This window comes from Micrasema longulum, unplaced genomic scaffold (genome assembly GCF_059751315.1).
Source record: "Micrasema longulum isolate JH-2025_06_02 unplaced genomic scaffold, ASM5975131v1 h1tg000215l, whole genome shotgun sequence".
Taxonomy (NCBI): domain Eukaryota; kingdom Metazoa; phylum Arthropoda; class Insecta; order Trichoptera; family Brachycentridae; genus Micrasema; species Micrasema longulum.
In genome coordinates this window covers 1,519,741-1,640,000 of record NW_028277420.1, presented here as the reverse complement: position 1 = coordinate 1,640,000, position 120,260 = coordinate 1,519,741, and the positions used below count along the sequence as shown (strand labels likewise).

The window sequence follows — 120,260 nt, the reverse complement described above, 5'->3', positions numbered from 1 at the left end:
AGCCGCTATAAAGAATGAAATATCAGAATGCCTTTCTGATATCATTACTGCAAATGCCACCTTCGAGTCAGAAATGATGTCTATTGGTCTAAAGCACCAATCGGAGATGCTAGCCGCGAAGCTCTCCTTTACGGAACAGGCCCTAGAACAGGAAATTAGACACAGTTCAGTGTTGGCAGCTCAAGTGTCTTCCCCATCTAACACTCCCTCTCAACCAAATAATGCTACTGTTTACACTCCTCCTGTGAGTTATGCGGGTGTAGCAGCAGCAAATTTACAAACAGCTTATCACAATTCCGACCAACCAGCCTTGAAACCGAAAACTCGGCACACGGTTATTATTCAGGGTAAAATAACGCCTACAGCGAGCGAAACCCTCGAAAAAACTATTAAAAGCACCGTCAACGTTGCAGCATTAGGGATCGGAATAAAAAGCCTTAAAAAGACAACAAACAATAAAGTTCTTATACAGTGCGATACTGAAGAACAATGCAACCAGCTATCGGCCGAAATTTCAAAAAATGACAGTCTTAAAGCCCAAATCGGCACCAAGATTAGACCAAAGGTCATCTTGAAGGGGATCGACGCCGATCTTACCAAAGAACAGATCGTAACTGCTCTGTTTAATCAAAACACAGCCCTAATAGACACTAATGAAACTTCCACTCCTAAGGCTTCCGTTCTCTTTACACTAGCTTTTAAAAAAGATGTCACACGCAAATGCGCCGTGATTTCAGTCGAGCCTGAAATTTGGTCCCGCCTCGTTAAAATGGAACGCGTTAATATTGGGTACGACAGAGTCTGGGTGGCAGAATACATGGCCATCATTTCATGTCAAAAATGCATGAGTTACGGACATTCCGTTGCTCATTGCAAAAACAAAGAGGTCTGTTGGAAGTGTGGCGGAGAGCACAAAGCTGCTCAATGCTTAAATACCGACATAAAAATTAAATGTTACAACTGCTCCATAGTCAACAAAGTTTATAAAAGCAAAACACCAACTGACCACAAAGCTCTAAGTCTGGAGTGTCCGGCACACCAAAGACAACTAGTTAGATATAGAAACATGGTCGATTATGGACAGTAAATCTATAAAAACCATTAAAGTTGCTCAGGCAAACCTCCAAAGATGCGAGGCAGCCACATTGTCATTTTTAGAACAAGCTATACAACAAAAGTATGACATAGCACTCATACAAGAGCCGTATACTGGTAACACCGGAAAGATCAATAAATCAACGTTCAGTGGCAAAATATTTCAAAAGTGCAGCCGAAATTCACCAGTAAAGGCAGCCGTTATAATTTTTAACTCTGAGATATCTCAGAGCTGCATACTCTTAGATAAATATAGTGATACTACGAGCGTTTTTATTGAAATTAAAACAACATTACAACCACTTGTATTAGGCTCCCAATATTTTACTCCAAGCGAAGACGTCGACTCCTGCCTGAGCAAAATCAGCACCATGTTGAACGATAAGATCAAAAATCTAATTCTTATCGGGGCAGATGCAAATTCTAAGAGCATCTGGTGGGGCAGCGACAGATCAGACAAAAGAGGAGATAGAGTTAATGACTTCATGTCCCAAAATCAACTTCACATATTAAACGAGGGAACCACACCCACATTCGAAACGTTTCGAGGAAATGATTTGTTAACAAGCATCATAGACATCACAACATGCTCTACAAACATGATTGGTCTAGTCGAAAAATGGCGAGTCGACCGACAGCTAGCCGCTCTTTCAGACCATAATGCAGTTACATTTAATATTAAATTAGAAACGGACTCTAATACTTGTGTAAATGACGCTACGACGTTTCTATACAAAACCAGCAAAGCAAACTGGAAAACATTTCAAAAAACCTTAAAGAAAATATTAACAGAAAAAGAGCTAAATTCAATAAAAATAGACGAAAATATTGAACCGAGCGTCCTTAACAGACAGGTAAGTACGATTACAGATGCAATATCTGAAGCCTGTCGCTCATCCATCCCCAACATTAAAGCCTCAAAAACCAAAAAATGTCCCTGGTGGACTGCAGAACTAAATGATCTTAAAAAAGAAGTCATTAGATTAAAAAGGAAATTGGTTAACTCGGCTGCTGGTAGAAGAAATTTTGTAACATTACCAGCATACATAGAGATCAAGCAAAAATATAAAGAGGCGATCTCGTTAGCTAAGACTAAAAGCTGGAAGGATTTATGTACGGGACAAAATAAAGATACGGTTTGGTCTACGGTACAAAGAATATTAAGAAATTCACAATCACGACCCCCCGAGACGCTTAAATTCAACGGCGTTCAAACCACCTCAGCGCAGGAGTCGGCAACTGAGCTTCTTAAACATTTCTTTCCGGATGATACCACGCACGGTGAAACAAGCGAGCAACTCGAAATTAGGCAAAATATAGCAAAAAATCTACTAGACGATAATGATATGCCTTTTACGTTATTAGAAATAAGAAATATTCTATTTAGTTTAAATTCCAGTAAAGCACCGGGCCGCGATCATTTCACTGCAGACATTTGCCAAAAAACATTCGAATGCATTCCGAACACCATTCATAGCATATTTAATGCGAGTCTGAGACTCGGCTGCTTCCCAGCACTATGGAAAATTGCCAGAGTAAAAGTAATCCCAAAACCAGGTAAGGAAGATTACGGAGACGTGTCTTCATATAGGCCAATCGGTCTTTTACCCGTATTTGGAAAGGTCTTAGAAAAACTTCTAATCAAAAGAATCTCATGGAGATTCAATAAACTTGAAAAACTAAGCCCTAATCAATACGGATTTACCCAACAAAAGAGTGCCGAAGACGCTATGGTGAACGCGGTCACTCTCATTAAAGAAGCAACAAAGAATGGTTACCATGTCTGTGCTATATCTTTAGATATTAAAGGGGCCTTCGATAACGCTTGGTGGCCCCATATTTTAAATCAATTAACAAAACTTGAGTGCCCGAAGAACATATTCAATGTCTTCCAAGACTACCACTCCGACAGGATGGTAGAAGTTAAATACGCTGGCGCATACTCAAATAAAAGTTCAAACAAAGGTTGCATACAGGGATCTGCTTGTGGACCGGTGCTTTGGAATATCGTCCTAGACGAACTTTTACAGTTAAGTTATCACTGCAATGTTCATTTACAAGCATTTGCAGATGATGTCCTAGTTTTAATAAAGCACAAAGATACGAACTTATTGGAACAAATAACAAACGAAACTCTCTCCTTAGTCACTTCTTGGGGAGACAAAGTAAAATTAAAATTTTCCGAAGAAAAAACAAATGCTCTATTTATAACTAAGAGAAAAGCACAACCTCCAAATATATTTATGAGAGGAAAAAGGCTTTATTTTGTCAAAGATTGTAAAATCCTTGGTGTAGTTCTGGACGAAAATCTAAATTGGAGTAAACACGTTGACTCAATAACAAAAAAAGCAGCGAAAATAGCAAATCGCCTAACATTCATGGCCAAACCGACATGGGGACTCAGCCCAGAAATAGTAAGAACGATTTATAGCGGGGTAGTAGAACCCACTATTACTTATGCTGCCGCGGTATGGTCAGAAGCAGCAAAGAGGAAAAATATCCAGACAAAACTAAATAGAATTCAACGGTCAATGGGAATAAGAATAAGCAAAGCATATAGAACTACATCCCTCACCTCGGTCCAGGCAATTGCAGGACTCATGCCATTGGATATTAGAATTAAAGAGATTAGCGATATCTATTACACAAAATTGAACCATACTATCATAAATGCTCCAAACGACATATTGTATCAAGGAAGGATCGCCTATACAGATCTTCCACATCCAAGCAAACAAGTGGGCTTATCTACTGGGCATCCAGAAACGTACGCCAGACTTGAATTTCCAGAGGATGAAATAGACATCTACACGGACGGCAGTAAAACTGGAGGGAAAGTGGGCGCTGCCTTCGCCGCATTTGACAATTCCGGAGAGTTGTACAGTAAGAAGCTTCCCATGGCAGACTACTGCACGGTATTCCAAGCCGAACTCTTCGCAATTGTGAAGGCACTAGAATGGGTCACTAGCAAAAAGAAAAACTGGAAGACTGTCAACTTATTGTCAGATTCAAAAAGCTCTATTCAGGCGCTAGATGATGGATCGCCTAACAATCCCATGGTATTCTGCATACAAGAATCTTCGAGAAATCTCGAGAAAAGAGGCATTGAATGCAAATTCTTGTGGATACGTGGTCATAACGGTCTCTCTGGAAATGATAGAGCTGACGAGTTAGCGAAAGATGCAGCCTTACACGTAAAAACTGTAAAGCTATACACAAAGTTTCCACTAAGCTACGCAAAAAGGGAACTAAGAGAAAAGTCTCTCGAAGAATGGGAAAACCGATACCAAACAAGCTCTACTGGGTCAGTAACTAAATATTTCTTTGAAAATTTAAATGACTGCAAACAATTTGGCAAAGCAAACAAACACACCTTTGAATTAACACAAATTCTCACAGGTCACGGTGCTACACTTTCGTATCTTCACAGATTTAAATTGAAGAGTAGCAGTGCCTGCCCATGCGATACGCTAAGCGAGCAAAATGTCCAACATCTTCTCCTTCACTGCCCAATGTTTGCGAAAGAAAGGTATGATTTGGAAAAAGAGTGCAACAAAAGAAAAATTGCAATTGAAGATTTTCGGACAGTTCTACAGCACAGCATATTGTCCCAAAAGTTCGTGTCTTACGCTAAACTAATAATAGAAAAAATAAGGCCAATGAACAAGTAATGGGGCAGGTACCCAAAACTTTTCAACTGTGATATGCATGCACTAACAATAGACATAGCTATATTTTATATTTAAATTGCTATAGTTTAACCATTTTACAGTTGTTACTGTTATTTTGTTACTTGTTGTTACTTGTTGCTTTGACTGACTCTGTAATGTAACTTTTGTTACATTATTGTTTTGAAGTTGATATGTAACTTTTGCTACATATATATTGTTATGAAGTAGGTGCGTAACTTTTGTTAAGTATCTATTGTTAAATAACTTATTGTTACAAATTATTATGTAACTTTCGTTACATTTATTGTTATTATGCTATAGAAATATAAATTTATGTTAATCCCTTTCCAGTCAAGGTTTTACATGGTTCCCTTGACAACGGTGCTGATTCCAATTCCGAGTCTCGACATGCGCACGTGTTGCTGGATATGTTGTGGTGACTAAGTTAGTGTACGCAGAGCGCACTTGGCAAAAACCGCAAGGTGACCGCCTGTGCATGAAGCGTGACACTGGACTGGGAATCGCGACATTGTTTAGTAAAGCGTGGGCGGGCGGGACGAAGATGGATAGGCACTAGACGAATGTCGGAAAGTGCAAATAGTCCATGTCACAGCTTCAACACAAAACATAAACACATAAAATCATACACAAAGCACTAACAAAAATAACAGCCCAAAAATATCACCTTGTATAGTTATAAGCAAGGGATATCAAATAACACAACAAAGAAAAAAAAAAAAAAAAAAAAAAAAAAAAAAAACCTAACCCAACCTAACCCAACCTAACCCAACCTAACCCAACCTAACCCAACCTAACCCAACCTAACCCAACCTAACCCAACCTAACCCAACCTAACCCAACCTAACCCAACCTAACCCAACCTAACCCAACCTAACCCAACCTAACCCAACCTAACCCAACCTAACCCAACCTAACCCAACCTAACCCAACCTAACCCAACCTAACCCAACCTAACCCAACCTAACCCAACCTAACCCAACCTAACCCAACCTAACCCAACCTAACCCAACCTAACCCAACCTAACCCAACCTAACCCAACCTAACCCAACCTAACCCAACCTAACCTTTGACATTTTACCTCTGACCTTAGTTGACCTTTATTTGACCTTTGACATTTCACCTTTGACCTCTGACCTTTGAGCTCTGTCGTTTGCTGACTTGACATTTGACCTCTGACCTTTGCTGAACCCCCACCTTTGACATTTGACCTCTGACCTTTGTTGACCTTTATTCGAACTTTGACATTTGATCTTTGACCTTTGACAATTGACCTCTGAACTTTGTTGACCTTTGAAATTTTACCTCTGACCTTTGCTGACCTGACATTTATACTTTGACATTTTACATTTGACCTTTGACATAAGACATTTGACCTTTGACATCTGACATTTAACCTCTGACCTTTGTTGACCTTTATTTGACCTTTGACATTTGACCTTTGACCTCTGACCTTTGAGCTCTGACGTTTGCTGACTTGACATTTGACCTCTGACCTTTGTTGACCTTTATTTGAACATAGACATTTGACCTCTGACCTTTGCTGAACCCCCACCTTTGATATTTGAACTCTGGCCTTTGCTGAACACCCAAACGTCAGAGCTCAAAGGTCAGAGGTCAAATGTCTATGTTCAAATAAAGGTCAACAAAGGTCAGAGGTCAAATGTCAAGTCAGCAAACGTCAGAGCTCAAAGGTCAAATGTCAAAGGTCAAATAAAGGTCAACAAAGGTCAGAGGTTAAATGTCAGATGTCAAAGGTCAAATGTCTTATGTCAAAGGTCAAATGTAAAAAAAAAAAAAAAAAAAATGTCAAAGTATAAATGTCAGGTCAGCAAAGGTCAGAGGTAAAATTTCAAAGGTCAACAAAGTTCAGAGGTCAATTGTCAAAGGTCAAAGATCAAATGTCAAAGTTCGAATAAAGGTCAACAAAGGTCAGAGGTCAAATGTCAAAGGTGGGGGTTCAGCAAAGGTCAGAGGTCAAATGTCAAGTCAGCAAACGTCAGAGGTCAAAGGTCAGAGGTGAAATGTCAAAGGTCAAATAAAGGTCAACAAATGTCAAAGGTTAGGTTAGGTTAGGTTAGGTTAGGTTAGGTTAGGTTAGGTTTTTTTTTTTTTTTTTTTTTTTTTTTTTCTTGGTTGTGTTGCATTGTTTTTCCCTTGCTTATTATTTATCAAGGTGATATATTTGTGCTGTTTTTAGTGTTAGTGCTTTGTGTATGATTTTACGTGTAAGTGTTTGTGTACTGTCAATTAGTTTACAATCACATCAAAAGCACTAACACAAATACATGTGTCGGCGCCCCCGAATGCGACTAAACTTGTTTGTGTTATGTATTTTGTTATTTGTGTTCGTTTTTATGTGAGTCATTTTGCGTGTTTGTGTTTTGTGTACCTATAACCTCTGTTTTCATGGGCTAGTTTCGCTTTCCGACATTCGTCCAAGTGTTAAGGGAACCATGAGAAACCTTAACAGGAAAGGGAGGTATCTGTGGAGAAATTTTGATTAGTTTACATTTTAATATTGTTATTATCACAGATTGTTATGACAAGTATAGAGTGCCAGCCTCTTTACTTGTTCATGGGTCTTATTCTATCTATAATTACTTTAGCAAAGTTCACGAACATCCCGGAGAGTAACCTGTTTTGAAGTACCTGCGTAAAATCTTCAAATGGAACATTTAATCTGTTGCACTCTTTTTCGAAAGAGAATCGATCTATGGCAAACATGGGGCAGTGAAACAACAGATGATCTACGTTTTGCTCCGTCTGTGCGTCGCAAGGACAAGCCGGATTATCTTTCAATTTAAATCTGTGAAGATAAGAGAGTGTGGCTCCATGGCCCGTTAGAATTTGGGTTGACTCGAATGTTGGCGTGTTTGATTTTCTGAAGTTTTTGCACTCTTCTAGTGTCTTTAAAAAGTATTTGGTTCCAGAACCAGTGGTGCTGCTTTGGTATCGTTCTTCCCATTCTGTTAAAGTCAGACTTCTTAATTCTCTTTTGGCGTAACTAAGTGGAAATTCAGTGTAAAGCTTTGCGGTTTTTACGTGTAGAGCTGCGCTTTTAGCTAGTTCATCAGCTCTTTCATTTCCCGCAAGGCCATTATGGCCTCGAATCCACATAAATTTGCAATCGATGCCTTTGGACTTTAAGATCCGAGATGAGTTTTGGATGTAGAAAACCATCGGATTGTCGGGAGCCCCGTCTTCAAGTGCTTGAACAGAGCTTCTAGAATCTGACAACAAGTTGCTCGTCTTGCTAGAGACCCAGTCTAAGGCTTTCATGGCGAAGAGTTCGGCTTGGAATACCGGTTAGGTTAGGTTAGGTTAGGTTAGGTTAGGTTAGGTTAGGTTAGGTTAGGTTAGGTTAGGTTAGGTTAGGTTAGGTTAGGTTTTTTTTTTTTTTTTTTCTTTGTTGTGTTATTTGATATCCCTTGCTTATAACTATACAAGGTGATATTTTTGCAGGTACTGATTCATTCTCCCGTGTCCAGTCAATATTTGTGTTAGTTCGAAATTTAGTTTAAATAATCCAATAGATTTAAATCTTTCGTATATAGAGTTGAAGAATAATTTTGTTATTTTTCCGTTACTTGAATTGATGTACCTTGCGTTCCACATTTCTAATGATCGCTGCCTTATTGTCTTTTTAGCAAAGCTGATCGGAAATTTATCATATTCACTAGCTGTTTTCTTTTTTGTTGCTTCTTTTGCTTTGCCATCCGCTGCTTCATTACCTTTTATTCCTTTGTGTCCTCTTATCAATCCTACTATAAGAGATTGTTGCCTTGTATCTAATTCTTCTGCTTTGCGTTTGATGCTCACTATTAAAGGGTTTGTTGATTTTCTATCTCTTAAACTGTCTACTCCTGATCTACAGTCAGTCAATATTGTTATATTTTCCCATCTATTTTTTGGTTTCTTTAGCACATACAAAATTGCTTCATTTATAGCTAGAAGTTCCGCTTGAAATCCAGAACAGTAATTTTCTAGCTTAATTTTCCTTGCCGGTAGCTCTTTTTCTCCTTCAAAAGGAACAAAAGCAGCGCCAACCCTCCCATCCAATAGACTTCCATCTGTGTAAATTGTTAATTCATTTGGGCCTGGTATTGGAATTTTTTCATCATAGTAAATGTATTTTGCATTTATTCGAGTGGCTGGGTGAGGAAGTGTATGAATGTCAATTACTCCTTGATAATTTCGGTCATTCGGAAGGCATTTGAGTTGTTTCGTGCGTTTAACACTGTATAATTCTGCCTGTTCTTTAATCTTGATGTCAAGTGGCATGAAAATACTAAGCACTTGTGCCGAAATCATAGATATCGAGCGGTAACCTTTGCAACATCTGATTGCGATCTGTCTTTGTACAGCATTTAGTTTTTTAACATTGCATTTTCTTTCCGCTGCTTCAACCCAAATACTAGATGCGTAAGTTGCCAACGGAACTATAGCTCCATGGTAAATTTGTTGTATGACTTCCGGTGATGCGCCCCAAGTTGGTTTTGCTGCTCTGATTAATTTGTTTGTGTAAGCTGCAATTTTTTTGCAAGTGTTATTTATATGCCTAGACCAATTTAGGTTTCTGTCAATAGTTACTCCCAATATCTTAAAATAATCGACAAACTTAATTTCTCTGACCTTTGTTGACCTTTATTTGAACATAGACATTTGACCTCTGACCTTTGCTGAACCCCCACCTTTGATATTTGAACTCTGGCCTTTGCTGAACACCCAAACGTCAGAGCTCAAAGGTCAGAGGTCAAAGGTCAATTGTCAAAGGTCAAATATAGGTCAACAAAGGTCAGAGGTCAAATGTCAAAGGTCAAATAAAGGTCAACAAAGGTCAGAGGTCAAATGTCAAATGTCAAATGTCAAAGGTCAAATGTCAAAGGTCAAATGTCAAAGGTCATAGTTCAAATTTTAGATGGGTTAGATGGGTAGGAGGTCAAAGAGCAGAGGTCAAATGTCAAAGGTCAAAGTTCAAATAAAGGTCAACAAAGGTCAGAGGTCAAAGGTCAAAGGTCAGTGGTCAAATATCAAAGGTGGAGGTTCAGAAAAGGCCAGAGGTCAAATATCAAAGGCCAAAGGTCAAATGTCAAAATTCAGATAAAGGTCAACAAAGGTCAGAGGTCAAATGTCGAAGGTGGGGGTTCAGCAAAGGTTAGAGGTCAAATGTCTAGTCAGCAAACGTCAGAGTTCAAAGGTCAAATAAAGGTCAACAAAGGTCAGAGGACAAATGTGAAAGGTCAAATGTCAAAGGTCAGAGGTTCAGCAAAGGTCAGAGGTCAAATATCAAGTCAGCAAATGTGGGGGGTCAACAAATGTCAAAGGTCAGAGGTTCAGCAAAGGTCAGAGGTCAAATATCAAGTCAGCAAATGTGGGGGGTCAACAAAGGCCGGAGGTCAAATGTCAAAGGTCAAAGTTCAAATAAAGGTCAAGAAAGGTCAGAGGTCAAATGTCAAAGGTGGGGGTTCCGCAAAGGTCAGAGGTCAAATATCAAGTCAGCAAACGTCAGAGCTCAAAAGTCAGAGGTCAAAGGTCAGAGGTCAAAGGTCAGAGGTGAAATGTCAAAGGTCATAGGTCAAATTTTAGGTTAGGTTAGGTTAGGTTAGGTTAGGTTCCCGTGCGGAGTTTAAGGTTCCCCATCGGGCGCGTCCCCAGGTGGTGGATAGGGGAATGCCTCACAGATATGTGTGGTATCGAGGAAATCAAATACTCGGCGTGAACCAAAACCTTAGGCATGGTTGTGGCTTAGTCTTTTTAGATACAATCTAAGGGACCTTACCCCTACAGAAAAAAAAGGAGGCATGGTTGTGCCTTAGTCTTTTTCAGACACAGCCTAGGGGACCTTTCCCCAAACAGAAAAGGTGGCATGGACCTGCCATTAGCTTACTTGTCCTATGAGAGCTGGCCCAGAAAAATACAGCAAAACGAATAAAAATGTCGAATTTAAACAAGGACTTACTGGGGGGGTACCAACACCTTAGGTGGAGGAGAATACCCCCCGAAGTTTCTTCGGGCTGCCCCTCGGATTCTGGGGAGGGCAAAAATCGATCAAATATTTCTCAGCGTTATGAGGACGGTGAGAATGTGAAGAAGAGGGAGGAAAATTGCGGAGATCCATTCAAGAGGAGAGATTCTATCCCGTTGGATAACCCCACCGGGATCTCAAATGGATACCACGACATTGAACGCGGCAAAACAGTTAGATATCCTTCAGGTTTCTAAGGATAAAGAAACTAAAAGGAGTGGAGAAAGTAAATCCCCAACCACTACTGAAAATAGCAACGAAGAATGTGCTAGTGATGTCTTTACTTTTACTCCACCTAAAGTGAGAGCAAACAAGCGTAAGAAGCGATCTAGCCCAGCACAAGAGAGTGCTGCAATTGAAATTGCTGAGGCGGGACTTGAAGATCTGGATCGAAAGGTAGATGAGCTGTGCGTTTTTGTCCGAACAAACAAAAACGTACACAAAGAAGTCAAAAAGCTTGCCGTTGAAATCCAAAATCTAGTCTTTCGGGCAGCCAAAAAATAATGAAGAAGAACTAAGAAGTCTTCAAAAGGAATTCCATGAATACAGACAGGAGCAAGAAGGAAGAATGCAAAGTCTGGAAAGAAAAATCACTGAACAAAATACGCAGTACGAGATTCGTGATCTCATGCCCCGATTTTGAAAAAATGGTACTTAAAATCAGTTTTTTGTGTATAATTACGTCCCTGAAGGTTTTATAGAAAAAAATATACGAAAGTCTGAGAAAATAAAATTTACTTAAAAATCTTCATATTTTTTTTTTCCTAGGATCAATATTTTCCAAGATACACGTTTGAACATCAAATACATTTTTTCAAAATAGCGGAAAAGCGCTATTAGCACTAACTTTTTACTAATTATTTGATAATTGACCTACCAAAAGTCATCATCATCATCATCTGATGATGATTCATTCCATGTCCACTACCTAGTTGGAGCATATGGTGTTTACAAAGATCCTCCAGGCATCTCGGTTGGATGCCAGCTCCTGTGCATCCTCACAAGTTCGGTTCGCACCTCGTAGTTGTGACATGAACTACCAACTAAATTAGCAGCGGAGGTCTAGGACGTCGATAACTTAATGCCTTGTTATGCAGGCTAACCTGAAGTAGTAGCATTATGTAATATTAAATTATTTTTTATATTATAATGCACACTGTTTAAAGTATTTGTAATACCTACCGACTATATATTTGTAAATTTCGGTTCTTTTATTAGAATACCTGACTGCGAGAAAAAAACTCTTTTTAAAAACCACCGGCGGAACTTTTTTTTTAGATGCACTCGAAGTATTAAAAAAGTCGCGATGACATAGATCATAGATTAAAAATTTGAGCTCGCCATTCGCTACATTATACCCTCTATTTTATTCGATAAGGATGGCATGTGAAAGAGAACAAATTGACACTATTTAAGATTAATTAATATAACCAGCACCCATATGCACATGGTAATAAAGGAAACAAATATAATATAAATGTATTTCTTTGAAACTAGTCGGTTGAGAAGGGACCCAAAAGTAACGGGAATCCCGCTGTGGTGGGGAGGGAGAGTGGGAATACCCATTTTTTAATCCGGTGTCCGTTAAGCTAGGGTTTCCTAGGACAGCGGTGCCCGTATTTTAACGGCCGTAGTGAACGGTGATGCAGTGGACAGCCGTCGTAAAGGTGACTAGATTGTAGTTTTCTAGGAAAACGGTGTTATCAACACCATTTAACACCGTTTTCCTAGGAAACCACTCTCTAATCACCTTTACGACGGCTGTCCATTGCATCACCGTTCACTACGGCCGTTAAAATACGGGCACCGCTGTCCTAGGAAACCCTAGCTTTACTGTGAATTTATCAGTTCGTCTGTGGGAAACATTTTTTTCTTTTCGCCGAAAACGTGATGGCCGATTGTCGAGAGCAACGCGCGGCTATGAAATTTTGTTTCCTGTTGGAAAAATCGGCCGCGGAAACTATTGTAATGTTTAAGACTGCTCATGGGTATGCTGTACTAAGTAAAACCAGAGTCTATGAGTGGTTTTCACATTTAAAAAATGAAGAAATGTCAGTTGAAGACCAACCCTGTTCAGGACGCCCCTCAACGTCAAAAACTGACAAAAACATCGACAATAACAATGCTCTCTTTCGTGAAGACCGTCGCCGAACCATTGATCGACTCAGTGAGATGTCTGGATATCATTGATTTCAATTCAGATGTTTTGAAAAGATTGAGGGAGAGTATCCAAAAGAAAAGACCAGATCTTTGGCGCACAAGCGACAGGTTCTTCCATTATGACAACGCGCCGGCCCATACCGCTCTCTCCGAAAAGTTGTTTTTGACTAAAAACGGCATAACACCAGTTGTTTACCTCCCTACTCACCAAATCTAGCCCCCTGCAATGTCTTTTTGTTCCCCAGACTCAAAAAAGACATGAGAGGAAAGTGATTTGCCATTGTGGAGGAGGTAAAACAAAAATCGCTGGAAGGGCTAAAGAACATCCCGGTAAGTGAATTTAAAAATGTTTTGAACAATAGAAGGATCGTTTTCAGAAGTGCGTTGTGGTAAAGAGAACACTGGGAAGGTGATCAAAATTTGGTGTAAAAATATTAAAAAACAAAGAACTAGTGACGAAATTCCCGTTTCTTTTGGGTCCCCCTCGTATTCTAGTAAAAAAAACTAACAACCTTTAAAAAAAGTAGATAAAACTGAAACAAAAAAAAAGTGTTTGTGATTTATAAAAATGACGCCATCTTAATGTCAATAAGCAGTTTTTACAAAATTATCTAACATATTTGTACGAATAAAGCTAATAATGTGCGTCCAGGTAAGATAAACTAAGTAAAAAAAAACAAATAAAAAGTCTCCATGTTCCACGATAAAATTACCGTCATTACGTCATACCGGTGCAAACCTGACTTGTGAGGATGCACAGGAGCTGGCATCCGACCCAGATGCCTGGAGGATCTTTGTGAACACCATATGCTCCAACTAGGTAGTGGACATGGAATGATAATGATGATGATGACTTTTGGTAGGTCAACTATCAAATAATTAGTAAAAAGTTAGTGCTAATAGCGCTTTTCCGCTATTTTGATAAAATGTATTTGATGTTCAAACGTTTATCTTGGAAAATATTGATCCTACAAAAAAAAAATATGAAGATTTTTAAGTAAATTTTATTTTCTCAGACTTTCGTATATTTTTTTCTATAAAACCTTCAGGGATGTAATTATACACAAAAAACTGATTTTAAGCACCATTTTTTCAAAATCGGGGCATGAGCGGTGGTCGTTCAAGGTCACAAACTTAAGGTTTTACTAAGGACCCTATGTCCATCGATCCTGTTAAGTTTCAAAACATAATACCCCTTTTTATAAAAAAAAGTGAAAAAGTACATACAGAATGACCTTGAACGTCACATACTTCTAATAAATCTCGACAACCACCGGATGGATCTAAACCTGGTTTTTGCAGTCATGTAAAGTGTGCTAAAACAAAGCTACTCCTATATGTAATATCTTTAAAAAATAAAAATTAGTATGTCAAATTCGTTTCTTACCGAAAAATACCATAAAATACCGAAAATTACCGTATTTTACCAAAATCTAGTAAAATACCCGTAAAATACCGCGGTAATTTTACCGTCTTGCATCTCTACTTGTAACTAACGACTACTAGAGATTACCTAATTTTTGTACTATACATATGTAATCTACAATATTAAACTTACAAATAATACAAAAAACCTATTTGCTTTAATTTAATTTTAATATTTTTTCAGAGCGTGTTTACACTATCAAAAAAGTTGATTTTTTCGAAGAATGGGTTAAACGTGTTAAAAATGACAGAAACTCAAAATGATTTTTTACGCTTTCATCAAAATGTAATATAAACAATGTTGTTGATGAGTCCATAAAAAAAATCTATTTGAAATTAGCGAGTATATCACAAAAAATGGATGAAAAATGGAAAACATGTAATTCTAAAAGGGAAAGGTTTTTAAAAAACCACGGGAGCTGGTTACACGGCTAGGATTTTCAGTTTTGTGTTCATTTTTACGCTCCGGAGGCTTTCACATCATCACAACCACCATTTGATGCCAGTCGGTCTATCGGCAGACCCAGGAGGAACTTCGAGGAATCATCAATAACAACATTTTAATAAATATGTTTAAAAGCTTAATATAACTTTTACATATTTTCAAAAGTTTAATGACTTTTTTTAATATTCAAAAAAGCTTGGAATAGTAAAATAAAACTAAAAACATAGTCATATAAAAATATTTATTTATTACTTAAACGAATATAAAATAATATGTTATCAAAATGAAACACGATTTTCATAATTTATCAAGAACACGCAAGTACTTATAAAATTAATAATTATGTATTGTATTTATAAAATGCTCAATATGAGCTACAATAATACATACATAATAATATTCATACATATGTCATTTCAAGTTCGGATGCTCTCATCCACTTATCTCTGTAAGACGACAAGTCACAAGTGCCGTTTCTCATCTGAATATAAAATCACATGTGAAGTGACTAAAATTACACATTTTACTATATTTGTGTAAAATGGCACAGTTATATCATATTACGCTTAATCTAAAATATTAAGAAGAATAAACTATTTTTGAGCCGTTAAAATATATTTTGCGCACATACAGAAAGCAAAATTTTTTTTCAGTATTTAACAAGAATGTAGAATAACAAAATTAGAGTAATATCACAAGGGCAATGGAAAGGTCCTATCTGATCAGTCTTACAGACATTATTTCTATACATACATTCGCAACTTTTACACTGAATCCTTAATTGGTGATAAAATCCACACCTTTATTTTTAAAGTAAATTAAATTTTACAAATGTTTAAAACAATGAACTCTGCTAACACCATATACGATAATAAATAATGCGTATAATACGGTAAAACCTCGTTTTTACGTTCCTCAATTTTATGTTTTCCCACTTTTTATGCCGAAATGTTCAGGCCCAATTTTGTTCCATTTAAATATTCCCTCAATAAACGTTTTTTTGCATATTCATAACCGGTTTTACGTTGAAATTTTTTCTTGAAAATGTATGAAAAAAAATAAATATTTTAATAAAAACTGACTCCTTTGAACAAAGTCACTAGTTCATATGAATCAACCAATGTAGGGGATTTCCGGTTTACGGTAATTCAACGGACCAATCGGAAGAACTGACCGAAAAGAAGCGGAAGAGAACTTGAAACGTCACACGCGGATTAATTTAATAAATGCAAAACTTAAAAAAAAATAAAAAAAAAGCGCTGATAATACGATAAATATATTTTTTTTTTTTAACTTTTTGGCTTATTTTAATAATCTAAAAAACCACTGAACTTCGTCATTGTGACAGGCAGTTAGTAAGAATAAAGTCTTTACATCAATAAATTACGATGCCGAAAGTTTAAAATAATAAAATTTAAAGGAATAGAAAAGTTATTTGAAGTTATAAACATACTGTTCAAATAAGATGGTTTAAACGGTTATCATAAAAATGTGTCAGTTTTGTCGCAATATATTTGACAGTTGAAATTCTGTTTTGCTTTTTGGAAAAAGTAATACCTTATAAATAAAACTTCCCAACATTTATGGGAAAATTCATTTTATAATAAGTAAATTCAAATTTTTATTTTCGTATTTAATGTTTTGTTTTTTTTTTAATTAAAAAAAAAACACATCACAATATTGACTGAAAAATTACAAAATATTTTTAATGAAATCATTGGAAATAGGTAAAAAATATTAATAATCCCCCATAACGACAGGTTTTACAATTTTTCTGGCAGCGTATTTGCACTGTTATACTACACTAGAGCCGCCGGTCCTCGCAAATACCATTTTCAAATTCCCGTATTACAAAAAGGGTCATTTGTTATTTTTCCATACCTGTTATAATATAATATTAAAAACAAATGAACAAAATACTAAATAAATAATAGTTTTTGTGCCTGCTTTACCGGTCTGCAATTTTTTTATCCTATTTTCACCGGTCCGCAGGCTTAAACAGGCTGGGGAAACGCTGGCCCAGTAGGTAGATAATTTTATTTTTATGTAATAATTTTTTACATACATTTCTCATTTGCTCACTTTTCGTTTTCCTAGCGTTTTCCTCAAATTTTCACTACTTTTTCTTGCTCCGTTGAATAACGTAAAAAAGGAGTTTTACTGTAGTTGCATACTCGTGGCTTGTTTGGGCACTATCTGATCTAAACCTAGTACATAGGCAGTAAAGTTATCATGACAACTCTCATTTTGTACTCATGTTATAGGTATTATATTGTATGTAATACGTTTAGTTAAATGTTGTTAGTTTTAATAATACATATATATTAACTGATAATAATATTTCGGTCTCCAGAATTTATTATTTTGATGAAGGAGAATATGTCCGTCATCATTTGAATACAAAAATGACATGATTGTAGTTTTATAGAGCAGACTATATAAAATATAATAAAATGTCAACAATTTAAAACATAATACACTTTATAACCTAATATTATCATTTAATATTGTAATAAAAAATTCAGTCAGTCAATTTATAAGTAAATAATTGGAGATAATATCACTTTTAGATCTTACCAAATTCATATAAAACAGAATGCAATGTAATCCAAATATGTCACTCTTTTTCCAATATTTCTAATCAATACGGAGCTCTCGAGGCGATGAAAATGACAATATTCTTAGAAACAAATTATGGAAAATAAAACTTACAGTAGTTCATTAATGGCACTGAATTAGATGCTATTTAGTTCATTATCATAGCTGAATTTTGTTATTTTCATAAACTAGATTATTATAATTTTACCATATTTAAATATCTAAGTAAACAATTGTTCAACTTTACGACCACAATCCGTAGCGTAGAGGTAGACATCCATTTTCAACCTGCCAAGAAAGGTTATTGAAAAAGTATACAGAACTCCGATAAATAACAAAAATTCTAAAAAGTCGAAAACTAATTTTAAAAAGAAACCATAGGATTATATAAGCCAACTTGATGACAATAGGATACGAGGAAATGACAAAGGCAATGTCATTCCTATCGAAACAATTTGATGAAATGTCAAGAGAAATAAAACTAATAAAAGACATTCAAAAGGACGTAAATATTCTTAAAAATGAAAACAAAGAAAATAAACTAAAAATAAGTCAACTGGAGGCAAAAGTGGCTGAATGTGAACAATGGACCAAAACAGACCAATTAGAAATTGCAGGGGATAGTGAAATTCAGGGGGAGCCACCGGTAGAATCAGCAATAAGAATTGCATCTTCTTTGGGAGTCAAAATAGAAGAACAACATGTTAAAAAGGCGTACAGAATCCAGGATAGGCGACCGGGAGCTCCAAAAAAACTCATTCTTCTGTTTCGAGACGTAAAAAAGAGAGACCTACTACTAGAAAATAGAAAAAATGCCAGAAATTCTACTTCTTCTACTCCACTGTATATAAGTGAAGTTCTCACACCATACTTCAAATACTTGTTATTTGAGACTAAAAGCAGGGCGAGAGAAAAAAATTACAAGTTTGTATGGTTTAAAGACGCTAAAATATTAGTAAGAAAGTCGGAAAACGACAAAATACTTACAATAAACCACGTTGAAGAAATTAAAATCAAGTTAGTATAACCTAAAAAATGTTATAATTGCACACACTATTGGAAATTTAACTAAACTTAACTACACCTAAAACATATGCACTGTGTCATTAACAAACTCTCTCAATCGAAATATAACAACAAATTTACTTTTTACTTTATGCTAATAAAACAAACAGTATTTTATAAAACATCATTCTAGCTTGTAACTTGTAAATATGTTATGTAAGTACACATGTAAATATTTTTATAATGAAAGTTAGAATTTAAAACCATAAAACTTGCTAGCAATAATTGATTCAATAAATCATCAATAGATGGCAGAGTGAATTATTTAGGAATAATAAATTTTATTAACATTATAGGTAAAACAAATAAAATATATTTATTATTTAACCTTATATAAACTAAATTAGATTTAAAAAATGCCTAAAAATTAAGTATAAGCAAAGAAAAAAACAACAGTTCTTGTGTACCGTTTTTAATTTTGATTCATATGATTTACTTTTTTGCTCTATGTTTTTTTTTTAATACAAAGCATGATTATGTAACTTTAAATAGTAACAAAGCACTAAAATGGTACTTTATAACTTCTCAGCGGCAATGGGTATTTATTGAAATATATATACATAAATACAAAGATATAATTTACAATTCACTATAATAATTACATTGCGTTAATTAATTGATTTTGTTAGTTTTTATTTATTTATAATTAACTATAACATAGTGTGTTATGTAATGGTGTGTGCAATTTCTCTTATTTTATTATTAATTTAGAATGTATAAATACTTTAAATAACTATAATGTCATTATGATAGATTATTCGGATATTTTGGAAAACCTACCTTATGAACACAATAATACAATTATTGATGACACTTCGAAGTTGAGGAATTATGACTGGAATAAATATAATTTAAGAATTATCCACCAAAACATTAGAAGTATGTCAAACTTAGACACCTTTTTAGTATTTTTGAATAACTTTCCTAGTGAGTTTGACGTTATTGTTTTAACTGAATGCTGGTTGGATTTTCATTGCTTACCCAGTAGCGTATTGGGATATGATGAATATCATACTACAAATTATATAAATAAATGCTCTGGGGTGGTAGTGTACATCAGATCAGGGTTACATGTTGACATAACCGAAATAAACCTGTCGCAAGCAAATTGCTTAAGAATTACATTCGAACATAATCTTTGTATTCTTGCTATATATAGATCACCGTCCTTCGCAAATATCGATACGTTTCTTGACTCCCTCGAGACCATATTAAACGAAATGAAGAATTGTGCGAATCAGATCATTATTGGAGATACTAATATTAATCTACTACATGACAAACACATGCAAACAAATTATTATAAATGCTTTCTTGCCGAAAAGGGGCTGAAACTACATTTTGAAGCAGTAACTAGAGAAGAAAGTAATACTTGTATCGACCATATAATAACAAAGGGAATAAAATATTGCGATTCCTTTATTATTCATTCTCATATAACCGATCATCACACCATTTCTTTATGTATAAATTCTGAGACCCCTCGTATTAAAAAAAAAGTTTTGGAATATTCTACAGTTATGTATGAAAAACTTGCAAAGGATTTAGAAAATGAATTGTGGAATAATGTATTTTCAGAGATGGATGTTGATAACGCATTAGAAAATTTTATATCATCCTTAAAACACCATATTTCCAGAAACACAATTTACAAATTAATTCCGAATAAAAAACGCAAATTAACACCTTGGATTACAGATCAGATTGTTAAAACAATACATAAAAGAAATGCACTACACAAAAAAGCACGAGATAATCCAGGTGATATTTCAATAATATACGAATACAAAAAACACCGAAATTTTTGTAAGAAAGAAATTAGAATAGCCAAAGAAAATTACTATAGCAAAATAATATACGAAGACAACAATTGCAACCCACGTAAAATGTGGAAAATGGTTAGGAAAATTACAGGAACGTCTCTTACAAAAAAACTGCCAATCGAAAAAATGGAGACCAATGGTAATTATTTAAATTCAGATAGTAAATTAATAGCTAATCACGCTAATGTATATTTTACCTCTATTGGGAACTCCCTTGCACATAACATACTTAACAAAATTAAACTAAACGAAGACGCCCTCGTAAATAAAATTAATATTGTACCTACACTACATAAATTAGATTCAATAGCCATTACTCCCGGTGAAATCATAAAGACAATAAAGTGTCTCAAATTGAGTAACACTACAGGACCAGACAATATTAGCTCAAAACTTATAAAATATATTCAGGATTACATTGCAGTTCCACTGGCTTACATATTTAATCTCAGCTTTAATACAGGAATATTTCCTAGGCATTTGAAGGAATCTTTTGTAATACCAATATTTAAAAATGGTAATAAACATTTAATCCAAAACTATCGACCTATTTCATTACTAAATACTATCTCAAAAATAATAGAAAAAATTGTTAAACAAAGATTAAGCTATTTCTTAGAGCATAACGACTTACTGTCTAATAATCAGTTCGGATTCAGGGCAGGATTAAGCACAGAAAACGCCATACTTAAGTTGACCGAGACAATTACAACATCTATAGATAATAGTAAGAAAAGCTTAGCGGTTTTCCTAGATTTAGTAAAGGCATTTGATACCATTTCTCATAAAATACTAATTAAAAGATTACAAAATATGGGCATTCAGGGAATTATCCTTGATTGGTTTAAAAGTTATATATCCAATAGATTACAAAAAGTAAAAATTGGCAATGAACTAAGTGATGCTGCAGAGTTAGACTATGGTGTTCCCCAAGGAAGTACATTGGGACCGCTACTGTTCTTGGTATATATTGACGGACTTTGTAGGAGTGAATCTCTTGGAAAAATAATATCTTTCGCTGATGATACAGTATTAATATATAGTGCCCCAAATTGGGCAGAGGTTCATGACAAAGCTAACAAAGATATGATGAGGGTAAACAATTGGTTGAACGACAATTTGCTTACTCTCAATGCAGAAAAAACAAAGTTTATCTGTTTCAGCCCATCTTCGGTGGGACAACCAAACTCCGGGTATGAACTAAAATTACATCATTGCATAAATAATGTAAATTGTAAATTGTAAATGTACACTATTGGAAAATGTCACTAGTGTAAAATATTTAGGTTTAAAAATAGATAAATTTATGAGATGGAACCTACAAACTGAAGAAATTTCTAATAAAATAAAACGTTTGATTCATTTTTTCATACCTTTAAGAAATATACTAAGGATTAAAGAACTAAAACAATTGTATCATGGATTGGTAAATTCAATACTAACGTATGGTCTGATTGGCTGGGGAAGCTGCACTAAAACGACTATGGCTTCAGCAGCTATAGCTCAAAAATCAGTGTTAAGAGTTATATTAAAAAAACCATACCGATACCCGAGTGATTCGCTCTTCAAAGAATTTCAAGTGCTGGATATTCGTCAACAGTATATACTGAGGTCAGTAGCGGTCACACATCTCAACAGGGAAAAATACGCAAGGGTTTGTCATGTTCATAATACTAGACACTCCAATAAGGATCTGATTCTACAGAGAGGAGTCAATACTTTTTTAGCTCAAAGGCAGCAATATTATATAGGCCCGAGGGTATATAACCTTATCCCAGTTTCGTGGAAATGTGGTGGGATTGCCAGGCTGAGGAAGGTGTTGACTGCATTCTTAATCCATATTGGTCGGAGGGAGTCAGAGAATTTGTTGTCCGATGTAGAAGGACGTAAGCTGGTTGCTTGTTTTAATAGTAATGACTTGGGACTTAGGATATAGAGATTTTGGTATTATTTATGTTTTCTCTGGATATTCATTGTTTACCTTTAAGACTGAATAAGCACACATTATGATAAAACTGTAAATACTTTTAAATATCATTGTAAAATACATAATTTACTGCCTTAGAACGGGGAAGCTATCCCTAGTTAGGCAGTTTAGATGAACCAACAGCAAAAATAAAAAATATGTATGCTTACTGTTACTACTGAAATAATTTGTTTTATAAATAATTACTTGTATATTGCTGTAATAAATATGTAAAAAAATAATAAAAAAAAAAAAAAAAAAAAAAAAACTTACGATCAGATCCACCTGTTTATCAAAACAGACTGCGGTCGCATGTCGATGACTACTTGTAGAACCCAAAAGAAACCGATAGGACCGCAGACAGACCATCAAGTATGTTGTGGAGCTATCTGGAGTGACTCGGAGTTCGGTGCGGCGATTTCAAAGGGAAGATTTAGGAAAGAAAAGGGTGGCTGCCGAATTTGCTTTCACACAGCCCTCTCTGTGGGCCAATTTTTGACCAAAAAAGGATGACCCAATTTAGGCATTTACCGCTGTGCTCTATTCACCTAGAAGGCTTATTTTTATTGCCTCTAATGAAAAGAGAGAAAGAGAAAAAGGATAGAATTTCGATGACTTCGTTGAGATGAAGAAACAAACAAAGGGGGTGCTATCGACCATCGCGGATGACGAATTAAAGAAATGTTTCCAGCAATGGAATGGAAGATTGGACCAAAGTACCTTAAAGGTTATTAAAGGCTTTTTGTAGAATAATTAATTAAATAATTTTTTTAAATATTAGTCTGGTTTCTTTTGGGTACCCCCTCGTATGTAGTGCTTTTTTTTATTATCGTGTATTAATCGAGGAATGCGTACAGTACTGGCTCGTATCAGGGGGGGTATTCTGAAGCTTCTCTACTCCCTGGAGAGGTTAATTTGATGATTTAACCACACTGATGATTTAACATCAAATGATGTAAAAAAACGGAACAAAAACTAATAAGGTTTGGCCGATTCAGCCTAATGAAGTGTTTTGTTTTGTTTGGGTAATGCTTAAGGTTCCAATAATGGTCTAAATGTAAAACGTGTTTCATGTTGATTTCATGAGTTTATATTTTTTTGACATTAAATCATCAGTGCAGCCATATATGAAGCAAAAATTAGTCGCGTGAAAAAAACAAATATCCCAAAATTAACCACTCTCTAGGGGATAGAGAAGATTCATAATTGCACCCCAGGGGTTAAAATATTAATTCTACGTACATAAAACTTAGTGTAGGTACGATGTAGTGAATTTATTTATTATGTTTATACATCGCCATTCAAAAAGATTGAACCAAAAAAATTACTCTTGTTTCTTTCTCTGATTCTTAATCACATTTTAAATATGATGGAAAATTTCATTTTAATAATCATCGTCATAATTCCATTTCCGTCGGCTGCCAGCTCCTGCGCGTCCACCCGAGTCAGGTTCGCGTCTAGCAGTTCTGACATGAACTGCGAACGAACGGTCAGCAGCGGACGTCGAGAACCCGATGCCTCGTAAAGTAGATGAGCGCGGTTAGGGCTTTAAAATTTCAATAAGTAGTTAAAGTAGTTAAAATAAATTTGCTGTCACAAATACATTTCCGAAAATAGTACATATAGCATACGGCCGCAGCAGGCGATCCCCTGTCTCAGTTAAACTTCTCTTGCTCCAAGTTGATGTTATTCCTCAGAGGGGCGTGACTGTTCCTCTTCATGGTGGCGGCCTCATAGTCCCCGGCGATGGCCTTGGGGTACAGCTTGGGAGTGCCGCGGTCGCTATTGAGGTTGTTGGCCTTGGCCGGGCAATAGCCTCCGTGGCTTGTGCCCGAGAATGACGGCTGCCTCTTCTTGGGGACCTGGACCGGATAACCATAAGAAAGGATATTAGATAAGGGGATTCTTAATGGACGTCTCGATAGTCCGGCTCCGGTATCAGAGTTAGCCCTCGATGTGCCAGGCTACTGACAGTTCGTACTAACTATTAGAGGTGTGTAGTTCGCGAACGACCCTGTCATACTGACAAGGTCAGAAACATTGAACTAGAGACATGTTTCTTTTATCTGGGTCAGTTAGTTCGCGAACTAAATGGCTCTCTGTGTCATTTGGATCCTTCATATCTTCGTGTCTTATGGATCTCTAGCTCATTTCGTTCATACATTGAACGAGATTGTCTCCTTATCTCTGTGCTTGTATCTAAATATACACTCTGTATCTATAGTAGGTACCTAGACTGGCTTCCTTTCCGTTCTCCTATATCTCCCGCGCGTCGCACTTGAAATTTAACTGACACTAATTATGAAATGTCGCGATAAAAATGCAAATTATTATTTACGTTGAGATGAAAACATTAGGTATTCGTATTATTTATTATATAAAAACATTCATATTCACTAACCTAATAATGGCTTTTAGGCTGTGCCCGTGTTAAACCAAAATAATTATCATTAAAAAAATATGAAGTAACTTAAAATAAATAGTGATGAAAATATATCAATTTCAGAATAACAGTCCAATCAGATGATATAACATTAAAAAATAATTACAAATGAAACAATGTAAAAAATAAAAACCTAATTGTGGAATAACTTATAAGGTCAGTTATCCATTTTGTTCTAGAGGCCGATTAATGTTTCTAAAAAAAATATTTGTGTTTATTTTTTTCATTTGCCTTAGTTTATTTTATAATATATATATATACATATATATTATAACTGCACACGTTATAAATATCAAAACCTAATTTTTTAAATGTAAACCTTCTAAGGGATTTTAAAAATTAATTGTAAAAGTAAATAAAAAATAAATAAACCTAGCATGAAATATAACGTTTTTTTTGTAAATAAAATAATTTTTCTGTTTTCTACAGGTTTGTGATATTATAATATCTAAAGGGCAATATTATTTAATCTATAAAGAAAATCATGCTGACAAACCAGCCAAAGGGTTTAGAATTATTTGTTTTATTCACCGCTCGTAGCCGCGCAGCTCTAAGACATATAATTATTTTTGAAGTGATTTTATTTTATGCTTTCATATATTGTATATTTTGGAATGCTGTTTTTCCTTACAAACCTAATATAAAAAGAAATATAAAATAAAACAGCAGGAGTACCTCTTTCAGCGGTACGCTGACGTAACTGTTCTGCTGAGTGATATAGTGCGGGCTGGAGGGGAGGCGGCGGGCGCGGCGGCGGCGGCGCGCGTGCAGCGCCAGCAGCGCCAGCCCCGCGCCGCCCAGCAGGCCGCCCAGCAGCGCTCCCGCCAGAGGGGCCCAGCCCCCGCCACCCCCGCCACCCCCAGCCAGCAGCACCTCCGCCTCGGGCCGTCGGGCCGCCATGGCGTGAAGTTCTACAGAAATACAACACTGTTATGATGTTCATTTTAAGCGAGCAGCTTAAAGCTGATATGCCTTAATCTGTTTTAACAAAAGTTAGTTTTTGACGCACTGTAATTTTTCCGAAACAAATCTAGTTCATTTTTTAACCCATTGAGACTACACATTGAGTTCAGCTCCTGTGGCAGCTTATTCCAACCATCAACATCCCTAATGCTTAGAAAATCTTTCCGTGGATTTAGAGTGAATCTCGTTTTCTCCAGCCTGAGACTGTGGCCTTGAAGACGAGCATCTTATTTAAGCTTCAACATGGGATCCAAATTTGGCCAACTCGGCGACAACTTTGTAGATCGTCGAGATTAGATGTTGTGGATCTTCCTGGCATGAATCCGTGTTGCTCATTGATAATTATATTGTTTTCCAGTAAGAACATTCCAAGTTTTTGAACAATGATCTTTCCATGCATTTACACAGTGTACTTGTCAAGCTTATCGGTCTGTAGTTACTCGGGTCCAGTCCAGTCTTTACCTTTCTCGTAAATTGGTGTGACTACAGCTTTCTTCCAGTCGCTCGGTAGTTTTCCAGTGTCAAATGAGCATCGCATGAGAAAAGACACTAGTTGCATCAGTAACAAACCTACATTCGAATAGGCCGCAAGAGTGGCGAGACGATCAACAGTATCAGATCATAGAAAACATTTGATCGGTACATTGGTATAAAACGACTCGTCTCCATGGAAAGCTTTCGTGTTGGATCGAGGATTTCCATGCATTTGGAATTAAGTTCGGGAAGAATCTCTCTGGCCCCCCTACAGTTCTAAGCGGAGTGCCTCGGTGGTCGGTCACTGCGCCGGATCAATTTCATTTGGAGTCCGCTTGGCCGATTCGTGGGAACTATTCACCGGCCCCTGAAACCTGCGACCACCGGCAAATTCGAGATTTTTCAGTGGACCAGAGAATGGCTCTTAAAGCTGAACCCTGAGAAATGCGCGTCGGCCTACTATAGAGAATCTAAGTATGGAGAAAACTAACGACATCAATAGTTGAAAGGGGGAAAGTTTACTATAGACAGAAATTTTTATATTGGATCGGTTTCCAAGCTAAACGACGGTGAGAGTTTTACCTTACTTATTTAAACAGGATGATTTTTACCAACAATATTTTGGGTATGTCAACTTTCCCCCTAAATAAATCAATAATAAATTACAGTACAGGAATCCACTGATAATTAACTGGTTGTGTATATCGAGCAATGACCGTCGAAACATTGTAACCATCAAAAACAGTATTTTACGAGAGAATATTTTGTCTTCTTTATTATTAAGGAATATACTTATATAATATGTATGTATGTTTCAAATATTTCTTTTATTGACTAATAAAATTATTTAAATCATAAAATGTTCTTCGGTAAAAATTGTTTTTGTCGGTTACGATGTTTCGGCGATCATAGCTATCGAGCATATCGATGAAAACAATACTTTTAGAAAAAAAGTGGTTACATAATAAAAAAAAAAATACATGAAAAACCAATATAAAATACCATTATCCGTATCGTCATCGTCGTAGGTGCAGAAGCGCGTCTGCATATCCGGGCCGACACAGGGGGTGGAGCTCATGCAGCGGCGCTCGCGGCGTTGCTCGCTGCCCCCGTCGCACGCTGACCAAGCTGACCACGCTCCCCAGCCGGCCAACTCTGCGGAGGGAGACGAGAAAGTCAGGCCGGCCCCGGAACGGGGATTCTCGGTATGCCGAGATCCCACTATACCGAGATCCAACAGGATTAGGGAAGTTTGTTCGGAGAATGCGGTTTAGCATGTCGTCATCATCAGGAGTAATAATACGAACACTGAAGATAATGATGACGATGAGCCTCTTCCTGTTCTGACTGAAGAGACTGCCCAAACTGCTAGCTAAATATGTTTTTTTTTCAAAAATTCTTTTCCATAAAAAATAAATAAATAAAGATATTTTATTTGGCTGATTTATTTTATTATATTTTAAAACCCAGTTTTTATAGTTCTCAAGGGAGCAAGAAAAAAGGGTGTAAAACTGGGAAAACGCTGTTGTGTGTGGTGAAATGTAAATTGGGGAGGAATATTTGTATGAGAATATATAAAAAGAATTGCAACCCTGAGTGGTATTCTGAAAGCAAAAGCGCGCGTAGGAAACGCATTTTCAATGCGTATTTACCTACTAAATACACGCTCACAGAGCGATCTCTTCGTGCGCCATCCCGTTAAGAATACCAGTTCTGAACACTTCTCTGTAAAAAGCAGGGAAAATGTAAAATAGAGAACATAAAAGCGAGGTTACATATTACGGGATATTGTATTAGGGCAATTTCGTCCTACACACCCAAAATGTTTGATTGAAAATTTCTAGCTGTGTATTTCTGCGTTCAGAGGATTAATTGGTTGTTGTGAATAATTCAGGTTTATTGAATGATTTATTAAGTGGGCATGTCTTTGCATATAAATACGTATTATCATATTCAAATTTGTCATGTTGCGCAGTTGCCTTATATTATTATGTCTTAGTAATTTATCATAATGAGAATAATATTAAGATGCGGTAGAGCCGCTAAAATTAAGAAGATGATTTAACTTCTAGATATTGTGACAATCGACCAGAGAGTCAAATTCAACAGCGCTAATCAAATTAACAAAATTACTAAAGGAATAGTGCCTAGATATTCCCAAAATAATCTAAAAATATAAAACTGGTAAAGTAAAAGAAGGCAATGTCCCAGAACTGCCTCGTGCACAAGGGAATAGAGGTGTTTAAAGAAAGGCCGGAAATCGGGACGAAACTTCACGATGCATCGATAGAGGTATCGCTAACAAGGGGCTGTCCTCGAGGAGGTGTTCTATCACTACTCAAAAGGTCCATTGTTGTCGACGATCTATTGCGTGAGCTCGATGATGCGCAGTTTGTGACTCAGGGATATGCCGGTGACTCGGTAGTCTCGTTTGTGGGTAAATGCCCGAGTACAGTATCGAGTCTCATGCCGATGGACTCAAAGAAGATCGAATGCCGGTGTGACGAGGCTAAACTTTCCATCGAAGCCGGCGACTTGTGTGATCGTTGAACTCGGTTGATTATGATCTCGGGACTTAGAATGTCAGTAATAGTTGATCAAAAGCTACTCACCGTGGCACGGCGGGCCGCGGCAGTGGCGCGTCTGCTGACGCGCGCCAGCGCAGCCCCCGGGCAGCAGGCAAGGCCGGCGCCGCCAGGAGCTCCCGGCGCCGCACGAGGCTGAGCACTCGCTCCAGTCGCCCCAGCAGCCCCAGCCGGGGGCGCAGAGCGGCCGCTCGCCGCCTCCGGCACCGCCCCACGGACGCTCCTCCTCCTTACTTAAGCTTATCTACAAAATTATAAGCAACCATATAGTAAAATGAGGATATTCAATGTTTTTTTTTTTTAAATATATATTTGTTATTAGACCATCAAACTAAGCAAAACTAAGCGGGAAATTTTATTTTTTTTTGCGTATCTTATTATCATCACTGTGATCTTTTAGAGTTTTGAATTTTGAAAAGCCGAAGCTTTGAAGTTACACCGCCTGTGAAGTCACGAGTTCTAACATTCAAGTCGTGAACACATATTATATTATTTTTACCTGCTTATTGTCAAAATACAAATAAGGCATAAAGGTATATATTATTTGTACCCACTAAATGACAAAATACGTGGCTACCCCGGAAATCTGCTGCCGGCTGCCGCAACAACATAATGCTAGATTTGATTGGCTATTGCAAACGCACGATCACACGAACCTGTGACGTTGCGAAGTAGTTTTTTGTTATTAATTTTTTATCTTACGTTTTTAAGAAATTTCACCGTACAATGAAATGCTCTTAATTTTACCAAGTGTAAGAAAACATTTTTATATCCAATTTCCTGCAGCACTAAACTTCTCCGTTTGATAAAAGTGATTTAAAGTAAATTTATTAAAGCATTTTAATGTTTCACCAAAATTGCTTAAGTTTCAAGAACCCGGGACAGCAAAATTTGCTTAAAGAAGGCAAAACTGTAATACATCTGGGTACATATTTCCACGGGCCAAACCGCTGCTCGTTCGCATTATTCTGCTAAAGCAATAAATTGTTTACAAAATTAATATTATTAAGAAAGAAAAAAAATATCCAGCGTATCTAAGAAAAGCTGAATGTCCAAAAGTATACATTTTCATGTTTCCTATAATATGTTCACTTCGACAATAGACCTTCCATTTGATTGCAGCTACGTTAACATAAACATTTCTGTCAATAATCAAGATGTGCAAATTTATCATTGTTTTAATTTTTAGGAGATCATACTAAGTAAACCTCGAGCAAAATGCAAATTGTCATTAGAAAGTTATGTATAAATCACACTTTTGTTGGAATTTTACTGTTCTAAAATATAAATTTTCACTTTCGCCCCAATCAGATAGTATTTGTTAATAAATAATAATACAATTCGCACCCTTAAATGAGTAGTGTTACAACTGTCAAAATGCAATTTTTAATTTTTGGTATCATTTTGTTTAGTTTTTTTTGCTCTTTCGAATGAAAAAATTTAAACAAGTCTATTTTAAGAAATGGCATTTCAAAAAATAGTTACATCGCGCCACTGTCGGGAACGGCCATGTTTTCTAGCAGAAGACAGTTACGGGGACCCATATCAGTTGCCGTCCGCATTTCGATGGGGCAAGACGCTTCGCTTTGGTAAGTTTAACAGTCACGTGGCTCCTTGATGCTGTTTTACTTTTGTGATATAGCACCATGTACCAGTTTAGTGAAATTATCTACACGATAACCACTATGAAACTAAATGTTAAAAGGTTACAAGGCACCGTAACACTATCTGTGCTTGAGATGTCACGAGCCACATGGGCCGTTAATATCGTTTTCACTAAAAAAAGGTATGCAATGAGCTGTAGCAAGAGCCCATGAAACTATTTAGACACAAAAAATATCTTGATTGCGCAATATCACAAAATATTATTATGTAGTGCCGTTCGTCATCCAGAACATATTTTATATATGTGGGAGAGACGACATTTCGATTCTTGTCTTGTAGTGGTCTAAATTAGCTTCCATTCTCCTTATATTGTCAACACTGGGATGACATCATCTATATGCTCTGTGATTGGTCGTTTGTTTTGTCACCGGCAGTTGGCATCATGCACAATTTTTTGTCAATTGACATAGAAATTCTTTCTATGTGGTCACGAATTATCTCGCGCTAAGTTTTTTGTGATACATTAAGTGCTAGAGATAACTCAATTGTTTATTTAAAAGCTTCCGTTGTTTAAAGAAAACTATATGATATAATTGACTAGGAGTGTTGCGTTTATTCACTGTTTTTTCGTGTAATTTCGTATTAGTGACGCGCATTGTTTGTGGACGCCATCTTGTTTACCGGTTTTTATTTTTTAAAAAACAACGTGCGTCGTTGCGCTTCAAATATTATTTACATATCTTTATCATCACATAACCCTCGCGCGCCGTAATGTCATCTGTGGAACCGCCGACTCCGGCGAAAACTACCAAAAAACACCGAAGTGAGAACACGGACTCAAGTACGAGCAAGCGTCGTTATGAGACCACGGATTCTGATTCGAGTTCGGATGGCTCGCGACGCGTAAAAAGTAGGAGACACAGGAAAAAGTCTCAAAATAAAATGCTCAAAAAGCTGACGCGCCAGTTAAGCGATCTCCAGAAGTTCGTTTTTAAGCGAGATGCCGGCGGCGTATCTGGCGCAGTTGACAGTGAATTTGAGGGTTTCGAAGACGAAGAGTCTCCCTTAGGCCCGGTGGAGACTCCAAATGTGTCAGGGCCTAGTGTCAGTGCCTGCAGCACATCCACGGCTCCGGTATTTCATGTACCGGACCCCGCAGTGGCACTTAAGGAACCACTAATGGGAGCACCGACCGATGCCATGTTAAAGACAGTGGAACGTCTACAGAATTTCGACACCCCCGGTTGGTGTAATGTCCGTTACGCCAAGGTGCTGAAGGAGTATGCTGCTGACCCGGGATTCAAAGAGTTGGAGGTAAACTGTGAGGTTATCACGCCTGCTTGTGTCCAACTCACAGGTATGGAGAGGGCTTTTGCTGCCATCTCCCACGTAGCGCTCCAACAACGGCAGTCCCTCCAGGAATCTATTCAAAATGTCTTGACCTGGAGCTGTCAGCCAGATACTGAACTTTCGCCAGAGGCCCTGGCAGAAAGATTTCAGGATGTTTTTGGGGGAAGCATTGCAAAGAACGATGACATACTCCAGATAGCTTGCGGGAAGCGGGCAGAAATAATTGAATTTAGACGGGACCGTATTCTAAGGACCTGTAGAACTCCAGGGGATAAGGCAACACTGGAAAAGATTCCTCCCACGGTGACTCATCTGTTCAATGAGGACAAACTTGTCACCCAGTTGCAGAGACTGGGTGGGGCAAGCAAAGTCTTTAGGGCTCAGTTTCCGCAGACCCCCAGGGTTAGGGAAACAGTGTCAAGGCCAAAGAGCGGAGCACAAACAGTCAAACAGACTCAATGTGCTCCTGCAGGAAATCTGGGTCCCACCCAATTTCCGTTTCAGTGCCGGCGGGCAGACCCCGGTCACCATTCTGGCCTTTCCTCCTCTGCCAGCAGAGGACGGAAATTTCGGAGGCAGACGGGGCGTGGGCAGACCTCGCACCGTCGCCCCCAAAACAATTGACAACCAGCCCGGGCGATTTCAGGGAGGGCAATTGCAAGGTTCTTTAGAACAATGGCGTACCGCAAATGCCCCCGACTTCGCCCTAAAAATTCTCAATGGCTATCGGATACCATTTTGGATAAAACCACCGCTATCCCGGCCCACTCGGATAAGACTGCACAATTTTGCCACAAAATACACGGCGGAAATGGACATACAGATAAAGGAGTTGCTAGAAATGGGAGTATTAGAACTAGCACCCATGAATCGGGGTTTCCTGTCCCAGATGTTTCTAGTGCAGAAGAGCGTCGGGACTCATCGTCCCATCATCAATCTGAAAGCGCTAAACAATTTTGTGCGAGTGAAAAAGTTTTCCCTGATCTCCCACTTCAAAGTGCCCGAATTCTTGCAACCCGGAGACTACTTGACAAAAGTAGATCTGTCGAATGCGTATTTTCATATACCAGTTGCAAAGACCCATCGTCGTTTTCTACGTGTCGTGTACAGAGGTCAATGTCTGCAGATGACATGCTTGCCCCAGGGTTTGAGCAGTTCCCCTCAAATTTTTGCAGCAATAACCAATTGGATCGCAGAGGTCCTTCGAAGAAAGGGCATTCGAGTTATTGTTTATCTGGACGACTTTCTCCTGGCACATCAGAGCCGAGAAACTCTCCGGCTGCAGACTCTAGAAGCATTGAAATTCTTACAATCCCTTGGTTGGACCATCAACAGAGAGAAATGTGTTCACCTACCGACACAAGGGATAGAATATCTGGGAGTTTCATGGAACACTGGTCTCAATCGGAAGATGCTAACCAAAAACAAGTGCCAGGCAATACGGAAGTCATTGCAGAATATTATAACAAGGAAAAAATGGTCCCTGAGAGAGGTACAGAGCATCCTAGGACAGCTGAACTTTGCAGCGTTTGTGGTTTCCAGGGGTCGCCTGCACTGCAGGCAGATGCAGCTTCAGTCACATGCCATGTCAAGGCTGCCACCCCGAAAGAAGGTACCTGTAAACCTTACTGTACTGGACGACCTAAACTGGTGGATGACCAATGTGAGTACCCATTCCCTTATTCATTTCCCGAAAGCATGCCACTTCATTGCGACAGACGCAGCAGACAGCGGATGGGGAGCGCAGGTAGACGACACTCCACTATCAGGTTGCTGGACACCGCAACAAACCAAATGGCACAGCAACCTCAAAGAAATGTTTGCTATTCTCCAGGCATTGAAGTATCAGAGAGCCAGTTTGAGCAATTCTACTTGTCTCATTCAATCGGACAACAGGACGGTACTGGCATATCTACGCAACGAAGGAGGTACGAAATCAGCGAACCTTCTTCAGTTGACATATCAGATTCTGGCACTAGTGGATGCTCTCAATATAAGGATGGAAGTGTATTATCTCCCGGGGCGATACAACGGACTCGCCGATCATCTTTCACGAGGGACCTTGTTACCCGAATGGCACCTTCTACCTTCAGCGACCGACCGAATATTCCGCTTGTGGGGCAGACCCATGGTGGACCTATTTGCGTCCGAGACAGCTCACGTGGTAAACAGTTATGTTTCCATAAACCCCACCGACACAACAGCCCTATTCCACAATGCTTTCAGCAGAATTTGGCGCTTCCGGCTGGCATGGGTGTTTCCACCACCGTGCTTGATACCGAGAGTCCTGGAACATCTAAACAAGTGTGTCGGTATTTACCTATTGGTAATACCAAGGTGGCCCAAAGTGTTCTGGTTGCCAGATCTCCAGTCGAGAGCCCTAGCCCCAGCTTTGCGAATAACAAACCTAGCCGAAAACCTAGTGGATATGTCAACAGGTCTTCACCCTCCTCAGATCCAAAAACTAGAGATGGAAGTATGGATGATTGGGGCTGGGGAGGAGCGATAAATGGGTGGTCAGAACGTGAAAAGGCCCTTCTCAATGCTGGGTGGCGATCGTCCACAGTAACTGCCTACAAATCAGCATGGAAACGGTGGGGCCAATGGTGTGTTAAACATAATGTTAATAGGATTGACCCGTCAGGTTCGCAGCTAGCAAGATTTTTAGCACACTTGAAACTTAAAGAAGGCTTGGCTCCTAGTACCATTGCTCTTCATAAGTCGGCCATTTCAACTTTAACTAACCCAGAGTGTGAATCGAGGCTTAGTAATCACACGGTAGTTAAACAAGTAATGAAGGGTATAGTCAATACTACTATAGGGAAAAAAAGTATTACCTATCTGGGACCCGAGACAGGTTAGTAACTGGTTAAAAGAAAACCTTCCAGAAACAGTTACTCTGTTTGAGGCCTCTCGAAGATGCGCTGTCATACTTTTACTCGCATCTGGGAGAAGAGTGCACGACCTTACTCTGTTACGATGCACACCAGACAGCTTTGTGGACAATGGGGACCATGTTATTCTTTGGCCAGCTTTTGGATCTAAAACTGACTGTGCAACTCGCCAGCAGTCCGGGTGGAAACTTAATGCGTCCTCAGAACAAGGTACGGATCCGGTATATTGGCTTCGAGAAGTATGCGCTTTATCTAGAGTAAGAAGACAAGAATTAAATTCCATACCAGACTTATTTATCTCAACCACGGGCTTACCAAAACCTGCCACAAGAACAATAATTGGAGGATGGGTGAAAACAGTCCTAAGAAGTGCTGGCATTGATGAATCAGCAGGGAGTACAAGGTCAGCAGTAGCATCGCTCAGCTGGTTAGAAAATTGCCCAATTGAAAAAATCCTGGAAAGAGGAAATTGGAAGAGCGAGAACACATTCGCAAAACACTACAGAAGGGAAGTAATGGAAGGTGGCAGCTCCTCTACATTGCCATCCCTCACAAATCTGTTTGAACCTATACTCGACTAATTAACAACCTCTCACAATTGACATCAGTTTTGTCACCAAGGCGATAACAAACACTTCTCACATATATAAAATATGTTCTGGATGACGAACGGCACTACATAATACTAAAGTTTTACCTACCATTAAAACTCTTATTATGTTGCCTTCGTCATCCAGAACATATTTAATTACTGCTTGGTGAGATTAGAATTGACAAAAAATTGTGCATGATGCCAACTGCCGGTGACAAAACAAACGACCAATCACAGAGCATATAGATGATGTCATCCCAGTGTTGACAATATAAGGAGAATGGAAGCTAATTTAGACCACTACAAGACAAGAATCGAAATGTCGTCTCTCCCACATATATAAAATATGTTCTGGATGACGAAGGCAACATAATAAGAGTTTTAATGGTAGGTAAAACTTTAGTATTATTAAGTCCAGTTTAGGTTATGTTTAGGTAGACATAGACAATAAAAGCGGATTTAATTTTATCATTATAAAATAGTTTTTCTTTTGCGTCTATCTTTTTACAGTACTCATGGAGAGCAATAACTGAACTAGTTTAATTTTGCTTCTTGCAAAAAAAGGCAGGTTCTGCAACGATCGTCTTCATCCTTAACCGAAGCATGGTTTGTGGTCAACCCAGAACGGGATAACGTTATAGACCCTATCAGTAAGTGGCAAATTTTTTACTTAAAGGTTAGTAAACTCTGTCTTTTAAGGTAACCGGAACGTAAGTGAAGTATTAATTTTAACCAGCTGGATAACTTAACTGACTATTTTCGACTTGAACATTAGTAATTAAGAGTGAAACAGTGGCCAGGCGTGGTAGCCAAAACATTCTGTTCCAAAAGCTGCTGTATTTTGAGTGCATTGTCGTTGTGATGTTTTACTCTACTCGAGCTGTGGTCAACCAAATCCGTATAAAGATGTCGGGATATTAAGCTACGTAAGTTAAGTAGAGAGCAAACCTAATATGATTTTGTTTTTGTTTTAGATGATTTGGAAGAGTTTGCCTCTGTCAGTGACGAGAGTTGTAATAATAATGTAGTATTCAAGAAGTCCGGAAGGATCGATGTGACTGAAAGAATTAATGAGACTGATGGAATTCACGAGACTGAAGAACCTAAACAGTTTGCAGAACTTATTCCTGTCCGTATGACTGAAAAGGCTGAGACTGAAGAGGTCCATGAGAATGAAGTACCTAAACCATTCACAGACCTGTTTTCTGGTTGTATGGACGAGATCAATACTACCAGCGCTGAAGAAAACACTAACACTGAGCCCGTCGGGATCGCTGAGACTAAACAGGTCTACAAGACTGCTCGTAATAATGTGACTGAAGAGAAAATAGAGACTGGGAGCCATTACAGCCAAAACAGGGAACTGGAAGATCCTTTCCACAATTCAGATGACCGCCGTTTAGACCCGGACTTACCTGAAGGTAATGTCTGTAAAAAAAGAGATATTAGATGTTAAACCCCAGAAGCGACAAAAAAATAAAACATTAGATGACATCAAAAAATTGAAAAGAAACAGTGGCGAAGCATATAAAACTCGCAAAGGGAAGCTTAAGCCTGCCACGCGAGCTGTGCGGCCAGGGTGTACAAAATGTCCTCTGAAGTGTTCTGAAAATATATCAGCTGAAAAAAGGCAAGAGCTGAACTGTACGTTTTGGAACTTGGTGGACCTGCAACGCCAGAGAGAATACATAAAGGACAGTACAAAACCAATCCTAGCAGAAAGGCAGCGAGTAACCAAAGACTGAAAAATTGAAAGAAGACCCAACTTAGCTTTTTCCTTTGGTGATATCAGAGTTTGTAAATTTTTTTACATGGCCACGCTTGGTATCAACAGTCGGTGGATTACAACGGTGAAAAATAAAACTAATGACTTAGATATACTTGCATTGGACAGCCGTGAGAAACACAATAACAGAAAGAAAGTGCCGGAATCTTTAAAGAAAGGAATTCGAGATCACATAGATTCAATTCCACAGATCTCGAGCCACTATCTTTGTCAGCAAACAAAAGGAGAGTACATCGGATGGAACAAGAAGCATTTCCCAACTTCACCGTAACTACCTGGCAATCCAAAAAGAATGTAATGAAAATGCAGCTCCCGAACACCGTTACAGGGAAATTTTCAATAATTAATATAATTTGGGCTTTTTTGTACTCAAAAAAGATCAATGTTCCCTTTGTTGCCAATACGAGAACTCTCCGAAAACTGACGATTTAACTGCGAGGTATGAAAAGCTAGAATTGAAAAAAATACAGACAAAGAAAATTCAGCTGTTGACACTGCACTAGCGGTGTACGATTTGCAGACTGTTCTTCCTGTTCCTAAGTGCGAGGTTTCAGATTTTTACTACATATCGAAAGTTGCAACATACAATTTCACCATGTTCAACATGAAGAAGTATGGCAATACTTTTCCCATCTTGAGGGGACCGTGAAACATACGTAATTTTCTACAGCGACAACTGCTGTGGCTGGTCAAAAATAGGTTTTTCTGCTGGCAGAAAAACCCATTTTTGACTTTTCTTACAAAATGGATAACATGAACTACAAAAAGGCAAAAAAAATAAAAACTACAGTCTTTTTTAAAAATTGATCAGTGGAATACTGGCATTACTTACCTACTTATTAGGGATTTATAGTAGTTACCTTAACTAGTTATTTGCTAAAAATTGTGATATAATCCATTTGTTTTTGTATTAACTTGGAACTGTTTCTATTTAATAAATCTGCCTTACTCCCGTTGTAAGGGTTTTCATTAATAAGCATCACCAACATCACAACCAAAACGTTACAAGTACCAATATTCTTAATAAATCCTTAAATAATTTTATCTTTTTGATTGGAAAAATACAGGCGAATTTTTTATTTTTTTTCAACATTTTACGTGTAATTTATTCTTCTGTGGCGCAAGTAAGTTCAAAGATATAAAGAGTTAAATATTGAAAAACTTTGATGCGCTCTCCTGAAAAGTGCTCCTGAAGGGTGCAAATTCTTATATGTAACTTCTTTATAAATATTAGAGTAAAAAACGGAAATGTAACAGTAGCAATAAACAAAATAGACATTATTAATTAGTAAAACAGATAATATATTCAGAACACGAAAATACCTTTAAATTTTCCGACTGCACTTTGCATGAAAACTTGTATCTCTTCTCAATCACAGATTGTTCACTCGAGTCTGAAAAGTCAATATTTACTTATTCACAAATGATTTATTGAGACAGGAGTCCCGACTCCTTATTGCGACACAAATTGGGACGAATGATATACTAAAATAATACTACACAAAACAAGAACATCATTGGCAGAACACATAGCTCATCAATATAAAAAGAACAAAGACAAACGACCGCCTCTCGAGGAGCTTCCGACTCGAATCCTACAATCTCGGTGCGATAAAGAGAGTATTTCATTATTCGTATTTTGGAAAACCTAGTACGAACATTTCGCCGAGACCTCTCCTCATTGTTCAACCGGAAGTGTTTTCTTTTAGGTGAAATTGTCCACATCCAGCACCTTCATGCACCGGAACATCTGTTCAGACGGATATGTTGGAGGGCATCGGAATATGATTCTTGTCGATCATTTCTGTTGAATTATGAAAGGCTTTATGATGGCCGCCGCACGAACCCCCGGCGGACTATTTCATGGGTTGCGGTGGATTGCAACGGAGCCGACTTCTGAGAATGCCAATATCCAGAATGTCTCTCAGAGAGATTTTTTTTTTGCCAATTCATCCTATAAAGGATGATTTCTTTCTCGGAGAGCTGAATAGACGATATAGCTTATTTAACCTATCTAGGTTTCTACCAGTGACTGGACCCGAGCCTCCCGTGACAGATTCCTATCAATGTATTTTATGGAATCTATGCATTTCAAAAGTTGACGTGTATTAAATGAGTAAATTCTCGCATTAAGCGCACTGCTCAGTAGTGTACTGTTATTTATACAGAAAAACAGGAGGCATAATCAATATAAGTGTTAATGTTTTACATAATCAATAGTTGATAGTGTTTATACCGCAGTTTTCTTTCTGAAAAAAATGAGTTCCAGTCACCACAGCCTCGAATAACAAAACTGTGCTGTCGGTAAATGAAATTGTTTTCCCGCCATTATTGAATTCACAAAGAAAGTATTCATAGACCGAAAATAGGATCGGTCATTATTATAATACCATTATACAACATGTCATTATTATAATACCGTTTTCTCCGGTCAAGCAGATATTTTTCATCTGTCCTATGCTAAATATTGAAGATTACTTACAGGCGTTGATAGTACGCCGTTTAGTTACGCAAGTATATCAGTAAATATATAAATTGTTTTTTAAGACCCGATTAAAGTTTTTTTAATTAATAAGAAGTTCCATTTATTTATTTATTGTGGATAACTTATATAGCGCCATTTTCGTAATAAAATACCTCAAGGGCGCTTTACATGGTGATTCTATTGTTAAGTTAATTTAATTGAAGCTTTTAAATTTGCAATTTAATTAAAATAATTTATTTTGTTGTCACGTGCTACGGATTTATTCAAATGATTTAGAGTTAGATTCCATATTTATTTTTTTAATTTAAATTATAAAGGAATCATGCCAAAATAATAGGTATTATATATGAGTTTTTTTTAATAATTATAAAAAAAAACAAAACTTTAATTGGCTCTTTTGTAAAGCTGCTGCTTTGTATAGGAACTTTGGCCATTCCACCGTTGATATGTGCTTTAGTATGCGGTGTGCCACAATGGAATAAACAATGTATGGAATTACAGTAGAACTTAAATTATCCAAATCAATTGGGACCTGACCACATTTGAATAATAAAAAAATTAGGATAGCTGGATTTTATCCATAAAAAAGGTCTATTTCAATTAATTACTGTTGTTGAAAAAGGCAAAAAAAACTAAACGGAGACTGTGCCTGGACTCAAAATTTTTTAGCCAGCCGAGCTTCTGAGTTTAGATCTTAGCTTTTTCACAAAGCATCGTACCCAAAATTGGGTTTCCCATAGAATGTTGCTGCGAAAACCACCACAGAATCATTATTTGGCGAATCGCAGTTCGTTTCCGACATATTTTTTTTTTCTCTAATTCTGAAAACGAGTTGGATAGTCAAAATATGGATAGTTGGAGTTCTACTGTTATAGCCAATTTCAAGTATAAAAATTGGTTTATGAAAGGAAAGAATTCCTCAACCCCGAAGGGTTAATATAAAACATTATTTATCGAAAATCAAATATAATGATAAACTACGCATGATCATCTGTATGGACCACTCGCCTCTGACGTATACAGAACGTATTCAAAGTATAGTTACTAGAATATGCGGGGATCCAAGGCGTCCACGCGGAAGCTCGCTTGGCGTCGCAGGGTTGCGTGTTGCAGGGCTCGGTCTGGGTGGCGCAGCCGGCGCACGGCGCGCCCCCGGGGGGCGGCGGCGGCCGATCGCAGGCGCGGCTCCGCCAGCGCACGCCGCCGCCGCATGGCGCGGAGCACGCCGCCCACGCGCCCCACTCGCCCCAGCTCGCCTCCAGCGCCGCCTCCACCGGGACTGCAATGTGCCACATTTAGTTCCATTTTTTTTTCATTATAAAAATATAAAAATTACAGTTTACGTGTATTAGATAATAATGGTACACATATTAATATTTTAAAAAATAAGTTCAGAGAGTATAAAACAATAATGATACACATCAAGAACGGAAAAAAAATTGCACGAAAAAGAAAGTTTTATTTCGACTTTAGTGATTAGCTTTAAATAATGCATGTAAGAATGTGAAAAAGAAATGAAAAATTGTTGCATTAAAAATGTCCATATCACGAGTAAGTTGGTTGTAAACGCGGAATCGGAGAGTGTCGCGCACAGTCAGTATCTACGTGTGCAGTTGCAACTAGTAACTGTGACTTCTAGCAAATGTAAATGACTTCAGTGGAAAAGACGGGAAAATGTAAAATGGAGGAACGTAAAAACGAGGTTTTACTGTAATTAAACATTCTCCCTGTTGCGATCAACTCAAGCCAGCGAGGGGGTCTTCCGGAGACGGGAACTCACCCGGACACGGAGGATTCTGCGTGCAGTAGACCTCTTGGCGATCGGGCCCGACGCACAAGCGTCCGCCGTGCGCGGGCGCGGGGGCGCCGCACGAACGCCGGCGCCACTTGACAGCCACGCCGCACGACGCGCTGCAGGCGGACCAGCCGCTCCAGGCAGTCCAGGCGCCGTGCAGAGTGCAGTTGGCCACGCGCACGCGCGCGCCGGCGCACGCGCGTCCGTCGCCGCGCACCACAGGGCTGTCGCAGGCGCGGCTCTGGCACAGGCACCGGTCCCCGCTCTCGTCCTCCTCCGCTGCGCCGACGCCGCCGCCGCCGCTCTGCAGGCACTCCTCCCACGGAGACCAAGACGACCAGCCGCCGTCGACTGTAACAGAGACACGGTGCGTTTGGAAATCTGAAAAACCAACGTTATCAAAAAAAAGGTAAGGAATCTAAAAATGTGTTAATCTGTAATTCCAACCCGCTATCTCCCTAGCCTCCGGGGTACGCATTCTGATGGGAAGTTAAAATTTGTCTCCAATTTTATCTACAAAGTAAAATTAAGTTCTCTGTTTAAAAAATAGATTATGTTTACAATTATTTTTACTTAAATTTATCAATTACCGAGTACCGACGAAGATACTTAGAATTTTTATACAAATATACACATTTCCGTACATAAATATGGATATTAGTCTATACCGTCCGAGTATATACCGATGAGGATAGCCGTTCATAATCACGGCCCAGTAATCTGAACCATAGCACCGGGTGACGGGTGACGGGTGAGGGAATGAAAATACTAAAGATGCCTCCAAAAGCTGAATTGTTACTCGATAATGCTCCTGGCCATCCAAATCGTACCGATTTGATAAGTGACGAACAAATTATAGTTAAGCTTCTTCCTCCAATCCATACTCCACTCGAGCTGCCCATGGATCAAAATGTTATTCAGATGGTGAAAATTTCATATTGCAATAATGCATTTTCATATTGAAAATGATATGTATGACTCCACTGAATGTTGGGATAAAGTGACTCTTAATCTAATTAACTTATTGAAACCGGAATTAAATCTGGCAGTTGTAAAAAATATTTTATGCTGAATAACATATTATACGAAAATTTTTTGGAGTTTTTTTTTTCACAGTTTAGAAATTATTGCTATGTTCGTTTTAACATACATAGGTCTTAAAGGTGTTTATTTATTAATATGGGAAATAAATACCAGTTGCAAACATTTACTAAAATCCATTTTATGAAATAAAAAATAACAATTATTACATTAATATGATATGACCGAATGGTCACAGGCCACTTCGCATTTGACTTTTATTATATACTAGCGGACCCGACAGACGTTGTCCTGCCTGAACGGTGGCTTGCCTGCTATTAGCTGGTTGAACAAATGTTTTTTCCTAAATAAGGACACAAATTCTTTATTTTGGACTTTTTTGAGCTATTTATATATTCGTAATAAGGGTTAGTTTTTCATTTTATCTCCTCATGTGATTGGCTAAGAGGCCTCGTCGTGCTCAAATCAAAATCATGCAAAAATCACCACTCTAGCGCCATAATCCATGGAGAAAATACGGGAATACGTGTTAATGAAGAAAAGTCAGACCGTGTTTTACCTGAGCATTCTAAAATTATGACACTCAACTCATGCTCAATGCAAATTTAGTCATTCTTTATCCGCCAGCTGGGTTCTGACGTGACCTTGACATTTAATTCAAAACCGAAAGAAAAGAGAGAAATCTTGTCTTGAGGTAGTAATTTTTTTTTTGTCATAGCTTTAATTTTATTTAGTTGCATTTTATTTCATTTGTACCTGTATTAAGTATAAGAAAATGTGTTTACCATTGTTGGAATGGCCTGTATGAGTCCGCAATAAATAAATAAATAATACAGTAAAACTCCTGTTTTACGTTTTTTTAGGGAGCAACAAAAAAAAGTGTAAAACTGAGGAAAATGCTTAAGTGAGGAAATGAAAAATGTATGGACAAAATGAAATTACATAAAAATATATTTATTGTACTAGACTATACTAAATATACTGCAGAAAAATTGTAAAAGTGCCATAATTGTGGATTATTAATATTTACCTATGATTTCATTTAAAATATTTTGTATTTTTTCAATCAATACTATAATGTTTTTTTTTTATTGAATTAAAAAAAAAAACATGTTTAAATAATTTTATTAATCATGTTTTTTTTTTTAACCTTAAAAACACGAAAAAAATTATATTCGAATTTGCATAAAATACATTCTTCTTCTTCACGTGTCATGTCAGGTCCCCCCGACGTTGACGATCACTTGGCAGAAAGCTTCCCTATCCTAAACAGTTTCTCCACAGTTCTATGTCGAGCCGGGAGATTCTTCGCACCCCTGGTCCATTTAAGGACCGCCCGGGACTCGGGGCCATTGTTTGGTTTCTCTTCATAGTGATTTCCTGGGAATTATTGACCGAAGTGGTTTCCCGTTGCCTTCTTCGGTGGAATTTTCTGTCAGGGTTACCTACCCTTAGCTGGAGGGGTCCCGTTTTATGGCGCCGGACACTCGCCATTCATCCTCTCCCTATCTGCTATGGCACTGATGTTAATGCCAGTGGCCACATTGGCCAGGGCTCGCGGGGCCAAAGAGACCACTCATGGACGCTAGGAAGTAGGACAATTGGTAGTGTTGCTGATGGAATGCAACTGCGGAATTACACGGCATTTTATATGTGCATATTTTCTAGCAAAATATGCACCACCGCGGCGCTACCAAAATTTGAGCCCCAATACATACAATGGTATTTTCCCCGAAATATTGGGAAATTTTATTTATGATACCGTATGGTATCACTTTTTTTAGTATGGTAACACAGAATTTCAACTGTTATTTACATCGCGGCAAAATTTTTTATCAGATAAAATAGTATTTCAAATTTTTAAACTTTCTGCATCGTAATTTATTTATGTAAAGATTTTATTCTTCCTAAACACGCGTCAACTGCATGTCACAATTTAGTTAAATGTAAAATTTACTTAAACAAAATAGTCAATTACACTGCACTTTGAATTTAGTTAGAAACAATAATTTTCACATTATTTTATTTGCCTTGATTTTATTCTCTATTCACACAGCGGCGCGCGGCTCTACGTCTTTTAACAGATTGAATGAGTTTCGAAAAAATTTCAACATAAAACCGGGGTTATGAAAAACACAAAAAAGGTTAATTTGGGATATATTTGAATGAGAATACTACTCTACCATCCTTTAGCAATTGAAGGAGTTGATCAAAGAAAAAAGGCGAGGGAAATTGGCCAGAGGGATCCTGCTCATCCACAACAATGCTCCGGTGCACAAGGCTCAAGTTGGAAAGGCTGCAGTTCGTGAATGTGGTTTCGCAGAAATCAAACACCTAATCACCTGATTTTTTCTCTAATCATTGGGAAATTTTATTTATATGGCACCACAGAATCACTGTCTGTCAACTGTCATTTACATCGCAGCAAAACTGTTTCACACTTTTATGATAACTGTCTAAACAATCTTTTTTCCGAATTATATTTATAACTACAAATAATATTTCTATTACCAAATTCTTAAACTTTCCGCATCATAATTTATGTCAAAATTAGACACTTAAACAAAATGGTGCACCTACTTTGAATTTAGTTTGAGACAACAATTTACACCTTTTTTATTTACCTTGATTTTATTCACCAGCGGCTCGGCGCCTTTTGACAGATCGAATGAGTTTAGAAACATGTTTGATCAGTGAAACCGAGGTTATGAAAAACTAAAGAAACGTTAATTGGGGGAATATTTTAATGACCTAAATATTTCGGTGTAAAAAGCGGGAAAATGAAAAATTGAGGAATTTAAAAAGGAGGTTTTACTGTAATAATAATTATAGACCCGACATGATTACTTGATTTCACAAATTGCAAAGTAAGTGTTAGTTTGACCATACATACGGTCTCAGAGACTTCGAGAGAAATCGCGGTAGATGTATGAGAACGAAGATTATTTACCATTGGCTAACATAAAGGCGAAATTTTAACTTTTGACACTTATTCGGAGCGGGGAAAGTAATGTGGAACCTCACCAGATATATCAAATACATAATGAACACATTGCTTACTTCTGCAGGGGAGAAACGAGGAGGGGGAAGGGGGGAGTCTGATATACAGTCAACCGCGCGGCGGCGCCCCCCTCGCTTCTCCCCTGCAGAAGTACGCAACCATTTGTTTTTATTTTATACTTTTGAAAAAAAATGTTCGTTCTAAATATTTTTTTAAATATGCTAATTTTTCTTCTTGCCCATACTGATCATCGTGGTTTCAATGTGACAGGGTTTAAAGAACATCCTGTATATAAAACTGTTAAATTAAAAAAATCTTATAGATGACCACTACACAAAAAGTTGTTTTATTATTTTAAAAAAACCTTTTCTTTGCAAATTTATGTCTTACACAAATTTTTTAAATTTTTTTTACGAGAGAAGTGACTTTACATGAGTGTGCTTTTTTCATATTTATTTTGGCTTTGGCTTTGTATTTAGTAATATATAGAAAACTATAATTGGCCTATAATTTTGTTTTATTTGTAAACATTGTATTTTTGTTGTAATAGCTGTTGTTTTTTTTTAATAAATAAATCAATTTTAAGATTTCAGCACTCTGTAAATTTGTTAAACGGAACAGGCTCTATTTTATCATTCGGATTCTTGAATATTATAATCCGGAAATTATAAAATTCCACGATGTATAACTTTAATATTAGTTTTTTCTTTTATTTCTTCGCAAAAATGAAAAATTTTGTGCGTTCGAAAGCCGGCTTCGGCTGGCAACACTTTTCGTATATCGGGCCTTTTTCTAGAAAAAGACCCGCCCCTTCGACCTCTAGAGGTCGGAGGGGCGACGCTGCGCATACCTGCGGAGCGCGGCTCGGGACATCCGGGCGGGTCCTGCAGCCAGTGCGGACGGGGGGCGGGGGGCGCGGTGGTGCACAGCTCGCGCCGCTCGTCCCAGCCGCAGTGCGGGTCACGGGCGCCCAGGCACGCCGCGCGCCCGCTCCAGCGCCCGCAGTGTGACGCGGCAATTCGGAGTACCTCCACGTCCGTCGCCAGGTATATCGAATCCTACGCATGAACAAATAAATATTGACGATGGTGATAATGACAATGTTCGGTGATGTTCCGACAGAGAAGCTAGAATCAAGTCGGATGTAGAATGCTGTGACGACACCCCGTGTCAGGAAACAGCGAGAACTTATTCAAGTCCCCCTTACACTATATAATATATTATGTGACAATATATTGTATTACCAACTAGGCCAATTAGGAAGCCTCTATTGGGATTATTATGATATTATGATTCTATAATTGTCTATTTATATAATTGTCTAGTTAATTATGAATAATATGAGAGCTGTTTGAATAACTGATTATTATGCATTCCAATATGGAGGCATCGTATTAAATACGAGTATAGTACGCTGACATTGGAAAATAATACAAAATATCAATAGAAAACTTGGTACATCCTTCCCGACAATGAACTATGCGTGCGACACTCTTGTAAACAAAAATATAAAAAATAAAGAGAAAAAAAAATGACATAACAGATCACGAGATAACTTCGTAAGATAACTAATAAAAAAAACAACTTTTGAGCAAAATTTGACATTATTCATCAACATTCGAGGGTGATACTTCCACTACATATTGTCAGTTGTCTAACATGTTGATGCCTTTTTGTAGAACAATTTATATTCGACCTTAAAATAGGCTTCAGTTTCCGCAATCACTTCTTCATTGAAGCCAAATCTCTTTCCCTGAGCATCTATTTTATGTCTGAGAACAGCCGCTAGTTAGTTGCCGGGGGCCAAATCTGGAGAACACGGCAGGTGAAGCAATTCGAAGTTCGACTCGCGCAATTTTGCGGACTTTTTTCGTGTTTTCTGGAACAACTGCCGCAACTAGAGCGTTCAGCATCATCGGTGTCTTTATAGCTATAAGCTTGGACGGTATTTTTCCCATTAAAAAGCAACGCTTTATCAACGCACAAAATTAAATTTTTTCCATTGTTTCAAAAATTACAAAAGCAGCGTCAGCGTCTCTTTTTTTTTATTGCTCTTTAATAATAATGAATACCTTTATGTGTTTTCTAATTTTTTTTATTTTCCTTTTTTAATTACTATAAAAAATATACCATAAAATCTTTTACAGGATATTTTATTATCTCTTTCTTATGTTACACAAAAATATTATAACTGTCTTATTTAAATATATTATAGGAGCAAAAATTCATTAACAATTTCTTGTGTACCCACGAACAGGCCATGCCTTTGTGGGATTTATTGTTTACTATTTTTATTATTAATATGTATTTCATTGCTTTGTAATTATGCTTTATTTTTTGAATACTCTGTTTTACCTCTTATGTCTATTGTAAAAAAATTAAAATATAAATTTAAATTTAAAAATTTTAAAAAAACAACTGCAATTTGTGAACTAAACGACAGATTATTATGAAATTTTGACGTGTTATTCGAAGGTCGGTACATCTTTGAAATTACACGGATTTGTCAATAGTGGCGCCAAGTATATGTCATTCTACGAACTTATAGAGTGATGTAATAAGCTAATGAAATTTTTGTAAAAATAAATATCCGACAGGTTTGATTAATTTTAACAAATTTCCTATACCGTCTCTCGGAGGTAGTGAAGGGCCCGCAGAGGCGCGCCCAGCTCGAGCCGCCACTCCTCCAGCGCGCAGGAGCCGCCGCCGGGCAGCTCGCGCACCTTGCTCAGCGCGCCGTCCTGCGACGCCACGTACAGCGCGGGCGGCGCCACCGCCAGGTGCGTCATGCGACCGCGCACCGTCAGCAGCGGCCGCTCGCGCGCCGGCTGCACGGCGCGGTCCAGCAGCTGGTAGCGCGCCGCCTCGCCGGCCCGCGCGCGCGCGTCGGCGCACGCCGCGGCCTCGTGCGAGCGCCCTGAGCGCGCCTCCCACGCGCTACCCGGGCTGTCCTGGTGCTTGAAGGGCCCGCGGAAGGCGTCCTCTACGGCCGACATGTTGTACACGCACACGGCGGAACCGGACAGCGCGTTGCTCGGCGTCGCGAAGGCGGCGTACAGCAGACGCCGCTGCGGTAGGTACTCGATGCTCTGCACCTCGTCGTAGTAGAAGGGATACTCTCCAGGCTCGGAGCAGTTCAGGCGCGCCTTCACGAACGTGGTCCAGTTCTCTCTCAGGACGACGTCCCCGCCGGCGTCGTTTTTGCACACGCGGGCGATTCGCGAATATACTCTCTGAAAGTGAAAGCACCTTTTTATTGTGTCATCGATACAATATTGTCAGTAATAGCGAATACTTTTTTTCTAAACCTGCGAAAATAACGATGCTAGTACTCGTATACATTAAATCGGTTGAAAATAGCGATTCTTCATAACAGGAGAGAAGATAAAGTGAGTGAGATAGTTAAAGTGGCCACTTTACACACTCTGTAACATTCACAAAATATGGATGTTCAAACATGGGCAAAATGGTGAAGCCCAGTACATATCTAGACTTCGATATCTCTTTCTTTAAAATGTTTAAAATCTCCGTTGTAATTTTTCAAATTCACAATCGTTAATCGCAGCAGTCGAATAAGTGGGCTCCAGCCGAACAATGCCCAAAACGAAACAGTAATGTCTATAGCTTCTTCTCAACTCTAACTGCAGACATATATCGACGGTCCCTACGTAAACTATCGAAACTGCAAAAAAACGATTTTCGTTTAATTATCTCAAAGTGTCTAATTTGGGCTATATTTTTTAATGAATTAAAAAAAAAATTTAAAATCCCTTTAGATTTGACTTTTTCCGAACGAAAATAATCGATGCTGCAAATTGCGTCCGGCGTAGAGTATCGAATCGGTAGTTTCGTTTGCTCGAATCGCGCGAAGATTACGTGACATTGTCGAATCTGTCATTTTGGTTAGTTTTCGCCGGAGTTCAGTGTTTCACCGCGCGCTCTGTCAATATTACTTTTGGTTAGTAATTTATCGAAAACTTTGTAGTTTACGCAATTAAAAGTGAGTTTAATATTTATTATTTATCGGATAGTAACAGTTAAATGAGTAAATTCCGTACAAAACGGATATTAAGTTTGGCTAGTTTGAATGTACAGTAGAACACGGAGGGAAATGTAGCAGAATCGCCCAAAGAATTTTTTTTTTTAATCCATGAATGCTGCAGACTGTTACACACTTGAAGATATTTCTAAAAGAACGGGTTAGTTTTACTCAAATAATGTGATTTTATTCAACGTTATAATTTATTTCCGACGTGTAAAGACGAATCTGCCAATTTCGTCAGTATGCGGCGGAGTTCTTTTTTGGCTTTTAGTCGAATGTGGTAGTTTCGCTTGTTTACAATGGAGCTAATTTGGTGCATAACATCGAATGTGCCAGTTTCGTCTGTTTACATGGGAAATATTTTTTCACTTTTAATCGAAAGTGGTAGTTTCGTTTGTTTACCGTGGAAATAAATAAGCGAATAAATCCAAATGTGTCAGTTTCGTTAATATACGCTGAAGTTTTTTCGATTATTTAGTAGATTCGATACATGAACTTTTCAATAATGACTATTAGTGTTTTAATGTATGCAGTGAATAATATAATGTTCATACGCGTACCAAATTTTTTGTCATTTAACTTAATTTAATTTTCATAGAATCACTGATACCACAGAATAATATCTAAGATACAGAATGGGAAGTTTTAAATACGCTGCTGCCTGAATCACCCCAACAATCACCCATATTGTCTGAACCTGATGAGAATACCAGTTCCCCTCGTGCAAATTTGTATACTACCAGTTCTGATTTTTTACAGAATACATCCATACTATCATCACATATCGTGATATAATTAACAATAATATGAATATGGCCTTTTTTGTTCCAAAAAAGGATTTATGCGATAAATGTCATGCCTTTCAAAATGTAAAAAGTCCTTCCGACGATCAAATAAAAGCTTTTGATATGCACGTATCAAATGAAAATAAGGTCCGTGAAATCAAAACAGGTGATAAATTGTGTGCTCAAAACCAATCTCCTAAAGTAGTTTGCGCCTCATTTAATTTTCAAAAAATCCTTCAAGTGCCGCATGGAGACGTTGGTTTATTTTATTATAAACGAAAATTGTCCTTCTAAAATTTGACATGGCTCAAAAATAAGGGTTCTGATATATGTGGACAGAATGTGTAGCCAAACGAAGTGCCAATGAGGTAAGCAGTTGCCTGAAACTGTTCATAGAATATATGGTTAAAAATAGAGTTCAGATTTAAGTCTGACAACTGTGCAGGTCAAAATTGAAATAGGGTTGTATATATGACGTATATGTATTTGTCAAAACTTTTAAATGTTGACATAACGCACAGGTTTTCGGAACAAGGACATACCCAATCTGAAGGGGATAGTGTACATGCACTTATCGAAAAAGAGTTAAAAGGCAAATTAATACACTCGCCAAACCAATGGAATTCCCTGGTTAGATGAGCTAAAACATCAGTAAAACCGTATAAAGTTATAGAAGTATCCCAAGATGATATATTTGATTTTAAACAACAATTGGAAGGCCGAAATCAGAAGAAAACTACAAATAATGAAAACATCAAATGGAACAACGTGAAAGAGGTATGCATAAGAAAAGAAGAGCCCAATCACATGTATTAATACGCATGCCAGGATGCGTAGCAGTGTTTGCATACCGTAATTGAAACAAGACGAGGGAAAAAAATGGTTAGCAACAATACTATATTACACAAACTTTACACTGAGCCACTGCCTTTACTAACAGCTAAATATAATGATTTACAATAACTCTGTTCAACCAATGTTATACCCAAACAATCATTCTTATTTTATTCCGATCTAAAACATGGAGCACCCGATAGCATACAAGACGAAGAAGATGTTTAATGTTTTTTCCCCAGTAAATAAGTAGTATGATTGTTTCATAATATTTGTACTAGTTATGAGTTATTAAGAAAAACACTTTTGTTGTTATTCATTGGGAATTTTTTAATTTTTTTGTTCAGATAACTTTTTTTATTTTTAATTTAGAATAATATGTTTCGCATTTTATTATCTGCTAAAAATAAACAATTTAAGAACTGATGTTGTGTTTTATTTCTGCACTTTGAGACTAAAAACAAGACTTAGACTCGTACATCAAACATTTTATTTTAAATAGAGTAAATATTGTTTAGGTTGTGGTAAAAAACTCATGATCAATTAACTATATTATCTCTATTGTATTCAAATTATTTCAGTATTTAGTAAAAAAATTATAATTTGTATATAATTGCCGGCTGCCCCGAAAAAAAATTAGTGATGAAAATTATGTTTTAATAATTGAAATGTATATGAAACAAAACGCAATTTTTATATTTTTATTCTTTTATCTGTATTAGAATAACCAACAGCTTCAATTCATATATTTAAAAAACAGAGCTAATCAAATAGCAAATAAGCTAGTGTTTTTAGCTTTGGGATTAAAACAACTTATGTTTATTGATTGAATAGGCATTCACTTCGTAATACTTCATTATAAATTATTATAAAAATAAAACGTTTTTATAGGTTAAAAACGTATAACTCTTATAACAAGGTTTCATTTTTATAATTAGTCTAATTATTTTAACGAATTTAAAGCATAAATAGGGGATAATAGTTTATTTATTTACTAGCCCTTTATTCATTATCACTGTGTATAAATGTAATTAAATTATATTACGTATTATTATAATCAAATCTAATGTTGTAATCGTTTGTCGTTTTTTGGCCATCGACAAAACAATGTATTTAAAATAATAAAATTTTGCTAGGCATTCGATACCGGTACTCGGCACAAAAACAGTTTTCTGATAAAGCAATTTATTTACTAGTTTCGATGTTCTAAAACTTTAAAATTCCGGCGTGTAACATCGAATTTACCACTTTCGGTATCTTAAAATAAAAAAATCTGAAGAATAACATCGAATCTCCCGCATTCGATATCTTCCAATAAAATATTTCTGGTGTAAAACATCGAAATTACCACATTCGATATTTATTGTTGAAATCGATTCGAGGTAAACCGTCGAAAGTGAAATATCTAATAAGCATTCATAATATTTAAAAACTAAAATAAGCATGATATACACTACCTATAAAAACTACAATAAACACATGTTTGGCAATTGTACCGTATCTGACAGCCTCTTAAAAAATTATCAAACTTTGTTTTTGCTCTCCTGTAAACCTTGCAAAATGCAGATTCGATAGTTTACGTAGGGACCGTCGATATTGTCAATAATTGAAGATAATCGCAGAAAATAAAATTGACAAAACAGAATAATCTCTTAGGAATAAATCTTAGTGAATAAGTACACACGTACAACTTATTTATCATTGTATTGTATACAGTTTAAGTATAATCTATTTTGTGTAATTCTATAATTGAAGATATATATGTGTGTGAAATTGTATCGACGAATACCTACAAATTGTATGTTTTCTAGTATGTATCTTTATTAAATTACCTTATAAATTAAAATAAATAAAAAGCTCACAGTAAAAAAGAAACTGATCAATTGCTCATCGCCACAAGTCTCTAGCCTGTGGAGTCTCAGACACCCACCGTACACTCGCTGGATAAAAAATGTGTTTATAACATTATCTGAGAACTACCCTCATCCTCAGGATTTTACATATATCATAAATTGGTTAATTTATCTATAAATGTACCTAATGCAAAGTAATATTACATTATCTCACCAAATGTATAGACATTCGTATCAGAAGCGAGTACAGAAAAATGGGACAATAATAATACAAATTACCGTATAACCGGCGCATATTGAAATAAAAACAAAAAATATGTATAGTATATGTACCTTTCCGCAATTCATGTATTCGACAGCAGCTTCGCGAAAAATGAAATACACAAACTTGTCGTCCTCGAAAGAGCCCACGAACTGCGGCTCATTCAGCCACTTGGAGTTGTACTGGCTGGTCCTCAGGGCCAGGCCGCCGCCCATAGTCCTGCGAGGGAAGGAACAGTGCGGTCAGTACGGTACGCCGGGAGAGCGGGACAGCGGGACAGCGTACACTCACCGGTACAGCGCGAAGTCCGAGCCGGAGAAGTCGGTGGGCGTGCCCGCGTAGTACTGGCCATCCTCCGTCAGCAGCGCCGTGACGTTGGCGCGAGGGTCGTACGGACACTTGGCCACGCCGGGCACCCAGTCCAGCACGGCGCTGACGTTGAACAGCGCGCGCCACGAGCACGCGGGCGCGAAGGCGGACGTGCCGCACGCGAAGAGGCGCGCGCCATCCGACAGCAGCACGCGCACGTAGTTGCGGCACGCGCGTTCCGACTGCCCCTTGTCCTGGCACAACTGCACCTTGTCGCGCGGTGCGGGCCACGGCGCGCGCTCCAGCTGGCGCAGGCCGCGCAGTGACAGGCGCAGCAGGTTGTCCCTGCGGGCGAGAGGGAGGGGGTTAACGAGAGACTCGGAGGAGACCGATGTTTGCGGAATTCTCGTCATCATCAGATAATGCGTAGAATGGTGGGTAAAATACACATATTTTGACAAAGAAGCTGACCTTTCGACCCTCTCTGTGGTGTTACAATTGTCAAATGCAGAACTAACAATCCTCTCTTGATGGAACTGTATTTTAATTTAATAATAAAAATACACACATAGTTACATTCCAGTATTATTCATAATTTTAACTGGTGACCGGGTTTCGTCACTTATTATACTATACATTCAAACAATACTCAAATTCATATTATCGTTATTACTTTTTGCTTAAATAGTTTTGATTTAAACTGATTTATTTCCATAATTTACAACCCCCGCTAGTATTAAACATGAATAATATTAGCTAAGCGGGTTATTCCTTTAAAAAAAAACATCTTTTTAAATTTATATACAATAAAATACCATAATGGAAATGGATTTTGTAACTGAATTTGATACAAGTAAGAAATAAGAAATAGCAAAATCAATATAGTTTAATTACATATGCCAACATCGGATATCCATTTGAACATTTTTTTGTAACAGTTACATTGATGGAAAAATACTCGGCTGGTGGTTGGGTCTGAAAAGAATCATGCGGTGGCTTCGTGAGATTCTTGTCTTTTGGCTCGCCTCTCGCGAGTGAGTTCCGGAGCATCCTCACACACGGTCCGGCTGTGATTTGCAAACTTAATTCGAATGGGCCTAATGTCTTCGTATTCCAGAATTGTGGAATCTTTCTCCGGGTTTATCACCGACAGATCCACAACTAGGAGGAAGGGGTCTCGGTGGGAGTGCAGATAATTGATTTTAAGGGACATGTCGCGTACGAGTTGATGAATGTCTATCACTGTCACCGACTGAGTATGGCTATCGTATATTTTGTTGTTATGAATCTTCTTTCTTCTTCCTCATCTTTCACCTTCAAAACTCGTTGAAATAAAATACTTCCACCTATGGTTTATCACAGAAACGAGAGCTAATTATCTTTTTTCTTCGTCATACAATTGTGCGCTACACACGGTTAAACACGGCGCTCAAAGCTAGCTCGCAATATACCCGTCAGTACGTATCTAACTCTCGAGGTGATTGCACATTTGTTTGTTTCAAGAAAAATACAGTGACCATGTCAGGACAAGGAAGGGCTTTGTGTGGACAAACCGAGGAAGTCGTGTTAAATGTTTTTAAATACATCCAGAATAAACGCGAAGCGTCTATGGAGGTTATTATTATATATTATTATTCATTTAATGAACAATGTAAAAATATTTTTTGTAATATACATAAATAAAATGAAAATATTATTAAAAAGTTATTTTCATATTTTTTCATACTAATAATATTTACACAATGAGACATTCATAATTTATTTTTATTTCTTTAAACAATGATGTTGCTTTTTACATACACAAAACCAAAGAACAGTCAAGTTTTCATCTGAATATAACTTAAGGGGTTAGGTCGATCATAAAGGGGCATGTAGCATCTAGAGTCAAAATGACATCGAGTTCTGTCGAAAAATTGGTAAAAGAGAAGGTGTCATCAATCACCCGCATTGAGTGGGATAACGTCCACAGGCAAGTATGAAAAATAGAAAATCAATTTTGGGAACGGGACGTTGCATTTGATGATTTCACCGAAAACAGTGATTTGTTTTTTAATATTTTTTTTTTTTTTTTTGATTTAATAGCATAATTATACATTTATACAATTTTAAAAAAATTTCACTTGTTATATTTTTACTAAAACTAAAATCCCACCAAGCCACTTTTTGTAGCTTGTTGGTGAAGATTATATTTATACTGACTTAATAATATTATTTACATTTATAAAAACAATGAATAACATATAAAAATTAACAGCCGGAAAGGTCAGAATAAACATGTTTATACAAATAATAATATATAAATTTATTTTTTAAATACAAGAAAATACATGAAAAAATAAAATATTTACACCTAAGCTACTATTCATATATAAACTCTTGATCGAGTAGCCACAATGTGTCTGATGACGAAAGTGATGACACACCGGATTGTGAGGAGTAGTTAATATTTAAAGGAATAGTTATAGTCATTATATACCTGTTAAAAATAAATAAATAAATGTTTTTTTTGAATGCATTATTTCTTATTACTACTACTTTTTTTCACATTGTGACATTTTCTTACATTTTTATACTGCATTATTTTAATTATGTTTAATTTTCACTACATTTACTACATATGATTGATGCATTTTTCTCATTGCGACATTTTCTTACTGTGTTAGTTTTACTTCATTATTTAAAATTTTTATGATGCATATATGATATAATAAAACATATAAATCGTAATATTTTGTTGAAACATTCCCTCGCCCCGAATCTATACTTGTGTCGTCTACGTCTACTTTTACTCGGACTTAAAATCAGACATCTGCTACATTGTCGCTTTACTATTCTGGTGGAGTGAGACCGTTGGAAAGCTCGTGTGCCGATAGTGATAACTCAGAATTGTATATGAATTATTTTTTTACGAATTCCTATCAAAATCAATCTATCAAATATTTTGAACTTGTTAAAACTAACTGAAAGAAGAAAAATTATAGATTTTTTAAAATTATTTAAGATTGTTAACAATGCATGAGACTGCCCAAAACTGTTACGTCTCATCAATTTCGAGGTACCGGACGAAGGACTCGTCGAGAATCTCCATTTAGTTGCTACTACTCGCATATTTTTAACATAAAGTATTGTGTATATAAATTAACTTTATTTAATAACTTTAAAGATGGTGAGAATGGTAATTTAGATTTATTTAATTACGGATTCTTTGCACTTCCTCTGTTTTTTTTTTTTAAAGAGAAAGAAATATTTGCGTTCTTATGATTTACCCAAATATTTCATTTTGAGGGCCATTTTCAACGAGTTGTAAATAACTCACTATTAGAAAATGGAATTGAGTTGGGGTAGAGTGGGATTCAAACCACGAACCTTCGGTCCGTGAGTCCGAGACACTAGCCACAGGACCACAACCCAATTTCAATAACAAGTTTACTGTTGTATATTATTGTGTGTTTATATCGCTGTCCCAGTTCCACACGGAAACAAGTCCGAAATTGTCATATTTGAGTTAGACATTGATTCCAACCCCACTTGGAAAAAACTAGGCTATATTCTCTTTATGAAGACTAAATATTTCTTTGTGGAATTTTTCTTTCGTTTAAACTTATATATTCCACACAGAAACATTTCGACATGTTTATGTGTGGAAATTTGAATGGTGAGTGATAAATATGTATCTTTGTTCTATTCCATAGAGCAACTCCAATTTTGCGGATAGTTTCCACTTGAGAATCCCCAAGCTTTAAACAAAATTTGATGCAGTAATGTTGTTTAACTTTTTCTGTCATTTTGTTAAAACTAAAATCTGACGACAATAGCGTACACGTGCTCACTCTTCAACGGCGTGGCAGCGACTGAGTTGCGCTGTGGTCATGAAAAAATTGAGCATGCGCACTAGGTATACCTACAAATGGCCTTCCAAGCTCCGCCCTTAAGGGGTATTTGTTTTGCCGGTAAAATTATGGTCGGATACTTTTTGAACAGACCTCGTATGTATTTTTGTGAGATAAAAGGCACTGCGAGTCATGCTAAATATTAATAAATTAATTAAAATGGGAAATTATTAAGAAACTTTTTTTTTAAGTAACTTTTTATTTACAAAAAAAAACATTGTTTTTTAGTATGAGAGAAACCGATAGGAAGACCCTAAGCCTTAAATTGGTTTTCGGGTATATAAAGAAAGTGTTTTCACTGAAGTGGGGTAGAAGGCGAGGGGCATGTAAGACAGGGGACACGCCGTTACCTGGCTCCGACGAACAGCTGATCTCGCGCAACGTCAAACAGCAGCGGCCCGAATGAGTCCACTTCCGCAGCAGCGAATCTGTCCCCGGACGCCAGGAGATCTGTAACGGGAAGCCAATTAGTGGCGCTTTTCATGCAGACAGGTAAAACAAGTATGGTCATGTTGAGGGAATTTCACGAGCCCGCCCACCACGAAAAGCCATTATAAAGTCGGAAGTGACTGTCAATTGCATATAGATGCGCAAAATATTTGTATTTGTTGTGGGTGCTATAGGTTCCTATGTACATATATTGAAATAAAATACAAGATGTGTTAGATCATCCCGATTTAATATTTCATTGCAGTTCTTTAGAATCAGGTGGGTTTTGATTACTCAATGATACGTTTGTATAATTAAATGATACACGATTAGGATACTTTACATGGGATTTAGTTTCAACGAATATACAATTGACAAGAATGATAAGAGTTTTAGAGGTTAAACATCACATGATACTTTGGAGGGTTTCAGCATTGAAAAGAGAACGATCTATCTTGTGTTCTCCTTTTATAGCATTTTTTTGACAGCGCCCTCTGTTGTCAGCCTCGGGTATTGAGCGATATTCAAGCATGGCACAACTATGTGAGTAACCTACTTTTTTTATTATAATTTATTTTTTATTGAACCCGTGACCTCGAGAGTGGTAGGCAAACACGCCAACCACTACACTATCTTAATATACACTAATTCTGGTTCTATTTCACACACCGAACTGTTCTTAATCTCTCCAGACTAGAGATGCAAGGCAGTAAAATTACCGCGGTATTTTACGGGAATTTTACCAGATTTTGGTAAAATACGGTATTTTACGGTATTTTTCGGTATTTTTCGGTAAGAAACGAATTTGATGTACTAATTATTAATTTTCAAAGATATTAAATATACAAGTAGCTTTGTTTTGGGACACTTTACATGACTGCAAAAACCAGGTTTAGATCCATAGGGTGGTTGTCGAGATTTATTAGAAGTATGGAACGTTCAAGGTCATTCGGTATGTATTTTTTACACTTTTTTTTATAAAAGGGGTTATTATGTTTTGAAACTTAACAGGATCGGTGGACATAGGGTTCTTAGTACAACCTTAAGTTTGTGACCTTGAACGACCACCTGAGTGGTGGTCGTGATTTTGAAAAAATGGTGCTTAAAATCAGTTTTTTGTTTATAATTACATCCCTGAAGGTTTTATAGAAAAAAATATACGAAAGTCTGAGAAAATAAAATTTACTTAAAAATCTTAATATTTTTTTTTTCGTAGGATCAATATTTTCCAAGATACACGTTTGAACATCAAATACATTTTATCAAAATAGCGAAAAAGCGCTATTAGCACTAACTTTTTACTAATTATTTGATAGTTGACCTACCAAAAGTCATCATCATCATCATCATCATCATTCCATGTCCACTACCTAGTTGGAGCATATGGTGTTCACAAAGATCCTCCAGGCATCTCGGTCGGATGCCAGCTCCTGTGCATCCTCACAAGTCAGGATTGCACCGGTATGACGTAATGACGGTAATTTTACAGTGGAACATGGAGTCTTTTTATTTGTTTTTTTTACTTAGTTTATCTTACCTGGACGCACATTATTAGCTTTATTCGTACAAATATGTTAGATAATTTTCAAAAAACTGTTTATTGACATTAAGATGGCGTCATTTTTATAAATCGCAAACACTTTTTTTTAATTCAGTTTTATCTACATTTTTTAAAGGTTAGCTTTTTTACAAGAATACGAGGGGGACCCAAAAGAAACGGGAATTTAGTCATAAGTTCTTTATTTTTCAAAATTTTTACACCAAATTTTGATCACCTTCCAAGTATTCTCTTTTTACCACAACGCACTTCTGCAAACGATCCTTCCACTGTTCAAAACATTTTTTAAATTCACTTATCGGGATGTTCTTTAGCCCTTCCAGCGATTTTTGTTTTACCTCCTCCACAGTGGCAAATCACTTTCCTCTGATGTCCCTTTTGAGTCTGGGGAGCATAAAAAAATTGCACGGGGCTAGATTCGGTGAGTAGGGGGGTAAACAACTGGTGTCATGCCGTTTTTATTCAAAAACGGCTTTTCGGAGAGAGCGGTATGGGCCGGCGCGTTGTCATAATGGAAGAACCAGTCGCTTGTGCGCCAAAGATCTGGCCTTTTCTTTTGGATACTTTCCCTCAATCTTTTCAAAACCTCTGAATTGAACTCAATCCAGACATCTCACAGAGTCGATCAATGGTTCGGCGACGGTCTTAACGAACGAGAGCATTGATTTTGTCGATGTTTTTGTCAGTTCTTGACGTTAAAGGGCGTCCTGAACAGGGTTGGTCTTCAATTGACATTTCTTCATTTTTTAAATGTGAAAACCACTCATAGACTCTGGTTTTACTTAGGACAGCATACCCATGAGCAGTCTTAAACATTATAATAGTTTCCGCGGCCGATTTTTCCAACAGGAAACAAAATTTCATAGCCGCGCGTTGCTCTCGACAATCGGCCATCACGTTTTCGGCGAAAAGAAAAAATTGTTTCCCACAGACGAACTGATAAATTCACAGTAACAAAACTAAGCACACTTACTCAGAAGACGTATCCTTAACGGACACCGGATTGAAAAATGGGTATTCCCACTCTCCCTCCCCACCACAGCGCGATTCCCGTTACTTTTGGGTCCCTCCCTAACCGACTAGTTTCAAAAAGAAAAAGATTTTTAAGTAAATTTTATTTTCTCAGACTTTCATATATTTTTTCTCTAAAACCTTCAGGGACGTAATTATAAACAAAAAACTGATTTTAAGCACCATTTTTTCAAAATCACGATCACCGCTCAGGTGGTCGTTCAAGGTCACAAACTTAAGGTTGTACTAAGGACCCTATGTCCACCGATCCTGTTAAGTTTCAAAACATAATAACCCTTTTTAAAAAAAAAAGTGAAAAAAGTAAATACCGAATGACCTTGAACGTCCCATACTTCTTATAAATCTCGATAACCACCAGATGGATCTAAACCTGGTTTTTTCAGTCATGTAAAGCGTCCTAAAACAAAGCTACTCGTAAATGTAATATCTTTGAAAAATTAAAATTAGTACGTCAAATTCGTTTCTTACCGAAAATTACCGTAAAATACCGTAAAATACCGTAAATTACGGTATTTTACCGCGAATTTTGGTAAAATTACGTAATTTTACATCCATACTCCAGACACAGGGTTCTAAACTGCAATATTTTATACTCCTGGACTGGCACCCAAAGCGTAAGGCTGCTCACTTTTCCTACATGTAACGGATGATCAATATACGCTAAACTCCATGTGGCTATGCAGTGCCCTATGCACTATAAATATTTTACTTTAAAATATAATCAAGAGAAGAGATACATAAAATATTTACAAAAGAAGTAAAAAGATAAAGACAAAAAGAAACATAAATAAAATAGATGATTTTTGTGAAAACTTTGTGCCTTTGTCACTATTACGCAGCTGAACGCATGCCACTGCTATTCCGCGCTGAAATTTACCTTTATTGAATGCATTTTGGACACTTATGGCCGTTTTATGCTGCTAAACGCACGCCACTGCTATTCTGCGCAGTAATTGACCAGTGTTGTATGCATTTTGAACACTTATGGCCGTCTTATGCTGCTGAACGCACGCCACTGGTATTCTGCGCAGTAATTGTATGCATTTTGGACACTTATGGCCGTTTTATTCTGCTGAACGCACGTTACTGGTATTCTGCGCAGTAATTGACCACTGTTAAATGCATTTTGGACACTTGTTGCAAGATACATGTGAAAAAGGCCTATAGGTTTATTTGTATTTTGTTGTAATTTTGTTTATATAAATAAATATTTTTTAAAAACGTAGCGGCTGCAACCGTTTCTATGTTTATCTCGGCGCCTGAGCCACGTATTTTTTGTGCGCTTGTGACAGTGTGGGCGAACGTGTGGGCAGTGAAGCGATTTCGTTGCCAATGCGCACGCCGGCGTACTGGCGAACGTATTGGCCAGCGTGAAGCGTTTATTAGCTCCATTAATCTCTTCGCGTCGTCATCAAATTAAATGCAATTATCCACTCCTTTCCACTGCCTTCATTCATCATCCACAACTCCTCATCACTTTCCTTTTTTGAAAATATAAAAAAACATTTAACCTGCTCATTTGTTTGTATTCTAAATAAATTATTTTCCACCCGGCCCGGTAAAAAATAACGGTGGGTGGATACATATTCCCAGTTCTACCTCTCGCTTCTGTTTAATGTACTTCATAGTCCTAACGCTCCTATATACCTGCGTGAAAAATGTCAACGCTTATTAGTTCATGGTTTATTTCTTCGTTCTAATTCTCAAGGCACTCTCTTAATACCCATCCACAATTCCTCTTCTCTAACTCATATAGTGTCCATGCGGCTTCACTGTGGAATCATCTCCCATCCACCATCAAAGATGTTACTACATTGTCTCTGTTTAAATCACGTCTGAAGAAACAAATCCTTTCTCTTCTTTCTCTTCTTTCTCTCCTCCTTTCCTTTTTCCTCTTTTTTCCTTTTTCCCATTGAGTAATAGTTTTGATTTAAGGTAATCTATAAACAAATACGTTTATTTCTATTTTTAAATATCTTTAGCTTTTTAATCTTTATTTTCTAATGAATACGTTCTGTAACTTTAATTATAAAAATAAAACTTTTATTTTATTGGTTGGTTGGAAGAAATTGCCATTTGCCAATAAGCCCGCCAATGCACAAATAACATTATGTACAAAAAGTTAAATAAATAAAATATGTTTTATTTTATTTTTTTGTTTTATCTCTTTAGTTTCGACCAGTTTAGTGAACCGGGTTGCGGTGGCTAGCGTCGCGGACTTGCGGATCAGAGGTCCAGAGTTCGCAACCTGCTCTACCACAACTCGGTGTCCATTTTCTAATAGTGAGTTATTTACAACTCGTTGAAAATTGCTCTCGAAATTGAAATATTTGGGTAAAACATAAGAACGAAAAATATTTCTTTTTTCACAAAAAAAAATCAAAAATACTGTACAAATTGACCCTTGGATTACGAGGCTTTATATATCTTTTTTTAATGAAGTCGTAGTATATTGCTATAACAGGCCTTAATTGGCAACAGGCGATTATTTTTACAAATTATGGAAAATAGGTTATCAAACGGTACATATGGGAGTTAAATTTATGTTTTTAAATATCTGTACTTCAAAAATTTCCGTTTACAAAACCTTTTCCAGAGGGATTCTTTAGCAGTATTTTAGGAGTTAATCGCAATCTTAGAAATATGATATCCCCAAAAGTATCTAGAGTGTGAAATTGTGCAGGCGCAACGCCAACGGTACAACATTGTCAACACTCGGTTGCCAGCGACAATCGAGTCACTTCAAGAGATGCAGCGAGCGTAGAATACTGCCCTCTCGTTACATACGCTGACCGCCGACCGTCGACCGCCGACCGCCGACCGCCGACTGCCGACTGCCGACTGATGCAGAGTCGTAGACACCGAACGGACTGCGCTGGCCGCCGCGCCGCACCGCGCCGCGCCGCGGCCGTACACAAGAATGGGAAACGGTAGAAGATGGATCGATCAAAAAACCGGGCGGGGTAGTCGAGTTCGGATGAATTACCCGACTGCAATAGTAATAATGCGCGCGGAATCTGGTTCTGGGAGCAGTGGCCGGTGACCGGTCCACCCGCAGCTGGGTTCACACGAGGACAATACGAGATAGACTGGACAATATTGTCTTGCGCCGGCTCCGTGAACAGCCTCGACCGTGCGGGACAGAACGCTGGCGCTGGGACGATCCGAAAATTCGGCCGCGGTTCACACGTGAGCGCTGCGAAAATGAACACACGACGGCGTTTATTACGAGTGAGTTTATTTTATTAATTTATTTTATACCAAGAAGTATTGGAATTGTCAAAGGGCAAACTAAATATTTTCTCAACTTTTTACTAATTTATTTCATTATTTTTTTTCAATTTTACTATTTTTATTAGAAATTGCTAGTGGCAATAAATCCGCCTTTAACGCAGTATACCTTTGATTTTTTTAAGAAAAAAAAACATTGTATTTATCACATTGTATGTATTATGATTAATAAAGATTTTTTTTATTATTACAATAATAAAAACGATTTTTTTCTACCGCCATTTTGGGCAGAAAAAATACGCGGGAGCGACACGCACACGTCGAGCAAATCGCTATTGTCATAAGATCCTGTCCTCACGAGTTCACACGAGGACAACGCGGCCGGGCGCGGTGGTGGATGTCCTGCCCGTCTATCTCCGTGATCACGTTTTTTTTTAAATAGAAAAACCTTTATTAGCATAAATAAACAATACATTCAGTAAAAAAATGGAACACTTAAGGTTAAACTTGCCAAAAAAAAGTCTGGCTCTTGCGTTTGGCAAGTTTACAAAATAACATAAAAAAGAAACAAAAAATGCAAAACAAAATAATAAAATAAATAAAAAATTAAACAATTTTGAATTAAAAAATTAAACACGTGTCGGAACAATGTCCCGCTCTACAGATTGCGGTTTATCCGGACTTCCGGACAACGGTCGAGTCCTGGGAGAGTTGTTCTCTCGTATATGCCGCAGTTCTAGTGTCCTGTCCGTGCGCGTTCACACGAGGACGATCCATCGTCCCGCGAAGTCGAAGACAATATTTCGGTCAGTAGGTGCGACGCCGCGCCGGGACGGGACGATATTTCCTGTCCTCGTGCGAACGCTGCCTGACGCACTAGGCGCTGGGCGGCCACCGCACCGGTTACCTCGGCGGGCGATCTGCGGCAGCGGGATGTCGCCGCGCGCGGAGCCCGCGCCCGCCAGCAGCGCCAGCAGCGCCAGCGGCACCAGCGCGCCCTCCATCCTTCCGGAGCCGGAGTCTGAGCCTGGAACGGACAATGTGCATACGATTAGTGTGGTCCGTACAACGACTGATGCCGTTTTAGAAATTGAAACATTTAATTAGCCCTTCGTCGTCTTTTCTCGTGGTATTTCCACTTTGTTTATTTAAGGGTATCGTTTAACGAGATGCAAAAACACACACATATTTATATTTTTTGAAACTCGAACACTTTACCATTGTGCCTGATTTACATGATGCGATAAATAATGATCCAACAAGTTGCACAAAATTCGAGCAGTACGAACACGCAAAATACCAAATTAGTAATGCGCGTAATTAATTGTTTATTCGACAGTACTTCAGAAATTTATTGCGAGGGATACGCGACCTGTCCATCGGTCGGTTAAGTGGCCCCAGTTCACGCGAATTCGAATGAATAAACTTATAACTACACACGTAAAACAATATTCTTCTCACCCTTCGCGTGAGTAACGGTCAATTAAAACACCGCCACCGATTGCAATGTCTCTGTACAAGTTAATGCGCAAAGGTGCCCGCAATCTATAATAGGAAGAACCCGAGATCTCGTGCGCGTTAGCCCGACACGCTAACCGACGTACTACCATAAGGTGGACAGCGTTTGATGAAATACGAAAACAATAAATTTATTTCATGTTGCACCTTCTGGAGAAATAAAAAGTCTATAATACGTGACTTGGGAATTATTTTGGCCTCAAACTTAAATTACAATAGTCATATAGAAACTATAATTAACAAGGCATACAAAATGACTGGATTTATCATGCGGCTGTGTAAATCTTTTAAAAATTTAGGTTCATTTATATTGCTTTACATAACATACGTACGCCCCCATCTCGAATATTGCACTACAATCTGATCTCCTGTTTATAAATTAAATATTAATAGAATCGAGAGTGTTCAAAAAAAATTCCTGAAAAAACTAGAATACAAATTTCATTTGCATTTTCAAAATTATTTAGCTTCATTAAAATTGTATAACCTTGTTTCATTAGCACACAGAAGAGGTATGTTTGATCAGATCCTGCTTTATAAAATTGTCAATAATAAATTCGATTCCCCGGAACTCATTAATCTACTTGCTTATCGTGTCCCCTCCAGGCCAACTAGACTCTCTGATATTTTCTATATTCGTAAATTTAAAACTAATCATCGGAAACATTCTACAATCCCTCGTATATGTGAAACATTTAACAAAAAAATTAATAGTCTTGATATATTTAACACTCCATACAATATGTACAGAAGAGAATTAATAGGCTTGATTCATGCTCTTCATTCATAATTCGTTTAATCATTAAATCAAATGCAATTTTCCACTCTCACTTTCCTTCAATCATCCTTTACCACTCCTTATCAATTTCCTTCTTTTCCTTTCCACTATCTCCTTGTTTTGTCCATATTTATCTTATTTTAATATATAGTATATTTATTATTTATATAGTTTAAACTTCAAGCCGTCGTCGCTTTATTACAGTATTATTTAGTGAATACATATAATTGGATGGCAGGCCCTACTATGTATACATTTTATATAATTTATTTTTTTTAATATTCATTTAACCTGTACATCTGTTTGTATTCGAGATAAATAAAATAATATTAATAGTCTAGAATTGATTTATTGCGTCAGTCCTTTATACTTATACACAGGAATTTGGGCCTTATTATCGCGGGACCGACGCTAAATCAAGATCATTTTCTTCAGTTAAAATAATATTTGAACGGAATAATAATTACTTATCTCTCTATATTAGTATTAATATTTACGTCAATTTATTTTTTTCAATAAACCATGAGAATATATTTTTTCAACTATTCTCAAAATAATATTTGCTTCTAAATTATTTTTTAAATGAGCTATGAGAATTTTTTTTTCTTTGACTTAAAGATTACACACGCGTTGACTTATGACTGCGATAACTTAAGCATGTTAATTATTGTTCATTGTGATCGCTCAAATGCTTAGCATGTTTTTAACCAGCTGGTTATCCTACAAGATCAATTGACTGCCCCGCCAGAAAAGCTGTTGAAGCAAGAGAACTATCAAGAACTGATTTTTCAGCCAAAAAATAAATCGTCCTAATCAACATTTTAATACACTCTTATACTATTATCAAAATATTCGAGGTATCAACACGAAAATAAATGATCTTATATGTAGTTTTGCTACATGTTACTACAACATAATCTTTCCTACTGAAACATGGCTAAGTGGTAATGTTAAATCTGCTGAACTTGGTCTTTCAAACTATAATGTCGCACCTTTATTCAAAAAACGAAATAACTCAAAATTTCAATTTTGTGGGGAAAAGCATTTAAAGTTTAGCAATGTTCACATAGACGACCTTAATTATCATAAAAAAATAAATAAACCCTTTAGGCCAATTCCAAAAGCAGGGATAGGTAGTGTAATTATTGAACTATTAGAATACTGTAGAAAATTGCACATCTTTTAATAGCAAGGCATTTAAAAAAACATTTTTTTTTAAAGTTCGTAGATACACCGCAAGACAAAAAAAATTACGAGTTTACCTGCTACCGCGCCCCTTGACTTTACTGAACCCTTTTTCTAAGAAATCCTTTATCGATACCTCTTTCTTTTGTTTAATAAATTAAGGACACTATGTGTCACCTTTCTACAATATTTACATTTTAAAATGTCTCAACAGTCTTGTTTTACCCGCGTTTGAGTGAACATAACACAACAATCATGGAAAGTGCAAAGCAAATGTCGATTGCGATAAAATCCAAAATAATCACATTGTCGCAAGAAAACATATCTAATTGTGAAATATCTCGTCGAGTTGGGTATTCAGAAGGTGCAGTGAGGTTTTTATTTAAAAAAATCCAAGAAACTGGATCCATAGAACGGAAAAAAGGAAGCGGACGGGGGCGCGTGACATCTGCCCGAGATGATCGCTTAATAAAAAAAATTGTTATGCGCGATCGATTTTTAACGGCACCTGAAATACACGCAGAGGTGCAGTCTACCAGCACATCAACATTTTCAGTAAAAACAGTGTCCAGGCGGCTGTTGGAGCATGGTTTCCAAGCACGGAGTCCCGCAAAGAAACCATTACTCACGGACAAAATGAAGAAGGCTAGACTGGATTGGGCGAAAGAGCACCAGAATTGGACCTTGGAGGATTGGCAAAATGTTGTTTTCTCTGATGAATCAAAATTCAACCTTTTTGGTCCAGACGGCAGAAAGATAGTTCGACGAAAACGTGGGGAAAGATATCATCCGTCGTGCGTCACTCGAACCGTTAAACATTCACCCTACGTGATGATTTGGGGGTGCATGACAGCATACGGTTTAGGACCTCTAAATTTTGTACAGGGTACGATGAATGCCATTCAGTACAAAAAAGTGTTAAAAAAACATATTATTCCAACAATCGAGGACATTACGCAGTATACCGCGGACCCAATTTTTCAGGACGATTCTGCGCCGTGCCATAGAGCCCGCACTGTGAGTACAAATATATATATTTTTAAATGCATTTTGTGACCACATGATAAATAATTTATTGTTTTTTTATAGATCAATGAATTCAAGGAGAAAATTGGCTTAAAATCGTTGACGTGGCCCGGGAATAGCCCTGATTTGAACCCGATAGAAAATTTATGGGCGATTATGAAAAAAAAAAGTCGGGAAAAAAAAATCAAAAAACATTGAGGAATTAAAAAAAAACTTAATTCAAGTTTGGGAAGAAGAAATAACATCAGAAATTTTAGATTCGCTTTACGCTTCTCTAAATAATAGAATTTTACATGTTATAAAAAATAAAGGTGAATTCACTAAGTACTAAATATTTTTAAATGTTATAAATATGTTTAAATGTAAAATACTTTAATTTAAAATAAAGCGATAAGAACCTACTTCTTAAATATGAATTAAAAAATAACATGTCTTTTATTATTCCATCACAAACACTCGACCATAAATGAACCGTTATGGGTCTCTAAGGTTCGGGTAATCTGATACCTGATATATAATGGCAATTTCTAAGTACAATTCATGAGTAAGATTTTTTATTTTAACCTTGAAATAACGAGTAGTCATCACATATGTCAAACAATATAAAAAAAACTAATTAAATATCAAGAATAATTCATTATATGTCAATTTTAGTTTTTTTTGAGAACTCGTAAATTTATTTGTCTTGCGGTGTATTTCACTTTTCAGCCAAATAAGTGATCAAATTATTTAGATACACATTGAGTAATTGTAAATATTGCAGTTTTATATTAAAATTGTCTTGTAAACAGGTGAAACATTTAGATTCTTTGCAGTACTAAGCGAAGAAGCATAAATTATCCGAGAAATATTTCGTATTGTTTCTATGTTAATTTAAAGTAACCAATTATAACATTGTGTTTTTTTATTTATAAAAGATGTGTTTCTTTATTTTATCCTTTATTACCTTTCGGTAGTTGTCCTCTTCAGCGATACTAAAAGTTCCAATCTTGTTGAATCCTAGCTCTTTCTAATACATTCAGTACCCTGTACCACCCTCCAGGGTGCGAAGTGGTGGTAAAAGCGATACTTCTAGGTAAATAATCATAAAAGCGTTACATTGGAATTAAGGACCTTAATAAATAAATAAAAACAGCATAAATTATAATATTTTAGTGTTTAATTATATCAAAGCAGACTTAAGAGTAGGTAGTGTACATCAACTATCAATAATGAGAGTGGTGCTCCCCCCAACTGACGAAATCTGTCTTCGATGACATCAATAAATCAAAACAAAACTGTAGCATAAATCTTTCCAAAATCTTCTATAGTTAATAAAAACTATAACATTTATTAATAAAAAGTATTTGAGACTTATAATCAGACTTAATTATTTGGCTTTATTATCATAAAAAATCTACTAAAAATGAGATCTGGCGAAGCACCCAAGTAGTTTTCAAAAACATAAAATATTGAACTATAAAACCCCGCATAAAATAAAGGGATCAATCCTTTGGAAGTTAGTTCTTTCAAATCTTTTTTTTTGTTTGCAATTATTTGTTATTTGTTCAAATAAGTCGCATTTAGTGTTATTTCGGTAGTTTCTTTCATTTTCTTTCTTTTATTTCTCACGTTGACTTCCTTGTAATTTTCATCTTTGTAAGATGTTTTATATAAGAAAACATGTAGGGTTATCTTTGTTTATTTTTAGAACTTTTATTTCATTCCATCTGTATTTATTGTCAAATTATATCCCCATTCTTTTTGCAACGTTTTTAGGTCGTAAAATGATTCAAAACTAATCTCGTGCAAATGCTCTTTATGTTCAATGTCTGCACAACATGTAAATATGGTGATGTTGTATATTTATTTTTGTTTTGCCCGCAGCAATTATCCGAATAGAATATCACTTCCTTTCCATCATCGTCCTCATCGCTTTAAGCTTTCAGATATGCCCATACACATGAACCGATCTCTACAGCACCACGTTTAGCATCACACTCTGGCCAAAAATAGAAATGCACATTTTTGTAGGCTACTTTACAATCCTTTTGTGTTAATTCGGTTATGGTCAAATTATAACTATTTAGTTTATAATAAAAGGAGGAAATGTCGCCTTTTGAACACTGCAACACCGCTTCTATATCATAAACAGCTACTTTAACATTTATGTTAACTTTTTTGCGATCATTGAGCTTCTCAATCCTACTACAATTTTTCTCTTCCATATGTGTTTGGTATTTTTCTTCTAAGTCTTGTTTTTGATCAGCATTAAAATTGCTGTAGGAGTTACATAAATCACACTGATCCTTTTTGGGCTGGAAAAATGAGAGATTAAATTCCGCTGTGAATATTTTATAGTAAGTTGTATATGTTCCTGAGTCTTTATCATCCTGTTGTTGCTTTACTTAAAAATCGTGTAATAAATCTCTAATGGTTTTGCTGCCTTCTATATATTCCCCGGTGGAAGAAGCTCATAGGTATTGAGATTCAATCTTAGGGATCGAATTAATGTGCTCCATGATCGCGGCTCGTAATGCGAGATCAATTTTTCTACGGCTTTTATGTCTTCCTCTCAAATCATTTTCGGTTATTTTATTTTGTTGCCTTATAAAAAGTTTTAACTCTTATCATATTGTTGTCGACTACAACATGAAAAGCTTTGTTTCTGTGCCTGGGTCTTTTAGCATGCGTATATTTGTATTTAGGCTGCACATCAAAACATACTTGCACTCGTGCACGCTCTTTGCTTTGCCGAATCCCCCAAATCCCAAAACCTCCGGAAAAGTTCATATCTGCCATACGTATTAATATTAGAAGTGCATTTAAGTGTACATTTTTCCGTGCAAGGTTCTTCAAGCCACCGGGCTGCAACACTTGCCTTAGCTTTCGACTTGGTTACATATGATTTTCCCTCATTACGCATACGTTTTATTTTATTCTGTTTCTACTTGGAAGGATTTTTAGTTCGCTTGCGCCCCTTTTTCGGAGCAGATCTTCTTATCCTTTTTGAATTTGACGAACTAGTGGAAGACTTTATTGGTCAAAAAAATTATTCCCTTTTCTTCTAAGTTTCATATTAACAAACGACGGATCTGTATCGCTTAGGTCTACTTTCGTCAGTATATAATAATTTTGAGTCTGCTTTAACTCCCTGGGATTACGATTTAATTCCTAAAAGATAGATTGGAATCAAATTGAAGACAACAATTTCTATTGACAAAAAGGCAAAAATGTCGGTAGTTAACATTTCCTACATTATTTCTGTAAATAATAACTTTCCTTTCCTTACTGCATTCCTTCTATTCTCGAGATATTTTTGCTGCGGAGGAGTATTTTCAATAACATCATCGTCGTCTGTTTCAACGACAGTCACATACCTAGTAATAAGTAACTGAGGATTCGCTTGTTGAGCTGATCGCAAACTCTCCGAGTCAGAACTCGACGAAGATAGGCTAGAAAAGAATAACGTCGAAGACGAAATTGAGGATGATGAAGAACTTGACGAAAATTGACGGACACGATTTTCTTCATTTTAGTTTTCGGCCTCCGTAGTTTTGTGTTGTGTTCATGTTCAGACAAGGTAATGTCACTATCATAATAAGGTACCAGACTTTATTAGGTTGTGTGTTTTCAGGCTTGTGTTCCTTATTTGAAGGGTCTTCTGTATTTTCCACAATCAACCCGAGTATTTTTAGTGCCCTCGAAGACAATGACATTCTAAAATCAGATTTCCCATTTACGTACACAAATTAATTTTATTAGATTATCACTTATTAACAATAAACCACTAAAACTATTGATTAATAGTTTACAAAAAAAAAAAATATTATATCCAGTATTTTACTCGTGGTTTAATTGAAAAAGTAAAATAACTCTGAAAATAACAAAAACTGTATCTATCAAATTCATTCGTAAACAGGAGCAAACCAAAAAAATATATACGTTTCTGATAAATTATAGTACAAAACTGAAACAATACAAATTTATTCGAGTTTTGCTTAACATTTTTATTATAAAACTGCATACACTTGAAATGATGTCGTTATACGATACTATATAATTTACACAAAACTGAATTATGTCATAATTTTACTTTAAAAAAATGTCTACTTTGCTACTAAAGTGAAATAAGTCTGAGAAATGCACTTTTTTAATAAAATAAAGCATATAAAATAATTAGCTGGTAGTAAAACACCGATTTATTTCGGTTTTTTGACGCTCTTCAGAGATCTTACCTCGAACAAAGCCGGCGCATCACCGAATTCGATCAATTTACCGGTATCAATTTGTTCACGCGCGTAAGTCAAAAAGAGAGCGACGGTTATTTATCTCAGTCATTTTTGTCGTATTGAGTTGACTGTTGAAGTGATTGTATTCTCCTGATAAGTTTAATTAAGTTTATGATAAAAACTCGAAATATGTCAATTTTGAGTTATTTCGTTTATTGAATAAAGGTGCGATGTATATAGATGTGATCGCTCTGTAACATCAAATAAATCTAGAGGTGGAGGTGTCATAATTTGTGTCAGTAAAAATATTTCTTCCTATATTATTGACTCATCAAATAGTGATGCTGATCAGTTATTTGTAAACACAGGAATTGGTTCTAAAAAAATATTTATTGGTTGTGTTTATATTCCTCTGTCATCGTCTCTTGATACTTACAAAATCATATTGATTTAGTGAAAAAGGTTTCTTCGCTCTCAAATGAAATATTTTGTTGTGGTGACTATAACTTACCGAAAGTGACGTGGTTTAATGATGACACGGGTGTCAGTACTGTATACCCTGTTTCCGTTCAAACCTCGCTTATTGTCAACTTTTTTGCATTTTTTAATGTTTCAATTAAATTATATACCCAATTGCTCTGGTTATTGTCTTGACTTAATATTTACCACCATCTCTAAGGCGAGTAAATAAATCCTACACTTTCATGAGATATTTTGCATTCTTTCACTCCTGATTCACTACTGTCACGTGTATCTTTTTTCTTTGATTTCAAAAATGGTGACTATCTCAAATTAAATTAATATATTTCGGAATTTGATTGAAATGATTCATTTCTAGACCTTGACTTAATCGAAGCGGTTAATAAATTCAATAATCTCATTTCATTTGGTATGAAACGGGTTATCCCTAAAGCAAAATTCATCCAGCCAAAATTTCCAAAATGGTTTAGCTCCGAGTTAAATAAACAGTCTGGGAATCTAACATACTATCACAAATTTTCATACTTTCGTGAACTTGCTAAAACAGAACCAAAATGTTGCTTTAGATCTCGTATTCGTGAAATTGAATCAATGTTATTGAAAAACCCAAAAAAGTTCTGGAACTATATTACCAGTAAACGAATTAATCGTAAGTGAATTGATGAAATCGATGTTCGAGAAATCAATTGACTCCTTGATGTTGAAAATAAAGAAAGTAATTAAAGACGAAGTTAGCGCTGCACTTGATTCATTTGCTTTCGATATTAATAACAAAATTACAGAACTTGAAGGTAAACTTTTGCAATCCCAGGTACGTATTGTCGATCTGGAAAACCAATTCGGTGATCACCAACAGTGGCTTCGAGTAAATAATGTAGAGATATCCGGAGTTCCGGAATTGAGCAATGTTTCACCCCCTGATATCATGATGAGGATTGCTAAGCTCGCTGGAGTGTCTCTGAAGCCTGATGATATCGAGTTTGCACATCGCGTGCAATCTTTTAAACCAGAGGCCGGACGTCCGAAAACCATAATTGCAAAATTAAAAAACCGTCAGCTCAAGGACAATATATTATCTGGTATTCGGAAACACAAAAATTTCTCATCTGCGAACATTGACCTACCCGGTGAACCTAGGAAGATTTTTGTTCACGACCATCTGACTCCATCTAACAAGAAACTTTTTAAAGACTGTAAATTGTTGTGTAATTCTTTAAAGTTCAATTATATATGGGTGAGAAACTGTAACATTTATGTAAGAAAATCCGACGGTTCACCACGAATCCATATTAGAAACGAATCGGATTTTCTAAAACTAAAATTATCAAAACTCGCCGTATAGTGTTATATAATATATTGTATCACTATTTTATCTTTTTTTACATACAACTTTTTACGGTACTTCCATTTGCACAATTGTTCTACACACACTTGCACAATCTACCACATACATTTTTATTATTATTAAAAAATCAAATATTCAATATTTCACACTATTTTATTGTCAGAAAACTGTATCCTTATAGTGTACTATCATTTGCACACTTGTCCTGTACACACTTGCACATTCTACTGCACACAATTTTATTATTAAAAAAACAAATATTCTATATCTCGGACTTTTTTATTGTCTTTAAACTGAATCATCATAGTTATGCGCCTTTACCAAGGAGTTTAGTCACATTATTTATGGAATTATCTAAAGGTATATATTTTTCTCAGTTATATTATGTTTATGAAAGGCGATAAATTACAAATTCTTTATCAAAATATAAGGGGAATTCGCTCTAAATTATCTCTTTTTTATCAGAATGTCTCAAGTAACTGTTATGATGTAATTATAATCACGGAGACTTGGCTACGCGAAGGAATCCTCGATTCCGAAATTTGCGACAGCAGGTACGATATTTTTCGCCGCGATCGTGATCGCGTGGAAAGTGGTAAGCTCGACGGTGGGGGTGTGATGATACTGGTACATCGGAGCCTCAGTGCACGGGCGCGTCCCGAGTGGTCGCGAGTGGGTTCGGAGTGCTTGTGGGTTACCATTCCTTCGGAGTCCTTGCGCTCCCGCATGGGTTCGGCTGCGTCTTCTTCAGCTTCTCGCAACTTACATATTTGCTCTTCGTATGCCCCTCCTGACAGCATCAACTATGTAAACAAGGGTAAGAACCAAGTTTTCCTATCTCAACATATATTGCGTTTAACTTCAATATTTGAAAGTGTTTTTGAACTTGGTGGCGATGATTATTATTTTGTTGCGGGTGATTTTAATCTATCCAATATTCAATAGATTTCTTTTGACTCCCCGGTTTATATCCATAAAGGGTCAGCCGAGTTACAGGAATCAGCCAGGAACTTGATCGAATTACTCATAAGAAATAACTTTCGTCAATACAATTTGAATAAGAACTCTAAAAATAATATTCTCGACCTTGTTTTTAGTAATTTTGCATCGGAAGTAAGTCGCTCTAATTCTCCTTTAGTAAAGGAAGATGTTTTCCACCCCTCGTTAGAAATTTTCATTAATGATATTTTTACTGTCCCTCTTAAGGAAAACAGTTTACCAATTAGAAGGTTTCGGAAAGGAAACTACGATCTGATTAATGAAAAGTTTTTACAAATTAACTGGATTCAACAATTCCTCGGCTTATCGTTGGAAGATACCGTCTCCAGGTTTTATGATTTAATTAATGATTTGATCGTAACACACATTCCTCTCGACACACGTAGTCGCAAACGTTCATATCCTACTTGGTTTAGTGATTCTTTGTTAAAATTAATTAAAGAAAAAAAGAAAGTTCATGCCAAATGGAAAAAGTTTGGTAACCTTCTCGATTACGATGAGTTTGCTCTGTTGCGTCATCGACAAAAAATACTTCAGGAAGATTGTTTTCAGAAATATGTTGTATCTTTACAAAATAACATCAAATCCAACCCCAAGCAACTCTGGTCATATATAAAAGAACGTCGAGGTGGCTCTGCTTACCCTAAATCCTTCGAGTATAAAGATTCAATGATTTCTTCAGTTCGGTCTTCAGCAAACCTTGCACTTCATATTCTGTAGAAAATCTTGCACCACCATATTGTGATGACGGTAGTTTAATAGATAAAATTGAAACTACTGAAAGGGAGGTACACAAGTTCTTGTCTACACTCGACGTAAATGGAGGTGCTGGAAGTGACGGAGTACCTCCATATTTTATTGTAAAATGTGCAAAATCATTATGTATCCCTCTCAATAAAATAATTAATTTATCTCTCAAGCAAGGATATTTTCCCCTGAAATGGAAAGAAGCTCATATCTTACCAATACACAAAAAAAGTTCAAAAAATAAAATTTCTAATTATAGAGGTATTTCCATACTCAATACTTTCAGCAAAGTGTGCGAAAAAATAGTTTATTCTCGGATTTATCCAATCATAGTAAAAGGAATACCTCCCCAACAACATGGGTTTCTGAAAGGCAAATCTACTATCTCCAATTTGATAGAATTTATAGATTATGTTTTTCATTGTATGGACAAACTTGAGCAGGTTGATGTAATTTATACAGACTTCGAAAAAGCTTTCGACCGAGTGGATCATATCATTCTTATGAGAAAACTTTTAAACTTGGGTGTAAAAGGAGACGTTCACAGATGGATCTTATCTTATCTCAGCAATAGAAGCCAAGCTGTTGTTCTTGGTGGTTTTCGATCTGAGTTTGCTGATATTTCCTCCGGAGTACCCCAGGGTTCACATTTGGGACCATTGTTTTACAATGCGTATCTCTATGATATTTATGTTGTATTTATGAACGCAAGATTTTTGATGTACGCAGATGATAAAAAAATATACTTCAAAGTTAAGAATCCCCTTGACTGTCTTAAACTTCAAGATGATCTAAACCGTTTGACAGAATACTATTTGAAAAATCGTATTAACGTCAATGTATCAAAGTGTTTGCTTATTTCTTTTTCGCGAGGTCGACATCCAATCCCATATCATTATATATTATCAAACCAACCTGTTCAGAGAGTTGATACCGTACGCGATCTGGGTGTTATTCTTGACAGCAAACTTACATTTGAGAATCACTTCGATGACATACTGACCCGTGCACATAGAAACCTTGGTTTTGTACTTCGTACATGTCAGGTATTTAAAGATATCGCGTGTATTAAAATGGTCTACTTTGCTCATGTTCGCAGTTTGCTCGAGTATGCCTCTTCTGTTTGGTCTCCACAATATGTCACACATAAAGAAAAGTTTGAGAAAATTCAATGGACATTTCTTAGACATCTTAACTGGAGATGCAGGTATACCGATCTCAATTATATGTCTTCCTGCAAAAAACACCACTTGCTTACTTTAGAAGATCGCCGTCTACTGTTGGACATGGGGATGCTTCATGACATACTCAGTGGACGCCTTGATAGTCCGGCTCTTTTGTCAGAGTTATCATTAAATGTCCCCGGCTACCGCACCCGTCACACGTCGAGCTCTCTATTTCATGTGCCAGCAGTTCGTACGAACTATGCCCAGAACTCTCCACTTATACGTTTTGCTAGTGAATATAATTTGAACTTTCCCCTTATTGATCCATTTGATTGTAAAAAAATAACATTTAAAATGCGCGTCTTAAAACATTCTTTTTTGTCTTATACTTAGTTTCAATAATAAAGTTTTATTTTATTTTATTAAATTTTATCTCTATTTCTTAATATTTTATATATATTTATATTTTCGATACCTGACACCCTCTTTCCAATATAACACCCACACACCCACCCTCTCACTCACTTACACTCACACAAACACACTAGTATGTATTGTACGTGTATTTAATGTATTTCTGTGGATATCTGTCATTGGTTTTATTCTCTGTATATGTTATTTGTTATATTTGTATTACATGTATTACTGTTGATATCCCCAATAAATAAAATTAAAATTAAACGATCCAATAATGATCTCCCAGTTAATATGTTCCTTAAAGGTGTAAAAGCAACAAATGGAAATGATATTACTAATCTTTTTGCAACCCATTTCTCTTCCGTATATGTTAATAACTCTCCTATCATGAACTTCCAATATAATTATTTATTATTAATTTATTTAATCCAATATAAAATACAAATACATAGTTTACAACAATGTTTATACAATAGGTACATTCAACATAGTTTTAATTTTATTTGTGGATGAAGCCACTCCACTGGCCCGGCCCACAGGCACGTTCCGGAGTGTCAGTGTATTATTTATTTTATACATAATTGTACATACTGTCACATCAATTGTGTGTAAAAATTCAAAAGAAATAAAAAATTAAAAAAACATACCAACATCAATAAAACAAAAAAGTATTTTTAAGAAACTAAAATTATTTTCTTATATATGAAACATATTCCTCAGCTTCCTGTCTAATACTGTTGATTTAAATAACTGTTATACATCAATTGAAGAAATTTTGTTGGCAATAAGCAAACTTACTGATAAAAAAATATATTGGTTCTGATGGCATACCCAAAATAGTACTAACAAACCGTAAACTTGATTTTGCAAAACCATTGTTTATATTGTTTCATTTGTCATTGACATCGGGCATGTTTCCTGATATTTGGAAAATATCCTTTATAAGACCAATTTTTAGGAACGGATCAATCAAGATCTGATATAACGAATTATTTATTTATTTATATATTAACGGTTCAAAAAACATTTTACAATAAAATCGGGTTGTGGTCCTGAGGCTACTGTCTCGGACTCACGGACCAAAGGTCTGTGGTTCGAATCCCACTCTACCCCAACTTGATTCCATTTTTTAATAGTGAGTTATTTACAACTCGTTGAAAATGGCCCTCAAAATTAAATATTTGGGTAAATCATAAGAACGCAAATATTTCTTTTAATAATAAAAATGTTTACAGAAATAATCACAGCAGTGAACCATTTATTATGTAATACATAATATGAAATATAACTATATAATTTAACTAAATAATCAAAACTAAACAAATTTGTAATATTTTTTTTTTTTTTTTGAAAACTGCAAAAAAGTAAAAAAGAAACATACAAATATAAGATGACCAATAAAAGATAATAAATTGAAGTGAGAAAATCTTATGTTCTAAATATAAACATAGCAAATTAAAATTGAGTGATTAGTATTTAGCTAGGTTATAATGAAAAACAAAAAGAATACTACAATAAGATTTTATAAATAATACGTTTTTTGAATCAATGTGAAAGCTCAAATAATCTTAATAACACCTTTATATTATCAGTTGGTTGGAAGAAGTTGGAATTTGGCAATAAATCCACAAATGTATAGTTTATAATAAAGAAATAAACAAAAATACGTATCCAAAAAAAAACGAAGTTAAATTTAATAATATATTTTTAAATAAATTCATTCCTTTTCTAAAAAATAACGAGTGAGATTACATTTACAGAGTTTGTATTAAAAATATCCAATATTTTTTCGAATTTATTTCCATACCTATGTATTCTGGATATAGGTGAATGTATTTCGAAGTTGGTACGAGAATTGTTACAATAAAATAATTCTCTACTTCTAGTGCACCTTCCAGGTTTTCGAATTTGAATTAGTTCAAGTAAAGCAGGGCTGTCAATTATTGATTTCATTATTTTAAACAAGAATAACAAATCAGCTATAACTCTTCGGTCTGACAATTCAAGTAATCTCATTTCACTTCTAAGAAAATCATAATTTAAGGCTTCAACAGGTATTTTTAATTTATAGTTTATAAAGCGCAAGAATTTATTTTGTACCCTTTCAATAGCATGAGAATGAATTTCATAATAGGGTGACCAAACTGAAGAATTTTATTGTATTCAAGTCTACTCCTTACGAAAGTGCAGGACAATTGTTTAACAGTAAATATATTTTTTAAATTTGACGCTACTCTTAAAACAAATCCAAGCATCTTCATTCCATCATTAGCGATCTGATTAATATGAAAGGTAAACTGTAGTTGCTCATCAAGCAAAATACCTCGATCTTTTATTTGAGACACTGATCAAATATATACTATTTAACAAATAAGTCAATTTAATCGGGTTTTTGCATCTACAAAAGGTTATATTTTGACATTTACCTATATTTAACTGAAGTTTATTTAAACTACACCAACTGTACAATCTATTTATATTCTCCTGAAGAGTATAACAATCAGTTTCATTTTTTATAATCTTATATATTTTTAAGTCATCAGCGAACAGTAGAATATTTGCGCCCTTGGGGTATTATATTACGAAAATGGCGCTATATAAGCTATCCATAATTATTATTATTAATTAACCTTGAATTAAATATCAACAAATGCAAAATAATTTCTTACCCTACGGTAGATCTACATCTAAAAAATATAAGTATTACCTTCAATTATAAACTCAATGACCAAATTCTTTCCGTTGTAAATTCAATAAGAGATCTCGGGGTGATTCTAGACAACAAACTAAATTTTCATGAACACATTGACTATATCATTAACAAATCTCTTAAATTCTTTGCATTTGTTAATAGAGCTACATCCGATTTTGAAAACATATTAACTCTAAAAACACTTTACTGCTCGTTGGTCCGTCCCATTCTTGAATACGCCTCCGTAATATGGTCTCCTTCATATGTTACCTCATATAAATCGCATCGAATCAGTTCAGCATAAATTTATAAGAAAAATTGCGTACAAACTAGGAATCACAAGAGATCAATATAACTATGCCGACATGGAACTTTTCCTGAATATATCCAGTCTCTCACAACGTCGATTCAATGCAGATTTAATTTGCATGTTCAAGATACTTAATAGTTTATTTGATGTCCCGACTATTCTCCAACAAATATATCTTAATGTTCCTTCACGTAGACTTAGAAATAATGAAATTCTGTTCCTCGGTCATCATAAGACTAATTATGATTTCCATGCGCCTCTACCCAGAATGATTAGATTTGTAAATGAAAATCAAGATCTATATTATTTTTATTGTAAATTGAGTTTTTTTACAAAAAGACTGAAAAAATATTCCCAATAAATTTATTGTACCTATATTTGTAGAATTAACCTGGATTCCATAATGCCTGTCTAATGTATTAACTTGTCTTTGCTTTTCTTTGTTGTATTCCTTCTATTATTTGTTTCTGTATAATTATTGTTTTTCGTTATATGATTCGTTTGAATAGGACATTGTCGTAAATTTGTTAAATAAAGCACGTCGATAGTTATTTGCGATTGAGCTACTGAGAACTGCGGGGACAATAGGAACCCGCAGTGTGGCAGGTGGCAGGGTGCACACGCACACGCACACGCGCGCTCGCGCATTACAGTCGCAGTCCAACAAGTGCCCAAACTAGTACGTGCGCTATCGCCATAATAATAATAATAGCGTTATCTCGCCGCGAGTCTCTTCCCGCGCCCATCCCCGACTACGACGACTAACTGCAACATAACTGTACACATACATAATAGGGTAAACCGTCCAGTGAATGAACGATTAAGGATTTTTCAACTTTAAAAAATATTTTCGGTATGATGGAATGACTCTGGTATACTCTAAGATACGTTTATGTCATCCTCAGTTATTAAAAAAGAAAACGTTTTCAGTATTTTGAGATATTATGTCTAGATTATTATTGATTAATAAATATATCAGAAATGAACCAAATCGCCAGTGAATAAAAACTATTTTTAGTTAATTGACACAATAAAACCCAGTCAATGAACAGTTAAATTATTCTATTTATTATTATTAATCCATTTAGAAACCTGAATATTATTCGTAATTAATTATTAATATAATATTATTATAATTTAGTCAAATTGTTTAAAAATTATAAGCATATAAAAATGTATAAATAATAAACAATACTGAAAAAAAAAACGTGAAAACCTTCGCACCTATTTAACAATACTGTAGTTAAATGTAGTACAATGAAAATAAAAGGCTGCAAAATTATACCAAAAATAGCTAAATAAATCAATAAGCTACATGAATTTTTGGCATAATTTAATATATAAGAGTAAATCAATAAATACCTTTACATAACTCTAAGCATACAGTAACGAGCACTGAAATCTTTCCAGACTAAAAATATCAGTTTTTGAAATATTTTTTTTGTGATTTCTTGATAGCTTTCCAGTCCAAATTATTAAGCAACACTGTTTAAAGATTATTTACAAAAAAGTGCCTATTTAGTGACCAAAATTTTTTTTCATAATTTTATAGTTAATTTGTAGATTTTCGTTTTTTTCGCAAAAATTTTTTAAATGCTCATATTATTTTAAAAGTCACATTTATTTCAAATAAAATTACATAGGTACAAAACACTAGCAATTATTAAAAACCAACAAAATCAATACTTTGTTGTTACTCCTTTTTTTATTACCGCTTAAATAATTTTGTATGTACGAGTAGTCTTGGGAAAAAAATTCAAACAACACTTTTTCGATGATGTTTTTGAGCTTTTCCTTTGACGAAGGCTTCCATTTATTTATTTCGATTGCCATTTGATGCCACAAGTTCTCGATAGGGTTCAGGTCAGGACTATTTCCGGGCCAATTCAGAGTTGAAATTCCATTTATTTTCAAATATTATTTAACCTAAAAATAGTGTTATGTTTAATAGTGTTATGTTCAATAGTGTTATATTTTTTTTTTTAAATGTTTTTTGAACATCATAAATCACAGTGTCAGAAAACAATAATACTTACAGGTTTGCTCGGTGACACGGTGCAGAGTCATCTTGGAAAATACACTCAGAAATATAGGAATAGTGCATTTCAATTGACGGGAACAAATACTCATCCAATTTTTTTTTGTAAAATTCTGCATTCACTAATTGCTCCACTCCATAAAAGGAGAAACATCCCAGAACATTTTTCCAGCAGAATGCTTCACCGTTGGTCGTCGACACTCATCGCTTAAACGTTGTCCAGATCTTCGTCTCGCATACTGAATTCCATCCGAACCGAATAAATTAAATTTACTCTCATCGGAGAAAATAACTCGTCGCCAATCGACTTCAGTCCAAGTTTTATATTCTTTAGCCCATTCTAAGCGGGCAATGTGCATTTTTTTCATCAGTAGTGGCTTTTTTGCAGGCCTCCTGGCAAAAAAAACCGCTCTCCCGGAGTCTTCGGCGTATGGTGTGAACACCCACTTCAGAACCTGACCAGCCTTTAGAACTCTGTCCTTATATCCACGGCACTTTTGAATCGATTCTGCGAACAGCTTCGCTTCAGCAGTCGATCCTCAGCATGTGTTGTTTTCTTTTTAATGCCCAGTACCTTTTTGTCGCTCTAGACTTGAGGTACCTTTAAATTTTTGCAGTGTGACATCCTATCTGACTGCTATAGCTCTGGAACTCACTTTTTGCGTCGCCAAAGTTAAAATGGTATTTTTTTGTAAAACGCTTAATTGCTAAAAATTTAACATAATTCACAAAAATATTCATACTCGATGTCAACACGTTGAAAGTCACAATAAAACTGGTCTCATTATTTGAGTAAGACCCTATTCAGGTAGAAAAAAGAGAAAGGGTGGGGGTAATAAGTTCTTAGCACTAATTTATACCTGCACTAGCCCTTTCTAATAGGTGGAAAGATTTCATCGCTCGCTACTGTATAATTATAATGGCACTTTTCAGATCACAAAGAAAGACGTAACGACAAAAATGAGGGTACAACTAAAAAATGTACGTAGCTTTGTACTTTAAATATCTGAAAGGTAGGTGGTACTTAATAGGTGTGCTTCAAATATTCCCACGGACTTAAGATAAAGCATACAATCATTATGGTACTTTCAGATAGGGATGATTTCGTTTCACACACAATACTTTATTTAATATCTTTGAAATTAGTGACATCAAAATAAATCAATCCATGTCGGGAGCGATTAGGATCACCTAGCACATGTTGGACACCGGCATAAATAAATAATATATAGTAAATAACATAAAATTTGGGGTCTTACAAAACTGATAACGTTCTCCGACACTGATTATTTTTCTTAAAAGGTACGTTTTTAATTTTTAAACTTATCATTGGCCATAAGCACTATGCCCTCAAAATATCGCATTCTCTTTTCACTTTCAAATCGGATAATAACATACTTTCCAAATAAGTTGACTAAAAAATTCACCTCTTACTCTTTCGATGCTTGCCTTGTTTGGACATTTATTTTGGAAACTTTTCTTTGCTTAGTTCGCTGTTTTTAATTTTAGTTTTTCTCAACATTCAACGTGTTTGTATTTCTTTATTTTTATTCATCGTATCACTTTTTCATATCTTTTCGTTTTTCTCTTCAATATTTTGTTCTAGTGTTGTATTTCGACATCTTTCCTTTCGTTTTGAATCTTAATTTCATATTTCTCTTCAATTTTTCGTTTTTGCAATTGTATTTCCTGGGCATTCTTTTTCTTTTTATTCTTAATCTCGTCTTCTTTTCTGTTCTTCGTCTCGTTTATTGAAATATTCTTGGTATTTCTTAGCCGTCAAGCCGAACGGCATGGGTTTTTTGTCTAAACAGTTTTCTTTTTACCTAATAAAATAAAAAAATTAAGAGGCATCGGGTTTTTTTCCTTAGAAAGAGCAGTAGCTTCGACTGCCTTTAAATTAAAGGCTTAAACGTCGGATCCGCAGTAAGTGGTAAGGTACTCGTCTAGATTGGAATCAGCTGCATTGATGCCATTGGACGAGGGTAATTAATACTAGTTCATTCACTGGAATAGAAAAACCAGAAATTAAACTGTTAATTTATGTACCTCAGAGGCAACGGATGCAAATCCAAACGTCAAATGTTCGACAAAAGCCTAAAGAATCTACATTCTCCGAGTGATTTATAATAATTTATAGCATTAATTTTTATTTTCAGTATCTTAATACATCGGTCCTTTCAATATAAACTTACATTTCTTCAAAATCAATGGACTTGATTATAAACTGGATACGAAGATCGAAATATCATTTCATCAAATTCTGGATTTGCATCCGTCTGCCTCCGAGGTATAGATTTAAAGTCACTAATTTCTAATACGCTTAGTTCATTTACTAGATTTTTCAAAATTTTCGTAGGAACCGGTGAATGAACACCTGTTTATTAATTGGATTAAGACATTTTCGTGGGCCAGTATAGGAACACTCAGCAATTTAATAAATATCGCCAAAACCTGAGTAAAATGAATAAAAATCAAAGATAATTCTTTAATAGGCATGTTCTACAAAAATAATAATTCATTTGACTATTTTAGTGTCAAGAGTAGCCACAGAGTTATCGAAAAATACACATTGTTCTTATTTTCCTGAACGGCATGTTCTACAAAAATAATAATTCATTTGACTATTTTAGTGTCAAGAGTAGCCACAGAGTTATCGAAAAATACACATTGTTCTTATTTTCCTGAACAAACTACAACATGTGATTTTCACAACACGGCCACAACTGGTCCATGGCAGATACAGAAAATTATCAATAACGAACAAAATAATGTAAATAAATAATGAACGACTTACTGAAATTGAACATGTTAAATACTTAGGACTAACAATAGACAGACAATTGACATGGACAATTCATATCAACGATTTAATTAGCAAAGTGGCGACATTGTCGAGTCATTTTTTAAAAATCAAAAACTTTGTTTCAAAAACGGAAAAAAAAATATGTATGAAGCCTATATAAAAACTAAAATATGTTATTTGCAACTACTATGGGGAACAGGATATCAAAATGACATAAACAGGATATCAAAATGACATAAACAGACTACAAAGACAATAAAATATTAAAGTTAGTATATGACCTTCCCTATCTAACTGCAACTTAGAGAACTTTTTTTAAACAAACTAAGCAATTAAATATAACTGAACTCTTTCAACTAGAATCATTAAAATTTATCCATAAACTAGCCACTAATGTAGACGAATAACTAAAACTTGTAAAAAAATTGTAGTCAACATAGACATAATACGAGAATATCAGACAAATACCATATGCAACTTTCTAAAACAAGACAAGGACAATCAAGACTAATGAACCAGGGACTGAAATTATACAATAAACTAACAGACAAAACTAAACAAAAGACTGAGACAAACTTTTCAAAAGATGTAAAAAATATTATTTTGAACGGATTATGAATGAAAAATGTTTATACTATTTTTGTAAAATGAATGTAATAATCCGTAAGGGTTTATAAATAAATTTTTCAAATTAAAAAAAATACACGGTTCAGTATAAATGTACCGTTTTCTTATTTTAGAAGAAAATATGCGTTTTGTTAATTTACTGGGGGTGTTCATTCGCTGGACGGCTTACCCTATATTGTTCTCGAAATATAATATTACGCAGTAATTTTAAGAAAATTGTTATTGCATACTATAATTAGGTATTAGAAACTATGTTCAGGCGGATGAGAAATACAGTTCCGTGTGTGAAAAAGATCCAGAACTTAGGACGAGTGTTTTTGACTCGACGGCTACTCTCGGGTAAAAATCCTGGAAAGTTTGAAGATACTCAAGTCCGCCTCGGAGTGCGACGATCGGTGCTTTCGCCGAGTGAGGGGTCCAAGTCCGGGGTTCGATTCCCGGCAGAGTCAATATGAAATATTAGTTAAAATGTGGTTTTACAAAGCAGTATTTCACTGTCCCGCGGGCTAGAATCCGTAGCGCGAGACTAATCACATCACCTCCGTCGACAAATGATCGATGTACCCACACTACTTCATTCACTCTACTAAACCATCGCCCCATGTCACGATAAAGAAAGCTAACGATCATTTTGATGCGACTGGCAATCAGTTTGGATGCAAAAAGTGCTCCGGAGCAGACGCTGCTATTTTCGCTATAAAAGTATCGCATGACGAGGAACACGTCGGCGTTTGCATTCCACACGCTGCTGGCGCTGGGCACTCGGGTAAAGGCACCGCTGGCCGCTGGCTCCGTCCTCGCCGAGTCCACGGCGACAGAATTACGTGTGCCGCAGGCCACCGCTCTTCATCGACGGTACAGTCAAAAGAGTAAAATCGTTTGAATATCTAGGCCGTGTACTCGGTTAAAACTGTGCGGACGATTCCGATATCGGGCGACAATGTAGAGATTATCGTACTCGGCCGACACATCATCTCGTATCTCGTCATTCCGCGGAGGTTTCAGGTTCTATACACGCGGAAGTACGCAGCGCAGCCGGACGACTGTCTGTGAACTGTGAACACGGGGACAGTGTAACAGCGCGGCGGTTACGGAGCCCTGAACGCGCCGGGGGGTGTTCGCTGCGGCCAGACTTCGTCGCCGAGACGGCAGGCCTCGGAGAAAGGCCCGGGAAAATCCAAATGTCACAATCGGCCGACTGGTCGGTGTACGTACTCGTATTCATTTGCATGAAACTCGGACATCAACAAACGAAATGGCTCGATGTCTGGCACAGGTGCATCCGTAAACTGAACGAAGCGTTATCTCAATCGTCTGTCACGTGAAAGTGAGGTGATCCGTCTTACGCTTCAGGTACCAGTCCAGAGAAAATTAAATACTTGTTGCAGTGCAAAACCACATATCAAAACATAGTTTCATCTCGACCTAGTCAGGAATTGGCCTTTTTTTTTTTTTTTTTTTTATTGATAAACCCTTACGGGTTACATACATTTAACAAAATAAATATTTTTACTTTTAAAATTCACATTCTACTGTAAACAATAATATTTTTAACATCTTTTGTAAAGGTTGTCGGAGTCTTTTGTTTAGTTTTGTCTGGTAGTTTATTGTATAATTTCAGTCCATGTTTATTAGTCTCGATTGTCCTTTTCTCGTTTTAGAAGGTTGTATATGATATTTTTCTGATATTCTCGTATCGTGTTCATGTTTACTACAGTTTTTTTCAAGTTTTAATTCTTCGTCTACAATTACATAAGAGGCAAATTTATGAATAAATTTTAAGGATTCTAGTTTAAAGAGTTCGGTTACATTTAATTGTTTAGTTTGTTTAAAGAATTCTTTAGTTGCTGTTAGACAGGGTAGGTCATATACCAGGGGCGAGTGATCCATAAGATCCATAATCGATTATAAAATCGATTACATGCGGCAAATTTATGAATAAATTTTAAGGATTCTAGTTTAAAGAGTTCGGTTATATTTAATTGTTTAGTTTGTTTAAAGAATTCTTTAGTTGCTGTTAGACAGGGTAGGTCATATACCAGGGGCGAGTGATCCATAAGATCCATAATCGATTACATGCAGCTTACCATATTTTTTTGACATCGAAAGTAATGTTTTATGTTGCAGTATTATTAGGAAAAAACACATCACCAAAAAAATATATTACTTTTCTTGGGTAAGAAAATTTAGATCATATTCCTTTATTCCATACAGCGACCAGTTGCGCCTCTATTGGCCAAAATTATTACTACTGGATTACACAAGATTACTCTGCTGACTTAAAAACACAAATTCAAATACATCTTTAACCTAAAACTTTAGAATCTTGTTCGAAAAATTACACTTGCGATTACAGTAAAATCTTGCAGCTTTCGTCAATGCAATTTAGTCTTTCCATACTTTTTCATAAGGGCTAGTATTCTTTAAAATACATCAATTTGACTTACGACAGTCTAAGGGAGGTGACAATATACGCACTCGTTATGTGTGAGAAAGAGATAACGAATATATTTTGTATGTTTTAACACGGAAGTTACAATAATAAGTAAGTAATGGATTATACTTATGTTTCGGTGGTTTGAAAGTAAATTTGCTTTAAAATAAATAAATATTTTGATATTTTAATCGAAACGAATTGATATTTTAATCCATAATACAGTATAAATCCTTTAGTGTGTTTTAAAAAACAAAGATTCGCCAATTGTTTTTTAATTGTAACTCGTTTTTGTGCATGCGATGACAGTTGAATGTTGTAGGTTATTCTTCAGTATCAATTTAAACTTTAAAAATTAAGTTAGAGTTATGATAAAAACGTTACTAGTGTATAGTTATATGTATATACTCTAAGATTAGTACATTGTCTTTTTCTAGTATATTGATATTAAAATCCCCTACTATTATTGTTTTTCCTTTATTTCCATACGGAAGTATTTGTGTTTCTAAAAGATTTATGAAACTATGGACTTCGGTTTTATTTTGTCTGTAGATAGCGCATAATTGTTTTTATGAGACTTATTAGAACGATGTTTGACATATCTCTATTATTTTCCATATTTTTTCTTCGTAATTCTAGTTTTTCTTTGTGTAAATAGCTACACCTCCTCCTCTACCTTCCCGGCGGGAGTTTATTACATTGTAATTATTGATGTCATATAATTCTGCTTCACTATTAGTGAGCTATGTTTCAGTTAGAATTATAAAATCGGGGTTTTCGAATTCACTTATTATAAGTGCTTTTAGTTCATCTATTTTAGGTTTTAGACTACGAATATTAATGTACAGAATTTTAAGGTTTTTAATGTGGTTATTTATTATAAAACTAGTTAGTTCAGTCTCTGATCCGGTTCTTTTTCCAAGTTTTTAGACCCAGTGAATTTTTTTTTGTCAAAAGTATGATTTTCACTAGCGTCACTGAAAACATTAAATATATATTCTTGTTTAATTATATCAATAATTCTGTATGTTTCTGTTTTATAAGCATTGTTGATGAAATATGAATTCATTTGGTCATTCAATATTGGGCCAATAAATTTAGCACGCTCAAATAGATTAGTTTTGTTTTTTATTTCTACGTTTAGTTTTGCTACACTTAAGTTGTTATTTGTTGCAACCGAATGTACAATTACATTGGTATGCTTTAGGTTTTGGAGTATAAAGTAAAGATTTTTAAAATATTAATAGGTGATTTTTCATGTTTACTGGGTATAAAAAGACAAGATCATTTTTTCTAAGTTGTTTACACCCTTGAATATTGAATAATTGTCGACATATTGTAGTTATCAATTGTTGCATCAGAAGAAATGTAACTGCTACATTGTACATTACTGAATAGATTCTTTTCTATTCTTTTTCTAAGTCTTCTCCCTTCTTCATATCCGAATATTAATATTTTGATCTTTTCTCCTGGTGGTAACAATGCTTTTTTTATTATTTCAAGAGGTTGGTTTTCCTAAAAGATTTCACTATTTTTTAAGTTATTCTTCTGTATTGTCAATTGCATTTCTTCTATATTTTTTTGCAGTGTAAATATATATGTTTAAATCCGCGATGAATTCTTGAAACATGCCTTAATCCATTTTGTGTTTTTTTTGTACTCTAGTAATATTTGTTTTGTCATAATAGTATTTTCTTTAAATTGATCCTTAAATTTATTTATCATACTTTTATCTACATCTTGGGTTTGTTAGCAAAAAGGACATTTGATCATTAATTTGGTGTAGGAGTGAGGGACCTTGATCGAAGATTTTCCATGTTTATTTTTTTCGTGTTTCTTGGATCTTCCTTACGACATTAGGTGAATTTCCAGCTATCTCTGTAGATTTTCGTCATTTTTTTATATTTTTCTACTGTTCTTCCTGTACAACTGTAATAAAATACTTCATAGCAGTGGCTACATTTTAGAGTTTTTTTGGACTTAAGCCACTATAACATATTTTGCATTCCATATTGAGTTATTTTGGGAGATAAAAATTTATTATTTTTGTTAGATATAAAATTACTAATTTTATCACTTTCAGAAAAAAGTATTTTAATTTTTATATTATAAGTAAAAAATATTATATATTGCGATTTTTTTTTTTTTAATTATATTTTTTTTCCATCTATTGAATAGTTTTGATAGTACGACTATAATTATAATTAATTAGTTAATATTTATTAAACAGTTTTACTTTTGATATCATAGATGACACTAAAAATTACTTTTCAAATGGTTTTAGCTGTTAACTTTCAGATTTTATCAAAACATTATTATTTTATCCCATTTTTCTTTATGGATAGTTAATTTATTTTTTATTTTTACACTAGAATGTTTAAAAAAAAACTTATTTGACTTAAAAACACATTTTTAAAGGTTTTAACTGTTATCTGTCAGATTGTATTGATTTTATCAAAAGCGTTACTATTTCATCGTTCGTTGGTTAGTTTATTTGTTATTTTTACACCAAAACTACTGTTTAAAATTATTTAACTTTTTGTATTATTTTTCACTTTTATATACTTTAAAGAGATAAAAACTGCTGGAACTACTTTTAGTACGTCGTACCTTACGACACACGACAAAATTAATTATCGCACCGAAGAACTAATTAATATCTATACATTTGATTAGATTTGGCCTAAATTATGCTACCGTTATATAGTTTTAGTATCGTAAATCAAGTTCTGAGAATCAACGATAAATAATATCATTTTTGAGTAGGTAATACTTAATAAAAACATAGGCGAATAAAACTCGAAATAACCTGATATAATCCTCTGGGAAGTTCAATTAAACCTGATTTTCTAAAAAAAAATATGACCGACGACAACATTAAAATGATATTCGACATATTTACGGAGCTCAGTTCAGAATCGGGATTGGGTTGAACTTTTATTTATCCTGCCGATCTGTCTCCCTCGTCTCCGATGCCAGCAAAATGCTGTTACGCATATTACGAGCGAGACTAATACGAGTAAATGAGTTTCTCTCGGAGACACTTCGAGAAAGGCAAACCCTCATACTGCGTGTCTCGATCACCTGATCACCTGCTGGATGAAAGTAAGGTGATCACTGATCAGTTATAAGTAAACCGACACCTACTTTTTAAATAGGTGAACAAATAGTTCTTATCAATAAAAACCAATTAATATTTTCAGTAAAATATTATATTATAAACTTGTAAAAAATAATCTCGTTTACATTAAGTACCTGGGTACTGGGAACTCGTATAACCATTTTATCGCGTTATCACTAAACATAAATATTATGCACGGCGTTTCAGGCCAAACCCAGACCGCGAAACTTCAGAGGGACATTCCTCGTGGTAAACTAAAACTTTTTAATATTATGTATGTTCGAAACATTAACTTTGTGGTCAAACATTTTGGTTGATGTTAGTACATATAAGTATTTAACCACTAACCGACATACTTACAATAATAATGGAAAATTGTAACTTTTAAAAAAGCAGAGTACCTGTCCGTAAATGCTATTCTCTGGCTCAAATTTGTTACTAGATATCGATTTGTTAGTAACCACCAGAAAAGGTATATACATACACATAATACAAGGCTAGCACAACGTGAAGGCTTGTCAGTACCGAGGTTTGTAAACAAGTATGGCCAAAGAACACTTCATTATACGATTTCTAAAATTTTCAATAAGATTCCTAAGCAGATCTTAAAAGAAAATGTTGAGAAAACTTTTAAGAAAAAAATAATTAAATGGCTAATATGTAACAAGGCTTTCTATTGATTATTATTTTATGTTAACAGTCATCTATTTCAATTTTTGTAAATAAATTTTGTGTAAAATATACGTATGCTTTAAATGTATATAATTTCTCTAACGTTTTTCTTTGTAAAAGATAAATAAGAAACCTGCTGACAAGCCGGTTTCGCGGTTTAGTGGGTTTCATTATTCCCCCCCCCCCCTAGCTTTATGTAATATTAGATTATTTTTATCTAATTTTAACCTTGTTTTCGCAGTCATGTAAAGTGTTCTAAAACAAAGCTACTCGTATTTGTAATATCTTTGAAAAATAAAAATTAGTACGTCAAATTCGTTTCTTACCAAAAAATACCGTACATTGCGGTATTTAACCGCGCGTTTTGGTAAAATAAAGGTGAAATCGTATTTTAGTACCACGGGGAATGTTCCTCTGTAGTTTCGCGGTCTGGCCCTGAAACCCCCCCCCCCCCGTGTATAATACATATTTTTATAATTTGAAAATGTACTAAATCTTTAATTTCTCGGATCCCTTTCACAAACCCCAACCCTTCTTCTATAAAAAAAATTAGATAGAACACCTTTTTGACCGACGAGGCGATACGAACCGGACGCGGAAAAGATGCTAGTCAGAAAATTAAACGTTTTCAGATTTTTCAGACGTTTCAAGTTTTTTGACAAAAATTATTAGGATTACTTTTTTTGGAGGTTTATTATGACGACTATTCCTCCGAAGTTTCGCGGTTTGGCCCTTAAACACCGTGTATAAGACTTATACACGGTGTGTAAGGGTCACACCGCTGATACTTAGTACCGTTGGCTGAAATGTGAAATGTATAAGGGACGAGACGGAGCTCTGCAGTTCAAACCGCCTTTACAATCCCCCCGATGGTCATGAGGAAGAATGATCAATATCCGACAAGGCCCCTTCGTATAATTTTCCAAACTCGCGGTGAAAGGGGCAGCCAAAATAGTAGAGTTAAATTATGTTCAAATAAGCTATGTTATAAACACATTACAACAGAGATGAATAACATTTTAGAGAAGGTGAATATAGAAGTCTAGGCATCCACGAGGCTTATGACCTGTCATTGGCTGATTTAAGTAGCCAAATTCACCATTCTGCCTATATTTAAACATCGATATTCCTTCAATTATTTCATCTGTTGACGTTTGTGAAGTTAAAGAGCTGAAACCTTATTGTTGCGGGTGAGATTCATCTGATTTTTTTTTTTTTTTTTGAAAAAGAAATATTTGCGTTCTTATGATTTACCCAAATATTTAATTTTGAGGGCCATTTTCAACGAGTTGTAAATAACTCACTATTAGAAAATGGAATCAAGTTGGGGTATAGTGGGATTCGAACCACAGATCTTTGGTCCGTGAGTCCGAGACACTAGCCACAGGACCACAACCCGATCGATTGAATTATTTCACCCGCATACTAGTGGCAACGCCTGAAAATATTCCATTTTTATACTTCTTTTTGTCTGACTTCGGGGAGCTTTCAAACGTTCTGGTGTCCTTGATATTTCGCTCAATGGATTTTAAAGAATACCGAGGTTTTTGGTATAATCTCGCTCAAAACAAATGTAAAGATACGATAGTGGTCTCCTAAGAGAAAAAAATGTGGTCAAACTGCATTCATAACTCAAAAAAGCCAACGACAGACTACTTCTGAGGGTGTCGCATACTTGACTGGCTTTCCCGACTGCTGAAGAGAAGAGGCGGGCGGAGAGAAGATCGCACGCGTCCATAGCGACATTCGCGACACGCGTTCCTCGATTCTTCTACATTGATACATCCTGTCGTAAATAAAGTTCGGACGTGTTGAGCGAACGCAGCGAAAGAACAAAAACTATTGCAAACGACGCGAATGTTGATGGATAGGTCCGGGCCGGTGAAGAATACAGTTTAGTGCGTGAAATGGACCCGGAACCCCGGACGAGCGTCTTCGACTCGACGGTTGCGCTCTCGGGTAAAAATCCCGAGTGAGGGAATCGAGTAGAGATAAGTCCGCCCCGTCGTGTAGCGGTTGCCGTGTTCGCCTACCATTCTCGAGGACCCGAGTTCAATCCCTCGCAGGGTGGACTCGAAGTATTAATGATTTTCGGGGTTTTTAAACTACAATATTCAATCGTTCCTGGCATGGCATTTGAAGTGCAAGACTGATCACCTCACCTTCGTGTAACCGATGGTCTAACAACGCTGCATCACCGGGTGCGGAAGGGGGAATGACGATGATCGATTAGAGGTTATTTCTGCGTGTACCTACCTATTTACTATTTACCTGTTCATTTTAAGATTAATGTCAAAAAGTTCATAAAAAACTTTTTGACATAAATTGTGTAGGCGTTCTCTCACCTCTCACTGCTCACTGCTCACCGGGACCTGTACGTGAATAGGACGTGACACCACCAAATGCAACAAATACTCGAGATGCACGTGTCAAAAGTCGGAATGATTGGCGTGCGGCATGCGGCGTGCGCGAGAATAAATGTACGAAGTACTAGGCGAGGTTTGTAAGCGAAGAAGCGTTCTATCCTCTCTGCCTGTGGGAACGGGGAACGGAGTGATGGTTTGTTTCGTCATAAATGTCCACCGATCGTGTTCGCTGCTGACATGACCATTGGAGATTGAGAGTCCGGTTTATCTGATCACGCCACGTCTTTCTCGGACCTCCTCGTCCTGCATTACCATTAATTCGTCATCCGTTCGTTCCACATTCCCCTTTCCGAGAGTTCTCCGTCTCTAGAGGCGTCGTGAAACTTTCCGAAGCCAGTTTAGTGAGTTTAGCCGAGTGCAGTCTGCAGTCTGCAGTGCGGAATGGGAAATAGTCGTAATATTATCATTCGAGTAGCGAATGTTCGTCGGTTCCGCGGACTGCATGCAGTACGTACATATTACGGGCAGCTGAATAAGTGCGTGCTCGCTCGGCAATGCGCGTCCATAGGACACTGCACGGAGTCGTTTCTGGTTCGGTATTTCGGTTGCACGATGTCCTCATTACTGAACTTTAGCCCGAGAGATAAGAATGCGGCGACGGCGACCGTCAACGGCGGACGCGAGTTAACTACTCGAACAGCGAACGTAACAATACGGGTTCCTATTTCCTATTGCCCGTAAAAATTACGGAAAAGTATACGAAATACGAAGTATTACAAAAACCTGGAAATGATACATTGAAAAATGTCATTATTTATTTACGATATGAGCATAACTTACTTCAGATTTAATACGCGTATCCATAAATCATCGTCATTCGCACATTCGAGCCCCGTGTAAATATTTGTGTTTTATCACAGGCCACTTTCACAATCTGTCCCATCGACGTTAACTTTACCGACTTGTGACCGAATGCGACCGCGATCGGAACCTCAGTCGACGGGCACAGGCGCGGCGCGGGACGCACCGACCACCGGCTGGTTGCTGAGGGACGTCGTGCAGCAGATCGGCTGCTCAGTCGCGACTTCCGCTGCACCGAATGATGGGTCGACAGGAAAATAGCTCAGTCCGATGCACCGAAACTGGGTTGAGTTATTACCGCGGGACTCCCGAGTGCCGGACGGCTAGACGGCGAACGCGAGCGCAACAGGCGGCCTTGCGGGACTGACTGCCACACTGGCCGCTCGCGGTCGGGCCCACTCCGCCCGCGCGGGCTCGGCTGCCCCGCCGCGCGCCGAGAAAAGAAGACTCCCGAGTCGCGAGGTACCCACCTACCGGTGTCGTCGATCTCCACTGATAGGGTATGATGGATCATTTTCACTCGGAGCTCTCGGCGAAGACATCATCTTTGACGGTTAACATCTCGATTCGCGCGCTCTAGTTTGAGCGAGCACTTAGTAAAAAAATACTCATACAATTTGAATGTTGTCGTGTTTACATTGATGTCCTTTACACTTTTTTGATTTTTAGCATATTTACTTGTCCGCAGCCCCTCGACAACGGGAGTCCGAAGGCTGCGGTTTACAGAGGCGTTTGGCGTCTTGATTTTTTCAGACGGGATTTTTTAGACGGTTCTTGGGCCAGTAAAAGGCTCCTCCGCGACAGGAGTCGGTTGACTTGAAGCCGCATTCTGACGAAGAGCAGCTCGCTCTGTCAGTTGGCCGTGGTGGTCGGTGATAGAATTCTACAGGGAACCGAGACATACTTATAATACCGTAACCTGTAACCTGCAGCCTGCAGGACGCGGAATTACGTATGTTATAGTTTATAGTAATACATGAAGTCACCATAAAAATGACGCTATTTAGTCTTAGTCTTGAAAGGTAACCGAGGATAATCTATAATCTATTTTTCAAATAATAATAAACACTAGCAGACAGCGGTCATCAACAGCAGGCCATCGCCGACTGGATTATTTATATAGCGCCATTTTTGTGAAAAACCACCTCAATAACGTTGTGCAATAAAAATCCCAACACGTCTTGCTGTTGCAGAGCGCATAAGCCGTTGGAATCCTATAGTTACTCATTTCCGAATATGTTAATAAATAAATTAAATAATCTCATTTCAATTGGTATTCAACGGTTTATCCCAAATTTCTAAAATGATTCATTCTTAAAAAGAAATTCCACAAATTATTTTAATAAAACTGGGAATCTAATATCACGAGTTTTCATACTTTCGGGAAGTTGCTAAGTTGACTTGGTGGGAGTGAAAGCGGGGGAGAGGTGTTTATCATTGAATTCGATTCAGTGATCGTATGAAAGAAGACAACTTGTTATCATATATACACAATAATAATAGGTTGGGGAAAAAGTCATTTCGTATTTCACGCCCTTTTTTTCAACTAAGTATATCTCGTTTATCATTAGTCACATCGGATCATACGATACGGTGTTGTAAAGGTGTAAGTGTGTACTACAAACGCTTCATTGACAGTATTGCGTTAGGTCGGTTCAGTCGTGAACTCAAGTATTCAAGTATTGAGGTCTCAAAGGATGAAATTGCCATATTTTACATTTTTACTACCTACCTGAAAGGAAAAAACGCGTCGAAAGCAACCGAAAACATTTGCGATATATACGGGTTCGTGCTGCATAACTGTGGTTCGAGCGATTTCCTTCAGGTGTAGTAGAGGTGAATGATACACCACGCTCTGGCAGGCCTGTCGTCGAAAATGTTGATAAAATCATGGAAAATATCGAGATAGACCGTCATCGTCATCGACCAGCATCGCCCAGGAGTTGAATATCGATCATTTAACCATTTCGAACCATTTGCAGAAGGCTGGATTTAAAAAAAAGTTCGATGTGTGGGTACCACCCGAGCTGACCCAAAAAAACCTCATGGACCGAATTTCCATCTGCGAATCGCTGCTGAATAGCAACAAAATCGACCCATTTTTAAAGCGGATGGTGACTGGTGATGAAAAATGGGTCACTTACGACAATGTCAAGTAACAGAGATCGTGGTCGAAAGCCAACAAAGCGGCCCAGACCGTGGCCAAGCCAGAACTGATGGCCAGGAAGATGTTGCTGTGTGATTGGCAGGAAATACTCTGTTATAAGCTGCTTCTCTATGGCCAAACGCTCAATTCTACCCTCTACTGTGAACAACTCGACCATTTGAAGCTGGCGATCGAACAGAAGCGGCTGCATTGGTGAATAGGAGAGGAATCGTGTTTCAATCTTGGACAAGGGCTTCTACGAGAGGGGCATTATAAAATTGGATAAAATTGAACAAGAGTTAACAACAAGTTATCGAACGGAACGGCACATATTTGACTTAAATCGAATGATCTTAACACTTTTTTAAATGCACTTAAATGGAGCGAAAAATATGAAATTACTTTTTCTCTAATCTGATATATTATAATAACAATTATAGTACTACATTATAATAAAAATAAACAAAAATAAAATACTAAAAACATTTATGAACAATTAAAAAAAATTAAAACAATGGTAAGAAAAAAAGCAAAATATAAAAGAATATATGTATGACAAAAAAGTAAATAAGATATATTTATTTATTTTTTTAAATTGGCAACTAACAGTTCGAATTCCAAAAACTAAAAACCTTAGTTAATAAAATTAAAGATATAAAAATAACGTATAAATTAAATGAATGCAAAATAGACACTGAATATTGAAGATTGAAGGCAGCATTAAATTATTTTTCTTAGAACCTCATCCAGTTAACTTCTTCCGATTCTGAGGAGCCATTCTGTAACTTCAGCTGGGAATTTATTTTCGGAAGAATTAGTAATTTATTGAGGTAACTTATCATAGCATCGAAGTCCTATAAAACTTGAGTGTCTTTGGGCGAAAATTGACTTCATTTGAGGAACCACAAGACTACCTTTGGTTATGACTGTTTTTTTTGGAGTGTATTTTAACTAGTTGGGGTTTCTTATCATGGACGTCTTTTAACAAGGTCATTATAAATAACTGTCTCACATTCTAAACTTTTCATTTCTTATTTAGTGGTTCTGAATGACATTGAAATGGTATTTTGAAAATGATTTGTATAATTGCTTTTTGAACTTTAATTAATGGATCTAGTAGAGATAAAGCGGCTCCACCCCAGCCCACTATACCATATCCAATCATGCTTTTGTACAGTGCAAAATATATGTTTCGTAGAAGTTTCAATCTCAGAACATTCCTTAATATTTTAAAGCAGTAAATAAGTTTTTTTATCTTACTAGTTAATATGTCAATATGTGTTTCCTATCTGAGATTTTGGTCAGTCGTAATATCCAGATACCGAATTGTTTCAGCATGTCTCACTGATTCACATTTGCATTTGCTGTTGTTTTTTTATTTCGCGCGTATGAATCGGTATGTTAGGATGATCTACCGGTTGGCCTGATTTATTTATGCCAAAAGGTATTTAGTTTTGTTTAGATTAAGTGTAAGTAAATTTAAATCCAGCCATGATTTAATCCCTCTCAAATTATTTTCTGCTTTTTCATATACTTTAATCCAGGTGGTGTCTTTTTATGGAATATTTGTATCGTCAGTAAAATTTACAATTTTAGATGGATTTTCTTCCAAGTCATTTAGATAATTTATATTAATAAGAAAGAGTTAAGGTCCTGGTGTACTACCTTGTGGCTCACCATATTTAATGAACTCGGGATCACCACCATATCACTAACCTTTGTGGTATGACTTCTTCTGTACATATAACTAATAAACCACCGAAGTATTGCTAGACTGATTCAGATATTTTTTTAATTTTCGAAAAATAATAACATGACAGATGGTATCAAAAGCTTTGGCTAAATCCAAAAAAACACTAAGAAGTTTGTTGCTGTTATCTAAATTGGTCACTATATATTCTGTAGCCGCGGAGATAGCATTTTGAATTCCCATTTTCTCCCTGAAACCATATTTATTGCTTGATAAGATGTCGTATTTGTCGAAAAAATTCACTAGTCGATTTGTCACTGCTTTTTCCAATTTTTTAAAAAGTGAACTAAGAAGTGTTACACATATACATCGAAAAGTCAGGTGGGTTTAAGTTCATGGTGGTCGATTGATTATGTTCAGTTGTTTCCATTCTCTCTAGTATTTTGTTCGACAGTTCAGTTCCAACATTAGCATAGTAAGTATTAATATAGTTAGCGATAATGGACGGATGATTTTCAGTTTTCAGAAGGACATAATTTACTTTAATCTCTTTAATATTTTCACTTTTATTTACATTTTTATTTGATGATTCCTTTTTCCGAGTATCCCAGTTTTTTTACTATCCTGAGAGCCTTTTTTGTGTAAAAATATATTTCGCATAGTTCCTATTTTTTTTGCATTGGCTTCTATTTATAATTTGTAGTCATTTTTTTAATGTATCATCACTGGAACTATTTGCTAATTGGTTTTGCATTTCGTTTCTCTTATGTACCTATTCCAGTTGTAATCCAAGATTTGGTATGAAGATTTTTGTGTGGTCTTTTTCTTACAAGTTTAAAGGTACCTAAGGTTATAATGTTACATCAAATGTCATTCTAATGAAAATTATAAAAAACATAATCTTTCAATAATAAAAAATTTTCAAAATTTTCAAAAATAAACGCGAGGGGGCAATAATGAAGTTAAAATATTTTGTATAAACCTAGAAATGTAAGAGAAATTTATTATTAAAAAAAAAAGAATTTAAACATTTTACTTCAATGAAACAAATATTACAAATCATAACAAGGAACAGTTTGAACACAAAAAAATAGTATACAAATTGAATTGATCAATAATCAATTTGTACAAGAAAGAATTTATAAATGAATTGGAAAGTTTTGCCTTCAGGACATATAAAAAAATGTGATTTAGATCTTCAATGCCTCAACATTCGCAGGCGTTGGAGTCTAAAATTTTAATTTTAAATAAATAGGGTGGAGTGTAACAGTGGCCAGACCTGATATAGCAAAAAGTTACAATCCTAGACCTGTTGAGTTACACGCGCTATTGTACCGAGGTTCGGAGGGAATATCAGGCTGGATATTACTATAAAAAAATCCCTTTGACTATTCAGAAGAACTCCACTCTACTTTCCAATAATCAAAATTAACTTCTCGGATCAAATTAGAAATATCTGAGAAATCTACCGGGTCGTATTTCGAGTTACCAACTTCAGAACCCCCCCTCGCGAGAGAATCCGCTTTTTCATTGCCTGATATTCCAATGTGGCTTGGAATCCAGGCGAAAACAATATTTTTGGCGCACTAATCTAATTTAAAAAGAAAAGCGAAAATTTACAGATGATAAATGAAAAGTTAGGGATGGGGATGACCGAACTAATTTTAAGCAGCTGAGAGAATCAGTAAAGTAACGGAGTGCGAATAGTTCATTTTTTCAATATGGATTAAAGATTCGAAAATTGATATGCATTCCGCATTTAAATTAGAGAGCAAAGAGGGGAGTTTAAAAATACCAAATAAATTGTCTTGTTCACAAAGGAAGGAAGCGCTAACTTTTTAAAGCCACTTTTTTATTTAGAAACATCGGTAAATATATACATACTTGTGGTCGGGCCACTTAAGCTAGGGTTTCCTAGGACAGCGGTGCCCGTATCTTAGCGGCCGTAGTGAACGGTGATACGGTGGACAGCCGTCGTAACAGTGACTAGAGAGTGTTTTTATTTTTTAACGAAGATATCAACATCGTTTTCCTAGGAAACCACTCTCTAGTCACCGTTACGACGGCTGTCCACCGCATCACCGTTCACTACGACCGTTAAAATACGGGCGCCGCTGTCCTAGGAAACCCTAGCTTTACAGTAAATAACTTCTGAAAATTCAATATTAATACAAGAAATCGATCTGTGGGTAGTTTGAAATTTAGAAAAGCCAAGATCGAGATAAATTCCCACGCTTGATCAAAAACTAAAATACGGATAAGAATAAAGTGGTACCTAAAGCATGATTTCGAAAAATTTTAGTAGTGAAATAGGAAAAACGCTCGTGACTTATTGAAAACGAAGGGTGATATTTGTTACGCCAAAGTGGAGAATTATTGCAAATGAAATTAAGATATTAGGCTTTAGACAGAACCGGATGATATTGAAAACGGATGCGTTTGTTGAATAACGAATCCGCTTGTTGTTGTCTTCTAATGTAAAGGGGGGGGGGGGGTCAACATTTTCAGCTGGAGTAGGTTTCATGCAGCCAGAAATAAGACGAAGTGATTTGAATCGAATTTTATCGAGTTTAGAAGACAAATATTTAGGTAGTGGCAAACCACTAGAAAGCTAGAATGAAGCATAAGTGAGATCTTATAAGAGCGTTGTAAAGGAGTTTAAGGGTCTTGTGGTGAGATCCCCATGAAACACCAGCTGTGGACTTTACAATATTATAGCTTTTATTACATTTCGAAATAATATGCTGAGTGCTATGCCAAGCTCAAGAGTTTAGAATCAAAATAAATGCCCAAAAATATAATTTCGTGTGTGAATTCAATGCAAAAGTGTTTTTTGAAAGATTAGGAGGGAATATTAAGTTCCCTTTTCTCGTAAAAACCATAACTTTACATTTATCGGGGGCCAAAATAATTTCATTTTTGGTAATCCAGGAATCAAACAGAGCAAACTATAATTTCATTTGGTTCAACAGAAAAGGAAGTTCTTTACCTGAAATACAAATGTTGAAATCATCTGCGAATTGTAAAAAAATACAAAAACGTGTAAGACATTGAAAAAGATCATACGTATAAATATTGAAAAGAAGAGGACTCAAGGGACTACCTTGAGGAAGCCCTTTCCGAATGGATCTACATCCAATTACGTGACCGTTGACCAAAATATCAAGTTCTACTAAGAAAAAGATTATTTAAAATTTTTGAGGAGACATTCACAGAAGAGTATTTTAATGAGAAGCGGAATTTTGACTTTTTCATAATATGCTCCTTTGATGTCCAGAACGGAAGCTTTTAGAATTTATTTTTTACTTAAAGCGATTTGGATATCTGTAACAAAAACAGAAAGGTTGTCTCGTGTTTCCTTTCCTCTCCTGAATCCAAATAAAAAATTTGGAAGAATCTTAACACTTTGAGTTCCGGCCTAATACACATAAAATTTACCCTGTGCCCGGCCAATTTTTGTAAAATTTCATGCTTTGTAAAGGGTTTCTTGAAAGTGTCATAATTATGAAAATACTGGATTAAATCAATTGAAACTTCTCATATTTATTTGAAATAATTAAATAAGTAATTTTTGTACGACAATTTTGCCAACATTGGCCTTTATGGAGAGCCACATTGCGCATTGCAATGTTCGCACATTTACAGGGCCTCACTCCTTTTTTGTGCTTTGTATCTCGGAGCCGTGTAAACACGTGATTATAATAACCACGCGTTGTGTCCCGGTCCCGTGTTTTACCGTGTTTACGTGGTTTACCAGCAGCGAAAAAGTACTAATAAAAGTCACTAGATGTCAATAAAATGCACTTTTTTAGACAGCTGGTAAACCACGTGAAAACACGGGACCGGGACACAACCCATGGTTATATAATCACGTGTTTAGACAGCTCCGGGATACAAAGTGTTAATTATATCTTTCAACGAACCAATCAAGCTGATTTTTTACTAGATGTTTCAGACTAGATAAATATTTACAATAGATATTTACTATTATTTCGTTTTTATAAAAATGGTTTATTATGAGAACTGGACACAGTATACAACTATTTTTGAAAAACGCAAAACGTACTGATGCAGAAAATTTTATTGTGATACACTGTTAAAAAAAAAAACAAAAACGGTTGGCTTTTGAGGTGCGGAAAATGGGACACCGAAACGTCGATTTTGTCTATTCTGACATGCAGTTGTCTGCACATCGGGGGGGCATAACAAGACAGTGACAGGAAAACAATGTTCGAATACCTATTTATCAACATTATCTATCCTCACAATTTATGCAAACCGAAATACAAAAATAATAATTAATTAATATGGACTAAATGCAATAATTGATATCAAACTTTCTCTGGTTTTCATTTAATATAAGTATATACGAGTAGATAATATGTACTCAAATCTAGCAAAATAGCAAAGCATTCGGCAAGAGAGAACAAAAACAAGAACCACTTTACCATCTCAGCAAATTCTGATCTGATGAATTTATATTTTGACCAAAGTAGGCCAGTCATATTTTACATTAAAATCGCAAAACGCGATGTAAAGCTGCTTTTTTGGTATGTTGTTTGGACTCGTTAAGCTAGGGTTTCCTAGGACAGCGGTGCCCGTATCTTAACGGCCGTAGTGAACGGTGATGCGGTGGACAGCCGTCGTAACGGTGACTAGAAAGTGATTTCCTAGAAAAACGGTGTTAAATAGTGCTGATAATACCGTTTTCCTAGGAAACCACTCTCTAGTCACCGTTACGAGTGCTGTCTACCGCATCACCGTTCACTACGGCCGTTAAGATACGGGCACCGCTGTCCTAGGAAACCCTAGCTTTAGGGAAGTGTGAAACTACGTTTTGCGAGCAAAAATTAAGTTGTGCTACCTGCGTAATACGTGAAAAACTGCAAAATTTTCGCACTTTTTTCAGTTTAATTAAAAAACTATGGGCTTTTGACAATTAATATGATGCTGGAAAAGTTTACATAGTTTTCAGAAACGTTAAAATTTTGAGTTTTGCTTATGTTTTTAGCCGAATATCGGCATAACCGCTCACGCTTATAAAAAAGTTGTAGTTAATTAAGTTTTAGCACATTTAATTAACTTTCATTTAAGCGCAAAACAGGGTCTATAAACCTTATAATTCTCTTGTGATCGTAATAAAAAAATTGAAACAATACAAGTTTTAAAATATGAGCCTTACCTAACCTGAAATTGTGGGCATTATGTGAAAAAAAAGAATAAAAAGTTGTTAAGTCTATTGACATTTATTGACACACGTTTAAACATAATAATTAAGTATAATGTTACAAAAAATTCAATTTTATTCTTTTTTGAGGGTCCCGGTCGATCATCTTTTTGAAACAATTCTTCTTTAGATAAAATATCCGCCTTAATAGTTAAACGTTTGCTGTCGGATTCGTCTATTTCAATTGCAGGGACATTTTGGCATGACATACCCCGACAGAAATGACAGAGAACAAAGCACTTTAGCCCTGTTTTCAGGCACGTGCAAACTCGTTCAGTGCACCCTCTGCGGCACTTGCAAGAAATGAATTTTAAGAGGGCTCGAGGAACTTGGTCTTTTGTAAAAATCACGGGTAGCAGTCCCTGTTGGTTACTGTTCCAGCCCCACTCGGTTGGTTTTTTGGCTGCCCCCAACCACTCCTGAACCTGGTGGTATGTTAGATATGCATGTTGAGCTGCAGCCTCTTCAGTTGGGGACAGGAGAGCCAAGTGAACCTTAATGTTGGCAGCTGATTGCACGAAGATTTTGTAGGCTATTTCTTAGTGAGTGGCATCAGGCTATAGGAAAATGGTAACCACCTCAACCAACCACGGATGTTTTTGGAGGACACGTAACATTTTCATCTTTCCATGCCCGAAAAGGGCAGAAGTAGTGTCACAATCGCGTGCACGAATAATACAAATCCAGGAGGTAAAGTTAAATCTCCGTGATTGGAAGATGTAGAGGAAAACTGCAGAAAACCAGATTCACCCCTGCGACTTGTATGTAGAAATACATTATCCACATTGGATACCAATCTATTAAAAAAAACTTAGAGGTTCCACATCTTCTCCAATTATGATTACTTTTTTATTGGAACTACTTTCGTCAAGCGCTGTTCTCACAATATTGTAGTCTGCATCCTTTATAGCTTGCTTTGTTTGAATCCCCTCCTTTTCCAATCCTGAGCGAGGAAAATGGATCATGCGCCGCTTGTTGTTATCGTTTGATAGCAGTTTCTCCTGGGGCACCTCAAATGAATTAATGAATGAAGTCTTTATTAGACTATGAAAATAGTACAGTCGCGTGCACCAATATGTTAACACTTTAGTACTTTGTCGCATTCGTAAAAATATACTTTTTATTATTAATTGACGACTGAACTGAATTGAACTAAGGTTCTAAAGTATTTACATATTGGTACATGCGACTGTAAATAATAATTAATGTACCTTGATAATTGTAAATTTTTCAAATAATATTTCGCTACATACCGACGTAATCTTTCTGCAGTTTTTGTGCTTTTTGCAACCCTATCTTCTGGGTAGCCGTCAAAGATAACTACCACATTCCTCCCGAAGTGTCTTAATGTGTACCTAACGTAAGCAGCAACAATTTCTCTGATTAACATATTCTGGTGCCAGACGACCTTATGAAGCAAGTAGCCTCCATTCACCACAACGTAAGTGTTGGTGCCTATAAGGTTGTTTTCGGGGAGTGAAGTAAAAGCTGAGTAAAAGCTTGATTTTGTGCCTTTACGAATCCCCTCTTCACAAAACAAAGCCAGGGAGGGTAGGAAGCCAACTCGTATTTAAAGTATTCTTTCAAGTCTTCATCTGTCTGTTTTGTGATACAGAGCCTTTGAAAAATGGTGAGAGAATCTATTTCAACCTGCTTGTTCTGGATTTTGACGGTAACTGACGACAATCTCCGTCCATTATCTTTTCGTTTGAAGCTAACTTTCCCAAACGAGTTTCCAACGATCTGTTTGACCCAATCAGTTCCCAACTTTTGTGCCATGTGGCAATTGACTTCAGGGCCTCCAACAATTCCATTGATGATAGGCATTATTTTTTCATTGCATGAAAATGGTACGTGAACATCAAATCAGTTCTTGATTTTTTCAACATCAGCAGTATCTCTTATGATTTGAGAGGGCCTCGTGTCAACGTGTTGTTCGGTGGTGGTACAGGAAACGTCACAAAAGTACTCAAGTCCTTCACATATATTGAGCATGTAGACCATTCCTTCAGTCCCCCAGACTCTTCATCGATCTCATTAAAACCTGCTCAATTGTCAAGTCTGTCCATAGGCCTGACCAAAATTTGTGTGATCGGCGAATCGTGAACTGTTCTTTTTGTGTAAGCAAACTAAATTCTTTCGGATTCATTCTCTGTAGTAGCTGACTAATGTCCTGTAGGCAGTCCTGTATAGTCGAGCACTCTTGGCGTAAGGAAAGTGACCTGCGGAGTGAAAGAATGGAGGCATTTTCATGATTGTATCTAGGTGGAGTTGTATCCCAATCTCCCAGCCATCCATCAACAGCGCTCTGCCGCCATCAGACAACAGCGCTCTGCCGCCATCAGACAACAGCGCGCCGGCGGCGTGGCGTTTAAAATTACTATTACGCTAGATAATATTACGCAAGTAGATATTACGATTACAAGAGAACTATAAGGGTTAGTGACCCCGTTTTGCACTTAAATGCAAGGTAATTATATCTGTTAAAACTTTATTTCCCACCACTTTCTCTTAGCATGAGGGATTCTGCCAATATTTGGCTGAAAACATAAGCAAAACTCAATATTACAATATTTTTGAAAACAAAAACACTTTGAAACCTCATATCTCAAAAACTGTTAAACATGCGGAGCTGTTAGTGGGCTTAAATCAAATATAATTTTAAAAAGACACGAACATCTAATATAAAAAACCAATATTTAAAAATTATAAAAAAATATTAAATTTTACAATATTTTTATTTTTTTGTACTCCCAGGAGTTACAACAAACTCATTTTGGGACAGAATAATATTTACATAAAGGTATGGTAATAATAATACTAATATAAAAAGTAATAATTTGTACATAAAACTGAAATAAGATAGCAAGCAATTATACGATACAAAGAAACTAAAACAATTCGTAATAAAATTAATATTAAACATTTGCATATAGTAAGAATGCTGAAAAAAGTCAGAAAATTTTGCAGTTTTTCGCGTATTACGCGTACGCAAGTAGCACAACGTTTTTTGCTTGCAAAACGTAGTTTCACTCTCCCCTAAGGGGTCCAAACAACATACCAAAAAGCAGCTTTTACATCGCGTTTTGCGTTTTAAGATTTTTTTTTGTAACATTTTACTGGCCTAAATTAAAGACAAGACCATAATATTTAGAACAAGCGGAAGAAAAATAAAAAAGAACTCGAGTCCGAGTATATTTGAAAAGTATTTGTAAATGTCAGAAGAGTTAGAAAAATTAGAAAACACAAGATAAGGTCTGGGGTGGTATTCCAAACGCTCTCGCGGCAGTATTATCTCGTGTATTTATATACAAAATACACGAGAAAAACTGTTGTCTCGTGCCACGAGATCGGTTCAGAATAGCACCCCAGGAGCTCAATCACAGATGGCTATCGACATGCTAAAAAACGTGCTAAGTATTTGAGCGATCACCACGAACAATCATGAACACGCTGAAGTTAAAGCGGTCGCGTTGCAAAACGCCATAGATAAGTTCCTGTGCGAGATTCAACCAATCCTCTTGAACTGACCGAAGTTGAATTGCATGAATTGCATTGTTCTCACAAAGCTGGTTACGATAGGATTCGATGGAACGGTGGTTTGTGTGCCAGTCACATGCCAATAACGTTCCGCTTTGTCACTTTTTTGCAAATTTAGATGGAACTACAATTGGGCTCAAAAGATTCGCGGGCGAAATAGAAAAATTGTTAGATGACGAGAAGCTGCCTATAGTTTTATTCACCTCAATAGAATGCAAGCTACCTAAAGTCACTAATAAGAAAGGCTTAAGCACTGATCAGCTATACTTAATGGACATTCTGAAACTATAAACTTTGGACATTGCAATAATTAAAGTCTGTCAAAGATAACCTCTAGTAAAATTTGGCACTCGAGGTGGCCCACAACCGCAAACAGAAATCATGAGTTCTATGCATTTCATAATAATCCATCCGAAATTTAAGTGACATTAACGACTTTCATTATTAATGTTCATGCACTTCTTTGGTTCAATATAAAAACAACACCATCAAACATTTACGGTGAGTAACATTTGTATATGTCAATCGCTTTTTATTCATTTATATATTAGGAAAATCACATAAGCAAAATTTCAGACAAATATTCTACTTAAACGAGGAGGAGTGCGGTATAGCGGAATACTTGAAAGGATCTATCGGTTCCTATGTAGGCAATGCCTGTTCTATGGAACCAATACGATGCGGCGGAAAAATAGAAATATGGGAACGTGTTTGCAAAAGTGTACACAAATCGTGTACACAAAAGTGTACACAAAGTGTACAAAAAACCTTTTTCAAAAATCTTTGTTGTGAAATAAATTTATAATGCATGTTTGTTATTTGATAAGCATAAATGTAGTACATAAGTATGTATATTATGTAATATATAAGTATGTATATAATATAATAAGGATTTATATAATATAATAAGTGTAACGGACGGTTAAAAAAAATAAAATAATATCTACATATATAAAACAATATAATATGCAATAATATAGTTAAATTTCCAAGAAAATATTAAAATATTCTCGAAAGCAGTTAAAAATTCTCACAAAAGTAAGGATAGCGGATGTATGACAGCAGTAATAGGAACGATGGAAAAATGGTGACGAATGATAGTGGAATTAAAACGAGATGGAAGGAATATTTTGAGGAGGTGTACGAAACGCACACAGGAAATATAGCCAGCGTACCACCTTCTCAAGTAAACATAAATGCAGATGACGATGCGAAAGAGATAAGTATGGAAGAAATTTTAAATGCTGCTAAATATATGAAGAATGGGAAAACGCAAGGTTATGATAACATTGCCACAGAGTTTATAAAGGCGGGTGGAGAAATAATTTTTGTATGGCTACATAAGCTCTTTAACCTATGTTTAGAGGAGGAATCACTCCCCCTGATTGGAGGAGAGCTGTTGTTATGCCTCTATCCAAGGGAAAAGGTTCTAGGGTGGACTGCGGAAACTATAGAGCTATCCGCCTTTTGAGCGCTGTTGGAAAGATTTTTTTTTTCAAGAATTAACGGTACAAGTACCTTTTACATTACATACATACATAAGTATTTACAGTGGAGTATATACAGTTTTTTCTTTGCTTACTTAGAAAGAACATAATTAAAATATTGATTCCACACTAAAATGTTATACAAGTAATTGTTTATAAGCTGGAAATTTCAATAAAAATATGTCACCTAAATCCGAATGTTTATTACCCAGCGCATGTAGACGATTCAGTGCTGAATTGCTAGAATATATTGAGATATGATTGTTGCAGTGATAAAGTTGAACTAGCCTAGTCACTCTAACTGGTACTTTAAAACCAATGAGGGCCAAAATTTCAGGGCTGTCCAATACTGAATTGACGATTTTAAATAGAACTAATAAATCATTAATAGTTCTCCTGTCCCTTGATTTAATCAAATTTAATATATTTAATAAATAATCATAGTTACGAAATTCATAACGTATTCCTAATTTAAAATTAACATATCTCAAAAACTTATTCTGAACTCTTTCTATGGTAATTTGGTGAGAGGCATAATAAGGGCTCCATATTGTAGAATTATACTCCAAGATGCTTCTCACCAAGGAGGTGTATAAAATTTTTAAAGTGTTTATATTTTTAAAGTCCTTGGTGATGCGCAAAATAAACCCAAGCGTCTTCAAAGATCTACTACTAATATCATTAATGTGACTGATAAAAGACAATTTCTGATCAAAAATCACACCCAAATCACACCAGAATACTGATTGAGAGAGTAAGAAAAGTGACTAAAGATAGAGTTTGGGATATACAAAGTGGATTTATGAATGGAAAAGGATGTATGGATCAAATATTTGCTCTGCGAAATATGACAGAAAAGTTTCTGGCTAAACACCAGAAACTTTTCTGCGCATTTGTCAATCTGCAAAAGTCATTTGATAGAGTTGACAGAGATAAATTGTGGAAGGTTTTATTGGAGTATGGAGTGAATGGTAATCTGACAAAGGCTATTACGTCACTGTATAAGGACAGCATAGCATGTCTGAAGGTGAATGGGTCATTCACATCGTGGTTTAATATTCCAAAAGGAGTCAAACAAGGATGTGTAATGTCACCATGGTTGTTCAAAATATACATCGTTATCGATGTATATGTTGAACAAGTACAGTTATCTGTATGAAAGAACTGAAAGATTTAAGAATGGGAGCAAAAATGAGTGGTATAACTGTTAACTGTCTTCTGTATGTGGATGATGCCGTGCTTTTTGCTAGCATCAAAGAAGACCTGCAATTCTTGGTAACAAAAGTCTACGATATATTTATATATATATGTTTGGATAATTTATATAGCGCCGTTTTTGTGAAAATCACCTCAAGGGCGCTGTATGCAAGAAAAGCGATTTGCTTATGAATGTTGATAAATCAAAAGGGATGATTTTTGAAAGGGATGAAAATATAACTTAATGTGAGATCAGCGTGAACGGAGATATTCTGAATCAGGTAGAAGAATTTGTGTACCTGGGAAGTATGTTTACTAGGGACGGAAAGGCCGAGGAAGATATTGAAAGGAGGGTGAGTGCCGGGAATAGGGTGAACGGTGCACTGAAATCTACTTTGGCAAACAAATGTTTATAGCAGGAGGCTAAACTAGCAGTTCACAAGGGAGTTCTAGTGCCAACTCTAATGTATGGGAGCGAAGTATGGAATTGAAAAAATGATGATGAAAGTAGGTTGAATGCTGTCGAAATGCGATCCCTCAGGCAAATGTGTGGTAAAACGATGTATGATGGGTGCAAAATGTCGAGATCCGTGAAGTGTGTAAGGCTGAGACATGCATTATCGACAGAATCAAGAAAGGAGTGCTGCGTTGGCTTGGACATGTAGAGCGAATGGACAGCGAAAGAACGGCTAAATGGATCTACGATGCAAATGTTGATGGATGCAGAAAACGAGGAAGACCGAGAAAGACATGGCACGATCAAGTCCATCAAATACTTGAAGATGAGCATGTCAAAAGTAGGAATAATCGGCGTGCGTGCATGAGAAGATGTATGAATGTAGAGGAAGCGAGGAATGTATGCCAAGATAGAGTGTTATGGCGTTCTATCCTCTCTGCTTACCCCTGCGGGGAAACGACGTGATAGTTTGTTTGTTTGTTGTTTATATAGTTAGGGTCTTCGGTATCTGTCGGCTAAATGTTAGACCTACAATAAAGAAGACTGTTTCACTTTCGGGTCTGACTTTAGCGACACCGGGGTACTTTCGAATATAAATTTATGTTACAGGCCCTAAAAAGGGCCTGGAGCTTGACGTTTAACTAATTATTGCCCTAAAAAGGGCATTTGTATTCGACGAGACTAAGGTCTGCCTTAAAAAATGCATTTTATATTTGACGAGACTAATGTTTGCCCTGAAAAGGACATAGTAATTTATGTGGCGCGTGCGGCAGCTCCCAGCGAAGTGACCGAGCCGACTGCCGGCACCTCCCCATGTGCATTTCGGGGGAAACGTGCCAGCCGGAAATAGTAAGGCGGTATTTCCACCCCACTCCCGGAGCAGCCTAGCGCCAGTTCGGACGCAAGAAGCGGGAGCCCGTAACACGCCCTATATAATGTGAACATTTTAAAATAATAAATCAGTTCGCCTCGAGCCTTCACCTTAAGTCACATCGTTTCATTTCGTCACACCGCGCACCGCCCGACTTCCCGCTCTACTGGAATCTACCCCTTGGACTTAACCATCGCTTTACTCCAGGACTACGGACCAGTATCTTCTACCGACCTACGCAGTGACGCCAGACTAAAGACATCGAGACATCATAACTTTCGGGATTTACGACCCCGAGAGCGACGACGGCAGCTAGACACGGCCAACACCTACCCCTTGCTTCAGGATTGTGGAATACAGTCCAAACTGTTAGGCCCATTTCACATGTGCAGCGCGTATCCATGCGACATCGCATAGGCCCATTTCACATGTGCAGCGCGTATCCATGCGACATCGCATAGTCAGTAGAATTGTATTTGTGTGTGTGAGAAGGGGATGGGGACTGCGGAACTATTTCATTCCTAAAGTATCGATTCGAATATTCGAATATCGATTCGAAGTTACGGGATCATGTATATATATAAATATACATGCAAATTTCATTTGTATTTTCCAAATTAAATACCTAGTTTATTTAAAATTTCATTACCTTGATTTATTAACACACAGAAAAGATATCTTCGATCAGATCCTGCTTTACAAAACTGTAAATAATAAATTTGATTCCCCAGAACTAATTAATCTACTTGCAAACTGTGTCTAGAGATGCAAGGCGGTAAAATTATCGCGGTATTTTACGGGAATTTTACCAGATTTTGGTAAAATACGGTATTTTACGGTATTTTTCGGTAAGAAACGAATTTGACGTACTAATTCTTATTTTTCAAAGATATTACAAATACGAGTAGCTTTGTTTTAGGACACTTTACATGACTGCAAAAACCAGGTTTAGATCCATCTGGTGGTTGTCGAGATTTATTAGAAGCATGGGACGTTCAAGGTCATTCGGTATGTACTTTTTTCACTTTTTTTTATAAAAAGGGTTATTATGTTTTGAAACTCAACAGAATCGGTAGTCCTTAGTAAAACCTTAAGTTTGTGACCTTGAACGACCACCGCTCATGCCATGATTTTGAAAAAAATGGTGCTTAAAATCAGTTTTTTGTGTATAATTACGCCCCTGAAGGTTTTATAGAAAAAAAATATACGAAAGTCTAAAAAAATAAAATTTACTTAAAATCGTACTATTTTTTTTTTCGTAAGACCAATACTTTTCAAGATACGCGTTTTAACATCAAATACATTTGATCAAAATAGCGGAAAAGTGCTATTAGCACTAACTTTTTACTAATTATTTGATAGTTGACCTACCAAAAGTCATCATCATCATCTCTTTTTTTCATCATTTTTTTTATAAAATCTATAGGGATGTAATTATAAGCAATAAATTAATTTTTACAAAATTGTGGCATGAGAGATGGTCGTTTAAGGTCACACACTTAAGGTTTTACTAAGGGCACTATGTCCACCGATCCTGTTACGTTTCGAAACATAATAACCTTTTTTTATCAAAAAAAGTAAAAAAAGTACATACCGAATGACCTTGAACGTCCCGTACTTATAACAAATGTCGACAACCACTCGACGGATCTAAGCCTGGTTTTTACTGTCATGTAACGTGTCTTAAAACAAAGCTACTTGTATTCGTTATATCTTCGAAAAAAAAAAATTGTGCGTCATATTCGTTTTTTACTGAAAATTACCGTAAAATACTGCGGTAATTTTACCGCCTTGCATCTCTAATTTATTGTGATACAAGTAAATACCGTTTTGCTACCATTTATGATTGCAATAAACACATGTATGTTCAAAGGATGAATGACAATATCCGACTAAAACCCTCCATATAATCTTCCAAACTCACAGTTAAAGGGGCAGTGAACGTAGTAGAGTTAAATTCAATGGAAGTAAAATACGAAATTGGAAATTTTAAGAGAACAACTCATTTATCGACAAAAATACTGCATTTTTGTATGAGTGTAACCGAAAGGAAGACCCACAGTCTTTAAAACGGTTTTGGGTATGTGAAGGAATGTACTCCCGCTCCGGGGAGTTACGCTCTCGGGAATTTTCTCGCGGTACATCATTACTTACACCTCCAGTACCTTATGCACCATTAGGTGCAAATAAGGGTTTGATGATGATGAATATAATGTCATTGTATTATTTTTAATGTTTGTAAATCTAACATTGTGGATCATCGCAATATATAATTTTGATTTGAGAATAAAAAATATTGTTTTGTGATCCACTGTATTTGTTTACACAACCGAATATATGTATTATGTATGTTTACTTGTTAAAAAACCCTAAAGAGGGAAATGTTTTGTAGCCGAAACTAATCAGTTGTGTGAACACATAAAGTGGTTTACAAAAAAAGTGTTTTTAATTATCTTTTTTTTGTATAATTTGATTGTTTTGGTAATTTTGTTGATAGTTGATTTTCTGCTTACTAAAGTTGAAGGCGTAAACAAGGACTCTTACACTCGCATAAGTTAATGTTTATTGTATGCAATTATTCCTTTATAATGTCAACATAATGATTCAAATAATATATACATTCAAATTAACAATTCACTGGCCTATGCACCATTGGGTTCTGATAAGGGTTTGGTGATAATGTATTTAAATTTTACCGAAGTATGTATAAATTTATTTTAATATAAATAAATATCCGTTTTTATCAACGATAAATCGATATTATTATCGAAGCTAATTGAAACGAATAATGGCGGTACATCACTTTTCCACCAACACATTCGTAAAAACTCATTGAGATGTTCTTATGAATATTATAAAACGTGTTGATATAATCGAATATTTTTTATCCGATTTTTAAAAAAAAAATGGTATTGATTTAAAAACAATATTTTCCGAATAATTAAAACTTAAAACTGCACTATAAAGTGCATGGTATTTATTTTATACCCTTTCTAATTTATATTATAAAATAATGGGTTATATTGTTAATTTTGTTTAAATATGTATTTTGTTAGTGTTTACATGTAGTTGACCAAAAAAAATGTACTGTATTTTTTTATTTCAATGTTTCTGTATTTTATTTTTCATTGTTTGTAAACCAAATAAATAAATTAATGACAGGTGGGATGGGATTTCTATGAAGACGATATATATTTTTTAATAATACGCTAATTAGCAGCGTGGTTCATATAAACTTCTGTGCAATTGACTTAACGGTTCCTAATTTATCATTTCATTTGTGAATAAAAAATAGCAGATTTAAGATATATACGAATATATATAAGTAAAACATATTAACAAAATTGAAATAATAATACGTTGTGAATAAAAATACTCATTTAGTCATGTTTCTTATAATAAAAAGAACATCATGAAAATGTCATTAAATGTATTGAATACGTTTGGTATTTTTTTTACTTGTCTAAATCACTCTAGAGCTAACAATATATTTGAATACTTAAAAATAATACAGTTTTTTTTTTATTTAGCTAATGAAATAGTAAAAAAAATCAATGCCACCTAAGCCAAATAAAAATATATCTATCTTTGCTCTTTTGACAATACGAGTATTTTAGGTTTCTGCTTGATCAATTTCAAATATGAAATTCAACTTTAAAAATACATGTTAGGTTTTTTTATACAGAAATATAATTTTAGTTTATTTAAATTAATTTATCATTTTTTGACACTAAATCTCAACTCCATAGAACCAAATTCCTGTGTATTGAAAGCAAAATACAAAACTATTGTGTTTATAAACAAAATGAAAAAAAAAAGTTTTGAACATAGGGAACACTGTTTTTTTTCTAATCAGTGTGAACTCGGATATGAAACTAGAAATAAAAATGAAGTAAGGCTGCCATTTAGTAAGAAAACGAAGACACAGAACTCGTCGATGCACCGAGCTGGACAGTTTAAAGAAATACCATTAGAAATAAGTGAACAAAAAAAAAATCATTTTAATGTAAGTTAATAAAATAAAGCATGTGTAGCAGATAAGTTATATCTTAAAAAGTAATTCTATTCGAGTTAGTCTTAAATAAGTTTTTTTAAATGTACGTATATTGTTAAGAAATGTTAATAATTAGTATATATTTTAATAAAAATTATAGACAGGTTAATATATTAGGACATTTATATCTTACGTTTGTACTATTTAAAGACTAAATAAAAATAATAAAACCTATAACTTTATCAGACAAGGAAAGCACGAATATAAAAAGTTTTAAAGTGACAGAGGCAATGTAGCACAATGTATTTCTATATTTTAAAGTAGAGCTACAGACAGTATTACACATGTGAAATTATTACAATTTTGAAAAAAAATGCCTCCAAAATATCGAATATTTCAATATATATATGTAGAAATATTAAAAATAAAAATATAAGTATACACTTTACACCATCTATATAAAGAACATTAATAACTATCACTATCAAAAATATTTAAGTAATATTTTTTAATTGCTACACTTTTGGATTTGCTATTCGACTTGTTTTCATATTTATTGATTATTCGGAATGGTTAATACTTTCCAGATACTTTTTTTCGAAACTTAGTTCGGCGAAACTTAGGTACATGAAGATTCCCTGAGTTACGCGTTATTATTATTATTTTCCAAATATTATTTTATTATAAAATTATTTTATAGAAATACACCATTCCTTTCTCAACAGTCCCCTTGGTAAAGCCTGTGTGAAGGAATATGTATTTTAAAAAAAAAAATAGTAATAACAACAAAAAACATTAGAAAAAATATCTAATTAAAAAACACTTTTTTCTAAAGAGAAATGACCAAAAAATAGTTTTCACAATACTAATAATATTACGAGTAAAATACATAAGTTTTTATGTATTTTTTTTAGTTAGTGTATACAATAATGCATTATAAGAATAGGCATATTTATATTATATATTTTTAATTAATATTTTTTCTTTCGTTATTCATACTTCATAAGTATTTTGAAAAAACAACACATTATCCATAAATAAAAAGTCGATTACGGGAATAATCTAATTCGGATATTCGAACTATTAATATTGATAATAATCGTTTGCGATTAAGCACACCCCAACAGATTTTGGCAAATTCGTGTCTGACAGACAAGGTCGTGTACATTTTTACAACGCGTGTGAAAAGGTAACAGATTTTGTATGCGTTTGCAGGATAAGCGCGGTAAAATATCGGGTCGTATGGATTTGCGTGGTAGGTGTGAAAACGGCCATAGTCAGTAGAATTGTATTTGTGTGTGTGAGAAGGGGATGGGGACTGCGGAACTATTTCATTCCTAAAGTATCGATTCGAATATTCGAATATCGATTCGAAGTTACGGGATCATGTATATATATAAATATACATACAAATTTCATTTGTATTTTCCAAATTATATACCTAACTTCTTTAAAATTTCATAACCTTGATTCATTGACACACAGAAAAGATATCTTCAATCAGATCCTGCTTTACAAAACTGTAAATAATAAATTTGATTCCCCAGAACTAATTAATCTACTTGCATACCATGTCCCCTCTAGACGCACTAGACTGATATTTTCTATCTTCCTAACATTAATTCTGAAGATGTTTTTTAAATTAACTTAAACTTACTGTCTTTTTTTTTTTAAGTTGCTTTTCATCGGTTTTTTGAATCCCTTGAAATATGTAGGTACGTAAATATATTTTACCTTTAAAAAAAATGGTTTGTGCACTTGATCATGTTTTTTTATTCCTTTTTTATTTTAACTCTTACTTTTTAATTACTTTAAGTAAGTTTTTTTATTAATGTTAATATTATTTCCATTTATGTAAATACTAACTAGAAACTTTTAACATAACTTTTTTACTTCGATTTTAATTATTTAATTACTTTCATTTATGTTTTTTTTCCCTTACAATATTGTACTTAAAAAATTCAAATAGTTAATTGATAAACTTAGCATGTAATATAATATGTAAACTTCACAGGTCCATTAGAGTTAACTCTAAATTACTGCTGCGATAAGATTTTATATGGCAGCGCGCTCCTCCCGCTGCCACGTTTTGGATACCACTGATTGAAATTACGCCACTAGCTAGAGGGGCGGTACGGCGGGCGGTCGGGAGAGGGATGAGCGAGTTCGTAAACCATATACAGCGTGTTTGTTAATTTTTTTGAATTAATTTTAAAAACTAATAATATTTTACAAAATAATATAGAAAAAAAATCACACAGCTCAATCTTAATGTGTTTAAAATTGTTGGTATGTTTCCCAAATAAAATACAATAAAGTATAACACGGCACGAATTCCTTTTATCGGTTACATAGGTAGATATATTATACAATTTTACAGAATACGACGACTAAAAATAATACAAAATAGTAATTTCTATTACTCCACAGTAACTCCATGGCAAAAAAACTTTGAAAAATCACTAAATCGATTTAAAAAAAATTAAGTACAATAAAAAAAAACTCGAGACCTTAAAAAATCTAAAATACGAAATTAAAAAACTTGAAAATCAAATAATCAAGAAATAAAAACTCAAAAATCGAACAACGCCGTGTAAAAATTTATATAATATGCAAAATTAAAATAAAAAAAGTTAATTTGGACGTAGGACTAATTATGTTATGGGAACGTGTTGTTGAAGTTGAAGGTAGAATATTGCTCCATTGGTAACCCGATTTAGAAGCGAAGACGTTTTCTCCGTCATTTTGGCTGTTTTCTTCTAAATTAACACTATCCTGGTCGAAATAATCAGATTCATCGTAATCTTCGATTACAAAGTCATCTGTTTCAGAAACATTATCTGAAGATTCTAACTCTAAATCACTGTCATCACTGGAAGACACTTCAATATCCGTATCGTTTAGAAGCTGCTCAATGACATCATCAATTTATATACCTACTGAGTTAATTATCACTAGCTTATTAAAAATAGAATTCACCGAAACATTTATGCACACTCCATGATAAGCACTGTTGATTCTTGGAATTACATATTTATTTGAGTCAAACTCGGATTTTTTGGTGATTGAAAATACATATTAAAACCACAGCTAATTGCATTCCTCATTAAGGGTTCTTTTCTTAGAAAACTCAATTATGTTAATAAAATTTGAACATAATAATATAATGTTTCCTATTTTATTGTCTTGTGCACTGTTGGATATTGCAAATACCATAGATATATTTTTTTTTTTCAACAGGTATCTGAAACAATACTTGAAGGAGATGTTGGATATTGTTTGGACGTAAAAAAAAAAGAAGACGACAATACTCATTTTAGTATTAGTGGACGAAGAATAATTGATTAAGGGTTTTTAGCAAATTTCGGTGTTTTGACTTCAATAAATGTTTTTTTTTTTTAAAGACATAACAGGTATATTATATTTTACTTTTATTATGTTGTTTGTGAATAAAGTGTAGCTTTAACAAAAAATATGTTAAGTATTAGATATAATATGTGTGCTTTTATTAATAATTAAATGGTATTTTTTACTTTCTTTTTTATCAACAATAATATATTTGTTAATGTAATTGGATATGCATCCGGATAAATAATAAAATATTTATTGATGATAAAATATTGTTTTTTTTGTATACTTTTTATGCATTAAATCGTATCCACCACATTGATATATTAACCCTTATACTGCTAAACAACGATATATCGTTGTTGTTAATCCCTATCATAAAGTTCCAACTAGACTGATGCTGACGTCATAATCCTCAAAAGGGTAAATGAATTCGGGAACTGCTTGTTGCACTTAACCGTCAGTGGTATAAAACATTTTCAAAACATACAAATTACTTATTCGACGGGTTATCATTTAGTTTCGTACCTATTTCAGCCCCACGGAAAATTTAACACAAAAAATGATTTCTTACGCGCGGTTAAAATTTGAGCATTAAATTCTACAGCAAAGTTTCTTGAAATGAATAAAAAATATTTAAATAAAAACGAACTACTTTGAATGACGTCACTTGTTCATATGAATCAACCAATGATAAGAGGATTGTGGAAGATTTCCGGTTTGCTAATTGTCAATGGACCAATTAACAGAACTAACCGAGAAGAAGCGGAAGAGAACTTGCGACGTCACACGCGGGTTAATGTCAGAAATACAAAAATTTAAAGGATCGTAGCGCCGATAATACGATACATAAAAATTAAAAAAGCTTTGTCCAATGACATTTTTTTTTTAAACCACTAAACATCCTCATTAAAATTTTACTTATGATGTTTAAATTCGCAGTGCTTTTAAGAAAAGAGAAACGACTAAA

General features: G+C 35.8%; 2 protein-coding genes, 2 long non-coding RNA genes and 1 pseudogene across 4 annotated transcripts; 3 read left to right on the top strand and 2 right to left on the bottom strand.

Moving 5' to 3' along the window:
* Positions 1-22,567: 22,567 nt before the first annotated feature.
* Positions 22,568-95,892, bottom strand: Sema5c (Semaphorin 5c). The gene is made up of 14 exons (XM_088243564.1): positions 95,313-95,892; positions 64,442-64,561; positions 57,635-57,734; positions 53,377-53,739; positions 53,157-53,304; positions 47,937-48,542; positions 46,160-46,367; positions 41,253-41,618; positions 40,518-40,751; positions 38,311-38,381; positions 28,788-29,004; positions 27,178-27,330; positions 25,414-25,649; positions 22,568-24,157 (listed from the first exon to the last, which is right to left on the bottom strand). The coding sequence occupies exons 2-14, from the start codon at positions 64,536-64,538 to the stop codon at positions 23,951-23,953; spliced, it is 3,006 nt and encodes a 1,001-aa protein (XP_088099690.1). The 5' UTR covers positions 64,539-64,561; positions 95,313-95,892; the 3' UTR covers positions 22,568-23,950.
* LOC148283649 (uncharacterized) lies at positions 34,222-39,884 on the top strand. The gene is made up of 2 exons (XM_088243565.1): positions 34,222-39,565; positions 39,755-39,884. Exon 1 carries the CDS (start codon positions 36,337-36,339, stop codon positions 36,655-36,657), a length of 321 nt encoding a protein of 106 aa, XP_088099691.1. The 5' UTR covers positions 34,222-36,336; the 3' UTR covers positions 36,658-39,565; positions 39,755-39,884.
* On the top strand, positions 66,433-68,684 carry LOC148283648 (uncharacterized). The gene is made up of 2 exons (XR_015825554.1): positions 66,433-68,032; positions 68,105-68,684. It is a non-coding gene; the product is annotated as an uncharacterized LOC148283648 (long non-coding RNA).
* On the bottom strand, positions 70,614-74,877 carry LOC148283647 (uncharacterized; annotated as a pseudogene).
* On the top strand, positions 87,322-90,394 carry LOC148283646 (uncharacterized). Its single transcript, XR_015825555.1, has 2 exons — positions 87,322-87,742; positions 87,910-90,394. It is a non-coding gene; the product is annotated as an uncharacterized LOC148283646 (long non-coding RNA).
* Positions 95,893-120,260: the final 24,368 nt, after the last annotated feature.

What these genes read in the sequence shown, in the direction of transcription:
- Sema5c (XM_088243564.1), bottom strand. Translation starts at nt 64,538, where the DNA reads ATGGAGGGCGCGCTGGTGCCGCTGGCGCTGCTGGCGCTGCTGGCGGGC. An exon ending in TCGGACTTCGCGCTGTACCG is followed by an intron (nt 53,305 to 53,376) that starts GTGAGTGTACGC and finishes CTTCCCTCGCAG; the next exon opens with GACTATGGGCGGCGGCCTGG. An exon ending in CGATGACGATACGGATAATG is followed by an intron (nt 25,650 to 27,177) that starts GTATTTTATATT and finishes GTATTTCTGTAG; the next exon opens with AACTTCACGCCATGGCGGCC.
- LOC148283649 (XM_088243565.1), top strand. Translation starts at nt 36,337, where the DNA reads ATGACTGAAAAGGCTGAGACTGAAGAGGTCCATGAGAATGAAGTACCT.